At 54.3% G+C, this 138,953-nt stretch overlaps 7 protein-coding genes across 8 annotated transcripts; 3 read left to right on the top strand and 4 right to left on the bottom strand.

The window, feature by feature from the left end:
• Positions 1-5,934: 5,934 nt before the first annotated feature.
• Positions 5,935-20,475, bottom strand: FAIM2 (Fas apoptotic inhibitory molecule 2). The gene is made up of 12 exons (XM_057410349.1): positions 20,258-20,475; positions 18,676-18,856; positions 15,838-15,941; positions 15,660-15,724; positions 15,210-15,263; positions 12,180-12,230; positions 11,587-11,626; positions 11,068-11,105; positions 9,972-10,059; positions 9,273-9,368; positions 7,569-7,622; positions 5,935-6,122 (listed from the first exon to the last, which is right to left on the bottom strand). Exons 1-12 carry the CDS (start codon positions 20,270-20,272, stop codon positions 5,973-5,975), a joined length of 936 nt encoding a protein of 311 aa, XP_057266332.1. The 5' UTR covers positions 20,273-20,475; the 3' UTR covers positions 5,935-5,972.
• Positions 20,476-31,146: 10,671 nt separating this feature from the next.
• On the top strand, positions 31,147-36,588 carry AQP2 (aquaporin 2). The gene is made up of 4 exons (XM_057410363.1): positions 31,147-31,687; positions 33,520-33,684; positions 34,628-34,708; positions 35,442-36,588. Exons 1-4 carry the CDS (start codon positions 31,322-31,324, stop codon positions 35,655-35,657), a joined length of 828 nt encoding a protein of 275 aa, XP_057266346.1. The 5' UTR covers positions 31,147-31,321; the 3' UTR covers positions 35,658-36,588.
• Positions 36,589-42,516: 5,928 nt separating this feature from the next.
• On the top strand, positions 42,517-46,341 carry AQP5 (aquaporin 5). The gene is made up of 4 exons (XM_057410362.1): positions 42,517-43,203; positions 44,460-44,624; positions 44,922-45,005; positions 45,529-46,341. The coding sequence occupies exons 1-4, from the start codon at positions 42,841-42,843 to the stop codon at positions 45,712-45,714; spliced, it is 798 nt and encodes a 265-aa protein (XP_057266345.1). The 5' UTR covers positions 42,517-42,840; the 3' UTR covers positions 45,715-46,341.
• Positions 46,342-58,321: 11,980 nt separating this feature from the next.
• LOC130599672 (exendin-3-like) lies at positions 58,322-59,709 on the top strand. Its single transcript, XM_057410346.1, has 3 exons — positions 58,322-58,422; positions 59,378-59,530; positions 59,637-59,709. The coding sequence occupies exons 1-3, from the start codon at positions 58,322-58,324 to the stop codon at positions 59,707-59,709; spliced, it is 327 nt and encodes a 108-aa protein (XP_057266329.1).
• Positions 59,710-61,031: 1,322 nt separating this feature from the next.
• NPFF (neuropeptide FF-amide peptide precursor) lies at positions 61,032-62,166 on the bottom strand. Its single transcript, XM_057410345.1, has 3 exons — positions 62,077-62,166; positions 61,824-61,936; positions 61,032-61,131 (listed from the first exon to the last, which is right to left on the bottom strand). Exons 1-3 carry the CDS (start codon positions 62,164-62,166, stop codon positions 61,032-61,034), a joined length of 303 nt encoding a protein of 100 aa, XP_057266328.1.
• Positions 62,167-67,314: 5,148 nt separating this feature from the next.
• On the bottom strand, positions 67,315-120,306 carry ATF7 (activating transcription factor 7). Of its 2 annotated transcripts, none has more exons than XM_057410359.1 (12): positions 120,124-120,306; positions 111,307-111,375; positions 87,527-87,623; positions 84,345-84,463; positions 81,589-81,723; positions 80,457-80,614; positions 77,601-77,700; positions 76,000-76,113; positions 74,726-74,872; positions 72,507-72,704; positions 70,768-70,876; positions 67,315-67,574 (listed from the first exon to the last, which is right to left on the bottom strand). In XM_057410359.1, the coding sequence occupies exons 2-12, from the start codon at positions 111,352-111,354 to the stop codon at positions 67,357-67,359; spliced, it is 1,443 nt and encodes a 480-aa protein (XP_057266342.1). In that variant the 5' UTR covers positions 111,355-111,375; positions 120,124-120,306; the 3' UTR covers positions 67,315-67,356. The 2 variants fall into 2 exon arrangements, with proteins under 2 accessions (XP_057266342.1, XP_057266343.1); XM_057410360.1 differs by lacking the exon at positions 120,124-120,306 and adding an exon at positions 92,543-92,796 and having other exon boundaries at positions 111,307-111,376.
• Positions 120,307-131,688: 11,382 nt separating this feature from the next.
• On the bottom strand, positions 131,689-133,752 carry ATP5MC2 (ATP synthase membrane subunit c locus 2). Its single transcript, XM_057410347.1, has 5 exons — positions 133,719-133,752; positions 132,857-132,932; positions 132,329-132,406; positions 132,019-132,179; positions 131,689-131,928 (listed from the first exon to the last, which is right to left on the bottom strand). The coding sequence occupies exons 2-5, from the start codon at positions 132,893-132,895 to the stop codon at positions 131,814-131,816; spliced, it is 393 nt and encodes a 130-aa protein (XP_057266330.1). The 5' UTR covers positions 132,896-132,932; positions 133,719-133,752; the 3' UTR covers positions 131,689-131,813.
• Between the last annotated feature and the right edge of the window lie 5,201 nt (positions 133,753-138,953).

Genomic DNA, 138,953 nt, shown 5'->3' with positions numbered 1-138,953 from the left:
GCACCAGGCGGACCCGAGCTTTGCCGAGCGGTTCCGAAGGGTCCGGAGCTCTGCGGCGGGCGGATGGACCCGGGACCAGGCTCTCGGAACCCACAGAACCCCATGGAGGGTCCTATAGGTACCACTGACCCATAGACACCCCACAGACCCCCACTGGAGGGTCCTATAGGTACCACTGACCCATAGACACCCCACAGACCCCCACTGGAGGGTCCTATAGGTACCACTGACCCATAGACACCCCACAGACCCCCACTGGAGGGTCCTATAGGTACCACTGACCCATAGACACCCCACAGATCCCCACTGGAGGGTCCTATAGGTACCACTGACCCATAGACACCCCACAGACACCCACTGGAGGGTCCTATAGGTACCACTGACCCATAGACACCCCACAGACCCCCACTGGAGGGTCCTATAGGTACCACTGACCCATAGATACCCCACAGATCCCCACTGGAGGGTCCTATAGGTACCACTGACTCATAGACACCCCACAGACCCCCACTGGAGGGTCCTATAGGTACCACTGACCCACAGACACCACGCAGACACCCCGCAGACACCCCACAAGGGACCCTATAGGCACCTCAGCCCTGAAAGAGCCAATAGGGGCAGTCTGATGTTCCCTGCTAGTAAAGGCTTCTATAGATCTGTATGTAAAGATACGGATGTGTATAAAGAGAACATCTAAATGTTGTTTAAGCTGCATTTAAGCACGGGATTGCCCAGGCCCCCATAGGCAGGAGGTTTTACAGCAGAACAAAACGAAAAGCTCCTGGGTAAAGGAAGGAAAGGGCTGGGATGGGGAAGGCTTTCGGGACGCGGAAGCTGGATTCCTGCTGTTCTGTATCCGCAGGATGAGGAGCAGAGGGCGCCAGGAGCTCGGGAATGCAGGTGAACGGCGTCTGCCTCAATGCGGCCCTTCCGCAGCTTGGTTTTGCCGTGGGAGAAGCAAGAAGGAATCCACAGGGATCCATAGGGATCGCCTGCACAGTGGCGAGAGTCCATCCTCTGAAATGCCTCAAGCAAGGAAAGGGGAGGATGGCAGAAAGATGGGAAAAGCTGAATAAAAGCATCCCCCTTCTCCAGCACGGAATTCCTGGGGTTTGAGGTCTCTGGCTCTGGCTGTATTTATGGCTCCCAAATTCCTGTCCTAGGAATGGGAAACAGCACGATCCCTTCCTCTATTCCAGCACCCTTCCCGTATCCCACAACCCAGAAGCTGCTCCCACCTTTATTCAGCCAAATTACCCTCTTCCCCTGTCCCACAGCAGAACGTTACCCTGGAAAGCACAGGGAAAAGCATTCCCTGCTGCAGAAATCCCTCCTCCTGCAGCTGTGGGATGGGAAGCCCGGAATTCCATGCTTCAGGAAACAAACCCCACACCTGCATCCGGGCATTGGACCAAGGTGCTGCAGTTGGGGTTTCTCTCCATGGAGACAACCAGCCCTCCTCCTAAGCTGATGGAGAGAGGCTGGAGTTGTCACATCCCGGTGCTGGCTTTCCTTTAGGTCAGGTGAATTGCTGTCCAGAGGCATTTCTCTTCCCCATTGACTTCCCATTGAGAAAGCTACACCAGTAGTACATCACTCTATGTCAGTACATCAGTAGTACATCTGTAGTACATCACTACATCAGAGTACGTACTCTACATCAATAGTACATCAGTAGTACATCGGTACATCAGAGTACATCACTCTACATCAGTAGTACATGACTACATCAGTACATCAGAGTACATACTCTACATCAGTAGTACATCAGTAATACATCAGTAGTACACCTGTAGTACACCACTACATCAGTAGTACATCAGAGTACATCACTCTACATCAGTAGTGCACCAGTAGCGCACCAGCAGCGCACCAGCAGCGCATCACTCTCCATCAGTAGAGCATCACTCTCCATCAGTACATCACTAGTACCTCAGGAGTACATGGCTCTACACCAGCAGTACACCAGGTTGCTTTCCAGAGCTCCACAACGTGCCCTTTCAGCACAAGCCTTGCCCATAAAAGTGGCTCATCCCCACTTACTGATGTTCGCATCCTGTGCCGCTCAAACCCAGTCTAAGAGAGAGCAGGGTCCTCAACCAGGATGCTCTTTGGCGCTGAGGTCTCCAACGCATGGGTTGTGCCAATGGGATGAGGTTCAAGAAGGCAAAGTGCCACGTCCTGCACTTGGAACACAACAACCCCCTGCAACGCTCCAGGCTTGGGGAAGAGCGGCTGGAAACTGCTCCTGGGAAAGGACCTGCATCGATGGAGCTGAACATGAGCAGTCAAGGGGCTGGTGCAGGGCCAGGAGCACAAGGGGATGGGGAAGGGCTGAGGGACCTGGGCGGTTCGGTCTGGAGAAGAGGTTGGTCTTTGCCAACCTGGTTGAGGCCATGATTCTACTTCTCATGCACAATGTTTGTGCTGGAGCCGGGGGCATCTGATTGCTTCGGGGAGGCTTGTTCCTTGGCCATAAGGAGGGGAGGGGCAGCCTGGTCTCCTTTAATGGTTTCATGGGGTCTCCTTTAATGGTCTCCATTAGAACTTGGGGCCGTGATAGCAGGGTCTTGGTTCTATGTCCCATGTTAAGGGGATGAAGCATCACCTGAGCCCTTCCTTCCAAGGAAACCTCGCACCAGCAGTTTTGCACCAATTTATTAGCAATGTCCCAAGAAAATACAAAACCCTATTTACAAGGAGCTCACCGGACACAAGGAGCAGGGGACACGGAGCCCAGAGGGGGCAGAGCGCAGGTAAAGGACATCCACAGGAGGAAGAGAAGCAGCCCTGCACCTCCCCTGCATGGATGGGCGATGAACCCAGAGGAACGTGCCCATAAGCTACATCCCACCCCTAATCCTGTGTTACTCATCCTCATGAGGACTTCCACCTCCCTGAGCATGTTCCTCACTGCTCAGCCCAAGGGCTTTTGGAGGAAGTGGCTTGGATGGAGGCAAGAGAAGAGGGCCCAGGACGCATGCATGGAGGGGCAGGAGCCATCCCCATTGGAGTGGCTTGAGCTGGAGCAGGTTCCATGCAAGCTTTTCCCACACCAGAGCACAAAGCCAGGACGAAGCAGCAGCGAAATCCCTCCACAGCAGAAGGAAAGAGCCAGAGCTCCAGAGATCAGCTCCGTGTTCTCCTCCCCAGGGCCAGGCTGAGGGGTCCCAGCACACAGATGGGGGCTGCAGGGCTCTGGGCTGCGTTGTCCTCCAGAGGAGGAGCTTTGGGACTGTGTCAGAGGCAGAACTCATCACATGGCTCCATTCTCCCTCCTCGAGAGCTGGAAAGCAGAAATACCCAAAGGCCTTCTGCTCACATGCGTGAGCATGTGCATGTGAGCACACGGCGGCCACAATCTGCTATTTCAGAGGTGCCTGCGTGGATCTGAGCCAGGAAATTCCCACTTCCAACTCCTATTCCATCAGCTTTTTGGTGCTTCCCATGCTGCCCCCTCTCCCAGTTCTGCCTGCTCAGAAATCCAATGTGTGCCTTTCTCTGCAGAGATCAGTGCGTCATGAAATCAATGCAATGCAATGCAATGCCAAATCAGTGCAATGCAATGCCAAATCAGTGCAATCCCATTCAAATTCAGTGCAATGCAATGCCAAATCAGTGCAATGCAATGTCAAATCAGTGCAATGCCATGTCAAATCAGTGCAATGCCAAATCAATGCAATGCAATGCCAAATCAGTGCAATGCAATGCCAAATCAGTGCAATGCCATGCCAAATCAGTGCAATGCCATGCCAAATCAGTGCAATCCCATTCAAAATCAGTGCAATCCCATTCAAATTCAGTGCAATCCCATTCAAATTCAGTGCAATCCCATTCAAATTCAGTGCAATCCCATTCAAAATCAGTGCAATGCCATTCAAAATCAGTGCAATGCAATCCAAAATCAGTGCAATGCAATGCCAAATCAGTGTAATGCAAAGAAAAATCAGTGCAATGCCAAATCAATGCAATGCAATGCCAAATCAGTGCAATGCAATGCAAAAATCAGTGCAATGCAAAATCAGTGCACAGCAATGCAAAATCAATGCAATGCCATTCAAAATCAGTGCAGTGCAATGCAAAATCAGTGCAATGCTATGCAAAAATCAGTGCAATGCCATTCAAAATCAATGCAATGCAAAATCAGTGCAATGCCAAATCAATGCAGTGCCATTCAAAATCAATGAAATGCAATGCAAAATCAATGCAAAGCCATTCAAAACCAGCGCAATGCAATGCAAACTCAGTGCAATGCAATGCAAAAATCAGTGCAATGCCAGTCAAAATCAATGCCATGCCAAATCAGTGCAATGCCATGCCAAATCAGTGCAATGCCAGTCAAAATCAGTGCAATGCAAAATCAGTGCAATGCCATTCAAAATCAATGCAACACAAAATCAGTGCAATGCAACGCCAAATCAGTGCAATGCAATGCCAACTCAGTGCAATGCCACGCCAACTCAGTGCAATGCCAAATCAAAGCCATGTAATGCCAAGTCAGTGCAATGCAACGCCGAATCAGCGCACTGCAATGCAAAGGAGTCTCCTTTCTCCCTGAAACCACTTGGGATTTGGGTTCCTTGGTGCTCTGGGGAGGAAGCCACAGGGGAAGGTGTCTCCTGTGCCCCCCCCCCCGCATGAGCAGGGCCATGGGGGTGAAGCAGCTCCCTGCATGCAGTAACTTTCCGGTGCCCAGAGCACGTGTGGCCGCAGGATCCAACATGTGAAGGGGAGCAGCCGGGGCAGGGGAACGTGCGGGATGGAGCGTTGGGGCTCAGCCCGTCCCCCAGCGCGCTGGAGGCAGCTCCGTGACGCACTTGCCATTCCCGGGGCGATGGGAGATAGGGCTCCTATCAGCAGCAGGGATCGCGTCTCGAACGGGAGCGAGAGGCTGCTTATCTGCAGGGTTAGACATTAGCCAGCTGAGCCCCCAAAGAGGGGAATGCGAGCAAGGGCAAGGTGGAAAGTTACCACCAGTGTCCTCGCTGACATCCCTGCCTGGGATAGGAGACCTGGGAAAGGGCCAGGGCAGGAGGGAGAGGCATCCGTGGGGTTTGGTTTGGGGCAGCAGGAATTCACCTCGGTCTGGGGGGTTGTGACCGTTTAAGCGCATTGATCTCACGCTACCAAGGTGGGTCGGGAAGGGTCAGATCCTTATGGGGGGTGTCAGGATGCGGCCTCTCGTTCCCCGCATTGGGATCTGCGGGCTCTGAACATCAGCTTCTCCCATCGCTGCCAATAATCCTCCCATGGGATCCCACCTCTCCCAGGTTCCTCCGGGGGGACTGACATCCCTGTTCCATTGAGTGCGAGGCAAATCCACACCGTTTAACATCCCCTCATCCCACCCGGGGAAGGAAGGACAGAGCAGTCCCAGCCCCACAGCAAAGGACACACAAGAATTCCTTCTTTGGGGAATGAGGGATGTCCCCGAAGAGACCACACGTCCTGAGCAGCAGGTTCCCTTGTGCCTGGGGGACTGCTTGCTGGGGCATCCATAGGTGATCCCATGCTCTGCATTCCTCAAAGCAGGCACTATCAGGAATCTGATGCAGGAGAGAAAGGATTCCCCGAGCCCTTCCCCTTCGTTCAGCTGCTTTTCCTAGCAAAATTCCCTGCTCCTTAATGCTCCATTCCCTTTGCAGAGCTGCTCTGCAGCCCCAGAGGTGCAGGACTCAGACACAGCCCCTGTGGAGAAGAAGATCATGGTCTCATGCCTCTGGTCTGGCTCGAGCTCAGGAGGATGAAGGGAGCAGAAGACACAGAACACTTAAGCCCCGCTTTGCTTTCTGGCTCACAAAGACCTAACAGCGTATGTACAAGCGGCAGGGGCACCGCAGGGGCTTTGCTCAGCTGCACGGATGGAGCTGGGGCCACAAAGGGTGGATTTGGTTTCGTTCGGTTGCATTTAACCCCTTCTGCTTGGGATCAAACGCTCGCATCTTGGCAGCCGAGGCGCTGCTTGGCTGCGCTCACTCCTGGCTGGAGCCAAAGAACTGGAGGAAGAAGGAGAAGATGTAGATGATGTCCAGGTAGATGTTGAGGGCTCCGAAGATGTATTCCTCGGGGCTGAGCGAGTACCGGCGGTTCCCCATCAGCATCTGGGTATCGAATGCCAGGAACTGGGAGGAGAAGGGGGAAGAAAGGCAGTGTGGTTACAAGGTTTGGCACAGGGAGGTGAGAGCACAGAGGACTTCCCCCAGGGGAAAACGCAGCCACCTCTTACGGGCTGCAGGTGCAGTTTAAAGGCTCCGGACAAGGCACTGAACAAGCTGCGACTTTCCCCTTCCTTCGTTTCTTAACACTCGAAGCCAGAGCCCAATTGTCCCTCCAGACCCTCTCCTTCACGCTTCACCCATCCCAAACGTGCCCCAGGATGGGTTCCGGAATGGTCCTCCCTGTTCCTATGACTTGTTATCCTCGACTTCCTCACTTCAGAAGCTGCCACACAACGAGGTGGCCTGGCCCCAACACAGCACCACCAGGACAATCAGAGCACGGAACCCCACATCCCAAGGGGATTTAACACCAACCAAGTCCTTGGCGCACTGAAACCAGCACAGTGGGAACAGGGGCTCAAAGCCTCGCACCTCGTGGCATCGCTTCAAGCCCAGCATCTTCTCCCATCTCCCCTTCGCTCAGCAGCGAACACCTTGGCAGAGCTCTCCATGGCCTGGGGTCAAGCAGCACCTCTGCCCTCCCCAGCCATAAATCACAACTGCTCCCTCCAGACACCATCAGGCTGGGCTGAAGGTTCCTTGCCAGGTTCTGACTGAAGTTTATGGGGTAATTAGGTGATGTTGAGCCCACTTGTACTTTATGGAGCAGTCCCGGGCCGTGAATCACGGCAGGAGCAGCCGAGCTCCCTTGCCATGACTTTTATAGCTAATAAATGCAATTGCTCAACCCGCTCTTATTCACCACGTGCCCAGTGGGCACCGCCTTGGAGCCCAAGGCAGCCTCCTCCTGACCCCCCCCCTCCCCACCTCCAGGTAACACCGAGCATCTTCCCAGACACCTCCCATGGCTGCCTGCGAGCACGGCACTGCCGGGACTTGCTCTGGGAAGACACAGGAGGGAGCAACGGGGAGCGATGAGGAGCAATGGAGCCTGTTCAGCGTTCCTTGAAGGAGCTGCCTGGCTTCAGGGCTTTCCCTGCCTGCAGTGAACCTGAAACCCAAACCACGGCCTCCCGCTGCCTTCCTGCTGCTCCAGCTCATCCCCAGTCCTTGCCTTGCTCCCGCTGCACCGCCTCCAATGGACGCTGCATCCCGCATCCCGGCTCCCACTGCTTGGTCCCGGCTCTCCCCTCTCCTTTTTTACCCTGGCTCTGTGGTGTTCCCTGCTCTTCACACCTTGCGTTGCGCACGGAGCATGGGCTTGCCGACGGCACCACGCTCTGCACCGCGCGCCGTCACGTACACCAGCACCTCGGCACGGGGCTGAGGTCACTGCAATTACTCCTGAGCTCTGCAATCCCAACCCTTCCCTCTTCCCCTTGCAGGCTAACAGCACGCCATCCTGCTGCTTCCCCTGCCAGCGCATTCTGGGGAGCAGCACCCACTTACCATAGTGAAGATAATGGCACCGAGCAGAGCGTAGATCGCATGGAGCCAAGGGACCTAGAGGCAAGGAATCCATCAGTCAGTGCCTGAGGGGGGGGGAACCACTCCATGAGGATGTGTGCAGGGGAGGGCTGGGTTCTAACGGGGAGGATCCAAGGGAGGGAAAGGGCTCTGGTACCCCGAATGGACTCGCATCACTTGCACGCTCCCTACGGTGGATGCTCCCATGGCAAAGCACACGTCACCGTGCCTCAGTTTCCCCCCTCACTACGGCCTTGGTGCCCATTCGGGTTTCCCACATGTCCCTATGGGAAACTCCTGGTGCTATCCTGATGGAAACGCCTTCTGCGGCAGCTCCCCAGGGTGTCCGTTACCCCGACAAGGCTGACCCCATCGGGAGCAACACGGAACGCTTGCAAGAGCCAGAGCCAGCTTCAAGGTCCGGCAGGGAAGGCACCGGGATGAGGAGCACGGCTCCCGCTGCGGCACACAGCGGCGCTGATGGAGGAGGAGCTGATTCAACCCCAGCTCGCACCCTGCTCCTCAGAGACAAGCTCATTACAGCCCTGCCCCGAGCTATGCTTATCTTGACACCGCAAGATAAAGAGCAGTTGTCTCAGCAGCTTAATGGCTGGGAGCTGCTGCACCCGCACGTTTGTGCAGGGCGAGAGGTGCATCTCCAACAGAGACAACCAGAACCCGAGCTCCTCAGCCTGGATAAACCCAGGTCCTTTGTGCAGGGTGAGAGGTGCATCTCCAACAGAGACAACCAGAACCTGAGCTCCTCAGCCTGGATAAACCCAGGTCCTTTGTGCAGGGTGAGAGGTGCATCTCCAACAGAGACAACCAGAACCCGAGCTCCCCAGCCTGGATAAACCCAGGTCCATCAGCAGAGCGACCACAGGGGCAAGCACCAGGGAGTGCCTGCGCAGGTCTGGTCCTCAAAGCGTGACTCAGGTGCCTGGACAAAGCCAAGTGAGAGGGCAGGGATTTGGAGGTGATTGAAAGGCTGCTTGTGATGGAGGCTGGCGGTGACTGGTGGTGGCTGCACAGCCCCGCACACCTTCCTTCTTTCACCGCCGTCTCCAGGTGACAGCTCACACAACGGGATGCTCCCGGATGGAGACCAGACACCCCGTCCTGGCACGGCAAAGCCTCTGTCAGGTGTGGTCACAACCAGGTCCCAATGCAACGCAATGGGGTCACAAGCACAGCCAATGCCAGCACTGACCGGAGAGGCCACAGGAAGGGGATGGACCCATGTAAGAGCAGTGGAAGAGCATCAAGGGGGTCACTCTTCACCAGGACCCATCATCACCCTCAGAGCTGCTCATCCATGAGCTTGTGTGGGGTGAACGCAGCCAGGTGTGGACAGACAGAAGGACACCCCACGGCTCTTGTCCTGCCCTGAATGCAGAGCAAGAGCCCTCCATGGGGCAGGGCAATGCTTTAACGTGCTCATTGCACTGCTGTTACTGGAGGGGAAACTGAGGCACCGGGATGGGATGTGCCATGGGGTCACTACGCAGCTCCAGGACAAAAGCCCCAGCCCAGGGCTGTCCTACAACCTGACAACAACAGCCTGTTCCTTCTGCACTGGGACCCCCCTCTCCATCCAGGCTCTGCTTTAGGCAGCTCAGCTCCAGCCTCGCACCAGGATGGTGGCACTGGGAGGGGGGGAGATGGAGGGCAGAGCTCGTTACTCACATATTGGTAGGGCAGTATCACGGCCAGGATAATGCCACCGAAGAAGAGGACCATGAGCATCACGAAGAGCACCCCCTGGTAGGAGGTGAAGTCAAACTGCGGGGGTGAAGAGCAGCACGTTAGAGAGGGGCAGAGAGATGAAATGGGGCAGTTGAGGGGACCCCCCCCCCAGGGCCATAGGGAGGGATCTCCAGCAGCAAATCCCTCCTGTTTCACCTGCACCTACAGCCTAACACCAGCCTGGAGGAGAGAAGCTGCGTGGAGAGCTCAGTGGCTGAAGGGGGCTATAAGGATGCTGGAGAGGGACCTGCAGCAGGGGCTGGAGCGATGGGACAAGGGGTGATGGGTTGGGTGGGTTGGAACTGGATGATCTTGAGGTCCCTTCAACCCAAGCCATGCTGTGATTCTATGGCACACCGAGCCAAACGCTTTCCATACCCCTTTTACTGCCACGGGCAAGGGCTCAGCACTCATCCCTTAGCTCAGCCCCAGAAGCCCATCATACACCTTCTGTACCCCACAGCCTAACCCCCCCATTCCAGCCCCACCTATACCCTGGCACATCCCTCACCCCTCACACTCCATAACCTCCACTTTCCACCCCAGCATCCCTCAGGTTGCTCCCGTATCCGGATCCCGACAGACCCCAGCACTGTGTGAGCTGCTGCTTCCCCCAGGGGCTGAGCAGCACAGCCTCACCTTGGTCTGGAAGCTGAAGACCACAACGGACAGACACACCAGGGCTGTGATCCCCAGGCACAGGAGGACGGACTTGGTGTTGTAGTAACTGCCGGATCAACAGGGACGTGGGCAAGGAGGGGTTACAACAGCAGCGCAGCAGAGATGTGCAAGGAAAGGGAATCCCAGGGGCACAAAGAGCACTGGCAGGGTCAACGTCCCCCCTTTAGTGTATGAAGGGATGAGCAGGGAACACCACAAAGAGAGTAGCGGGGTTTTCCTCCTGCTTTAAACAAGGAGGGTGGGCAGGGGGGCACGTCTGGAGCTCCGGAGCAGCAGGGATGGGGACGGGCTGTAAGCAGCTCCCTGTGCATGGACAGATGGAGAAAGGGGAGGATTCACACGGGGAGGGAATGAAAACAGGATGGCAAATATCACTGCAGCCCCATGGGAAAGCTGCAACCACCGTTACGCTTGGAAAAGGAGGGATTTGAATGGGGAGAGGCTTTTGGAGCTGGTCTGAGCGCCCGAGCACTGGTTTGGGTGCTCAGCCCTAGGAAAAGGCAGCCTCCATCACCCTCGTGGTGTGCTTCGCAAGCAGCATCGCTGGCACTTTCCCCCCTCGCTGCTGATGCTGTTGCTCTCTTTGTTCCAGCACGGATCCATCACCACCCCCTGGCTCATCTGCTGCATCACCGGGGCCCCACGTGAGCCGGGGCTGAGCCTGGCCCTGTTGTACCAGGGACAACGCAGGCACAAGGGAGCAAGGGGGCAGGAGCCCCGAATGTGCTGGAAAAGGCCTCCGTGTGCCACTGCAGCCCCATGTGCTAGAGTGGGAAAGGGGAGACCCCAGGGAACGTGGTGGCCTAGAGCCCATCCACGCAGGGTCTGCCTTGTCCTGGCTCTGCAGGGCTCAGCACAGCCGGAGCTGCGTGTGCCTCAGCTGTGACAGGGAAGGGGATGCCACCGCAGGGCTTGGCTTTAAGATCATTCCCAATAGGGAAGCTCAGGCTTTGGAAGAGCTCCAGGCAGCAGCACCCCATCTATTTCAGGCAGAGGGAAGGCTTTTGGGCAGGGCACAGGGCTGGAAGCATCCAGAGACCTGGGTTCAACCTACCTGGAGAGCATCCCAGTGAGATAGGCCATGGAGAGGGTCTGGGAGGGGAAAAGAACCACGTTACTGCTGCATTCTGGTCCCAGGGAGAGCCACGCAACAGAGGAGACGTTGCAGGTACAGAGATAAGGGCAGGGAAACCTCACACCCGCTCCAGAGGAGCAGTTTTCACGCAGTTCCTAATCCTGGGGTGATTGATGTCCATGGGGCAGGTTAAAATGAGGGCAGGCCACCTCCTCCATCCCTCCTTCCCAGGGTAACGGTTGGACTTGATCGTCTTAAAGGGCTTTTCCAACCCAGGTGATTCTATGATTCTACCCCTCTTGTACAGGATGCCAGCACCTACCCCACTTCCCAGCACTGGACAGCCCAGCTCAATCCCAGCTCCTGAGCCCAAGCGCAGGGCAAGGAGGGGATGAAATTCCTGCTGCTTTCTGCAGGAATCCATACGGATCGGCTCTCCCGCTTGGAGCCAGACTGGGGGCGAGGGCAGGGCAGACGTGGTCCACGCGTGCTACTTACAAAGATGCTCAAGAGGATGAGATTCCATGGGAAGTACCTCCTGCAAGGGAAGGAACTGGTCAGAGGAGCAGGGGTGGCACAACAGGAGGGGCTGGGGCAGGGGTGGTGCGAGGGGACAGTCATCCTGGTGGGGATCAGAGTGGGTTTGGGGCGCTCCTAGACCAAGAGACCATCACATCCCTGTGATAAGGGATGTCCCCGTGATAAGGGATGCCCCTGTGATAAGGGATGCCCCTGTGATAAGGGATGCCCCCGTGATAAGGGATGCCCCTGTGATAAGGGATGCCCCTGTGATAAGGGATGCCCCCGTGATAAGTGCTCTGCTCCATGGAGAGCAAAGAGCATCCTCTGCAGTAGGATGCAGAGGATTCAATGAGCATTCAGAGCCCCCCAGTGATGCAGTCTAAGTTGAGCTCTTCATGCCCTGCTGCAGCATCCCACGACTGCATCAGGCTGGAAACACAGCTCCCACCTCCGCCACTACAGCGGGACCAGGTCAGCCTGACCCTGCATCTCTAACACTGCTGGGGATGCTTGAAACAAGAGGGAAACCCATCCTTCGCTGTATGAAAGCCAAAAGGAAAAGGTTTTACCTGGGCCCGGAGCAGCAAGCGAGGATCAAGTAGGTCGCAAAGAAAACAGCGCTGCAAAGAGGAGGCAAAGAGGAGCTTAGGGAGGCAAAGCCAAGCGAGGAGCGTTAATGCAGGAGAGGAGTCTCCAGTAAGCGTCAGGGCTTTGCTGCGCTGTTTGGATTGCAAACACCGTGGCTGATGTTGGGTGGGAATCAAGTCGGTTATTACCTGTCACTGCAGGTGCTTCTGCAGCGCTGCAAAAGGCAGTCCCAAGGTGGGACCAACACAAACACCTCTGAATGGGCTTAGAGCGCTTCAGGTCCAGGGCAGGTGGAGCACCCAAGGTGTTCTCCTTGACACCTCATCAGTGCAGGCACTTCCTGGCTTGGGGGCATCAAGGCTGAGCCAAGATTCCCAGGGCTGATGAGAGCCACTTGCTAAGGGCTGTGTTAGGGGAGCTGGTCCCACGTTACTGCACCAGTGCTCAAGGAGGGGCTCAAAAGGAGAAGGGTTCACTAAGGTCAGGGGGTGCTTGAGCACAGGACCCCCCCAGCAGCTCAGGGAGGGGATCCTGCCCCTCTGCTCCCCTCTGTGAGATCCCACTTGCAGCACTGAGAAGGACTTGGAGGTGGTGGAGCAAGGCCAGAGGAGGCCATGAGGATGCTCAGGGGCTGGAGCAGCTCCCATAGGAGCCAGGCTGAGAACATTGGGGCTGGAGCAGAGAAGCTGCGTGGGGAGCTCAGAGCAGCTTCCAGTGCCTGAAGGGGGGGTACAAGGATGCTGGAGAGGGACCTGCATCAGGGACCGGGGCGATGGGACAGGGGGTGATGGGTTCAGACTGGAACAGGGGGAGTTCAGGTTGGAGATGAGGGAGTTCTTCCCTGTGAGGGTGCTGGGGCGCTGGGACGGGTTGAATGGAGAAGGTTTGGATGCTCCATCCCTTACAGTGTCCAGGGCCAGGTTGGAGCACCCTGCTCCAGTGGAAGGTGCCCCTGCCCGTGGCAGCAGGGGTTGGAGCTGGAGGAGCTTTAAGCTCCCTTCATCCCAACTCCTTCCCCGACTCCGGCAGCTCGCAGACCCCAGCCTCACTCCCCCAGGGCACAGGGGGTTATTCCTCTCTCAGAGCCCGGCCCAGCCCAGCGCTGCAGCGCACGGGCGATGCTCTCCCTGCTCCCGGTGTTTTTCCACAGGTTTATGGCACGGGGGGGAGAACCTGCTTTGAGCCAGCGCCCAGAGGGGGAAGCAGGTTCCGGGTGTGCCGATGGCTGCTCGATAGCCACTGGCTCCGCTCTGACCCAGGGAGGTGAGGGCAAACCCCATGGGCCGTGGTAAAGGCAGCAGAGATAAAGCTGAGCGCTGCTCTCCCACTGGGAAACCAGGAAAGCTGGAGCGGACGCGGCTGAGGGGTGGAAGGAAAGCACCCAGGGAGCAAGGAGAGCCCCTGTGGTTGGGCATCCCCAGGGCAAGCCCTGTGGCATCTCCTCTTGCTGGATTCCGTCGGCCCAGGAGGAGAACGCAACACCCACTTTAGGGTCAGAGGTGTCCATAGGGTTGGGATCTTTGTGCATGAGGGAGATGCAGCCCTGGGATGGAGACATGGGTGGAGGGCAGGGTCGTCTCACTGTGAGGTGAAGGGACAGACTAAAGTCCCTCAGTACAGAGCCTGGCCCAAGACAAGTTTGCTCCTTACTTGCAGCACTGGGTGCGGTGCTGGGGTCCTCAGCATAAGGACATGGAGCTGGTGGAGCAAGGCCAGAGGAGGCCATGAGGATGCTCAGGGGCTGGAGCAGCTCCCATAGGAGCCAGGCTGAAAACATTGGGGCTGGAGCAGAGAAGCTGCGTGGGGAGCTCAGAGCAGCTTCCAGTGCCTGAAGGGGGGTACAAGGATGCTGGAGAGGGACCTGCATCAGGGACTGGGGTGATGGGACAGGGGGTGATGGGTTCAGAGTGGAACAGGGGGAGTTCAGGTTGGAGATGAGGAAGTTCTTCCCTGTGAGGGTGCTGGGGCGCTGGGATGGGTTGAATGGAGAAGGTTTGGATGCTCCATCCCTGACAGTGCTCAAGGCCAGGTCGGACACAGGGGCTTGGAGCACCCTGTGGAAGGGGTTCCTGCCCATGGCAGGACATTGGAACTGGATGAGCTTTAAGGTCCCTTCATCCCAACCCATTCCATGGTCACGATCCTATGATTCTCTTGAAATACAGGAAGAGGCAAGAGATGAACTCAAAGGTGGAAGCGGAGCTCAGTCTGGTCTCCCTACAGGGTAACCCTGCTTCTCCCACCTAGCAAGTGGCCAAGGAGGAGCACACTGTTTCCCTTGAGGGCAAAGAGGCGTGCTGGAGCCTGCTCCCTTCCATTGCTGCCATCCTGGGTCTCTTCTCAGTTATGTAAGTGGTGTCTCATCTCCGGCTCTGGACACGCTTCACTCTTTGGGTGTGAACGCATTCAACCAAGCTCAGGCGATCCCATCCCTGATGCTTCCTGAGCAGCAGCAGCAGCAGCAGCAGCAGCACAAGAGGCACCCAGGAAACCAGCCCAATGCCCATAGGCCAGCACCACCTCCGAGCTGAGCGCCGGGACCACGCTTGACTCGGGAATAGCATCCTAAAGGGAACGGCTCCGCGATGAGACCCAATCCCACTCAAACACAGCCTGATGCCTCCAGACGCACACGCAGCCCCCTTCGCTGCCTGCACCCTCCTTCACTTCTCATGTATACCAAGGCGTGTGATGTAAAACCAGGCAATCTCCTTGCTTTCAAAGGGATAATCCCCAGATGAAGCCTCCAGGGTCTCAGAGCTGGGTTTCTGCCCCAGTTTGCTCTGCAGGACCCCCTCCCCTTCCTTTCTGGAAGCATCTCCCATGGCTCGCCCTCATTTCAGGGGGATTTTCCTCTCCTCGCCTCCGTTATCCATGAACCTCCCCAGCTGCCCCCCCTGCACACACACATCGGAGCAATTCTTCACATGCAAGACACATCCCCATCACCGCAGCCCCCTCCAGAACCGTTTGGAGCACACGTGGCCGTAGGAGAAGGCAGAGATACTCACTAGGAAGCCCAGTACCAGGCAGAGTGGGTCTGGATGTATCCCTTGACGGGCTCGCTGCAAGACAAGAGGGAACGGGTGCTGAGCAGGAAGCATCAGGAAAGCCAAGCCCTGCACCGGGTGCTGCTGAATTCAAGCTGGGATCACACACACCGGGGGGGGGGGAATGTGTATCCTGCAGGCAACGTGAGCCAAGGGGGGGATCTGCTCCTGCAGTGGGGGGTTACCCCATCCCCAAGCCCATCTGTGAGAGCTCCCCTAAGGAAGAGCCCAGCACTCGAGGCCTTTTGGCTGGGGAGAGCACCCAGGATACGCAGGACATAGGGAAAAGACCTCTTGGGGTCCCCCAGGTTTGGTTTCCCATTGGAACACACATGGCAAAGCCTCCAGACCACCCCCCCCAGGCAATGAGGAGCAGGTCACACACAGGACAGAGCACCCCAAGAGACCTACCAGAAGGTGAAGAAAGCCACGATAACCACAGTGACCAAGAGCTGGACCATCAGGATGGCGTAGACCTGCAATGAGAGGAAGCCCACGGGTGACCCATGGGCTCTCTGCTTCCCAGGCAGCCGGGTCCCTTCTGGTGGCCTGCTTCCATAGGGAGAAAAGTGGGATTCCAGCCCCTTACCTTCCGGATGAAGACCCTGCGCACGCTCCTGTCATCCCAGCTGAAGGTGGTGAGCATCTCCGTGTCCCCTGGGTACCCACCGCTGCCATAGCTGGGGCTCGTGCCTGGAGCAGAAGCCAGAGAGGTCAGGTCCCAGCTCCCAGCTCCCTCCCCAGCTGCAATAACGTGGCCCCAGGGAGTGCTTGGGAACCCCCACGTTCTTTGCTGGGATACCCCTGCTCCCACCTCATCCCCGCATCCCATTAGCACCATCGCTAGGGAAACCACGCTGTGCACGGTGAGGATGCGAGGGTTAACTCCTGCCTCTGGTGACACCGGATCTCCAGTGGGAATTCGAGAGCTCCTCTGGGATCCTTGCTCAGCTTGCACTGAATGTGAAAGCATCTCCCAGCGGAGCTGTGACTCAGCACCTCCCATGCTGAGGATTCCCCCCCTGCTGGCGCTCAGGCTCTGCCTGCATCTTGGGCCCTCACCTCAAGGAGCAGCTCCTTCCAACCGGCTTCTCCATCAGATCCATCCCTAAGGTCCCAGTTGCATGCAGGGAGCCAGTTAACAGCGAGCCCAAACAAGGGGGAAACAACACCAGTGACTGCCTGGGCCCGGATCATCACCCCACGCAACCCTATCGTGCTCTGCAATACAAGCTCCTGTTGCTGGAGGTGCCCTGCAGGTGGGGGGCAAGGAGGAAGGCTGGACCACAGAGCATCACTTTGCCTGAAGGGAGGTGGAAGGAAACCCTGGGACAGCTCTGCTGCTGGCTGAAGGCAGCAGTGAGGATGCTGCAGGGCAGGGGCTGCAAGAGAGACCCAAAGCAGCAGCTTCTCCCTGCTCAGATCAGAGGCTCAAATGAAATGAATTGGCCTTTTCCATCTGCTGAACCTCAGGCTCAAGAAACCCTAAAGCAAACACAGAGCCCTCCTCGGCTCAGTGCATCATCCCCCTGTGCTATTTGCTTCTCCTGCAAACATCCCCTTCAGTGTCAGCAGTGTCCTCCCCGCCTGGGTTCCTATAGAACACAGGCTTAGGCGAGTGCACCAGCTCCAAGTTCATGTTTGACAGATGCCTCCCCTCCTTCCCAAAGCTCTGTGATGCTCCCACCCTCCAGGCAGGAGGAGGAAGGACCCCCTCAGCCCCAGGGTGCAGGCTGCAGGCACCAGGAAACCCAAGGTCTTTGCTCAGTGATGCTCCCATCCTCCAGGCAGGAGGAGGAAGGACCCCCTCAGCCTCGGGATGCAGGCTGCAGGCACCAGGAAACCCAAGGTCTTTGCTCTGGTTTGGCCGTCCAAGTTGGTTGCTCTCATTGCAACAGCCTCATCATGCAGCAGGAAACAAAGCCCTTGTGCTCTTCATGTGCTTAATCCACCTCTTGTGCCTCCTTCTATGCCCCAGTGGAGATGAATCTCGGGCAGTGCATCCTCCCTTCATCACTGTGAGAGCTGTCACCACCACGCAGGGCTGAGAGCACCCCAGGGCCACATCCCCACGACACCTCAGTGCCTCCTTTGTCAGAGCCATCAAGGCATCTAAACACCGTATTAGACACCTAAGTGCCTCGGAGGAATGGAGGCTGCCCTCCTCCCATCACCTCCCATCTGGGGCCACAGCCAAGGCAGCAACGCAGCGTGCCCTGAGCTCCCAAAGCACACACCGGTTCTTTCCAGTTGCTCCCAGTCCCATACAAGCTGTCAGACACAGCCCCACGGCTTGTGTCCCTGCGGGCCCTGGCACAGGGGCTTGTAGCGTGGCCGAGGAAAGGGGGGAAGGACATGGAATCAGAGGAGAACCCCAGCAGGGATCAGGGAATCCTGCCAGGCTTGTCAGGGGGGGCACAAGAGGTGACACATCACCTAAACAGGCCCCTGGGGTGAGCCCAGATCCCAGCATCCTTAACCCATTTGGGCTTTACCCATCCTAACCCATCAGGAAGGAAGACCCAGAGCATTGCTGGAGCAAGCTGGGAGGTTCCTTATCCCCCTCTTTCTGCCTCCTGACAGCAAACAGGGATGAGAAGCCTGCGAAACCACCAGTGGGCAAGCGCACGTCCCTCAGAGGGGTCTCGCTCGCTCTGTCCCCTTCCCTAAGCATCTCCATCCGCACTGGATGGAGCAGGCAGGCAAAGCACAGCTGAGGAAGAGGATGGAGCAGGGATACTGGACTCAAGCGGCGTTAAACCCAGGCCCTCCAGCTCAAGCTGTGCTGACCAAGCACTCGGCCACCCCACCACCCCTTGCCCGCTTGCCGGCCGTGGCTCCTGCATCATCCCATTGGAGCTACCCAACCCTTCCCCTGCACAGGGCACAGGGGAGCCTTTGTCCCCGTGTCGCGACCAAGCAGGAGCTGCCGAGAGCACCCAGGGAAGAAAAGCTGTTTGTTTGCTGAGGAACCGGCCTCACACTGGAGCAATTGAGCCCTCGAGTGGAGCTGCTTCAGCCTCGGAGCAGCCGGACATCACCGATGGAGCACGCTGATCCTGCCAGCTCAGCGGCTTCTCTCAAAGCCGGGATGGAGCAAGAGATGGAGGGGAGGGGGGGGGAGAGAGCTGCTGCCTGCAGAGCCAGGAGTGTGGCTCCAAGCCCTGGGAGCAGGCTGGGAGAGGGGATTATTCCCACCCCAGCACTGGGAAGGAGCGCGGAGCGCTGGAGCTCAGTCCCACCTCAGTGTGGTCTTGTGGCTGGATGAAACTACCTGTAGATAGAGCCACACATGGCTTATAGCTGCAGCTCGAGGGTGAGCTCTACCATGGACCAGCCCAGGCACCGCATCCCTGCATCCCCGCATCCCCTCTTCTCTACAACGGGGAATCTCTGCACCCCTGAGTACAGACACACAGGGACTTACTGGGGTCCACGTAAGCCCAGCTGGGGTGCAACGGGACTGAGGGAGGAGGAGGGTAGGCACCCGCCTTCATCCCTTCTCCCGCTGTCGCCTCTTCGTAGCTCGGAGGTGCTGGTGGAGCCGAGGCATTTTCCTTCTTCTCCCCCTGCCCCTCGGAGCTGGGGGGTTTGTTATTCACCGAGAGCTGCACAGGAGGAAAAAGGGGGGGTCAGAGCATCAAACCAGCACAGGAACCGCTCTGCAATGGGGACCCAATGGGGCACGGATGGAGATCTGGGGGCACTCCACTAGAAGGACCCTCAGCAACTCAATGGACCCATCCTGCACCCCTAGGATGGAGCAGCTTAAGGTGTGATTGAGGGAAGAGATGGGGAAAAGAGGGGACATGTTAAAGGGGATGGAAAATACAAGCCCCCAGCTCTGAGGCAGACACAGCCTTGCCCTGGGTCCTCTTGGTGCCTCCAGCTCGTGTGTGATGCTGGGAAACATCCAGAGAATTCTCTGCTTTTCAGCCTCCTTCTGTCCCAATCTCCCCTTTAGTTGCTGGGTAGAACCCCCTGAACTCCTTCATCTCCATTCACAGCCCCCAGCAACTGCCCTGGTTTGGTGCCATCAGCGTCTCCTTCCGGAGGTGCAGCTGAGGGACCTTGGCACCCCTCAGACCATGTAACCCAAGCAAAGAGCATCCTCAAGGCTACCTGAGAACCTGCTTCTCCTTGGCAGCGCTACCCCTTTAACCTTCGAGATCTTTGTTAGACCTGAGCCTGTTTTCCACCCTTGCTGCCAAAGGGGGTGCCAGCTCAGTGTCAGCATCCCCATGGATCACAGGGATGTGGGGCTGGAACCAGGAGAAGCCCCAAATGAAGGCGGCAGACTGACCAGCACTGCAACAGGGGGCACAGTGCCTGTAAGAAGGGATGAAACCAAAGGTGTGCCAGGCACAGGGATATGCATCAGGCGAAGCTCCGATTGCATGGGGATAACGGTGCCACTTGTCTGCCAGCCCATAGGGACCATCTTCACCCCATCCTTCATTACATACCCTTGTGTACAGGGTGGACAGCATCATACAAGACCCCCCCGGCCCGGAGGTACCCAAGCAGATGCAGGAGGGATGGTGCTGCTGCATCCAAGCAGCCTCCAGCCACCGTTGCCAAGGCAACGATGCACTGTGCTGGATGCACACCCCCCCCCCCCTCCCTTGGGTTCAGAGCATCGATGAACCCCAAAACCAGAGCTCCCTGGACCAGGGATGAGGTGCTGAGGGCAAGTGCTCAGTGCTGGCTGCGGGGTGGGGGGGCACGGGTGGGAAACACGAGCACCCCATGAGCCCCCTGACATCGGGATGGTTGAACGGCCGCAGGTCCAGCAGCGGGAGCTGAGCTGCACACGCAGCACCAGGACAAGCAGCCCCCGGCCCCATAACAACACAGCCACCCCCGGCCACGGCACCGAGCTGGGCTCTGGTCCCCAGCTCCCCTCCCCACAGTGGTTTTATCCCTTTACCCCCTCCCTTCAACCCTCTTTCCCCCTCTCAACACGCAAGCAGGACCCATCCATCACCCAGCGCTGGCCTCCCACCTACCTTCCCCTGGGTCATGGCTCCTCACTGGTGATGCTGCGGGAGCAGCAAAAGGGCCGGGGCTGAGCTGGAGCCTCCTCGTCGGGTCCCTTGCACCCTTCTCCAGGGATGTCTCGGGGCTGCTGCAGCCGCCGCAGCCTCCGCAGCCTGCGCTGATGCCTTCCCCTTCTAGCAACATCCACGGAGGGAGGGACTGTACCATTCCCAGCCGGCAGCACAGGGGAAGCCGGGAGAGAAACGGCGAAAACGGGAGCGAGCGGCCGGCAGGAGCCAGGTGGAGGATGCAGGGACGCAGCGTGGGAAGCAGCAGGACAGGGGATGCTGGACTCGGGGCTGGGAGGGCAAAAGGGAAGGAGATGGGAAGGATGCTTGGCTGCAGCATCCCTGTGCTGCTGCATGGGCTGGGCACAGGACATGGGTTGTCCTGGTGGGGGGGGGCTGGAGGCTCCTGTGGGGCAGGAGAAAGGCCTGAGCTCGACTGCGTAACATGAGAGCAGGAGGGAGAAAGTGCACAAAGCACTGGATCCCTTCCCAGGCTTTGCATGGAGGGGGATAGAGAGGATAAGGCTCATTTGTCCCGTATATCTTGGCCTCTCTGGAGTGGTGCAGCCACAACTGGGGGGCATAAGGAGGGTTTGGAGGGGTCCCAGAGCACCCAGCAGACCAGAAGCACCATGAAGGCCTCCACTGAAGCAGCCTTATCAGTTCAAGCCCATGAAGGAGGCTAAAGGGGGAGCCCAACATCCAGCCCAGAGCATCTCCAAAGGAAGAAGCACAACGTGAATGAGGCTTTGCCTCCCATGACAGGGTCTAGGGCAGGGATTGGAGCCTCGAGGGCACAGGGAGATGGAAACATCTCCTCTTGCACCACAGGCAGCAGGCAGGAGGGGGAAAAACCTCTCTTTACACAGTGACCTGCTTCATATGGGCCAAAAACCTGCCCAGGACAGAGGAAGAGACAGTACAAACACAGCACACCCTCTACCCAAACACATGGAGAGACAGGCTCGTGATGGATGAGAGCTGTCAGCAGAGCCGTGCGCTGGGTTCCCACCAAGGAAAGCACCGTTCTGGGACCACACTCAGGCTGGGAGCTGTGCCCCTGTATCCCAGCTCTCCATATCCTCCCTCTGCTCCTGTCCTAGCCCCTCCAAGTCCTGTAGGGCTTGCCATGCCATAAACATCACACCTCAAGTGAGCTTCCCAGGTCTACAATACAGGTACAAGAATTAAATCAGCTTATCTGCTCACTCGCATCAGTTCAAGCCCGTGCAGAAGGGGCTAAAGGGACCACGAGCATCATGAACCCCCAGCACTGAAGCAGTGTTATCCATTCAAGCCCATACAGTAGGGGCTAAAGGGACCACAAGCATCATGAAGCCCCTGCACTGAAGCAGTGTTATCTATTCAAGCCCATACAGAAGGGGCTGAAGGGACCATGAGCATCATGAAGCCCCAGAACTGAAGCAGTGTTATCAACTCAAGCCCATGCAGAAGGGGCTGAAGGGACCATGAGCATCATGAAGCCCCAGAACTGAAGCAGTGTTATCAACTCAAGCCCATGCAGAAGGGGCTGAAGGGACCATGAGCATCATGAAGCCCCTGCAGAGACCACAAGCATCATGAAGCCCCTGCACTGAAGCAGTGTTATCACCTCAAGCCCATACAGAAGGGGCTGAAGGGACCATGAGCATCACGAAGCCCCTGCACTGCAGCATGAAAAAGGGCCTGGCTGCACTTTAGGCTCCCTAAGAAGAGCCTGCAAGGGACGGGGGTTGAAAAGCCCGTCCCCACGCTCAGCTCCCGCAGAGCAGAGGCAATGGATGGGTTAAGAGGGAAGCATGAGCTGGAAATGAAAGAATGCAGCCAGGCAATGCAGAGCTGGCGGCGGCAGAGCCCAGCCCCAGCCATTCAAGTGCACAGGGGCTGCAAATACTTGTCAGGGTTATTCAGAACCAGTGAAGAGAACCACAAGGAGCCTCAAGGGCTGAGCAGAGGCGTCAAACTGGGCAGGTCCCCAGCCAGGGACAGAAACTGAAGGCAGGGAAGCTGGGCTGGGCTCCTGGTGCCCCTTCAAGCACCGCATGAGCAGAGGGCTCAAGGGCTTGGGAAGTGAAACTGCAGCTGACACAAGGCATTCGGGTGACACAAGGCCTTAACTCATCGCCTGCAGCCTGTTAAGAGGGGCTGAAGGGACCACGAGCATCGTCAGGTCCCAGCACTGAAGCAGTGTTTATCAGTTCAAGCCCATGAAGGAGGCTAAAGGGGGAGCCCAGCATCCAGCCCTGAGCATCTCCAAGGGAAGAAGAGCAAAGGGAAGGCAGGTTCTTTGGTGGGACAATGCAGGACCCCACGTGCTCCATCCCCAGGTGAAGATGCAGCAAAGAGCTAAAATGCTGGGTCTGGAAGAGGAAAAACCCTCAGCAGAGAGGAGCAGGTGGCATTGCCTACCACAACACAGCCCCCTCCACCACGCTGGGGTCCACAAGGCCCATTCCCACCCCAGGGGCTCTCAGTCTTCCCTCACCCCAAACAAACCCAACACCAACAGGGAATGTTCCCAGGAGAAACCATCGTGGAAGATGAGCTGGGAGAGCCTGGGGGCTGCAAGGGGCTTGGGGTGAGGCTCAGCTCTGCCATGGAGGAGACAAGGATGCTGCTGCCCAGCTGATAGCACTGAAGAGCAGAACCCTTCAGGCCATGCAGGGAGCATCCTTCTCCACCAAAGAAGCTGCTCCAAGCCTGGTTCTTTGCTTCCCTGTTTGAGCTGGAAGCTCTTAAATGTGCCAAGAATGTAATGAAACCATAGAATCACAGCGTGGTTTGGGTTGAACGGACCTTAAAGCTCACCCAGTTCCTCCCCTCTGGCAGGTTAAAGCCATTCCCTCTTGGCCTGTCCCTACATCCCTTGTCCAAAGCCCCCCCTCCAGGTTTCCTGTAGCCCCTTTAGGCACTGGAGGTGCTCTAAGGTCTCCCCTTAACGATGATGGCATCACCTGGCAGATGCAATGGGAGGATGCAAGAGGAGAGCCCGGGCTGCGATGTTGGCACACAACAACCATCCAGCATCCCCCTTCCCTCTCCCTGCCCGTCCCCGTGGTCCAGCTCAGCGCCAGGCTGCAGCAGCCCCATCCTCCTGCACGCAACCACCTTCAATCCCCTGCAAAGCCAATGGTGGAAACCTCTTTGAAGGCTGCGCCCTGCCAAATCCAGCGGGGATTTCACAGGGATTAAAGCAACTTTGCTGAACACTCAATCACATCAAAACCGAGGTAAAGGAAACCCGATGGGATAATTAAGGGATCTGCTGCATCGACAGACACGGTGGCACACCCAGGAGCCCTCTGTAAAGCTGCTTTCCTGCAGCCCCAGGGGGATGTCCTGTGTCTCCCCCCCCCGCGCTGGCACCCAATGCTCTGCCATGGGCTCCAAATCCAAACCCCATGTGAAAAGGGAGGAATTCACCCCAGGCTCTGAGGCTGCTGAGTTATCCATGGATTATTCACGGCAAATCCTGCCACCAGGCCTGGTCCCAGGGCTGGAGATTCAGATGAAAGCTGCAAACATCAGGGTGCGCATGAGGAGGTGTTGAGGATAAAACCGCCCTTATTCCATGGGCATTCCAAGCCCAACCCTCATCTCCATCCTGCCAGCAGCCCCAGGTGGGGTCGGAAAGGACCTTAACGCTCCTCCAGTTCCAAGCCCTTACCATGCAATATGGGGAGCTGGACAAGGCAGAACCATTTGGGGTGGGATGCTCTTAGTGGCCTCTAGCTCAAGCCTTGCGAGCCAACACTGTTGCCCCAGCTAAAACCACCCCAAAGCAAACCCCAAGCCTCCATCACCCCCTTTAGACCCTCAGTGCTCCATTGCCTGAAGAAGCTCCTGCAACCTGTACCCAGCTGAGCTCTCTTTAAGCCTCAGAAAGGCCTTTTAACCAGCGAGGGCTCAAACCCCAGAGATGGGCAGATGTTGGGGACCATCCAATGAGTCTCTCGAGCTCTTTGCCCATGTGTGGGGCTGAGATAGCGCCAAGATTTGGGTTCTTGGAGGAATTCGCCTTGCTTTGGCTCAGGGACTCCGGAGCTGTGATTTTGATGGATGTCAGGGAGCAGGGTCCCAGCGCTGGGGTTTAACCCTAACCAGAAGCGAAACGCGGGATGCCCACGGAACCCATGGGGGAGCAACCACCCCACACGTGTCTGCTCCAACCAGGCGAGCAGCTCAACGCGGCCAGGAGGCTCTGCCCAGGATTAGGCTGCTCAGGAGCGCGTTGCCCTCGTCGCTGCCAGAAGAACGGGTTCTCAGCCCCGGCGTGCGCACGGGGTGCTGTGAAACGAGAGGAATTGCATAAGTATGCAAACCTGCCCCACAGGGATGGGGCGGGGAAGGGGGGGGGGGCACAGAACAGGTTTCGGTGACACTTGGAGTGACACCTTCATGCCACTGTGCAGCTGCTGCTTTAAGCTCTTAGGGAGGAACTTGATGCAAGGCAAGGCAAGGATGCGCACAGGAATGTGAAGAATCCTCGTGAGCCTCCCCCTAAGAAGGGAGCCTGGTGGTGCTGCTGCTGCTGCAGCCAACACCGGCACCCAGGCGGTCAGCATAGGATGGTTAGGGATGGAAAGGACCTTGAGATCATCTCAGGTCTACACAAGATGGAGAGAAAGAGCTTCTTTGTGCGTGTGCTGGGCTGCATCCCCAGAGCAGGAGCAGCAGGTCACGGAGGGGATCCTGCCCCTCTGCTCTGATCCCATGAGACCCCTCTTGCAGCACTGTGTGCAGTGCTGGGGTCCTCAACGTAAGGGCATGGAGCTGTTGGAGCAAGTCCAGAGGAGGCCATGGGGATGAGCAGAGGCTGGAGGCCTTTGGGCACTGGCTGGGAGGGCCCAGTGACACCAAGAGCTATGGGGCAGGCAGCACCTCCCCATGGCCGTGCAACAGCTCTGCACCGATGGTGACGTTGCACTTGCCAAGTTCTGTAGGGTCGGGATGCAGTTGAGTCTTGAGTTGAAGCCGCCTCTGAGCCTCCGTGTTCAGATCCCAGCTCTGTGTTCAGATCCCAGCTCCAAGATCCACCAAAGCAGAGGCAGGAGCAGCTTCCTGACCTCAAACCGCCTGCTTGGTTGAATGGCTGGGAGGGTTCTGACATCTCTGCTGGCTTCCTGTGTGCCCGCTGCACTGCAGCCTTAACCAAGCCTTTCTTCCCCCTCTATGGACCACAGAGTTTCTTGCACTGCTCCCCTTATCTGGCTGTACAAGGACCACGGCACTGACCATGCATCCTCACCCACCTCCTCATCACATGCACCAGCAGCTCCCTATAGAATCAACGGGGTTGGAAAAGACCTTCCAGCTCATCCAGCCCAACCATTCCCCAGCACTGCCAAGGCCACCCATGGCCTCACCTACACTGCGATAACAGCCTCTTCTCAAAGGTGAGGTTACCAGGCACCCTCCTGCCTCCCTGCCAGCCAAGATCAGGAGATAGCAGCCAAAGAAGTCCTGCAGCCCAGGTGAGCAGCCAATAAACGGGTACCCACAGCGCTGATGGGGAGATAACACGGGTATTGCAACAGCTCTGCAATCCCTTATGTGATGAACATCTCAGACCCGTGGGGCTGGAGAAGACAGGGCAGGAGGGGACAGGGGATGTTTCTGGAGCCATTGGCAGGACAATCCCTGGTGGTATCTAATCTGGCTTTTAAATCCCTAAATCCAGGAGAATTACATCAAGAAAGACACTCAAATCCCTTTTTCTTCCTGGCCTTCAGCTCCATTACTTCTGATTTACATAAGAATGAGGAACCTGGTGGGAAGGCCACTGGATGCTCTCCATCAATGCCACCGCACTGATGTCAAAGGCACTTTACACCCGCTGGGAAGTTTGGCTCATTAGATGCCATTTGTTTGGCAAACATAGCACTGAGCATCCAGCAAGGGTGAAGCTGAGGTCTCCTGAGGGTGATGGTGCAATCGGGTTGGTTTTAACCAAGGTAATATTCACGCCTGGGTAAGGCCACGGGGTCTATCATGCTTCTCTGGATACCCTGGTGTCTGGCTTTGTTTGCTTAGAATCAGGGAATGGTTTGGGTTGGAAAGGACCTGAAGATCGTCCACTTCCAAGTTCTTTTTATGGATCCAAGAGAAGAAACACGAGTTGTTTTCCCATAAAGGTCGATGTAAAATATTCCATGCCCTGGCCTTGAACTTCAGCTCTCCAACAAGGGAGGAACGCTCTCCTTTCCTCACCCCTTAAGGCACGATTGAAGGGAGGTCGTCGCCTAACTCAGCCCTGCCCCTGACCTCGTAGTATGGTGGGATTGTCCATATCTTTCCAAGTCTCCCTGCAGAGGCAGAAACCGTGGCTCCTGGTTGTGGACAGCCTGGGTCTCACTGACGTGATGCTAGCCAAAGAAAAGTGATCCTTTCCTATGTATCTATATGTACTTCCATAGCAAATCACAGCGAGAAAGAATTAACCCCCTGCCTTGGTGCTGCAGAGACCATGACGGGCTGCAAGGCTGCATGGTCTTCACATGGCCCCTAGAAATGGGTCCTGTTCCCATCACCCTGTTCCCATCACCTGGCTCCACCAGGCAGCATCTACCTTGACTAAGACCCTGGGCAAACATTCAGGACTGAACTTGCAGGTCCTTCTCCTAACGCCAGACCCAGCTCCTGGCCCGCGCTCAAGCTCAATTCATTGAAGTCAGTGAAGGAAATCAAGGCTGCTTTAATCCTTTTGCTTCAACTAAAACAAGAACAATAAACACTGCAAGAGCCAGAAGTTCTGCTTGAAGAAGGATTTAGGATTTGGCCTGAAGTGCCGGAAAAGGGGCTGAGTTTTCGCACTGGGTGCACGTCCTTTTGGTGCAAGGTGATAATGGGAGAATAGAGCTTCTCCCGGTGGTCACCTTGCTTTAGGGAATGCCTTCTCCTCTGCTCTGCCTCCCTGGGGCATCAGTGATGTGCAATGGGAGCTGTGCCTTGGTTTACACCGCAGCAAGAGCTTTGCTGCTGCTGCCTCCCACCACAAACCAGCCTGGAGCTAAAGGGGAGCTTAGTCCTCTCCCTCAATGCCCCACAGCTCCCTATAGCAGGAATCTCTAACACCACCCTGCAGTGGTTTACAAACTCAGGTATAGGAGGACAAGGGACCTGCCTGGTCCCATAGCCCATCAGGGTCAGGACATTCAGGGTGGGAAGGTCCCAGAGCCATGCTAATGCTGCGGGTGCTCTGATTCCCAGCTGAGGTGTGTATGGCTCTGCTGGTCCCATCCCAAAAGCATCTGTATCCTCATCCCCATCTGCTCTGCTTCTCCAAGTGCCCTGGCAGCCTGCGACCCCCATGGCTGGGGACAAACGCACTGACACATCCATTTATCCAGGCAGCGAGCAGAACTGGAGCAACAGGATTAGTCCCGATACCAGAAGTAGGATTTGTTCCTTCTTATTCTTTGACTTCCTTTAAAGGCTTCCCCGAGGGCACTCTCAGAAGTAGCATTTTCAGCTTTACACCTCCTTTCTTGGACAAAAAAACGTGTATTTTGATGAAGAGCAGAGCCAAGAATGGCCAGGTTTGGGTCAAGGTTTATCCCAAGACTTAGTCCCGCTGTGGATTCTCCAGTGTCTAATGCAAAGGGTGCTTGCTGCCATGGGTACAGGTTGCCCATTCGGCTCTGGAGAGGACAAGGGAGTTGTCTGAGGAGTTCCCTAACACACAGCAAAGAGCAAGAAGCGGAGCTGTCGGTGAGGTCTGGGCAGCGCAAGCACCTCCTGTGGCGGATCAGCTCCAAGCAGGAAAACTCGCTGCTGTTGATGCAATCAAGCTGTTCTTCCCTGTGGCTCGGAGGTATTTTCGATGGAATGGAGATACCTGCGAGATGTTTGTGCTTTCCTGAAAGCCAGGGAAGCAGAGATATCGGAGCCATCTAAGGCACTCGAGAAGCGAGGTCTTGTGCAAGCTCAGCTCCCTTGCTTACAAAACGTTCTTCAAGAGCGGGTTGCCAGGCCGTTTTCTGCCATGGGGAGGAAGCCGGGTGCTTCAACCAACCCTCTGAACCTGCATTTGGTCCCAGGGGAGAGCCATAATGCTGTTCCACTCCAAAGGCTGTGGTTTCAAAGGTGAAATAACGCACGTCCCCAACCCACTCGGCTTCGCTGTGAAGGATGCTCATTGATGCTCCTAACGCTGCAACGCAGTTGATGTAAGGGGTAAAGCAGCACCAGCAGGTCCAGGAACCCCTCTTAGACACCAGCAGAGCTTCAGCAAGCCAGCCCCAAGCTCCGGTCTCCTGTTTCTCCAAGCACATGGAAGGATGCGTGGCCACGCACCGTGCAGCCAGGCAGGGAACCTTGGCTCTGCCAATGCCCGGCATTAACATCAGCAGCATCTGGCTCCGTGCTGTGGATCCCTGTCAAACCAGCAGGATTACAGTCACTGCAGAGCTAGAGGTGCCTGGGTGAGAGCTGGGATGTGTGATTCCTGCTGGGAAGCAGCATCTCACTGCAGTTTGCTCTGCCCCACAGTGAAGACCACGCTAAGGGAGATCCTGCTTCGCAAGACCCAATGCAGCCCCAGTCCTTTCATCGTGGTGCAGAGCAGAAACCCACATCCACACCAAAACACCTCAAAGCCCCTCTCAAAGAGCTGCAATGAACTTTTGCTGGATACAAGCGAGGCCCATGAGGCTGCCTTAGACTTTTAAGTCTGGCTTAAGATGAAGATTAGCTCAGCGCTAATCCTGCTTACTTCTCTCTCCTTTTAATGAGCCTCCATTAAGCACTGCTACATCACAATTCCCTCGCCGTGTATAGCTGTTAATCAAATAGGATATCAGCTCCACTTAATTGCCCATATTTGCTCTCTGTCATTCCCTGCACTAATAACAGCCTGCATTGTTAACCTGACATAACTACGCCTTGAGTAACAACACTGAGCTCTCCAGTCTGCACCAGGCACTCAGGAGCGTGCAGACTGGACGTGACCATGGGTTTGACCCCGATTTTGGCCTCACAACCTGTTCTGTGAGGTTGGCTTCACTGCTGGCAAGCCAGAGCGATGCTGTGGTGAGCCAAAGGCCCTGAGGAAGCCCAAGAGGATTCTTAGAGAGCAGGTTTCCTAAGGACCATATCCAACCTCCTTCAGATTCACCCATGGGGCTGACTTGTTCTATGATCTCTCCCTCTTTAAGAGCACTATTCCCATAAGCATCTTTTAAAAGGGAAGACTGGAGTGGAATGGGATAGGATAGAACAGAAGTTTAAAGGCTGGATCAGATGATCGCTGAGGTCCCTTCCAATTCCCTGTGAGTCAATGAGAATAGTTGAGTTAGAAGGGACCTGCAACCATCATTTGGTGTAACTGTCACCCATGTGCACTGGAGGGAAGAACAGGCCTTCACACACCCTTAGGGATCCCTTCCAGCTTGTGATATTCCATGATTCCAGGATAAAATTCGGGCAATATGGAAAGCTTTACATCAACCTTTCCCGGCAGCTTGGTGGCACTTGCAGGGGAAGTTGGTCGTTGGACACTGGCAGCCTTTGTCAGAGCCAGAGAAAGGACTCTCAGTTCGGGTGCTCTGCATCCCTCTGGAATGAAATGGCCTTTCCAGCTCCAGCTCCACCCTAGGGCAGTGCTCCTGCCAGCTTTAAATAGCTACAGAGGCTGCTAATGAAAGGGAAGAAGAAACAAGTGCTGCCTTTCCAGCAAAGCCACCAACCCCAACGGCACAGGGAGGAAAAGGCTTTACAGGCATAGAATCATGGAATGGGTTGGGATGAACGGACCTTAAAGCTCATCCAGTTCCAACCCCTTGCCACAGGCAGGGACACCTTCATCTAGAGCAGGGTGCTCCAAGTCCCTGTGTCCAACCTGGCCTTGAGCACTGCCAGGGATGGGGCATCCAAACCTTCTCCATTCAACCCATCCCAGCGTCCCAGCACCCTCACAGGGAAGAACTCCCTCATCTCCAACCTGAACTCCCCCTGTTCCACTCTGAACCCATCACCCCCTGTCCCATCACCCCAGTCCCTGATGCAGGTCCCTCTCCAGCATCCTTGTACCCCCCCTTCAGGCACTGGAAGCTGCTCTGAGCTCCCCACGCAGCTTCTCTGCTCCAGCCCCAATGTTCTCAGCCTGGCTCCTATGGGAGCTGCTCCAGCCCCTGAGCATCCTCATGGCCTCCTCTGGCCTTGCTCCACCAGCTCCATGTCCTTCTCATGCTGAGAATCACCCAGGAACGGGCAAAATGTGTAATGGGTAAATGTGTTGTAAGCAATGGAAGAATAGGGAAAACAGACTTGTTGGGCAATTACTGGATGGTTTGAGGTGAATAATGATGCTCCAGGGAAGAAAACATCATTCCTGTTCTGGAGATTAACAGCGAGAAGTCAAGAGCCATTTCTGAGGAGCTGAGTGGGCCATCGGTAAGCAGCCGGTTCTGCAGCTCATGTCACTGCTTCACACCAGCATTTCCTTCCTGACAGGCATTTCTTGGGGCTGGATCCCATTTCTCTGGGTAGCAAACCTGTGCCCAGGCTGTTAAAACCGGGTACTCTGAGGAATGGAGCTGTAGTAAGTCACTTGGAGTTCTGTGCATCCCTTCTGTATCCCAGGTCCTGCGTTTCAGCATCCAGCTCTAGCATTACAGAAACCCCTTTGCTTTCTCTCCTCTCTGTGCTGTAGGTGGTAGAGCCTGGGAAAGAGAGGAGCACCAAGCACCTGTAGGGATAGGTCCCCTAGTAAGAAAGCAAAGGAGAAAGGGAAGTGTTTCATGGCATTGCTCAAGGCTGATTTATGACCTCCCAAGGGTGGCCAATGCTGCATTCCCCGGCTTTAATAGAAGGGGCAGGGTCTGATGTTCCCTCAGCTGGAACACACATGAGAAAAAGCCTCAGGTTTCCTAGGACCACATTCCCATCTCCTTCCACTCGGGATCCTTCACCCCCCGCATCCATACACATACCCGGTCCCTCAGCATCCCCTACAGACACAGCCGCTCTGGCAGCGCTTGCCTGCAGATCCCCCAGGCAGGGGCAGTCCTTGCAGCCCCCAGCTCCATGATGTGGGAATTGCGATCCATCGCCTTCACCCGGGCTGTCTTTGCGGAGTTCCTGGCGACCTTGGTCTTCATCCTCTTCGGCCTGGGCTCCGCTCTGAACTGGCCCTCAGCTTCCTCCCCCAGCATCCTGCAGATCGCGCTGGCTTTCGGCTTGGCCATCGGCACGCTGGTCCAAGCCTTGGGGCACGTCAGCGGGGCCCACATCAACCCGGCAGTGACCGTGGCTTGTCTCATCGGCTCCCAGGTCTCCTTCCTCCGTGCAGTCTTCTACGTGGTGGCCCAGCTGCTGGGGGCCGTGGTGGGGGCTGCAATCCTACACGAGATCACCCCAGCAGACTCCCGGGAAGGCTTGGCCATCAACAAGGTAAGAGCTCAGCCCACAGACGGGGCTTGGAAGGGAGCAGGAAACATTGGGATGGGCTTTGGGGAAGGCTGAGGGGTGTGGAGAAGGGGTTTGTGGCCATCAAACCCCTCTTTATTCAGCGTTGGGTAGAAAGGCTCTGTCGGCTATAGCCCAGCACCGTGCAGCAAGGGTCCACCCAGGAGCAGGGGTGAAGGATGCTCCCTCTGCTTTTTAGGACTAAAACCAGAGGTAAGATCCAGCTGCCCACATAGACACCTCCCTTAAGAGACAAAGCCACCCTTAGCTCAGTTTTATCTAGGGCGGAGGAGATGGATTGGGATGAAACCATATGATTAGGGAAAGACATGATCTAAAGTATCACCTCTCCATGCCTCTTGCCCTGAGCTCATCCCACTTTCCAGTCTTCATGTGGGTGTAGGCAGCCTTTTCTCCTCTATCAGCAATGCCACTGTTTACAGGCTGCGCTGCCAGATTCCCAGCAATGGGAATGTCATGTGTTAGGTCTAAATCCCAGATTTTCATTAGCCAGCAATGCTCGTTAAACTGCTTCCAGCTGTGAAGGAATGGCCACACCAGATCCTGGTTCATCCCAATGCCTGCACACAGGTGCCCAATGCCAGCAGCATCGTGAGGATCCCAGTCTGGATCCATGCAGGGAAGAAAAGAAACCAGGGAACTTTAGGAAGCCTTAAGGGGGCTCCCCAGTGGTCCCTCAACCTCCAGCATACCCCTTCCTCACCGATGCACCTCAAAAGAGGGGCAGGGGGGAAAGGAATTCAGAAGTCACAGGGTTCATATCTCCTCTCCATGCCCCACCACTCCTCTTCAGGCAGCTCTGTCTCCTATAGGGGTGCCCATGGACCAGCATCACCCAAACCCCAGCTGAGCCATGCGGGAGGAGGCAGGCAGCTTTGGATGTGCTTCAGGAAGCAGCACCCCCACATCCCCCTTCTTGCAGTAGGGAGGCAGTGGCAGGGCCCAGCTTCGCTGCCAAAGGGATTAAGAGGGTTGAAAAAGGGATTGGGGATTAATCTGAGCAAGGTGATTTAGACTGATAATAGCTGAGGCTTAATAAACCCAATAAAGCAAGAAGGGCTTTTAAGAGAGGCTTTCAAAGTGCCCAGCTTACTTGGTTTACAGCTTGAATCACCTGGAAGAGGGATTTTCCTTCTTTCCCCTGTGGGCTGCTCATCGTGTAGCTGCCTGCACAGATTATCCTTAATACAAAGGGGGAATATTGGAGAGAAAGACCTGGATCTTGGCCAAGAAGGCAATTGCCACCTCGAGCCACCACTGAGCAAAGAAAGGGCTGGGATGTGCCATAGGCTGGGGAAGTGAAGGGAGACTGGGGGAAGCAGTGCTGCTGGTGCCAGATGTGCACATCCAGATGCCAGATCCATCCAGATGTGGCTGCAGCACCACCAAGGAGCACTAAAGTGCCAGAAAGCAGGGCTGGAGGAGAGGGGGTGCAGCCAAGGCTCAGCTTCAGCTCAAATCCTGCCCTTTCAAATAGTATGGGAAGAGGGGATGGGAATGGGTTTTTGATGCCAAACCCCTTCTTTTTGACATTTTCCAACTTCCAAACTTTCCCAAGAGGCATTTTGCATTTTAAATGTGAGGAAAAGGAATAAATAATTCCTAGAGGAGAAAAAAAAAAACCCAAAGGAATGCCAAGAAATAAACCATTTCCTGGTCAATCATTGAGCCTCTTTTCCTTTTAGCTGGGAATTTTTTCCTCCTTTTCCTATTGATGCCAAAATCCCACCTATTCCCTGGCTCCCAACCCAGTCACCCAATGCTTGTCCCTGAGACACCTTTTTCCTCCCCTCCAGCTGCACAACGAGACAACGACGGGGCAGGCAGTGACCGTTGAGCTCTTCCTCACCTTCCAGCTCGTCCTGTGCATCTTTGCTTCCACGGATGAACGCCGGGAGGACAACCTGGGCTCTCCTGCCCTCTCCATTGGCCTCTCCGTTGCTGTGGGACATCTCCTTGGGGTGGGTAGAATAGGCTAAAATGGGCTAAAACTCAATGGGTTTGGGTTATCTTTGTGTCCATGCCCAAAGCCTGCTCGGCTGCTTGCTCTGGGTTGGATGGGGAGGTGTAACTCAAGTGGTGCCCATGGCTTTGCAGTGGATAGAGGAGGAAAACTACACCAAAGCTGTAGCAGAGCCATAGCCTGAGCTCTGCTTTTACGGGGCAGGAAAACACTGCCCCTGCTGGGTTTGCTGCTCCTTGAGTCCTACAGGGAGCAACAAGGCATCAATGGGGTCTTCTGCCCCAGAGTGAATGTGTTAGAAGCTGAGGCGCTCATGATAAGACTGGGAAGTATTTGGGATGGACACCCAGGGAAATCTCTCCTGGATGAGACCAAAAGAGCTCCAAACCCTCCCAGCCTCTCAGTACATGTAGTAAAGTGAATCACGGAATCATAGACTGGTTTGGGTTAGAAAGGACTTTAAGATCACCCAGTTCCATCATCCATGGGCAAGGACACCTTCCACTAGAGCAGGTTTGCTCCAAGCCCCATCCAACCTTGCCTTGAACACTGCCAGGGATGGAGCATTCACCACTCCTTTGAGCAATGCTTAACACTGCATCTTCCATCCTTAGCCCTCTGCAGCCCATGTGCCTATGGGACTCTTCTCCTACCCTCAATGGCAAGGAGAGGCAGCTTGCTCCAGGACTAGGCACAGCAGCAGCGTGTCCCCACGCTTCTCGTCACGCTGCAGGGCACGTCACCCAGCCTCCAGCCGGGTTGCACCATGCTCGTGCTTGCACACAAGGTGCACCGGTGTTGACTCAGGTGGTGGAAGCTGCAGGAGCATCCCTTTTCCTGGAATGGGGAGGGCGAAGCAGCAGCTCAGGGAATGAATCCAAACCACACCAGGGTCACGGTAAAGGGTTAAATGCTAACAACAAACCGGTGTTCCTCTGCAGATCCGTTACACTGGCTGCTCCATGAATCCAGCCAGGTCTTTCGCCCCTGCTGTTATAGTCGGAGACTTCAGCGACCACTGGGTAAGAGCCGGCTCCGTGCCTTGTGTCGGTGGGATGAGCGCTGTTCCTCGAAACCCACAGAGCCGGGCACATTCCTGGCATTTCCACACCGGCTCCGGCTTGGGAAGAGATGTAGAGATTAGCAAAACGAGGTGGGGCTGCTGGGTGCTTAACTGGCTTATCTGCGGGCATTGCAACAGCAGAAGGGTGTGTGGGTTGTTGCCCGTGACTTAGCCAAGGAAGCAGAACAAATGGAGAGTGGAGCTCTTCTTGCCGGTCCTGGAGACCTTTCCTGGTTCCACTTGGATCTGGGCATACATTTTCCACCAGTTTCTTTAGGAACACTCCCATGTGTTTCCATTTCGGAGCTAGAGCTGTGGTGGCTCAGGTTGATGTGCTCAGAGGAGCCCAGCTCTGGCTGGTAGCCTCCTCTTTGTAGCAGTGTGTAAAGGGGTAGGAAGATGCTTAGGCAGGGGAACCCATGCTCATGATGGCCTATCGGTCATGAAGATCACACAGCTCTCAACAGAAGAGGCTGGTTGGGTATATTCAGGCACAACAGCAACGGATGGGAGTTCAGGTCAACAGCGATGGCCAAAGCAGAGCTGGCTTCTGCATCTCACTCCCAGTGCCCACAGGGCAGGAAGGAACATAACCCCCCCTGCGATGCCCTTCAGAGATGCTGGTTTCTCCCTGTCCTCCACACTCAGGCTGGGTTTTCCTCACCCAACTCTTACCTTTCCCTCTCCCTCAGGTCTTCTGGGTGGGCCCCCTGGTTGGGGCAGCCGCAGCCTCCATCATCTACAACTACATCCTGTGCCCGCAAGCCAAGACCTTCTCGGAGAGACTTGCCATCTTCAAGGGCTTCGAGCCCGAGGAGGACTGGGCAGAGCGCGAGGTCCGGCGGCGGCAGTCGGTGGAGCTGCACTCCCCACAGAGCCTCCCCAGGGGGATGTCCGAGAAGGTTTAACCCAAGCATCCCTCCAGGATGAGAGAGGAGCCGGGGACCTCTGCGTCTGTCCTAGAGCCGGTGATGGTCAGTGCCTCGCCTCTCCCCTCTCCCCCTTCACTTCTGCTTCTTCATTTGAGGAACTCAAGTTCCTGGGGAGACGCACTGGGATGGTCCAGCCCATCTTGTATTTTCCAGCTCCCCCCACGGCCAACAGTCATCTGATGCTGGGGGGAAACACCATTAAATCAAAGCCCCCAGGAACGAGGACACCGCCATCCAACCCTCCTCCAGCTCCCTCCACGTCTCCCTGGTAGGAGGTAGCGCTCGCTGGAGCTTGGTGCCCTTCACGAAGGGCTCCGAGGTGCTGTGAGGAGTTGTTATTACAGCCATTTGCTGGGTGTGGAGGTTGCCACCCGATGCCTCATTGCTGTTGAACTCAACTCACCTCTCTCCCGTGCCTTCTCCCTGCGTGGCTGTTTGCACACACACACACACACACACACTGGAGGGCTCACTCCGGGCCATAAGTATCTCAGAAGCTATAAGTTTGGCTGCTGCAAGGAACCACATTGCCATTTATCACCCCAGAGATGCCCTTTGGAGGCTTTCCCGAGAAGATGGGGCTGGAAGCATGTCCTCGAGTTCATACTGACCCCATTGGGGAGCTCTTGCTGGGTCTCTCCTGGGACCTTCTGATTTTCAGCCCAAATACATCCATGGCTCATCGGTTCATGGACCAGTGCTGTCGTTTAGCTTTGATGCTTCATCTCTCTCTGGTTTGTGCTTTCTTTCCTCTGTTCCTGTTCCATCCTGATTCTCAGATGCGTAACACAAAGTATTTCAAGTATGATCCTCTCCATCACTTGTTTCCTACAGCCCAGACCCTTTCCATGGCTGCATCACACCAAAGCCTCGTAACCATCCCAACCCCTTTCTTCTGCTATTATGGCCACCATTGAATCCAGTTCCTATGACTGGATTACATTTCTATGACTTAGCCTGAAAGCCTGGTTTCCAGCAGGACATCCAGTGAGGTCTCCCCGGCATTGCACCATCACAAAACATCACCACCACATTCAGGCTTCTGCTGCTGAGGCTGTTAATGGAAAACATGCAGTGAGATTGGCCCCAATTCCAGATCACAGGGAACATCAGTGATCATTTTCTGGTTGGACATGAACCACCACCAAACGATGTTCTTCTCTTCTCTTCCTGTCCATCCACTGTGCTCTACTTGTACCAGGCTCCTATTAGATTCCTATTTTCCTCTATTCCTCACTGTGGTTTTGCTCATCCATCCACTAAAGGCTGTAGTTGGAGGGATAAGGAGTAAAGAAAGCTCTGCTCTGACCCAGACAAGGCATCCTCATTGCCTTCATGTCACCACACCAAGTGAAGCTGAGAGCATGGGAGCTCCTGCATCCCTTCGTCTGACTGTCATCTGCTGTCCCTGATGCCACACTGCAAAGCAAAGGGGGAAATTCCATCACAAGCTTTATTTGCTGTAGCCAAGGATCCATTTTTCACCTCCAGTCATGTAGTAGTAATGTAACTACCCCCAGAAGGCTGCTATTGAGATGCATGCAGCAGGTTCAGTGCTGCTTTAACTCATTCTCTGCCACAGCAAAGATGTTGATTCTGGTCCTTCAGTTTATTCCTTCAATAGCAAAGGAACATTTGAATGGCATTTTGGAAAAGGCTTTCCAATCTATCTGTTCTCAACAATAGGAATTAAAATAAATGTCTCAAATCAGAGTGTAAAATTGTATTTAAATCACTGAATATTTGGTTTTAAATGTAGGGTTTTTTTACTATTCAAAGGGAAAACAACCCCTGTATATGTCAGGATAACCCAAAGTAACTTACCCAGGAGTTTCCCTGTCAATGACCTGCTCTGTAAGATGCCACCCAGCTGAATCTTTTGGGCTTTTTTTTGGCAATGTTCAAGCTATTTACACATCTCTTTGCCTTAAGATCTAAGCCTTTAATTTCTTAGTTACCCTGACAATGTTTCAGACTCACATAAGCAGCACAGGGCCCCCAAATGGGTTTAAATGTTTCATATTTACTGCATTCTCTAAATAAAGAGCTTTAAATTTACTTTTACTCACATGTGAATCGAATAGTGACACATTTATGGTCACAGAACATAGAGTCACACAAAGTGACCTCCCAGACCTGAAGTCCCACAGCCACCAGTGCAGCCCAGTCCAGCTTTGAGTGCTGCCTTGGGCCAACAGCCTGTTGATGGGCAAAAGTGACACGAAAAGAACATTTTACATTCTTTTAGCTTCAAAATAGGACCCACAAAACAAAGACCATCCCCACTTCAACACCGCTGGGATGCTGATTCCTGCCCTGGCTGGCTTCTGCGCTTGGCACACCACCCCATCTCACTAAACCAGCTTGTCGGATGGCTAAAGCAGCCTAAGTCTCCTTGAGTCAATGCAAAACACGACTTTACCTTCTCTGCGGAGCTGTGTCATTGACTTCAATGACACTTCCAAAACGTGCATGGTCAGGAAACCAAGCCAGTCATTCCAGATTTACACAGTGCAACTCGAAGGAGAGGGCAGGATCAGCAACGCGGAAATCAGAGCTGCCACACGCCGGCCTCAGACCTGGCTGAACTGATAACACCGTGGCTCGCACCTCAGCAGGGAGACAGGGTTTGAAGCCACCCAGCCACGCCTGGGTGGTTTCCGTGGGCTCTGCTTTGATTTTCAGCCTGGTTTTCCAGGAACACAAAGAACCCGAATCAGAATCACGCGTTTATCCGGAGGCAGCTCGGCGCAAGAACTTCCAGCTCCAGATCTGGTGCAACGAGGGATGCCATCGTCACGGGTTTCTTTAAATCCCAATTATTCCATGCCATCTAAATACGTACATAGAGAAATGTCTTTGTCCATTTGCTTTGGGGCTCAAAGGCAGAATGGGGTGAAAAATCACAGACTGGTTTGGGTTGGAAGGGACCTTAAAGATCCCTGCCACTGACACAGCTTTGAGAACCCTCAGGACACCCATAACGAGCTGCTGGCCCATAAGAGCTCAAAGTGTTTCTCTAGATGGGCAGGAATGCAGCCTCTTCATGTCCCCGATGCAGGTGGCTTCAGTGGAAGGGGCTAGACCTGAAAATCAGGAGCAAGGTTCCCAGCCAAGCTTTCTACTGCGTGATCTCGTCCAGGGCTTCTTCCTACCCGGCCCTTTGCTTTCCCTGATACACATTATTATCCCCATGTGACGATTTAATGATGATTTCAGTGCAAGTTAATTATTAAGCATGCTGGTGCTTCCATTGCACACCAGCCCCAAAGCACTGCCATCCACTGCTACACCTCAGAGACCATCCAGTCATTTCGAAGCACGGAGCAGAGCAATGCTGTTATTAAGCATTAACACTACCCAGCGCTTCAACAGAATTATCCCTATTGACAGGCACCCAGGTTACGAGGTCACTGTGACCATTGTGCTCAGCACAGGAGCCACCAAAGTCTGGGGACAGCTTCGGGACCAGCTTCAAGCCAAAGTGGGGGCACGGCAGCAAAGGACATGGGCGCATCCCTCAACCCAAACAGCCTCGTGAGGTTGGAGCTCCAAAGCTCACTCAGGTTGCTAGGGGAAGGCAAAAGCCCTGTTGTTCCAGGGCCAGAGGAGGTCACCTTCATCGTCACCCTCAGGCCATCAGAGTAATCCCTCTTATAGGGAGCGCAAGCAGATGGAGGGTTAGATAAGAGAAATCCTTGAGAGCCCAGCCTGCAGCACCCTTACAGAGACATCAACATTAATCCCACTTCTTTCCTACCACCATGGCAAGAAGCAGCCCCAGGAATTGAGGATGAGGAGGGCAAAATGTGCTGCTCCTTGCTCTACTTCAAATTCCCAGGGCATCCCATTTTTATCCCCATCAGTGCCTTGCTGCAACCCCCGCAGAGCTCAGCCAGCAAGAAACTAACCCAAACTTTCTCCTCTGGCCATCTAACCCCAAATAACCCCAGATTCCAGCAGAAATAGTTGTCTCCTGTTGGTGTTATTACTCCTGCTTGTATTATTGTGCCAGTTTTCAGGTCCTTGCTTGAGACATAGAGCCAACGAGGGCGAAGAAGCAAAACCCAAGCTGGGCTGGGTCTCAGCAGCATTTATAACCTGAATTTGCCAGGCTTTGAGGTTGAACTGAGGGATTTGGGCTGAAATGACACGGAAATGACAAATTAATAGAGCAAATGGGATCGGCGACGTGGGGACGACAGGGACCGACACACGCAGCCACTTAATAACACACACGCCTCCGTGGGTGAGGCAGAGCCCTGGGAGGGCCCCGGGCGAGGATGAGGCACCGGTTGCCTTCCTCCCACCCGGGCACGCTGCACCCCAGCCCCGCAGTGGGCTCAGTGCTCTCCCCATCCAACACATTGCCCCCAAGCCGTGGATGGTCCGTGTGGGCAACTGCGGTGTGTGCTGCTATAAGGGAGGAAGAGGAGGAGGAGGAAGGACACAGCTAAACCCGTCCTTGCAAAAAGCCTCCTCATCTTCTTTCCTCCAAAAGCCCAGGGGTGAAACGAGGCGTGCGTGACCCCACCACGTAGGTGTCCGTCTGTCAGCAGCTCCCTGCGTAATGCCTCCTCAACATCTTGCCCAATTCCATTCCGTTTGACACATCAAAGGCACTTTTCAGCTCATACCAGCTCCTTGGAGGGCACGCAGCCAGGAAAGAGGGAAAGGAGCCTTCCCAATGCCTGCTCGACACGGTTCGACGTTCCACACAGGAATGCCCCGGTGAGGAAAGGCTAGCAAAGAGCCTCAGGAAAAGAGGGGTTTGCATGGCATGTGGTTAGAGAAACACCTTGTTTCCCTTTGGGAGCCTTCCCCATCATTTCCAGCCTTGTTGGACTGCATCTCCCGGTCAGGAGGATTTTGCTGGGTCGTTATTCACCCCTTGGGAACCTGGGAGAGCCTCTTTAACGCTGCCTTTGAGCCATAAAGTCCCGTGGATGCAAAACACATCCACTTCCAAGGGGGCTCAGCGGTGGGAGAGCAAGGAAAGGGTTTGTAGGACGGGAGCAAGACGCGTTCGATGCAGCTGGAGCCACAGACAGGGCTGAAGGGAAGCGGCAAGTCATTACCCAGGCTGGAATGTAGCCAGGGTGTCTTGAAATACCAGCTTGCAAAACTTTCACCAAAACACGCCAACGGAGCGGGTGTTTCTAGGATAACAGATCCGACTTTTCCCTCTGCAGCTGCCCCGGGAGCAGCAGCGCCAGGGAAAACCATTAGCAGGAATTAAGGCTGTAACAGAGCCCCGGTCCCTCGGGATGCTCCGGGTCTCTTTGCTGAGCTCAGGACTCGGGGTAGGGCCGGAGGTGAAAGGCTCGTTTCTTTGCAGTCCCTTTGTCTTGCTGTGGGGAGGAATCCCTCCTCAGCGCTGATCCCATGGGATGTGTGCAGGTCTGGCTGCAGCCAGCAGAAGGCAGCAGTGAAGGGAGCTTTTTAGTGCTTTTGGGGATGTAAAGAGGGTTTGAAGTGGTTTTACCCATCTCCTGCATGCAGAGCTTCGCTCACCCTGTGCTGGAGTGATAGGACAAGGGGTGATGGGTTTAAACCGAAACAGGGGGAGTTCAGGCTGGATGTAAGGAAGCTCTTCCCTGTGGGGGTGGTAGGACACTGGAATGAATTCAACAGAGAAGGTTTGGATGAGCCATCCCTGGCAGTGTTCAAGGCCAGGTTGGATGGGACTTGGAGCAAGCTGCTCTAGTGGAAGGTGTCCCTGCTCGTGGCATGGGTTGGAGCCAGATAAGCTTTAAGGTCCCTTTCAAACCCAAACCATTCCATGATTCTCTGGCTGCTCCTTCAGAGCCAGCCATGGATAACCCCAGCACTGCATAAGGCACAGAGGTGGCATCACTTGAGGAAGGCAAGATGCAAAGAGAGATCTTTCCCATGGCCGAGGGTTGGAACTTGAGGTTTTTTCCAACCCAAACCCATTTGAAAACATGAAATCAAGTCCTGGCACAAGGCTGCAAGGACCACGAAGGAGCCAAGAATTCACTGTTCACCATCACTAAGCCCTTCTTCCATCCCCAAACCCTCAACCTCAGTCCCCAACAGCTCCCTGATGCACAGCACTGAGAGCTCCCCCCCATTGCAATCCCTGCCAGCCAAGGGATGGAGGGCAACCCCATGGGAACCTGGAAGGAGACGTGGCACCATGGCCTGTGTCCATGCAGAGCCTGTGGCTTTCTGCTGGCATTCCCAAGAGCAAAATCACTGCCCTCGTTGAGCAACAGCTTGAAAGGCAAAAAGAAAAGGTAAGGGCCCGAGATGACAGGGGTAGGATCCACCCTGCCTGGCTACGGGCAGCGAGCACCCCCTGAGCGCCAGCCCAGGCGCTGGCAAAGCCCTCGCTCAATGCCCTGGAAGGAGCAGCAAGGGAGCTAAAGGGATCCACAGTCAGGCTCTGCAGCGATCAGCTGCCTTTACCCAGGCTCCACCACCCCATGCAGGCACCTCCAGCTTGTCTGTGGCTCCCCACATAGGCAAAGCATCCCCCAAAGCCAGCCGAGCTCCAACACCAAAGCACTTCTTTGCTATGGTTGAGCTGCCTTGGCAGCCTGGGAGCAGCTCCAGGAGCTTCACTTTGCTTTCCGTCCCAACATCCCGTGTCAACCGAACACACTGGGAATGAGAATTCCCCATTCCAGGAATGCTCCTCCAGCCTAACACCAGGAACAAGACATCCCAGACAGAACTGCAGCCCTCTCCAGCCCGCAGGCCCATGGAGGAGGGGAACGTGAACTACACCTCTGCTAAAGAACCACCCAAAGGCTGGTGAGAGGTGGTAAGAGGGAGAGCAGAGGAGGGAGCAGGGCTTCGTTATGCAACCGCGTTATCTAACGACCACAGAGACACCCTATAGGGGCTCTTTGTTTGCAGAGGGCAGGATAAAGAAATGCCACCAATATCTGAGTCACTGGTTCACCAAGAGGCTCCGGAGCTATTTTCAGGTGGAAACTTTTCCAGTTTCACATGATAATTTGGGAGGACTGGCTAATTCCCTGGCTCCACCCACCGCCTTGTAACACAGCTCCCTGCTGCTCTTGCATATATAGATAGGTATGGCCCTACAACTGGGTGCAGACAGAAGAGCCTGGAGACAGAGGAAACCCGGACTTTCTTCTTTCCCAGCCGCCCTCTACCCTCTCCCACCATGAAGAAGGAAATACTGACCCTGGCCTTTGCTCGAGCCGTCTTCGTCGAGTTCCTCTCCACGCTCATCTTCGTCTTCATCGGCCTCGGCTCAGCCCTCAAGTGGCCCTCAGCCCTGCCCAGCATCCTCCAGATCTCGCTGGCCTTCGGCCTGGCCATCGGCACGTTGGTGCAGGCGTTTGGCCACATCAGCGGCGCCCACATCAACCCGGCCGTGACCATCGCCTTCTTCGTCGGGAACCAGATCTCCTTCCTCCGGACGCTCTTCTACGTGATTGCCCAACTGGTCGGGGCCATCGCTGGGGCTGGCATCCTCTATGGGGTGACGCCGGCCAATACCCGTGGTAACCTGGCCATCAACGCTGTAAGTATCCCCACCTGGAGATGGTTTGCCTTGCCGGGCGCGTTCCCCTTCCCTTCTGAGTGGGTCGCTCGTGCCAGCGCCAGCTCGGAGAGCCGAATCCATCTCAGTGCATTGCATAGAGGGATGGGAATGGGCTAGGAGCAAACCCCGGCATAGCCAGCACAGGATTGACATGACAGATTCATTGTGCGGGGTAATAAATGGCATGTTTTTTTTCCCCTTCTTTAATAAGTGCTTCCTTTATCCTAAGGGCCTGAGTGAGTCACCAGCACCATTGAGATGTTCTTGACTGCAGCCTCTCCACCTGGAGATTAGTGCTGGGATAGGAGCTGTGCCAGGACAGAGGCTGGAGGGCAGGGAGCAGAGCCAGCACGGGCAGGGGGAGCGGAGCCCGCTGGCACTGCTGCACTGGGGGAGCTGGGGATGAGAGGAGGATGGAGAAGAGCTGAAGGATCAATCACGGGGAGGCAGCGAGGGGCTGCTCTTGGAGGAGAAGGGGGGCATTGGCCCCCTGGGAGATAAGTGGGGATGAGGAGCTTGTCTCAAACCCTTGGGAAGAGCTGGGAAACCACCTGAAATGGGAGCAGTGGAGCTCCTGCTCCAACCACATCGGGTCTGGCCCCCTGGGATCAGCACAGGCTTGGGGCAGAGGGATCAGTCACTAGGGTGAGATGCTGCGTGCATCTCGTTCCCACACGCTCCCGGTCCCAAACCGGTCAGCTTTAGCTAAAAAACATGGGTCTTGGGGCACTTTATCCTTCCCAAGCCCAGTGGGGTCCAGTCCATCTGACAGATCCCAACGGCGAGCACAAAGGTGCTGGGACAACAGCCCAGCCTTCACCCCAACCCCCTCCCTTCATCCCGTGCCCACAAAGCGGAGGGGGAGATGAACCAGGATGCAACAGCTTGCAAGGATCAAGGGGAAAAGAAACAGAGGGGGAAAAAGGGGCAAATCCATGTGGGGTTTGGTGGGAAAACACCGAGTGTAGCGGAGACAAGCAAGTGGAAAGAGACTGGAGAGCGCTGGGAAGGGAGAGATCAGGAGGGAGGCAGATTTGGGGCCAAGAAAGGTAATTTCTTCCTTTTCAGGGAAAGAAGCCCTGGAAGCAGAGCACCTTGTGCCCAAAGGCTGGGCAGGGGAGCTGGGGGGCTTCTCTTGCATGGCTTTGCAAGCCCAAACCCACCAGCAAAGCCCTCAAGTGGTGTTGCTGAGCCCTAGGGCTGGGTGATGACTGTTGGCTTTTGCTGGTTGGCAGCTCAACAACAACACGACCCCCGGGCAGGCCCTCGTGGTGGAGATCATCCTCACCTTCCAGCTGGCCGCCTGCATCTTCGCATCCACGGACAACCGGAGGAGCGGCAACGTGGGCGCCCCAGCGCTGTCCATCGGGCTCTCTGTTGCCGTGGGGCACTTGGTGGGGGTGAGTGGCCAGGCAGAGGGTCCTGCTGGGACAGAGCTCCCCCAAAATAACCCCCCTGCGGTCGGTCCCAGAGGGAGCTGCATTGGGAGAGCCAACGGGACATAGCAGGGCTCCTTGTCCATGGTGATGTGGGGAAGGATGGCATCCATCCCAGGCTCCCTGCAAGAGAGACAGCACCAGGGACCGCTTCCATCCCTGCTCCTGGGAAGTTGTCCCTGCCTGCTAAGCCAGAGGTTAAGGTGCAGAGGCCGGGTTCAGATGCTGCACCTTAACCTGGTCTCCTTTCCACACCGACAGATCTACTTCACCGGCTGCTCCATGAACCCAGCGCGCTCCTTCGGGCCCGCCGTCGTCGTGAGGAGGTTCAGCTCGGCGCATTGGGTGAGCATCAGGGCTCGGGACCAGGCTGCATGAGATGCAGGGCAAGGGAGAGGGCAGTGATTGCACCAGGGCGGGATGTTTTCAAGCCTGAAAGGATAAAAGGGGCTGGAGAACATGTGATGAATGGATTGGAAACAGGTTATCCCCATAGCACAGAGCCAGTATAGCCCCCATGCAACGGTGCAGAATGAGCTAGGGCATCATCTGATGTCCATAAAGCCCATGGAGAAGCCCAGCTTTGGCTTTCCACTCACCCACTGAACCTGCAAGCTCAGACCCAACCTTTCAGAGCAGGCTTGGCGCTTCCTTTCCAGCACACCCCATCTCTGCACTCATAAAGAACTTGATGTCTTCAGCAAGCAAAGCTTAAGAGATTTCAGCCCAAGAAGTCTACTGGGATGGGTATTTGCATCTCTGCATGGGACAGGAAATGCGGAGCAGTGAGGAATGCTGGTGTAATGGCTGGACGTGGTGCACCATCCTCCAGGACCTGCTTTCACCCTCTTCCTTGTTTGCTTTCTAGGTGTTCTGGGTTGGACCCATCCTTGGGGCTTGCTTGGCCTCACTGCTCTACTTCTACATCCTGGTCCCCTACTGCATGAACCTGTCAGATAGGGTTGCCATCATCAAGGGCACCTACGAGTCAGAGGAGGAGTGGGAAGAGCAGAGAGAGGAGAGGAAGAAATCCATGGAGTTGACCCCACCATAGGAAGAGTTAGGAAAGAGCAAGCAGAAGGAGGGGAGGAAGCCCCACACATGGGCTCATGTGTGCACCAATGACCACATCCAGCTACAGCAGACTCTTAAGCAAAAGCCTTGCAACCCAAAGACCACCTGTGGCTAAGAAAGGAGCATTGCAGTGTCTGTATATAACCCCTCTACACGAGTGTGAGCGCTAGAACCTCTCCTAAGCTTAACTGCAGCCAGCGAAGGCATCTCAGCCTAGGGCAGCCTCAGCTGCAGCTTTGCACCCATGGGGCTGCATCCCTGCCCTCCTGGGTGCCAGTTGTGCACCGCTGGCAGGGGCCTGAGCCCGCATGTGCTGGTGCACAACAGGATTTCACCCCTGCATCTGACGGCCCAGGGGATGGAAACACCATGTAGAGCCCAGCAGAGAAGAAGGACCGCTTTGGGCAAGGTGGGTGCAGCCCAATCCCCCGCTTCCTCCCCGCCACAGGGCCAACGCTACCCATAGATGCTCTTTGTCACGCATTAGCTGGTGCTGGTGAGTCCTATTTATTCATGGCTGCGGAAAGAACCATGATTCGTGCATTTTGTGTCGAGATCTTTGTAATATAGGATATTATTTATTGTGAATAAAGGGAATTTTAAACAAGCCACGGGCATCAGATTGTAGGAGGAAAGAATGGGTGAAGCTGGCTTCAGAGACATCCCAAAGGGCAGGAAACATCCCAAAGGGTAGGAACCACCCCAAAGGGCAGGAACCATCCCAAAGGGCAGGAACCACCCCAAAGGGCAGGAACCATCCCAAAGGGCAGCTCCTAGACCCCAAGCCCTGTGGGAACAGGCACTATGGGGTGGTTTGGGAGGCGATAGTGGCTAGGATGAACCAGTGCAGGAGATGCCTCACAAGCAGGACCCAGGTCCAGGGCAGTGTGAAGCCCATCGGCAGGGCTGGCAGGAGCAGGGAGGAGCAGGCAGCAATCCTTCACGCTCCAGTTTGAGTCAGGCTTTCTGCCATACCAGTTCTCCCACTGGTGCCCTCAAAAGCTGACCCACAACGCTCCCAGCCCCTCGCCCGGTGCCAAACCCACACCTTCGCCCTGACCTCCTGCTGGAGCCCTGCTCTTCCAGTTCTGCCACCACCTTCTGCCAAAGCGCCTCGTGCCAGCCTGGCCATGGGGACACCGGCTCCATCCCTCCCCTCTGGCTTCCCAAATCCAGCCCCAGGCAAAGCTCCATCGCAGCCCCGCTTTGTGCTGCGGAGATGAGGCTTCTGCTGAGCACAGACCCCAAAGGAGGTGGGAGATGCTCGTCCAGGAGCTACCTGATGCAGCTTGATGCCCATCAGATGGGTCATGCCCCCTTTGCATGGGAGATGGGCAGCATCACCCCTATTTGAAGCAGCTTTGCAACCCAGGCTGAGCCTGGGTAGCAGCAGACCCTTATCCCTCCTTTTCCTTTACCCTCTCTGCTCTGGCCCTCAACACAAGAGGTGGGGGACAAGCAAGAGGAGAAAAGGAGGGGAAAAAGCCCTTAGTTTGGGTCACACAGAGCTAAGGAGCTAAACCCACATCCTGTACCCTGCCTTAACCCTCCCATGCCACCCCTCCTCAGGGACGGGCTGAGGCAACAACCCCTCTGTGCCTCAGTTTCCCCCTTTCTTAAGGGCAGAGAATAATCAGCAGCACAATCGCACATGGAATGCTGCTGCTCTCCAGACACAAGCCCCAGGGGAACACTCAAGCACCTCCAGAACCCAGAGACACCCCTCTCAAAGCACCCCAACAGCAAAGCAACAGCCCAAAACCTGCATCCAACAATCTCCTTCCACGGCAGCCCTGGCCCCTGAGGATGCACCCAGAGGTACACTGAGAGCAGGGCACCCTGAGCATCCCCCTTCGCTTTGCTGATCTAAACCCCATCCACCCCAGCATCCAGGAGTCCTGGCATACCCCACACCCCATAAAGGGACTCAGGGAGCAGCACAGCACCCCACAGAGGGGCCCAGCTCCCAGCGTGCCCAACAAGCAGCAGAAAGGCGGGCTGGGTGTGAGCCCTCCATGGGATGAATCAGAGCATCTGCCACAGCAGCTCTGCGTCAGCACAAAAGGCAGCCAGCGCCTGGCTCGAAAACACAGGATGGACCCAGGCAGGGCTGGGGGGGAGGCAGCGGGGAGGGGGCACAAGCAATGAACCCCCCCCTTCCCCATTGCACGGGCAGGGGTAGAGCCTGAAGCAGAGCGAGCGCCGGCAGCATCCTGCCCGGTGCAGAGCTCCTGGTGCTCGTGTCACCCCTTCCCCACCCAGCTTCGTGCTGGTCCCTGGTAGATGCAATCCATGGCAGAGAGCTTGCGTTTAATCCGGCCCAAAGCCTGGCATCCTGCAAGGGATGTGAGCTCACCTGTGCCAGGGCAGAGCCCAGGTCGTGGCTGGGGAGCCCCAAGGTCCTTCTGCCTGTTCCTGCCTGCCCAGGGATGGGAACAGCGGTGCTTAAACCCAGAGAAACTTGGGTCTTTTGAAGGCTTCGAGCCCCGTTTTGAATGGGGCTGTTACTGCTTTCCCCTGCTTCTCCCTGCAACGGGAGCTGCCCATGCACCCCATCACCCCCCTTCCCTATGGCCACAGGGATCCAGCACCAGTGGGGTTAGAAGGGTGTGAATTCAATCAGTGCCTTGTACCACCGGTTCCTTGCACATCCCCTGGTTTAGAGGTGCATCAGGTGAGACTATGGCACTGCAGCACATCCTTCTTGTACGTACGTGCCATAATGAGGTGCAGTTACCCCCTAAATGCCCCTACCAGCAGTTGCTTTGCACCAAGAGCATTTCACAGACTGTTTCTCATTCTGGAGCATCTTTTCCATTAAAAGAGCTTTTAAAAAGGTCCTTTTTTGTTGTTCTGGCAAGGAGGAAACCCCCAACTTTTCCCCATGTTGTAGCAACCTTGAAACCTTATATCTCCTCACGCATCAAAGAGCTTTCAATCTGTTTAAGGAAGGGCTCTTTGTGCAGCATCTAAAGTCCCTGAAACACAAGCTTGCTGGGCCATTGTAGACACAGGGGAGGGAACCAAGTGCTTGAGGAGAAACAAGATCCTGTGGCAATATCCCCATTAAACAAGGGTATTTCCAATGGGTTGTAGGTGCCTCTTTGCGTCAGCCCTTGGCAAAGGATCAGCCCAGCTCCCTCCATCCCTCGGATAAGGCTGCCCAACCTGGGAGCGCATCCCTGCCACCGGGGCTGGGCTTTGCAACCCTAAATGCTTTGCTTCAAGCTGGAGTTTGACTTCCCATGGAAAGCACCTGGAGAACAAAGCAAAGCCAAGTCCTGCTGGTGGAGAACAGGGCCATGAGAGATGGAGGCAGCCAGGCAAGCGCAGGGCAGGCGGGGAAGCATCGCAGAGGGGGACTGCAGCCCACCGAGTGGCCCAGGAAAGCAACGACCCCTCCAGGAGCAGCTTTGCTGGAGAGCCCCAAGCAGCCAAGGACCAACTCAGGAGCCATAAGGAAGCCAAGCTGCAGATGTTCTCCCTTGGCTGCAGCTCCGCAGCGCACCGGGAGATGCGGGAGGCTCTCGAGATGCTTCCTGTGCATCACCCAGGGCAGCAGAGGCACGGCAGAGCCCGGCAGGATGTTGGTGTTAGTCACGCTCCAGCCTGTGCCAGCACCCACCTCCTCTGGAGCGCACGCACCGAGCTTCCCCCTCCTACTCAGCCTCTGCCCAGCCTCGAGCTGCTGCGGTCCCGGTTCTGTGACCCTTCCTGTTGGCACCGGGAGCAGCCTCCACCTCAGCATCCACCGCCTTCATCCGTGTTTGCTCGTGGGCTTCTAGCATAGAACGGATTGGGTTGGAAGGGACCTTAAAGCCCATCCAGTTCCAACCCCCTGCCACGGGCAGGGACCCCTTCCACTAGAGCAGCTTGCTCCAAGCCCCTGTGGCCAGCGTGGCCTTGATGGCATGGAGCATCCAAACCTTGCCCATTCAACCCATCCCAGTGCCCCAGCACCCTCACAGGGAAGAACTTCCTCATCTCCAACCTGAACTCCCCCTGTTCCACTCTGAACCCATCACCCCCTGTCCCATCGCTCCAGTCCCTGATGCAGGTCCCTCTCCAGCATCCTTGTACCCCCCTTCAGGCACTGGAAGCTGCTCTGAGCTCTCCACGCAGCTTCTCTGCTCCAGCCCCTGAGCATCCTCATGGCCTCCTCTGGCTTTTCTCCCCCACCTCCATGTCCTTCTTATGCTGAGGACCCCAGCACTGCACACAGGTACGACTCGGGTTGAATGCAGCAGCACGTCGGGTCAGGCTTCAGCACCCACCAGCAATGGGCACCACTGCTCAGGTGAGTGTGAAGCCACCAGTGCTCTGCTTTGGTCCTTGCTTCAGCATCGGTGCAGTGCACCAAGGCCCTGCTGAGTGCATGGGGAGATGCAGCACCATAATACACGGGAATACAGGAGGAGAATTGCCCCAAATAAACCTGCAGTTCAAGAGAAGAAGGGCAGAAGATGTCCAGAGCCCTGGGAGGGCAAAAGGATCTGTTCCCACCTCAACACCCCCCTAGAGCCCTAAAAATGCCTCTTTAAAGCACCTAAAGACTTGGAGTTATTTGAGTTATAGTCGATATAATAATAGGGAGTTATTAACAGATGCCTCAAGGCTGGGGACCAGAAGGGGACAGTGACTGGGCTGGTCCTGCAGTAAGCCTGGAGCAGCTCCCATGGGTGCCTGGGACATCTCTTGCTGCCCTCTGCTGGGATGCTCCATGGAGAACAAGCAAGAGGCCGGGAAAAGCCTCACCAGAGGGAGGTTTCTTAAGAGTAAAAGGGGGATAAAAACCCCATTCCTGCTTCCAGCCACTCTTCTCCAAAGAGCAGCCTCAGCATCCCATATGAAAACAAGGCTCTCTCCCTGCCTGGACCACAGGCTCTGCGCTGCTGGCTCAGGGCTGCGTTTCTGCTGCCAACTTCCCTCTTGCTCCAAGGTTTTGCCTCCCCTTCTCCAGGATACAGCCCCGTTTGTTCTTCACCTCCCTCCTGCAAACAGGCAAAGTCCAAGAGCGGCCCCAAGAAGGGCTCCTTGTGCTGCGGGGTGGCGACGGCAATCAAAGAGAGTCATAAAGTAAAGAAGGGAAAACAAAGAAGCAACCCTAAGGTCTGCCTGACAAAGGGGCTTTGTTGGGAAAGGGCAGCTCCGGAGCCAGGAGGGTTTTCCAGGCACAAGGAGAGCACAAGGACTTCGCAAGCAAGGAAGGGATTAAGCAGCTTTAAGCCCCAGCCCAGTAAGAGGCCTCTGAACTGGCTGAGCTCCCACCCCGGGACTGATGCACACTCAGCATTTGGGCTGCTCTCCCCCCAAAACAAGAGATCCCCAAGCTCGTGGCATCCAACCAGCATCGGGATGCACAGGAGGACGAGTCCCCATGCCCAGCCTTGCTGCGTGGGAAGGGTCCTGGAGAGCCAGGATCCAATGGGGCTCAGAAACCACCCCTAAAAACATAACCACCACCAAACAAAACACAGCCCAGCATCTGGCAAGCATCCTCCAGGATACGGCCCTTGGCTGCCGGCTTGACATTAATCCTGCTTGGCAAGACAGCAAGAGCTCTCCTGCCCCCAAGCCAGGTACAGCTGCAGGTTGATATAATGCCCTCTTGTGCAGCTGGGGAGGGGAAGAACAGGAGCAAAACAAGCTCAAGATGCCCTGTACAGTTTGCCTTTTCTTGCCAAAGGACCTCAAAGAGAGAGAAATCAATTCCCCTTCCCCAAGGATTCTCCCAGCTGCTGGGATTTCCCCCCTCTCATTCCCAAGGAGGGCATTTCTCCTGTGATGGAGCAGCTCTTTCCCTGCCCGAGCAGTTCCAGCAGCAGAAAACGAACCCTTTCTTCTCTCCTGAAGGAAATTCCTTAGTTTTCAAGCTACTCACCCAACCAACCGCTTTCCAACAAGGAGCCATCCCCCCTCCTCCTTTAAAAGACCAGAGTCCATAGGAATTATGATAGCTGCTATCAGCATCCATCCGCATCAAAGGGGAAAGGGATATAAACCACTATCAGCTTATTTTGTTCCAACCAGATAAGAAAACCTCTATGGCTCTTTCACAAAGAAACCCTGCAAGAGCAGTTAATGGGGAGATAAAGCTTGGATGGAAGTCGGGTGTGTAAACAGTGACATCAAGAGGCTCCTTATCTCTGTGCCTTTGTCCCGGTGTTTGCTTTAGATGTGGGGCTCAGCACTGAAGCTGAGCATCAGGAACCAGCTCCCCTCTGCACAGGCAGCATCCCTGCAAGAGCAAGAGCCTGGCCTTGGGTTTACTCATCCCTGCCTTGGGTTTACTCATCCCTGCCTTGGGTTTACTCATCCTTTATAATTCAACCCCCAGATACGCATTTTTCCATGGAAACAGCATGTGAAGAAAACACCTTTCTCTAGCAGCAGCAGCCCCAGCTTTTCCGTGCCTCACTGTCTCGGTGCATTAACAAGGCTCTTCCCCACCACAAAGGGCTTCCATCCGCATCAAGACACGTTCCGAATCAAGCTGTAAGTGAGCCGTTCTGCAGCACCAGGGGGATCAGGAGGGAGCATCCTGCAGCACATCAGTGCGTGCTGTTTAGCACCAGCCCCAGTCTCAGAGCTAGAGCAGAGCGGTCAAATCTGGTACCCACAATTGGTAGGAGGGCCCAGGAGCTGCAGGTCTGAAGGCGACCCCTGCTCCAATCTGATGGGGCTTAATTCATGGAATGGTTTGGGTTGGAAGGGACCTTAATGCTCATCCAGCTCCAACCCCACCATAGGCAGGGGCACCTTCCACTGGAGCAGGGTGCTCCAACCTGGCCTTGAGCACTGCCAGGGATGGAGCATCCAAACCTTCTCCATTCAATCCATCCCAGCGCCCCAGCACCCTCACACTAAGGAGCTTCTTCATCTCCAACCTGAACTCCCCCTGTTCCACTCTGAACCCATCACCCCCTGTCCCATCACCCCAGTCCCTGATGCAGGTCCCTCTCCAGCATCCTTGTACCCCCCTCCAGGCACTGGAAGCTGCTCTGAGCTCCCCACGCAGCTTCTCTCCTCCAGCCCCAGTGTTCTCAGCCTGGCTCCTATGGGAGCTGCTCCAGCCCCTGAGCATCCTCGTGGCCTTGCTCCAGCAGCTCCATGTCCATGCTGAGGACCCCAGCACTGCACACAGCTCCTCTACAAGGCTTGGGCATTGCAAGCGTGAACCCTGCACTAACATCTTGCAATAAGGCAGCAAATGAGCTTCCAATCTGCAGGGAAAGGAGCTGAGGCCATAGGGTCCCCATTCTGCCGCTGCAGCAGGGTGCAGCTCCCCTGTTTATCATTGCACATCCCCTGGGGTAGATGGAAAGCCATGGGCAAGCCGTCCCCGGCTGAGCAAACACAGCTTCTCTATCTCAACAGGCAAGTGAATCTGGAGGCATAATTTGTCATCTAATTGCAGCAACACACCCAGGATTAATTGGTGCATTTGGATGCAAAGCAGGTTTTATTTATGGCTCGCTCAGGTTTCAGCAGCCCCTTGCCAGCAAGCCCTGCCAAGGTAAAAGCCATGGCAAACAGGCAAAGAAGGGCTCAAAGAGGGAGCTTTGGCAGTGCTTGGTGAATCACACACGAAGCTGCTGAGGGCCCATTGACATCAAGAGGCTGAAGTGCAAACCTCCCTCGGCCACCTTAGCACCAGGCTCTATTTGGGGCTGTTTCAGCCCATGGACAATGATAACTCGTCTCATGAGGGCCCCCAAGACCTTGAGAGCATCACAGGCAGGAAGAGGAGGCAGGTGAGAAAACAAACCTGACAGGGCTCTCCAGATGTCAAAGCCAAGGGGGCACGGAGCAGAAAGGAACCATGTTAAAGAGGGGACATGGAGCAGGAGCAAACCCTTCCCCACCATCTCCCCTTGTCCCAGACAAACCCAAACCAACCCTACCCCTACGTGAGGGGTAGGGCAGGCTTCAAGCACGCCAGCACCAAGCCCACGTTGACAAACCCAACCCCATGGGCATCACCACAGATGCTCCTCACACGCTCACAGCTTCGCTTGCCCAGAGCTGCCCCAGTGCAGCTCCCGCTGGGCCCCAGCATGACCCAGCAATGGCTTGGTGCTGGGCCAGGGTGCCCCAAGGGGCTGAGCCGGCTCCAAACCACCTCAGAGCACCCAGCACAGCCCTTAGCACCCGCTCTCCTCTGGAAGGGGAAGGGAAGCACCCACCTTTCAGTGCAGAGCATCATGCCGAGAGCACAGGGAGCAAGGGGCAGCCAAAGAGGACCAGGAGGGATGTCCAGGGAGCAGGAGGGATGGCAAACTCCCAGGGTTGAAGACCATGGATGGACTCAGCACCAGGCTTTGTAGGCAGCAAGAGCTCAACCAGGTGAGGTGGATTGCTGAGGCTGATTGCTGAGGTTTCGGGAGTAAAATGCACTGATTGACCCAGGTGAAAGGACAGAGCCTCTGATCTGACCCCAATCACCATCAGCTCCCACTGCTGAGGAGCTGTGGAGCAATGAGAGGATGCTGTGAGGGAAGGGAAGGATGGACAGAGAAAGGATGGACAGGTCTGAGCTCCTCACTACAAGAGAGACATTGAGGTGCTGGAGTGGGGCCAGAGAAGGGCAGCGGAGCTGGTGCAGGGCCTGGAGCACAGGGGTGATGGGGAACGGCTGAGGGACCGGGGGGGGTTCAGATGGAGAAGAGAAGGCTCAGGGGGGACCTGATCGCTCACTGACAGCAGGATGGAGCCAGGCTCTGCTCCCAAGGGATGGGGCAAGAGGAAACGGCCTCAAGCTGCACCAGGGCAGGTTTAGATGGAGCTGAGGAACAATTCCTGCCCCAAAGCGTGCTCAGGCATTGGAACAGGCTGCCCAGGGCAGGGCTGCAGGCACCGTCCCTGCAAGCGCTCACACACCCTCAGTGCAATGGGTTAGGGGTGGCCTTGGGACTGTTGCACTGGACGAGCTTAAAGCTCTTTTCCAGCCTGGTTGATGCTCGTGGCTCCTCTCTGACAGAGGAAGGCCGCCACCTGCTGTCCATGCACACAGAAAACGGGACAAAATGGGACGAACTGAGCCAAAATCCGGCTTCTCCCGCACATCAGGTTGTCCAGAGAGGGTGGTGGATGCCCCATCCCTGGACACAATCCAGGCCGGGTTGGATGCGGTTCTGAGCAACCTCATCGAATTGAAGATGCCCCTGCTCCTTGCAAGGAGATTGGACCGGCAGGTTTTGAAGGTCCGATCCAACCCAAGCTGTTCCATGATCCTATGATCTTATAAGAGAGATTCATGCCCCCATGGTGCGGTCCTTTAGGGTGGCAGAGCCACCAGCAAGCCAACCGGGTGGAAAGGGAAGGACCACAGAGGGCGCTTGGAACCAGGAGCCCAGCATCAGTGGGGAGAGCTCCTGCAGGACCCTTCTCCAACCCACCCCGCTCGGTGCTGGCTGAGCTGAGCACTGCGGGGTCCTCCGTGGGGCCGGGGAGAGGCGGGGTGGGGGGGGACGGGACCCCATCACAACCAGAGTCAGCGTGAGCTCCTTGGGTGCCATTCAGAAACCTCTCTGGGAGTGATGGGTGCAAGAACCTCTCTGGGAGTGATGGGTGCAAGAACCTCTATGGGAGTGATGGGTGCAAGAACTTCTATGGGAGTGATGGGTGCAAGAACCTCTCTGGGAGTGATGGGTGCAAGAACCTCTATGGGAGTGATGGGTGCAAGAACCTCTCTGGGAGTGATGGGTGCAAGAACCTCTATGGGAGTGATGGGTGCAAGAACCTCTCTGGGAGTGATGGGTGCAAGAACCTCTATGGGAGTGATGGGTGCAAGAACCTCTCTGGGAGTGATGGATGCAAGAACCTCTATGGGAGTGATGGGTGCAAGAACCTCTCTGGGAGTGATGGGTGCAAGAACCTCTCTGGGAGTGATGGGTGCAAGAACCTCTCTGGGAGTGATGGGTGCAAGAACCTCTCTGGGAGTGATGGGTGCAAGAACCTCTATGGGAGTGATGGGTGCAAGAACCTCTCTGGGAGTGATGGGTGCAAGAACCTCTCTGGGAGTGATGGGTGCAAGAACCTCCATGGGAGTGATGGGTGCAAGAACCTCTCTGGGAGTGATGGGTGCGAGCGCTCCCGGAAGGCTGAGCTCATTAATCCCCGCTGATGACAGGCTCCGTGCTGAGGCCACCGCTGGCCCTCATTAGGAGGCTCCTCCAGATGAGCCCCTGCTGAGCACCAGCCCCGTGCTGACGGTGATGGGAGCTGCAGGGAGCTCTTCCGTAGCGCAGTAATTACCCAGCCCCGGGCAGAAAGGTCCCGGGGGCAGAGCACAGAGAGGAGCCGGAGCCTTCATCTCCTCCAGGGCTCGTGTTGGATGCAGGGGAAGCGGGGTCCCGCTTGCCTCTGTCCATTGACAGGGTGACACAGGGCACCTTTAGTCCCCTGAGCGCTGGACCGCGGGCGGTCCACAGCCAAGAGCTCCAAACTGCCCCCGTCAGAGAGAGGCAGGAGCAGCCCTCAGAGGTTCAGGGAGCTCCTGCAGCTTCAGGGAGCTGAGGGCTCCGCTCCACTGCCAGCGATGGAGCAGCCAAACCTTCCCCGTTCAACCCATCCCAGCGCCCCAGCACCCTCACACTAAGGAGCTTCCTCATCTCCAACCTGAACTCCCCCTGTTGCACTCTGAACCCATCACCCCCTGTCCCATCGCCCCAGTCCCTGACGCAGGTCCCTCTCCAGCATCCTTGTACCCCCCCTTCAGGCACTGGAAGCTGCTCTGAGCTCCCCACGCAGCTTCTCTGCTCCAGCCCCAATGTTCTCAGCCTGGCTCCTATGGGAGCTGCTTCAGCCCCTGAGCATCCTCATGGCCTCCTCTGGCCTTGCTCCACCACCTCCAAGTCCTTCTTATGCTGAGGACCCCAGCACCGCACCCAGTGCTGCAAGCGGGGTCTCACCGAGCAGAGCAGAGGGGCAGGATCACATCCATGACCGGCTGCTCACGCTCCTTTTCCTGGTGCGCAGCCAGCACCAGATGATGCTGAGCAGCCCCAGTTTCACCTCTGGCCTTGGGGGACAAACCCAGGCTTGGATCCAAGGGTGTCCATGCATCTGAGCTGGGTTTTACCCTGCAGGAAGCAGCAGCATCCTGGTACCCAAACGCTTCTTTGACACCTTTACTCCTGCTTTATTCCTCTGTGTGTTTTAACTCAACCCAGAGCGGGGTGAAAGGGCAGAGAAATCAGCTCTCCCTGCAGGACCTATGGTGGCCAAGTCACCTGGAAGGAGGAAACCCACAGGTCCTTTGGGCCAACAAGGACCCAGCAACAGCGAAAGCCCCATCCCCTGCTGCACGCATCAGCTGCAGACGTGGCAACGGCCTTGCCTGCAGCAGCCCCACTTCGAGACTGCTCTAATGATGCCGAGTGACCCATGCAGCACCGACCAGGAGCAGCAGTGACCTCCCCGTCAGCTCGCAGCATCCTCCTAACAAGCTTAAAAGCGCTGGGAAGGGGAAGAGCAGCGCCAGAACCTGCTGCAAGGAGGGACGGGCGATCCGGCTTGGAGGGCAGCGGGGCTGGGCAAAGGTAGGAGCCTTTTCCCCCCTTCTTTCCCACCAGTTTGGGGATTAAACCCTTTTCCTCCCTTCTTTCCCACCAGTTTGGGGATTAAACCCTTTTCCTCCCTTCTTTCCCACCAGTTTGGGGATTAAACCCTTTTCCTCCTTTATTTCCCACCAATTTTGGGATTAAACCCTTTTCCTCCCTTCTTTCCCACCAATTTTGGGATTAAACCCTTTTCCTCCCTTCTTTCCCACCAGTTTGGGGATTAAACCCTTTTCCTCCCTTCTTTCCCACCAATTTGGGGATTAAACCCTTTTCCTCCCTTCTTTCCCACCAGTTTGGGGATTAAACCCTTTTCCTCCTTTCTTTCCCATCAGTTTGGGGATTAAACCCTTTTCCTCCTTTCTTTCCCACCAATTTTGGGATTAAACCCTTTTCCTCCTTTCTTTCACACCAGTTTGGGGATTAAACCCTTTTCCTCTCTTCTTTCCCACCTCTAGTGGAAGAAATCAACCCCGAGTCATGCAAGCGGTTGGTGACGGGCATCCCAAAGTCTGGTTATCAGGAATTAAGGGCTGGAATTTTACTCCTCCTGACTGGCTAGGGCTCCTAGATAGAAATAGTGCTCCTGGATAGAAATAGGGCTCCTGGATGGATGCAGTGCTCCTGGATAGAAATAGGGCTCCTGGATGGATGCAGTGCTCCTGGATAGAAATAGGGCTCCTGGATGGATGCAGTGCTCCTGGATAGAAATAGGGCTCCTGGATGGATGCAGTACTCCTACACAGAGACTGTGATGAGGTTTCTTGCAATGAATTCTACCTTTAGATTGGCCAAACCCCTCCTTGGGGCTCTGCGCCTGCTCCTAAGCAATGGCAGAGGTGCAATGGGGAACTGTGAGGCTGCACTTCCCATTGCACCCATCCACACCCTGCCAGGACCCCCAGGCTGGATCTGTCCCGTGCCACGCTGCAGGGCTGGGGGGGGCTTGGGGGGGCAGTGGTGATGGTTTTCTCTGTCGTGACATGGATGCCTCTCTCGTGACTTTTGCCTTCTCCAGCAGGACCAATGCAGGTCGTGCGGTGGCTGAACCTCTGCGGGCTGGTGTTGGCCATGCTGATCCCCACAGGGTGGCCGATGGGCACCAAGGACCTGGAGGACACATCCAGGTAGGGAACGTTGGTGGAGCTGCTCCAGGAGATGCTGCCATGGGCAGGGGCTGTTGGAGCAGCTCAGCCGTTGCTGTCGCTGCCTCACTGCTGCAGCGTTCCTGTTCTCATTGCTCCAGGCAGGATCCTTCCTGGCTCTCTCCCAGCCCATGCAGGGACATTGCCATGTCCAATCCCCTGGAATTCTTGGATGTGTCAGACCAGTGATGGGATGCAGTGGGACATAAAGCTTTGGGCAGGATGCATTGGGAAGGATGCATTGGGAAGGATGCTTGGGCAGGATGCTTGGGCAGGATGCATTGGGAAGGATGCATTGGGAAGGATGCTTGGGCAGGATGCTTGGGCAGGATGCATTGGGAAGGATGCATTGGGAAGGATGCTTGGGCAGGATGCATTGGGAAGGATGCATTGGGAAGGATGCTTGGGCAGGATGCTTTGGGCAGGATGCTTGGGCAGGATGCATTGGGAAGGATGCATTGGGAAGGATGCTTGGGCAGGATGCTTGGGCAGGATGCATTGGGAAGGATGCATTGGGAAGGATGCTTTGGGCAGGATGCTGAGCCTCACTCCACGGGGAGGAAAATCCATTAGGAACCCTCTGCCGGAGTGAATTTGGGATAGGAGGGACCCCAACATCATCTCTCCATCCTGGAGGGGTTGATAGGAGCCTCGGGCATCACCACACTCCTTCCCAGGAGCAGCAGATTGGAGGCACAAACCCACCACAGCCAAGCAAGACACAGGGCAAATAATATGGGATGAGATTTCCCACCTAATGTCAGGAATAAACCTGGCCAGGCTGGGCTGACCCCCTTGGGAAATGGGTTTTATGGATTCTTAGGGCTTTCCTGGGGGATGCTCCACACGGTCAATGCCCGAGAGGATTCTGTGCCCGGAAGGGTGCAGGATGGCACCGTGTGCATTAAAGCCACGTTGTCTGCCCCATCCCGAGCAGATGGAGCTCATCCGAGCCACAGAGTGCCCAGACCTTGGCGTCCAACAGGAAGCGGCACTCGGAAGGAACCTTCACCAGCGACTTCACCCGTTACCTGGACCAGATGAAGGCCAAGGACTTCGTGCACTGGCTCATCAACACCAAGCGGTTCAGGTGGGAAGGGAGCACCAACGACCCAGCACGGCTCCATGAGCCCCATCCCAAGGGAAAACCCCGCTTTGGGATGGTTTATCCCCACCTTTCCTCTCCTGTTTGGCAGCTCCACAAAGAGGTACCTAAAGGAGGAGCCGCGCGGCATCCCCTTCCCCGCTGCGTCCCCACTGCTGGTGTAAGTCATCCCCAACAGCCAAGGCTCAAAATGAGTCATTGGAAAACTCATGGGGATTCCCTGCCATTCATTTGTAATAGGATGAAGGAAATGAAGCTGGATGGGGTGGGGGGATTCAGTCACTTCCAATGGGAAGAGGTTGGTTTGTTCTCCCCATGCTTTCCTTCTGGTGTTCTGCACCTCACTTCAGCACCTCAGCCTAGTGGAAGGTGTCCCTGCCCAGGGGAGGGGGTTGGAACTGGATCTTGAGGTCCTTTCCAAGCCAAACCATCCCATGATTCTATGATGACCGTGGTGGGATCAGCGTTTATGGGGTGTATTATCATGGCTCGGTCTTGCTGAAGCAAAGTGGTCGCTCCTTTGCCAACGCGTTAAATCCCTGTTGCTGTTCCAAAGCTCCAACTCTGATTTCAGGGGGAGTTGAAGCCGTTCCGTGTCGGTTTGGGTTTGATTTTTAAGGTACAATTAAATGGCAAACCCAGGCGTCAGCTTTCCAGCACCATCAGCATGGGGATGTTGGACCCTCCATGGCCGGCAGCCGTTGGATGCTCCAAGGGAAGGATCCATCCATCACACGCAGCCGCCTTCACCCATCCGGGCTTTCCCAGCCTCCTCCTCCTGAACCTGCTCCCTTCCCTTCAGACCCACAGCTCTCCACTTCCTTTTCCCTAAAGTGTAATAAAACCTTCCCTAAATCCTGCTGCTCATTCCTGATGTCTCCAACCTTCCTGAGCATCCCATGGGGATCCCACGGCCACTGGTCCTGGGGGATATCAAAGCATCAGCCTCCGCCCTCAGCTTGGTTCCAGTGCCTTGTTTTTCCCTCAATTCCTGGAGTTTTAAGGAAAAGGACAATTGGGATGCACGTGCTGAGCCCAGACCTGTGCCAATGGGATTTAGGACTAAACCCCCCCCCCAATATGAAGGGTAACTGGGATCCCTTTGCATTTAATTAGTATTGAATTCTAATGGATGATCCAATGGATGATGCTCTGATGGGGGATTTCTACCCTGTGCCAGAACCTTCATCCCACCTGGTCCCATTCCGGATCCCCTTGCACACATCCCTACTCTGTCTGAGGTGCCTTGTGTGACATTGCCACCCCCTGCCCCCTTCAGCAAGGAGCCCACTGCGATTCCTGGCAGAAAACAAGGTTAAAAAATATAAAAATACATGAAATAAACGTTTAAAAATTAAAATTAAAATAAGAAATGAAGAACCCCCCCCACATTTTAAAGCCCAAACCAACGAACAATCACTGTTGAGGGGGTGGCATCGGTTTATTGGGGGACGGATGACGATGGACGGACTCAGCGGACGGGGGCTCAGCGGCGGCGGCCGAAGCGCTGCGGCGTCGCCATGGTCCAGAAGGGGGCGGCCGGAGGGTCCCAACTGCGAGGGCTGAGCTGGGGCTGGACCCCCACCCTGTGATGGGGCAGACGCATGGACTGGGTAGGATGGAGGTAGGGAGAAGGGGATACAGGGACAGAGGGACCGAAGGGGACAGAGGGATGCAAGAGGGTGGACAAGAGCAGACTGGTACAGAGGGACAGAGACAGAGGGACAGAAGGGGACAGGGGGATGCAAGAGGATGGACAAAAGCAGACTGGTACATGGGGACAGGGACAGAGGGACCGAAGGGGACAGAGGGATGCAAGAGGGTGGACAGATGGACAAGAACAGGCTGGTACATGGGGACAGGGACAGAGGGACCGAAGGGGACAGAGGGATGCAAGAGGATGGACAGATGGACAAGAACAGGCTGGTACATGGGGACAGAGACAGAGGGACCGAAGGGGACAGAGGGATGCAAGAGGATGGACAGATGGACAAGAACGGGCTGGTACATGGGGACAGAGACAGAGGGCCGAAGGGGACAGAGGGATGCAAGAGGATGGACAGATGGACAAGGACAGGTACAGTGGGGACAGGCGGACAGAAGGGGGTGGAACAGATGGAAGCAGACTGAGGGACACGGCCATGGGACATCCACAGACAGACGGACCCTAACGGGGACCCGGCACCATCCAGGCCACTTCCTTGTCCCGCTCTGGGTGCCCCCCCAAACTCCCGGCTCCCCCCTAAACCCTCCCGGCCCCCCCTCGGGTCCCGCTCACCTCTGCGGCTGGACGGGGGGTCCGGGGCTGCGGCCGGGCCGCTGCAGAGACCGGAGCATCGCGCCCAGGAGGGCTGCGGGAAGCGGCGGCCCCGGTGAGACGGCGGCGGCGGCCTGCGGGGAGGGGTCGGACGGGGAGGTCGGGAGGGGAGGGGGGAGGTTACGGCAGCGCCGGACCCAAAGGGTTCCACCGCTCCCCCCCGCAACAGAAGATCCCGTCCTCAGCCCCCTCCCCACCCCCTGACGGCGCTCACCGGGGCCAGGTCGGGGTCCATGGGGCAGGAGCGGGGCGCGCACAGGGCCCCCCCCAGCAGCAGCAGCAGCAGCAGCATCCGCCCGTCCATCGCCCCCACCGCCCGCTGCCGTCGCCGCCTCTTATTATAACCGGGCCGGAGCAGGGGGTCCCGGGGGAAAAGGCCGGGGGTTAAATCAATCCCGGCGCCCCCGCCCCTAATGGAACCCATTTACGAGCCGCGACGGCCCCCGGGGATGGACGGATACGGACGGGTGATGGGCGGATGATGACAAATGGACCGGGGCCCCTCCGCATCCCCCGCCTGGGACCTTCAACCGGCACTACCGGGGCTGCTCGGACCGAGAGACCCCCCCCAAATCCCGGGATCCCCTCCCCAAAGTCAGGACCCCCCCTCGCTGATCCCAATCCCCGACCAGGGACCCCGAGACAGGGACCCTGCCCCTGCACCCCCCCAACCATCCCGGTCCCCTCTCGGTCCCCCCTTCTTCTCCACCGCGGCTCATCTCCGCCACCGTGTGGCCGCGCTGCGCTATTGCAGCCCCGACGGGACACACAGATCGCGTGTTTCTCCCGCTCCCTTTGCCCCAAAACAAGCGGAAATCGCCCCAAATCTGCCCGTGGGTGCCCCGGACCACCGTGAGTCCCGTCCGTCCCCCCCCCCCCCCCCAGGCAGGTTCACCGGCTGCCACCCCGCGGTACCCCAAGTTATGGCTGGATGGTATCACAACCCCACGGTGCCCCCAAGGAGGACTGAGAGCATCACCCAAGCAGGTGACAGCCCTGTATCCCCCAGACGGGTGCCCCCCCGCACCCAGGTCACCTCCCCTGAAGCAAAGGGCAGCAGGCGCCGGCTCCTGGGTAATATTTAATGTTATATTTGCAGCATAAATAAAAGGCACGTTACATGTTTGGTACGAGACATGTCCCCCCCGTGTGTCCCCGTGTCCCCAGGGGGCTGTGAGGACCCGCTCACAGGGTGGGGGGGCATCGCGGCAAGGGGGTTACAGCTGGAACAACCATAAGGAGCTGCGCATCCGCTTGGGAAGTTGCTTATACGTCTATATAGGGCTGTATATACTCAATAGATACGTGGGGTTTCATAGATACTACACCCTCGGGGGGGGGGGGGGGTCCTTTTTATTGGCTTAACCCATGGAAGCTCGGCAAAGGAAGCAGCGTGGGGGGGGCAAAGGGACACCCCAGACCTTCCTCCCCCCTCCCCAGGGACCCTCGTGTCCCTTTGTCACCTCCTGGGCTTGTTTCAGGGCATGGAAGTTGTGGTGGGGGAACCAGAGCGAAACGGGTCCATGAAGTCCAACACTGACTGCATCTGCTGAGTCATCACAATCCAGAACCAAGGAGGAAAAGGGGCACCGATCCCAAAACCTCCCTAATCCCGATGGAAGGAGCATTCCCAGGGTTCAGCTGGGGAATGACCACACTGGGATGTGGGGCTCAGCCATTACTATTCACCAGGACAATGAATCCCAGTGGCTGGTGCCACCCTTGGGGGGTCTCCCTACCTCCCCATCACCACCAGAACATGGGCTTCAAACTCCTGGCGGAGCCCCAGGGTCACATCAAATGGGCCGCAGAGGAGGGATGGATGGTGCTGGGTGAACCTAAGCTAAGGCAAAGAGCAGGGCCTGGGGTGCTCCATCCCTTGGGAGCATGTGAAGAGCAGGAGGAATAACCCTGAAGCACAAAGCAAGAGGCCAGTGGGGCTTCCTGCCCTGAACGCCTTCAAGCAAGAGCTGAACCAGGAGGAGAGGAAAACGCCTTCACCCTCTCCCATCACCATGGGTCCAGGGGGAGCCTGCACCACCAAACTGGTTGGAAAGGCCACCTTACACCCAAAACCACCCCCAAAGCCAAAACCTGCCCTCTCCACCTACAGCCTGGAGAAGGAACCTCACAGAGACGTGATGAGGAAGGAGAGGATGATGCAGGGCAAGAACCCAGCAGCCCTTTGGCTCTTTGGAGCTGCTGGAAGTGCTCGGAGCCCATCGGCTCCCTGGGATCAGCACAGGCATGATCCAGGAGAGGAGAACACAGTAGAGAGCCTGGAAAGAGGCACCCAAGCATGCCCATCCCACTGGGAAAGCAACAGCCACCAGTGACATTCAGCTCCTGAGGTTTGGGTCTGGCTCAGCATCAGCTTCTGCGACCACAACAAGGATGAACCTCACCCCATGTGCTCCAAAGTGGCATTTATGGCTTGGGAAGCCCATCCATCACACTGGGATGGGATCAGACGGTTCCAACCAGTTGCTGGCTGGGGGGAGATGCGTTAGCAAAGGGTCACGCTGGGCTTTTGGTTGCCTTCCCCACTGCGGGGATGCTGTTGGCAAGACCCCAACCCTGCTCCGGGACCTGCTCCCACAGCAGTGATTCAGGTATCGGATGCTTTGGGGTTAAAACACCCCCAAAAAGGACACAGAAAGCTGGAACCCTGTCGATGAAAGGAAGGAAACCATCAAGGTTTGGTCGACACTTGTTCCCTGCCCAGGTGTGGAGCTTTACAATGGTGTTTCCATGGATGTGGGGGTTTTCCAAGGCACTAAGCAGGGGAGCACAGAGGGACAGGGGAGCACCGACGGCATCGGGAGCACAGGGGGACAGGGGGAAGAGCCACTCTCTGAGTCCCCATTCATCACCAGCAGTGTCTGAGATCTCTGCTCTCCCACCACAGGAAACGGGGTCACTTTTAGTCCCTAAAGGCAACATTAAGGGCCGGGGAAGCTGCTGCACTCAACGCCAGCGCTGCCCTGTGCGGCCCTGTCCCCATCTGCTGCCCCTTCCCTAACCACCCCCTCACCTCTGCCTCATCCAACCGGCCCCAACACCACGAAGCAAACAAGGCACCAGCGGCAGGATGAGCCCCAAGCCCAATTCCTGCTTCTTCCCTGCCTTCCATCACCCTTATCCCTGGCCAGACGGGGTTTTCCTGCCGAGCCTAGGAGGAGCTGGTGAGCTGCGGTGGGACCCAGAGCACTGCACACCAAAGAACAGGGATTCAAGGAAGCAAATATGTTTAGAACACATTTTTGTCATTCCTGCTATTGCCAGGGAAATAAAGGCGCTTGTTCCACCCCCCTTGAAGCAAACTGAGCACATCCCAAGACCAAAGCAGGTTATAGATGGGGTTTTCTGCTGCTCCCTGTCACAGCTCCACAACCCGCATCCACCAGCAGCCCCAAGAGAGGAGCCAGAGCCAGGCTGGATCTTCTGTGTCCTGCAAAACCTTTCGATCCTGCCCATCCCAAACAGCTCCTGAGCCCTGGCCTGGCAGAAACCTCTTTCTGCCCAGGTCTCAGGGTGCTAAGACATCCGGAACCCCCACTGCAGCAACGCAACAACGCTGGGATAGGAAGAGCTGAAATATCGGGGCGCAGACTCTGCAGAAGCAGCTTTCCAGAAACAAAAAGAGGGTCCAGGGGAGGCCTGTGAAGGATCTGAACCGGGAATGAGAACTGCCAAGGCCGGAAGTGACCCCGATTCGACACGAGACAACTCTGGAAGCAAGAGGAGCCAAAGGAGCGCGAGAGCAGCATCAAGCAACCAAACCCAGACCCGCCGTGGCCAACACTGCCAAGGTGAGGAGAACCTGAAGAAGAGGGAAGAAGGGGCAGGGAGACAGATCCCATCGATGAGAAACACCAATGGCCGAGCTGCCCCCATCCCCAACGGGATCTGGTTTCTTGCTCAGACCATGCTTTGGGTTTTGCTGTCCCTGGGAACCTTCCAAGTGTGGAGAAGCCAAACGCAATCACTTTGACCACCAACTTGGCTCAAAAGTGGCGAGTGCAACCTGAGGTGGGCGAGAGCTCAGGTGAGGAGGGACCTCCCGAGGAGGAGGAGAGGAAGACCAAGGCCTGCTGCGGCTCCATGGACTTTGGTGAGGTTCCTTCCACGAGCCCGAGCGCACGGAGCACCCCTTCCCGCTTCCAAACGCCCGATTCCAGTCGCTTGCTGCCTCGGGAAGCGCAACACAGACACACACACACACACACACACACACACACTCCCCCACCCCAAAACCAACCCGATTCCAAGCATCTTTCAACATCCAGGCTGGGGTTTTAACCCAGCCCATGAAACTGGAAGCTCTGCTCTTCCTTTGCTCCGGCTGGGAAGCGACAGATGCTCCATCACCAAGAGCGGAAGAGAATCGTGAAGAAGAGGTAAAAGCCCAGGCAAACAGAAACACTGCATCGTGCTCCCTCCCTTGGAACAGGCAACTGATTCATGAGTTAAGGCCACCATCGTTAAGGTCATGGAGTTTACATGTAGAGGAGATGATCCTTGGAAATGGAGGGATTTCTCTGTAGTGGAGTTGGGAGCAGATGATGAATTCTGGGACTTGGCTTATCCCTGCCTGCTGGGACGGCTCATCCTTGCGTGCACCTCCCAGAGCACCTTTGCACCGGTCCCAGCGGGCACAGAGCAGCACCAATTCCTGTAGGGAAGACTGAGAGCAGCCCCTCTGCTGCTAAACCAGCCGGTACCTTTACTCCAGCAACCACAGCATCCCAGTACGAGAGCATCCATGAACGTCTGCAGCTCCCGGGGCGGCAAAAGCGACCGGGAACACGCGTGTGTGTCCCCAGCCCCGTGTCCCCCCTCTCCCAATCACTGGGCACAAACTGATTTATGGCAATTCCATTCCCAACGTGTCCAAAAACCTGTTGCTGGCATCTTGGGAGTGAGCGTGCGAGGAACCAAACCTCGATCCCTTTAACCTCAGAGCTCAGGGAGGCTTCTTGTGAGAAGGTGCAATGTTTCAGGTAGCGAGAGCAGAGGGGGAAGCAGATGCCTGGAAGCAGCATGCTGTTAAAAATAAAATACATTGACAGCACGACTAAATGTCACAGCCTCCCAAGAGCTGTTTTCCTTTGCTGGGAGTGAGGAGGAGGAGGGAGAAAGGGGAGACTTGGAAGAGTGAAAAGCGCCAAGGGGATGCACTGAGCATGGAGGTTTAGTGTTAATGTGAGACCTGAAAGCGAACCTTTCAAGGTGCTTTTCCAAGTGAGCTCTGCGTGTTGACAGGTTGCCAACCCCGAGAGGTGAGGCCGTCCCCGTGGGGACAGGCGGTGGCCGGGCAGGGTCTGTACAGGCTGTGCAGCGTGAGAAGCGCCACGGCTGCCCTCCGCTCGCTTGCAAAGACTCAAAAGAAGGCAAGAAATACAAATCCTCCTCATCTCCCCCGAGGCGGCAGGGCCACGGGTGCGCTCGGTGTTGGCGGGGAGCTCCGTGTCACACGCCCCAGGCTGGGACATCATCTGCCAGCAGACTGGGACTGTGGGGCCATGATGACGTGTGACGGGACCGGCAGGCTCAGTTCTGTCCTTTGACTCGCCATCTGCGTCAGCACCGAGGTGGCAACGGCTTCTGCTGCCGAGCGCACGCTGAGCCCGTTGGGAGAGCCCGTCACGGAGCTGTGCTGGATCACGGGAGCAGGGGAGCCCGTGGGCTCCGAGCTCTCCTTTGGGCTTTCTGCTTGGCCAGACAAGGAGAAAGGGATGGAAGGAAAAGAGGAGAAAATCAGGTTACAGAGACGGTGAGCGTGTTGCCGCCGGGTGGTAGCGGCAAGGCGGTGGGATGGGAGATCGCTCCTGCTTCAAAGCGTGTGCAGAAATCAGTCAGGGATTTACTCAACGCTCACCTTTCACTGAATCAGAGGACCACGGAATGCTTTGGGTTGGAAGGGACCTTAAAGCTCCTCCAGCTCCAACCCCTGCCACGGGCAGAGACACCTTCCGCTAGAGCAGGGTGCTCCAAGCCCCATCTAAACCTGGCCTTGAAATTCCCAGCCTGGAGCAGAGAGGCCGATCCCTGCAGGAATCCCAGCTCCTCCCACCAAGCCGGGCCCCTCCTCAAGCAGCTGTTTGGCAAAAGCAAGGGAGGGCTGGAAATAAAACTGATTAGAGTTGGGACATAACGACCCGGCGGGTCCTGCTGGCCCCATCCCTTGGTGAACCACCAGCAAATCTTCCTGAACTGAGGCCAGGAAGGCATAAAGCTGCACACCAAGGACAAGCAGACCCTGCATAACCTTTAGGGTAATAAATCTGTTTCCTCATTAGAAGAAATGAACTTTCCTACATGTTGTTTCCTGGCATGGTACTTGGTTCAAGGCCATTTAGCCCAGAGACTCAATAGCTCCTTCAGAGGCTTTGCCATCTGTTGGTGAGCACACGGGTAAACGTGCACTGAAACCTTTCTGTAAAGCAGGGCTTTTTTGGGCCGTTTTTAATAGAAATTACCTGGTTTGCTCTTTATTGTCCTCTAGAACATTAAAATCAATTAGAGCCCATCACAAACTGTTTCCTTGCTCCATTTCTTTGCCTAACCTGAAGCAGTTGAAGGGACGGGAGGCAGAGAGCTTCTCCTGCGCTCCATTCCGAGCGATGTGGATCGGTGTGCCACCACTCTGGATTCCCTCCCACAAACAGCCCCTTGTGCCCCTGTGCAGAGCTTCAAACACAAAGGGTAATTTGTGACCTATCAAATGCCAAGGCGAGAGCGATCAGACCTCTCTCTTTAGGGGTATACACTCATTACCCACACATGTCAGGAGGAAATTCCCTCCTGTGCACTTGGCTAGATGAATTACAGGTAAGATGCGGTCACCTTCCTTTAAAAGAGCAAAATAATGGCATGAGGTGGGATACTTCTTCCACGTCAAGATGGTAAATCCCATGACACAGGGGGGAAAGAAAGTCAAAGAAGAGGTTTACAACCTTATTGTGAACTGGGAAACGCTCTTTAGGGCTCGGATTTCTACTGGGTGCTTGAATCAGTCATGGAATGGGTTGGGTTAGAAGGGACCTTAAGGCTCATCCAGCTCCAGCCCCTGCCACAGGCAGGGACGCCTTCCACTAGAGCAGCTTGCTCCAAGCCCCTGTGTCCAACCTGGCCTTGAGCACTGCCAGAATACTGGACCCCTTTCCCAAGTGGGTTTTACCTGCTGGAACCTTGGCTCGGCCTTCACCAGCCAAGCAGACACCTGAAAACTGACTCAGTGATGAGGGAAGGTCGAGCAGAGCAAGAGAAGAGTTTGGCATCCCCCAAAAGCAGATTTACAAGGTATTACAAATAAAACAACCCAACTGTACATGAGGCAGCTGTAATTCCATCGAGGGAATCTGGCATTTTTGTTTAAGGACCTGTTTAGTCACAAATCTCACTAATAAAAAAGGCAGCCAGGGATGGGGGGGGTGAATTTCCTTTTTATTATTCAGATGTGTGATGGATTCCTATTATTGGAGTAGACAGACTGTGAGGAATAATAATAGGAACTGTAAACTTGGGGAGTTAACAGGAAAAATCATGTTGCCTCTCTGCATTATACACCTGCCTGCAAGGGCTGGGGGACAGCGAGGAGCTTCACGACCACATTACTCAAGCTCTGAGTCACTGTAATGAGGGAAAATAAACTGGCTGTGCCCCTGTACAACACGTATGTGTGCCTCACTGCACAGGAGAGTGCTTCAGAGAGCCAGGAGGTGGGAATGGGGAGGCAGTCGGGAAGGACAGTGCTGGCTTTCCTGGCTTTTGTTGTCTCCTCCTTCCTTTTCCTCTCTCCATCCATCCCTGCATTAATCCAGGCAACGCTAGGGGACCCCAGCATCCTCCCAAAGCCTTTCTGCAAAGCCCCCAGTGTGGGATTGTTATTGCAGAGATGACATAAGAATCCAGACATAATGTTTAGCTCCCGGGTTGATTATAATGAAATAGGCAGCAATATAAAAAATGAAAGAAAGAAAAGAAGATAAAAAGAGGCTTCTTACCCCCAAACCTCAGCTAATTTGATGGGAATTGCAGAGAAGGAGATCTAGAGCCCCATGATGTCATCTACAGAGTCTGGCCTTTTCTGACTCTGGCTTTGCTTTCAGAGCAGCAATAGTTTTTCACTTCAAAGAGGATATCAAGTGCTTGGCAAGCTGCCTGGGAGTGGGTGGAGAGACGCTGGCCTACACTCCAGGGAGAAGCAGTCTTCCAGTGCCTAAAAGGGCTACAAGAAACCTGGAGAGGGGCTTTGGACAAAGGCCTGTAGGGACAGGACAAGGGAATGGCTTTAACCTGCCCCAGGGGAGACTGAGATGAGCTCTTAGGCAGAAGCTCTTCCCTGTGAGGGTGCTGAGGTGCTGGCACAGGGTGCCCAGAGAAGCTGTGGCTGCCCCATCCCTGGCAGTGTTCAAGGCCAGGTTGGACACAGGGGCTTGGAGCAAGCTGCTCTAGTGGAAGGGGTCCCTGCCCATGGCAGGGGGTTGGAACTGGATGTGCTTTAAGGTCCCTTCCAACCCAAACCATGTTGTGATTCTATCTAGGATCTTTGTCAAGTATCCCGCAGTAGAGAGATGGGAAGGAGATGAGCTACCTCCTTCCCACAGTGCTTTCACACCACTGTGGCCCTTTCTGCCTGGTTGCAAGATGCTATAAACCAGGTTAACCTGGTGGAAATTCGAAGCTCCAGCATGGGGTGGCTCCTCCTTAATAGTGAGGCTTTAAAGGCCATAAGAGCAGAAAACACAGGACCAAGGTCTATCCTGTCCTGCCACCCACCGCAGCTGGAAGGTGATGGAGCAGAGACTAAGATGAAAACTCCCTTCCTTTGTGTGCTACACATTTCATCTGTTTAGACCTACTTAAAAGGCAGTAAGGACCAGCAAAAGCCACCACTCACCAAGATAGCCCTGTGTCTTCTTCTGTAGTGCAGTGACGGGGCAGTCCTTGTGAGCCAGCAGGAGCTGCTTGAGTTGAGCAACTTCGTTCCTCAGTAGCGTAACTTCATTCTGGGATGGGAAAACAAACACACACGTGTGCATCACTCATGCTCTTGGCAACAGCCTCTAGCAGGACATGCATGAATGTGCCCCACCAATTTACAATGTGTTGTCTAACCTGAGATGTCTCCAGCCCAGGAACACCAAACAGTGGTTTTGGGGTTGGGGAATCTAGTGTGTAAGACATGAACACACATTTCCCTCCAGCAGCCCCTCGCTATGTTAATCACCTAATCCTGGACATCCATTTGCCTGATTCCTCTTGCAAATGCTGCTGGCTCTGATGGAAAACTAAACAGAGTGAGAAGCTGAGTGTAAAACCAACTCAGGCCATGCCAAGCCCTGGGGAACATCAGAGCTCCTCCAAGCTCTCGGTACCTCTGTGGGCTTCGTCTGTAAAGCAGACCTGCTGCCCTGAAGACTTTGTGCAAGTGTGTTATTCCTCTGCTGAGATGTTTGGAGAACCAGCTGGAATGAAGTCAATTGTATTTCAAAACTGCCTGAGGAAACAATGTCTATAATTATCTTGGGAAGAGAATGAAAATACCACGATCAGTGCTATTGAAAATCCCAGCACATGAGTCATAAGCCACCAGAACGGACCCCAGCTCAGTCTTTGAAGACCCTTCAATCCTTAGCATCAACAAGGGGGCTGACAGCAATGGAAGTGAAGTCTGTATTTTACATGGGCTACACTTCTGTTAGGAACACCAGGGTGCTACTGGAGAACCAGGAAAACCCCATTGTCCAGGAAAAAGCAGCAGTGTGGCTGCAGAGCCTCGCTGCTCACCCTGGTGCCAGGTCCTCTGTGCAGGGAAGGGAACCAAGGCTGCTTTTGCTGACCCCATGCCAGTAAAGAGCTCTCCCTTATGCAGGGAAGCTGCTTCCTGGGGCCCCCATGCCCTGCTCCTGAGGCTGGTGTTGCTGCCTTGATGGGCAGAGCCCATTTGAGGGGACAGGGAGAGAAACCAGAGCACTGAAGAGCTCTTCCCCCATGGCGTGCTCGAGGCAGAGCATCAGGATGGAAAGCAAGGAGTGAGATTTGTTGAAGGTGGTGGGCGAGGAGAAGCTCCCCATGACCTGGCCTCAGTGTGTGCTTGAGCCCAGCTTCCCTCTGTGTGCTGGGCTGCACCCCCAGAGTATGAGCAGCAGCTCAGGGATGGGATCCTGCACCTCTGCCATGCTCTGGGGAGACCCCTCTGCAGTCCTGCACTCAGGATGCTGAAGAGAGACCTTCATCAGGGACTGTAGCAACAGGACAAGGGGTGATGGGTTCAAACAGGCAAAGTTCAGGTTAGATGTAAGGCACAAGCTGTTCCCCATGAGGGTGGTGAGGCACTGGAATGGGTTGAATGGAGAAGGTTTGGATGCCCCTTCCTTGGCAGTGTTCAAGGCCAGGCTGGACACAGGGGCTTGGAGCAACCTGCTTTAATGGAAGGTGTCCCTGCCCGTGGCAGGGGGTTGGAGCTGCATGAGCTTAAAGTCCCTTCCAACCCAAATCCTTCCATGAAATCTAGAGGCAGCACTCCTGTTCCAGACAGCAGCACGCTGTCCCCGCAGCACGGGGGAAGCCGCTCCCTGCAGAGTGACGGTCCTAACGCTGGCAAGGGGCTGTGCTCAGCCTCGGTTACATACTCACGCTCAGCTGGATGTTCTGGGTCGTGAGCTCCTCAGCTTTCTTCTCCAGGGAGGACACCCAGAGCTTGCGTTTCTGACGGCAGCGGGAGGCTGCTGCCCGGTTCCGCTCCAGGAACCGCTGCCGGCGCTCATCCGGGTCTTCATCCACAGTGCGCCTCCGCCGCCCGCCGGTGCTGGGGGTGGGCTGGGCTGGGGAAACCTGGTGGTGAAAGAGACGTTGAAGGGCAGGCAGGCACACAGCAGCACAACCAGGCTCGGCAGAGGAGACCGGCGTTAAAAGAGATCTGGTTCTGCAGAGCAGCCAGAGCTGCCCAGCGCAGTGATGGAGCGAGGGCAGACAGGGGAGCTGGGGATAAAGTTCAGTTCTGAGCCCTCACTACAGGAGAAACATTGAGGTGCTGGAGCGGGGCCAGAAAAGGGCAAGAGACAGCCAAAGAGGAGGGATGGCAAACTCACAGGGCTAAAGACCATGGATGGACTCAGCACCAGGCTTTGTAGGCAGCAAGAGCTCAACCAGGTGAGGTGGATTGCTGAGGCTGATTGCTGAGGTTTCAGGAGTAAAATGCACTGATTGACCCAGGTGAAAGGACAGAGCCTCTGATCTGACCCCAATCACCATCAGCTCCCATTGGTGAGGAGCTGTGGAGCAATGAGAGGATGCTGTGAGGGAAGGGAAGGATGGACAGAGAAAGGATGGACAGCTCTGAGCTCCTCACTACAAGAGAGACATTGAGGTGCTGGAGCGGGGCCAGAGAAGGGCAGCGGAGCTGGTGCAGGGCCTGGAGCACAGGGGTGATGGGGAACGGCTGAGGGACCGGGGGGGGTTCAGATGGAGAAGAGAAGGCTCAGGGGGGACCTGATTGCTCACTGACAGCAGGATGGAGCCAGGAGGGGGCTGGGCTCTGTTCCCAAGGGATGGGGCAAGAGGAAACGGCCTCAAGCTGCACCAGGGCAGGTTTAGATGGAGATAAGGAACAATTCCAAACCCAGCCCAGGGGTGCTCAGGCATTGGAACAGGCTGCCCAGGGCAGGACTGCAGTCACCGTCCCTGCAAGAGTTCACACACCGTGCAGATGAGGCCCTCAGTGCCACGGATTAGTGGTGGCCTTGGCAGTGCTGGGGAACAGTTGGATTTAATGAGCTTAAAGCTGTTTTCCAATCTGGTTGGTTCTATGATTCTAAAGAGCCTTTCCCAGGTGTTTCTGGCAGCCCTTCCTCAGTGGAGTCTGCCAACTTCCTAAACGAACTCTCTGGGATCCTGAAGCCAGTGAATGGGTGAATGTCAGGGAATTAGTTAAATCCCAAACTCCTACAGTCACCTAACGGCACGTAACCAAGAGCAGGAGTTTCCTCCCCTCCATGCCAAGGAGCTAAGGTGGTAAATGACCACACAGAGAAACCACCTTCCTTTTGACTTCACTTAGAGTTTTAAAAGCACTTTGGGGACTCCCACATGGGCAGGGCTCAAGGATCAGCTGCCAGAGGGTGACATCCAGCTGCAGAGCTGGGAGCACTCAATCCCACTCTGACGCACGCAACCACGCACGGGTCCAAGCTCCGTCTCCACTTGGGTTCAGTAACTCATCCACAGAGCACAAACAAATTCCAGCTTGGGAGCGGATCATCTGCTTTCAGAATGAAGCTGGGTTCAATTTGCCCTGGATACCTCCAGCTAAAGAAGCTCTCAGAGGCAACTGGCATAAGTAAAGCGACACATTTCCTGCTTTGATATGGGGAGAACAAAGGGAAAAGTCAGGGAGGGCAAAGGCACAACCTTGCTGGTGCTTCTGCGAGGGCTCTGTAATTACACCACCACAATCAGGGAGTGCAGCTCCACTCGGGTACTCGCTGTCAGGCAGCATATGGATATTAAACTTTTGGAAGCCTATCTAACTGATGGAGCAGGTGGCGATCCTGCTGGAAAGCTGGCATTTGGTGAGCTGGCAGGAGCTACTGGAGCTGATTGCCTAAGAGGGGAGCATTTAACCCCAGTAATTGAGCAGAGAGAAGAGAGCGAAAATATTCTTTCCAAACTCCAGACCTTGTCAAGCAAATGGACGTGTTGCTGAAGTTTGCTGCCTGGTGGTGTTGGAGAGCATTAGCAGCACTGAAAAACAAGGCTTTTTAACCCATTCTGCAAAACAGGAAGCCACAAGGTTTTCCCCTGCCTTCCCCAAGGCCCAGGAACACCCCAGCAGCTCCAGCCATGCAGCAGCAGACCTGTGGTTGAGCTGGGGAAGGGGCATCAGGGTGCTGGACAAGGATCTGACTCTGCTCCGGACGTGCGGTCACCATCGTGCTGGCTGAGCCCACCACCAGGTTGCTGCCGTTCAGTGAGGAAGACGCCGCCAAGCTGGCCTTCAGCCTCTGTTAAAGGAGGAAAAAGGACATCAGGGGACCTGTTCTCCATGCTGTGAAGGCTTTAACCGGCTCCTCTATCACCCCAGGAGTGATGGGGATTGGGCTCTTCAGAGAATGTGGCTGATTCAAATCCAACCGAAAGCCATCACCATCTGGCCTTCCCAAAGGCAGCTTTCAGCTTAGACCCAAGCAGACAGGTGTCCACATCCCAAAATTACTACTGCAGCTGGCACCAGTCAACTCCCAGCTGGCAGGATCTGCAGACAGACCATGGACTGAACAGGCTGCAGAGCCCAACTGTCCTTCATCACCCACAGAAGGGTCCTTCTGGGATGGAGAAGGACCTACACATGATTGAGACCATGTCTTGCAAGCAGCCAGAGCAGCCAGATACAGGCCAGTGGGGCAGGATGGCTCCTCTATGCCTCAGCGCTGTAGCTCTGATCTGCCCCTGGATCCTGCAGACACCAAAACAGGGTGCAGTGGGAGCAGTGACAACAGTGAGCAGCTCTAAGAGGTGGGTTTGCAAACAGCTCCACCCCATCCAGGCCAAAAAATCGGGGGGGGGGGGTGTCACAGAATCAGAGAATCATTGAATGGGTTGGGTTGGAAGGGAGCTGAAAGCTCATCCAGTTCCAAGCCCCTGCCATGGGCAGGGACACCTTCCACTAGAATAGGCTGCTCCAAGCCTCATCCAACCTGGCCTGGGTTTGCTCCCCCCTCTTCTTCCACCTTGCTTGAGTCATGAGGAACCAAGAGAGGAAAACTCTTTTATAAGCTTTGAAAGGGATTTACATGAAAGCCATTCCCAGGATCCTTGGATTACAGCGCAACATCTCTTCTCTTGGCTCTGCCTTCCTCAAGCCCACCTCCAACCCATCTGTTATTTTGGAACTAGAACTAAAGAGGCGCATTTAGGATGGGGCTGACGTTTGCCCTGACAACAACGTGCCTCCTCTGCCTGCCAGAGCCGCAGTGCTGATGAGCCTGATATTCCTGGTGGCATTTCCAACACCTGCTCCTGGAATGGGAAGATGCTCTGATGGCTCGGCAGGATTTCCAAGAAGCCACTGAAGACTCGGGGACAACACCAGGGACGTGATGCCCTCCCCAGCATGGATTCAAACACTTACCATTTTGGCTTCTGAGTGCACTGGAAGTCCTGACGGGGAAATGGACCCGCTGCTGTTGATGGGCGGCCCAGGAATCCCGGGAATGTTTGGCACCATGGACATCGGCCGAGCCAGCTATCGGGGAGGAAGCAACACGAGGGGTTTGGAAGCTCAGGGGCTTTCAGGCCGCGCTCCGTGAAGCAGCTCTGTCATAATTCCCCAACTGAGCCCATTTATAAAGCCTGACAAAGGCACAGCCTTTAACTGCTGCCATCAATTCCTGCTGCTGTCACTGAAGGCCAGCAGCCACTCCTTTGGTGGCCATGGTGCCTGTTTCAGAATCACCCAGCCATCTCAACCACTGAGGACAGGAGGAGGGCAGCTCTAAAGCCTCCTTTCCTTCCCTTCCTTTCCCTTCCCTCCCAGAGGGCTTTTCCCCACCAGCACAGGAGAGCGGATACAGTGGGAGGGTATTAGATCCCCTCTAGATCTCAGCACAGCTCTACTGCAAAGCAGCCACAACACCAAGCGTAAGGCAGAGCATCCCTGCACAAAGCTTTCTCCCTCCACAAAGAGGGGAAAAACCAGAGTATGCACTTGCTTTTATGAGCCACTCAGGTGTGCTGTTGTAAAGCACTATATGTAGGGACAGAACAAGGGGAATGGCTTTAACCTGCCAGAGGGGAGACTGAGATGAGCTCTTAGGCAGAAGCTCTTCCCAGTGAGGGTGCTGAGGCGCTGGCACAGGGTGCCCAGAGAAGCTGTGGCTGCCCCATCCCTGGCAGTGTTCAAGGCCAGGTTGGACACAGGGGCTTGGAGCAAGCTGCTCCAGTGGAAGGGGTCCCTGCCCATTGCAGGGGGTGGAACTGGATGATCTTAAGATCCTTTCCAACCCAACCATTCCACGACTGTGATCCTACAAAACACAAGGTGTGTTTCAAACAAACAGGAAGGTTTGAAGATGTTTCCATGCCCACAAGCTGAGCTGAGCTGCCTGCGCATCTGCCTGCTTTGACATCAACGTTCCTGTTACCTGAGGCAGGAGGTTTTGCCCGTTACATGCCCAGCAGGACAGGCAGGATCCACATGGGCTGCCTGGTCAGGAGCTGAAGCACTCAGAAGAGGGACAAGGCACCCACCCACCAGGCAAATCTGCTCCTGAGCTCTGCAGCATGGAAAATTCTCCGTATGGAAAAGCACACCCCTCACGGCTGATATTGCAAAAGCTCTTTAGCCCATTGGCAAAGCTAGGGTGGCTTTCCTAGCCTGCAAAACCAACATGTTCTCTGCAAGCTCCAACGCTTTCAATTGAGGTACGCTGTTCCAAATGGAAGCAGCTAATCAGGGATCCTGCAGTTCCCAGCTCCGGATCAATGGCATGAGCCATCTGTCCGGGCAAAGCTTTGTTTTATTCCAGACTTATTGCCCTCTAGTGTGATGGACGTGCTATTGCTGCCTTGCCAGAGCTGCCCCCCTCCTCCTCCTCTTCCAAGCCTTATCTTGCACAGAGGGGGAGATATATTTTAACGCTGACAAAATGAGAAGCGTCTGCATCTATTTGGCAGGAGCAAAACGCTGTCCCCTCCTCTGCCATGCAGGGCTGTGCTGGAAGCTTCTCTCACCGATATAACAGAAGGCATCTGCACGGGAGGGCCTGGGAGCACGGGCATGGTCTGTCCATTTGCAAGCTGCACGACAAGGGGCAGGGATCCTGTGGGAGACCTGCAGAAACAACAGTTGGAGTTCACATGGATGGCTTCAAGTTTATGCTGTCCCGGCAGCCCCCCGAGCTCAAGGGCACAAGCACAAGTTCATTCTGGTTAGCAGATTTGGGCTCCTTTTCCCATTTCCCTTCCCTGGGGTGATCCCAGCTGCTGCTCCTCACTCGGGGCTGGCAGTGATGTGGGTGGCCCTGGGATATGATGTGCCCCTGGGTGTACACAGGCTGGGTAAAATATGCTGGCTGAGGCACAGTGTCCACCTGAACAGACAGAAAAGCAGAGCCAAGAGCTGCTGCAGCTCCTCCTTGGAGAGATGAGAAGTGTCCTCATGGGCTGAGCCTTGCACCAAGCAGACGGGATCTGGGCTGCTCCTGCCTACCAGGAACTTCTGGTCCTGTGAGCCACGTTTGCTGAGCACCCAGGAGAGGGCTTGCAAGGGATTCATCTCCTGTGGCTGAGAGAGCTGGGCTGGTTCAGCCTGAAGAAGAGAAGGCTCCTGAAGGGGAGACCTTAGAGCAGCTCCAGTGCCTAAAGGGGCTGCAGGAAATGCAGAGAGAGGCTTTGGACAAGGGCCTGTAGGGACAGGCCAAGGGGAATGGCTTCAACCTGCCAGAGGGGAGACTGAGATGAGCTCTTAGGCAGAAGCTCTTCCCTGTGAGGGTGCTGAGGCGCTGGCAACAGGGTGCCCAGAGAAGCTGTGGCTGCCCCATCCCTGGCAGTGTTCAAGGCCAGGTTGGAGCAAGCTGCTCTAGTGGAAGGTGTCTCTGCAAGTGGCAGGGGTTGGGAAAGCTTTAAGGTCCCTTCCAACCCAACCCAATCCATGATTCTTTGATTTAGTTCCCATTAAAAACCGCTTCTGAATCTGATTCCAGTGAAAACCTCCCAAACCCAGAGTGGGATGGAGAGAGCTGATCTGTGTCTGCTCTGGGAGACAGGAACAGCCCCACTCCCTGAGGGAGGAGAAGATCCCACTGGAGCCTAACTGTGACAGATTACAATTCCTTAGAATTCTTCCCTTGCAGATTGTTCTGCAGTGAAATGCAATGTTCCTGCCTGTGGCAACAGCACGCACTCCCCGCCTGCACTTCAGAGCATCTAAAACCTCCCTGTGCTCCTGCTCTGAGCCTCCCGACTCAGCCTTTCTAGGAGAACAGAGGAAAAGCTGGAGCTGATGTGCTCCAGACGACAGGGAGAGGAAGGAAACCACCCCTCTGCCAGCAAGGGCTGATGTCCTGCTCCTCCTCCGTTCCTAGCAGCGCAGCAGGGAACCGAATGGAGGCAGAGATGAGCCAGGAAGAGCAGAGCAGAGCTGCTGGGAGCAGCAGGACTTTGGGGGAAGGATGAAAAGGGGATGGAGGAGGTTGGGCTGACTCCTCCGAGGAAGCTGTGCTGGCATGGAGTAAGGGCAGGGTGGGGAGCAGCAGGAGCTGTGGGTCAGAGGAGGGGGGAGTTCATGGTGCCAATAACTCAGGCTGGAATTTTTAAGGCTGCCTTGGGAACGCGAACGCTCGCCTCTCATTCATTTCTATTGGGCATCCCAAATCCTCCAGGCTGCTTTTGAAAATCCCAGCCTAACAAGGCGAGTTACAGGGAGGTCACAGCCTCCCCTCCATCTCTGTCACGCTGACAGCCCTGCCACGTCTGCACCAGCCCCAATGCAGGGACACTCAAAGCTGCAACCCCATCCCTGAGGAGGGATCGACCCCCCGTGGGCTACAAAGGGAATATAAAATCATATTCAAGTCCAGCTTACTCCAGTTCTGCTTTCTGCATGCCTCGAAGCACAAGGGGACTCCAAACAGCCTCAGGAGTCGGTGCCTGGGCTGGGTTACAGAATGCCCTTTGGAAAACCTCCGGACAATCACTTAACCCCTTAATGCCTCAGGACAGGATTTAAAACTTTCCATCAGGAAATCGGGATTGATGGTGCCAGGGGGTCAGAGCAAAAAAACCATACATACAAATATGAACTGACAGCCAGAACAAATGGGCTGGTTAATGTAAGGAGCCAGCCTCAAACAAGGGTAATTAGAGAGAGGCCAGGACCACAGCAAAAAAGATGCATCCTGACACCAAATAGAAGTGGAGCTAAATATATGTCTCCTGAGGGCTCCCTGTAATGTGTTTCCTGCATCCTTTAGGCTCCTTCCTTTTATGTGCAGGGCTGGAGCTACCCACCAGTGGGACAGGGCTCGTAACTGCTGCAGCGACTGCTCTGGAGCCTTGGCTCCAGATTGTTAAAGGAGCAACAAGGAGCAGGTCATTAGATGTGCCGAAACAAACAGCTCCCGAGGCAGGAGCTGACCACAGAGGAGGCCAGCAGGTTGCAGGAGAGGTTACACTTCAGAGGCAACAGCTGCCTGAGAAAGTCCCAAAGCCATTACAAGAGGCAGACAATTTCCTCTTGCTGCTCCCGCTGCCGTGGCAGTCTCCAAAAGCAACCTGGGAGTCCCCAGCCAAGCCCTGCTCTCACCATAGACAACAAGTGGCATGTCAGCATGGTGGGGGACTGGCTCTAATTCCTCCCCGGGGTGGGTTTTGCCTCGTTTCGTTACACGGAGACAATTAGTTCCTGCTTCCTGCACTCCCACCCCATTCTGCTTCTGCAGACAAGTGCTGCAGCGAGGCCCTTATGCCCAAGCAGCCGCAGCGGGCACCACAGCCCCTCGGTTGTTCTGATCATCAAGGAACTGATTGAGGCACCTAATTACTGCCCAGGCAGCCTGACGGGACAGGAGGAAGCTCCCCTGCACTTACCCGAGCTGTCTGTTGGAAGGGGGAGCCTGGGTGATGACAGAGGTTGGGGAAGGCAGCGTAGGGTGGAGCGGGTCATAAGCCAAGTGGAGGGGCAGCGAGCCGGGCCGCACGATGGTTGGAGTAGGTGTAGAAATGATGACAGGCTTGGAGGTGATCTCCTGAAGAGGAACAACAGGCAGTGGACATGCTGTGAGTTATCAGTTTAGTAGTGACCTGGTTTTCTCTTCCTTCTGATGGCTTAAGAGCAGTTCAGTGCTACAGAAACTGAGGCATGAGGGGAGCAACTTACCCAAAGCCACAGGGATTTGATGGCAGAGCAGGGAGTGGGACATGGCAGTTCAGATCCTGCTGTCTGCAGCAGCCTCTGGGAAATAATCCCCCTCCTTGAATTACTGCTCCAGCCCCAGCTAGCATCTCTAGGGTGGGAAGTTATTCAGAGGGAGGATGTCACGTGGATAATGTGACACCTTAGAGCAGCTCCAGTGCCTAAAGGGGCTGCAGGAAACGTGGAGAGGGGCTTTGGACAAGGGCCTGTAGGGACAGGACAAGGGGAATGGCTTCAACCTGCCCGAGGGGAGACTGAGATGAGCTCTTAGGCAGAAGCTCTTCCCTGTGAGGGAACTGAGGTGCTGGCACAGGGTGCCCAGAGAAGCTGTGGCTGCCCCATCCTGGGCAGTGTTCAAGGCCAGGTTGGACACAGGGGCTTGGAGCAAGCTACTCTAGTGGAAGGGGTCTGTGCCCATGCAGGGGTCTGGAACTGGATGAGCTTTAAGGTCCCTTCCAACCCAATCCATTCCATGATTCCATGACTAATCTGCTCTGAATCACCAGCCCTCCAGGACACAGGGAGCTGGTCTTGGCCTCACAGAAGATGCATTAGTTGTATGTCACTTTTGCCCTGCCAGCAAAGCACTCCCAGGGTGAAAGCAAGACCTTCTGCAGTAGCCAAATCCACACGGAGACTTCAGGGCAGCAAATGTGTATTTCAGCAAACAAACTTTACTCTTTCTTTCTAAGACAAGTGGCACCTCACAAGCCCAAATCCAGCCCTGACACCCACGTGGAGAAAAGGCTTCTTCTCATCCAGAGGAGAGGCCAACATCTCCATGGGGCACTGGTGGAGGAGACCTACCTTCTCCTTGTTCTGTGGTGACTGTGGGTTAGAGGCAGGGCTGTCTGGTGGGGATGAGTCCACCTCTACCGGCTCCTCCTCCTTTATCTTGATGTCCGGGGTGGAGGGCAGAGACATGTCCAGGGCTCCAGCACTCTACAAGGAAAGCAGCCACAGACTGAAAGGCCAATTAGCTCACATTGTTTGGGAAGCACTGGGCTGCTCCCAGAGGAATTGCTACGGCTCTGCCAAAGGATTATTATTTATCTGGACTGAAGAGCATCTGGGAGCCCGAGGCGGCCGCGCCGGCCCCATCCAAACAGAGACAGAGGCCTGGAGAAGACAGTCTCTGCCCTGGATGGCACCATTCCGTGCTTCCTCAGTAACTCACACACAATTCTTTCCATAGTTTCGATTTTGGGTGCTCTTTTCCCCTCCTCAAAGGGCTCTGCTCAGGAGAACAGGTAACAAAGCCAAATGCCTGCGAGTTCCAGAAGGCACTTTCATTCACAGCAGAGCTGTAAAGCATTGTATAAATCAGCCTGAATTATTTTATGACCCGATTATCAAAAGCAAACAAAGAGCCATGCAAGTTATTAAATATCTATGAGCGCCCCATTAAAATAAAACCCAACCATATGCCTGAACCTGGCAACTTGCCACCCCACCCCACCCCAAGTTCCAGCAATGCCACGTGCCCCATTTTAACCAGTTCATGACTTGCTGGGGACAGGAAAAGGGCAATAAGTGACAATAAGGTGGGGGGATAACTAAAGGGAATGGCCACCTCTCCCATCCTCAGAGCTGGAGGAAGAGGAGACCAGGGAGAAGATGGAGCACCGGAGGAGCACGCACCGGAGCAAGACTCTGCAGGATGCTGCATTTAATTGGGTTCCAACAGACCTCACAAATCACCAGGTCGGTCCCTCCTTCCATCCGGGCCACGAGAAACTCTTCCTAAATCATTCCTGACAGCTGTTTGTCCAACCTGGTCTCCCTCCCTCCACAATCAATCCCAGCGCTTTCCTTCACTCGCCCCGACCGCTGACAGCTCGTCCGAGCATCCAACCTAAACCTCCTCCTTTGCTGCATTTTAAGTCCTCTCCAGGGAGGGAAAACTGCAGCAAAGAGGGTAAATCCAGGCATCTGTGGATGTGCCTGATGCTCGGAGTGGGGTGCACTGATTTATGCAGGGGCTTTGCTTGCGGTAGGTGCAGTAACCATTTACCTGCCCTCTTTAAGCACTGGGAATCACAAAGGAGAAGGGATTAACATGCAGGAAAGTTTCAAACCACTTAAAGTGCCTCCAGGGAAGCTCCTGCTGTGTCTATGTTTTTAATTAACATGCTGGTGTCGAGACCACCCTTGGAACGGGAGGACAAAACACAAACAGCAGCAGCAACAAGGGCTCCATGCTGCCAAACGGTTGAAAGCATCTCAGAAATGCAGCAGGCAGCTCTGGCCAGGTTTGCTGAGTGACAAGCCATCTGGGCTGGGGGACCTCGCCTCTGCAGAGGTTTTCTAGGAGGGAAAATGCCTCCCCTAATGCCTGAAACCACCCCAAGCTTCACAACACCCCCCTTTGCCTGGCTGCAAGGCAGAAATATTTCGACTGCAGGCATCCTGAAGCGAAAGCCAGGGAACAGCGAACAGCTCAAGGGTCTCAGCTGCAGCTCTTGGGTAGCACAGCTTAGGAGATGGGTGGTCTGACTTCGAAACCAGCTGGCTAGACTGTGGGCTGCTCAACCGTTTCGATGGGAAACCACAAGCAAAAAGCCACCTTCTCCCCTGCACGGAGCCGAGAACAAAAGGCAGGGAAGTCAGAGCCGCGCCGCGCCGCGGAGGCCCGTGCAGCATACCAATGAGAGAGATCAATTTCTGCTTTAAAGAGCCCTGTTATTAGGAGCGAGGCTGAAAGACAGTTTTCAGGTTTAATTCTGAATTCCTCCGTTGCCCATCGGAGGGAAGATTTACGCGGCTTCTGCTCCTGCAGTTTATTTCCGAGCAGCGCCGCTGACTGCGAGCGTATGGACGCCCATAGATCAATTTAGTAAATGTATGTGCCAGCCTAAGAGCCCACCACGCATCTGCTGCTCCTCAGCTCCTGCGAAAGGGAGGGGGAAATGGCCTTAATGAGCTGCTATCCGATGAGATCCCCTTGTCCTTCACCCCCCTCCCCGCGCTCCCCAGGTTGGCAGGGGCAGCCTGAATCGATACCACCTTGCGTAGGAAGGAGCTCTTTGTTAGGAGCAGCCTCTCTCCTCCATGGAGCCCCTGCTCTGTTTGCATGCTCTCGTTTGCATCCCTTCACATGCTAAAGGCGCACAGCTGAGCTGATCCCTGCTGATTGCACCTTAAAGGCATCAGCCTTCAGCATCTCCATCCCAAAGGAAGCTCAGTGAATTTTTGCTGCTTAGCAGAGTCCTGGCTCTTTTCCTGCACCTCCTTCTCAAGGTGCAAGGTATGCTGGGCACTGTCTTGGCTTTCTGGGGGGGGGGGGTTGTTGACGTGAAAGACCGAAGGGGTAATAAACCATCGAAATCCCCTCACACCAGGCCTCGGATTGCAGGATAACCAGCCAAAGTCACCTGAGTTCAAATAATGAAGTTCCATATTAAATCCTAGACGACCCTAAGTTACCCTCCAACAGCCGCTGTTACACCTCCAACACTCCAACACCCTCTGATGCCTTTCACCAGAGCAGCACTGTCCCCCCTCCAGCCCTCACAACATGCACCAAGCTCTGTTTTATCACAACAGTGGCCTTTGCCTCTTGCCTTTTTCTCATCATCCTCTGCAGCTTTCTTGAACTCGTGCTCAAAGGAGCTGGCCAGTTCATTGAAGAGTCCCACTTCTTCACAGTTCTTCAAGAACCGAGTCGGGGTCGGAGTCTGATCTGTTTGGGGTTGTAACACCAAGCATCAGTCAGAGAGAGGGGAGAAAACACATCCTGAACCACCCTAATCCCCTCTGGGGACCCCCAGAATATGGGGTGTTGTGGAAGCCTGGGTGCTTTTCTGCTAAGGTGTGTGTCTTACGTGACGATTCAGAAAGGGGGAACTCATTCCTTATTGATTGTGTCTCTCTGGTACTAAATAACCATCGCAGGCAGTGATTGCTGCAGAATTCCCAGCCTGTGGCTCGTGTGCTGTCCCTCCCATCCCGGGCTTTCGCCTGTCCTCAGCTGAATTGCTGCTGCGAGGAAGGAAATCAGTGAGGTTTCATCTCCCTGAAACAGCAGATCTTACAAATAGAGAGTGATGAGAAGGGAACCAGCTGACTAGAGCAGCTCCAGTGTATGGAATAGAGCCGGGAAGAGCCGCTTCCCTCCCCGTGCTGTCTCCATGCATTAATCCCATCCTCGGACAGGCGGCTCCGTGGGAGTGCTGATCGTTACCACCCTGTCCAAAGCCATCCCTCTGGGGCCCGTTTTCCACCAGATTAACACGTTGAGTCATGATCTCTCTGGCCATCACCCAGGCTATAAAGCAGGAAGCAATGGCCCCGCTCCCGGTGAGCCTCGTGCTGCACGCATGACGTTAGGTCAGGAGTCCAGGTACCAGTGGGAACCCGGCACGAGCACACGGCACCGACAGAATCCATCTGGCAGCAGAAGCACATGGATTCGGAAGCACAAAGGGGATCCCTGGCATCGTTTAGCCTGACCTCCTGCATAAAACATCAGCTGCTTGGCACGGATGCTCCCCGGGCGAGCCGCGGGAGTGATGCGTGAGCTGAAGGGGCTATGGGAAACATCCCCTTCCATTTCCAGCCAGGGGTGGGGAGTCTTCGGGAAGCCACTCCGGTGATTCCTTCCCCTCGCTGTCACAGGACTACACGTTATTCCCAGCCTGTTCAAACCCTACCTCTTGCCTTTGTCGATAAAGCAAAGGTCTCCTCTGAGCACACTTTGCTTCCCCCCCACCCACACATCTCTCGTCATTAAACCAAGAAACTTAGTCAGCTCAAGATCTCGGCAGGAGGTGGTTTTTCCAGGGCTTTAACAGCTCTCCGGGCTCTTTCTGGACCATTCCCTGTTCAGCAATGTCCTTCCAAGCCATGCACACCAGCCCAGAGCCCAAATCTCTACCAGCTCTAACCAGCAGAGAGAGGACAATTCCTCAGGACTTGCTTTAGGCTCAGCACGGCGAGAGCCGCACGTTGAATCCTCCTGCACATCCACGCACAGGCGGCTGCCCTGGGCTCGGCACAAAGCAACAGGGAGGGAGAGAACAAGAAAAGCCAGAGACAAAATGGTGGCTTAATAAAAGCCAACCAGAAAGGACATTAGGAATGTAGGGCAATAACAGCCTGGATCTCGCTGCTCAAAACCAGCATGCTTTATAGCCCCCGCAACCCCCAGGCTGCTCAGGCTGCGTCAAGATCTCAGCCAGGGAAAGGCAGCGTTAAATAGGCTGGTCCTGCACTGCCCACAGCTAAAGAAGTTGGGGGGGTTTATTATGTTCTTTGTGGTTCAGCCCTGAGCAACCCACTGAGCATCGGCTCAAGAGGGGCTGGGAGAGGGGCTGGACCGTGTTCCTTGTGCTAAAACTGAATCCCTGCATCCCACCCATGGTTTTACCTGCTGGAGCTTGGGCACAGGAGGAATCTACAGCTCTGGGAGAATCATAGAATCACTCCGTGGTTTAATCTACAGCTCTGAGGGCTGCAAAGAGGAGGGTTTTGAGCAAGCTGCTCTAGTGGAAGGTGTCCCTGTACCTGGCAGGCGGTTGGAACCGGATAAGCTTTAAGGTCCCTTCCAACCCAACCCATTCTATCATTTTAATGCTGTCTCCCTGTTGGAGCAGGTGGAATTTTGGCTGGAGATGGGACCATCCCCTGTTCCTGCTCCCCCATCACCACCCGCCCAAGCTACACCCTGCATTGAGCAAGCAAAAGCTGTGAACCCTGTTTAGAAAGGGGGGGAACTGAAGCTAAAAGCATCTGTAGGAATGTGAGGGTTCTTTCAGCCCCTGCCCCAAATTCTTCACCATCCATTCCCAAGAGCCTCATCCCACTTGTAACCAAATCTCCCTCCGGGAGCCTGCTCTGCCTCTCCAAGGGGAAGCTTTGTGCCCTTCTAGCAAAGCCTGCAGCAGCTCTCCTACGATCCTACCTGCAGCTACAATTAAGTTGAAGGCTTTACGGAACCAACTGAATTGCTGTTTCCTGCTCCAACACCAAAGTGGGGCTGGAGATAGGGAAAGGATGCCAGGCTCTTCAGCTCCATTTCCCCTTCTGAACTCTGAAGGCTTCACAAAGCATTTCCTCCTCTCTTCTTGTTCTCAGCAACAGCCTTTGCAGCCAGGGGTAACACAAACCTTCTAAGCAGCCTGACTGAACAGGGCCTGACAAGGCAGGCGGGTATCTGTAACCAGCAATGATCTGCTGCCAGACAGCGATATATGGGGGGGGGTGTGCTTTTGTTCTCCCAATCTTATAAAGGCTGCATTGACCCCGTGCTGCAGGAGCTCCTCATTTGGGCTCTGCAAAGGCACAAACTGGTGCACTCAATGGTGCTTTAATTTATTAACTGCTAGCCTAAAAGCTCACCAAAATTGACACCTGGGCTGAGGAGAGGAAGCTGAGTTTGTCAGCTTGTGCTCCTCGTCCTCAAAGCACACGCAGGAACGTGAAAGCCCTTTTGGCCATAAATCTTCCAGTCTTAATAAAAAAGGGTGAGAGCTAGAAAAAAAAAAAAAAGAGGAGGAGGAGGAGGAGGGGAAAAAAAAAAGAGCCCAAACCCCACAAAACCTGATACTGCCATAAAAAAGGGAAAAAAATAGCAACTTGGAAGCCTCTGGCTTTCCTTTCCTCCTGATTAAATGCAGATCACAAGAGGGTTTTATGGGAGGTAGAGCCGTTTTGCAGTGCATCTGGTCCCTGGTATTAATCTTGCAGTCATGCTGTATTAATGTGCCCCATTTCCCGCGCTGGCCTGGCTCGGAGCGCCGCATACCTGCGATGATGACTGAGTCAGTCCGAGCGGGGCCGAATTTCAATGTCATCTCATGCTTGTGTTTATGAACAGCCAGGTGGTCTTCGTTTGTAAACCTCTGCAATGAAACCATTGAGAGAGGGGTGAAGAAATGCAGGGGGGCTTTAACGGGTACATCCTGCAGGAGGATGGGGAAGGGGGAGGAAGGGAAAGTCGCCCGGAGAGAAACGGTAACGCAGTCACTGCCAAGTGTTAAAGCCAAACCAGAGCGGGACATGTTGGGTGGGAAGTGGGGTGTGGAAGGAAAATGCCATTCCATGGGGCTTCTGGGTGATGAGGGACAAATACTGTTGTTAATACTAATAGTAATGATGATGATAATACATTTTGCTAAGCATTGCAACCGATGTCGGAGATGTAAACCCGCCCTGCTCACTCGGTGAGAGGCTCCCCTTTATTGCTGCCCAATGGAGGGATGAATTAGGGGCTGTTAGGGAATGATTTTGGGATGGTATGTGGCAAAGCTGGCACCTGCCCACTCATCCAGGCTGTGGCTTTATGGAGCAGGATGGAGCGAGATGCCCGCCGTGCAGCTTGCCGATGGCGCAGCCGAAGCACGGCCACTGTGGAACACGGAGAGGGGGGATGCAGCATAAAGACTCCATCTGAAATTCCACCTGAATTGCAGGATAAAATCCCACCCGTGATAGCTTTAGGGATGCGCCGGGTAGGGGAGCCGAGTGCGCGGGGCTGATACCCAGACAAAAGGGCAGCATCATCCGTTACGGGCTGCTTTGAACGGCTGCACCAGCCCCAAGCATCGGGATCAAGGAAAGGGCAGGGGAAGGGGTGAGGCAGGGATGGGGTTAAAGCAAATCATCATAAAGACCCGAGGATGGATTGCGCCTCTCCTAATAGACTGCGACAAAGCGGGAGCTGAGGGCACAGCTCGGGCCGTACCGCAGGATTTTTATGCATCCCGGAGCCGCGCGGCATCGGGCTCGTTTCTAGAAAGAGCTGCTGCTGCTGCAGTGAAACATTCCTGCCCTTTTCCCCCTTCCTTTTGTCTTTCAGATGATCTTTAAGTTCCCTTCCAAGCCTCCTGATTGCGTGAGTCTCTTTAAAGCATCCAACAAACAACCCCAACCCAAAGCCACCTGTGTCGGTGAATCAGCTCGAGCATCACGCCCCGGGTGCGCTCGCTCTCGCCGATGCTTATTTACAACTCAGATTTATTTGCCTTTATTAAGCAAATCCCTGTTTTCCAGGCTTGGAAGCTGCCACGGTGCCTTCCTGGGAGCTGTGTGACATAGCAGGGATGTTAGTGGAGGGAAGGAACAGCAATGCCGAGACAACAGGCGCATCCGCACACATCCCATCCATCTTCCCCTTCGGTGCAATAAGGGTGTTATCAAAGCGTCCTTCAAACATGCTATAGGAGAAGGTGCTTTTGGTGATGACTCGTCGCCGGGGCTCAAGTTAACACAAATTCAGAGCTCGTGGGTCCTAATGGTATTGCAGGAAGAAGAGGTTTTGGCTGTGTAATTCCAGGTGGGCACGCTGCAGCTTTCCCGCTGCTGCTCCCAGACCCGGTCCGCATCTAAACCTTAACTACAATTTATTAATGGCTTTGTTAAAGACACACATGCCCTGGGTTCCTTTATTCCCTGCAACTCCCCAAACCCCTCAGCTCTGCTCCAAACACAGCCTCCATTCCAACCAGCGCTACAAATCCCGGCCATTCCAAAGCATCCCCAAACAAAGGAGAAGCGAGCGAAGCGCCGCCGTCCTTTTCCCAATGGGAAAAGACCGAATCTGCAGCATTGTTTTGCATCGCTCTTGGGGAAAAGGAGAAGGGGGAGACACAGGGAGGGAAAAGGGGGGGCACTGACACTTGGTCATGTTTCTAGCCCCAAAAGCACCTCAGGTTTTTAAGGGGCTCGGCTGCCATCCCCGCTCGCCCTTGCGATGACAAGAGAATAGGTGGGTTACGGTAAGCAGAGAAAGATAAATCAGGGTTTTGGTGAGGAGCAAGGAGCAGCCGGTTCCAGATGAATACAGAGCAGGCAGGAGGCTGCTGCTCCCGGAATACGGAGCACCCTGAGCCAGGGGAACAAGGAAAAGGAAGAAAATCCCCACTTCTGGTTTAGACCCAAGATTCTTAGGTCAATGCAGGAAGTGGCACAAGGAAGAGGCAGAGAACGGGGTCTCATTTCCCTCCCCGGCTCCACCATGGGCACGGTTCAGCCCAGCTTTGCTATACCTGAATTTATTTTAATGTTTCATTTTGCTCCACTGCTGCCTTTTTTTTCTTTATCCTTCCCCCCCCCCCCTTTTTATTTTTTCTAGGGCACTTTCCCTGCTTTCGGTGCGTGTTACAGCTCTATTTAACATCTTTATGTGGTCTCACAGGCTGGGGAGCTCTCTTTTTCCCTGCACAGAAATGCTCACAGACACAATATATCTTTCCACATACATTTCCAAACGCCGAAACCTAGAGGCTGAGTCTGGCACTTCAGTTCTAAATCATGTCATTTTACACAGAGAACGAAAGCGGGGGGAGAAAGGGGGGAAGAGGAGGGAGAAGGGGGGGGGAAATGGAATGAGTTAAAGCCACAGCATTGGCTTTAATATTTAATCTCCTTCCATCAGCAGCTGCCATCCAGCAGTGTTATTTCAGCCCGCTATTCTGTGGGTGTCGGAATTAAAAGGAAGAGGTAGACTATGAACTCTTTGGGATAACGAAAAATCAAAGGGCTTCACACCCAGGGCTGAGTAAAACCTGAGTTTCAACACCACCCACCGCCCCGAGTCCTGCTTTTCTCTCCCTTCAGATGGCATGTGGGGGTTTTGGGAAGCACAGGGTTGGGTTTATTTACCCCAGAGACTGTAACAGCTTTTGGGAGAAAAGAGACTCGAGGCAGCCTAAAGCTGGCCACTCCACATTCCTCACTCAAACAGGCTGTGACAGCCCCATCAATAAACGTGCTCCCTTCAAAAGCTTTATTTAATAGGACACAACCCTTCCAGCTGGACCAACGCACCACCGCCGTTAGAGCAAGAGCCAGAGAAGAAACGCAGGAGGCCGACGCGCTTCGGCAGGCTGAGATTTTTTCCATGCCTTTAATAAGCACAACGGGAGGAACCAGGGCTTGCGAGGGGTTTTGCCTTGCTTTTTGCACAGCTTCCAACCAGCTCTGCTGCAGGAGGAGGGTCGAAGCCACCGCATCCAAGCCCACGGCCACGCCGAGCCCCGGCGCTCGCTGCCTCTTTCGGCAGCTCCAGCACAGCTATTTTTTAACCTTGACAGTCATTTGCAGAGCACATAAACACCCTGGGCCAGCCATGCAGCCAAGAGGTGGTTTTAATAGAGACCGGGTGTAGGCTACAACAGCACACGCTGTTCCACGGCTGCCTGGTTGTAAAGAGAAGACTTTACCGCACCGAAAGCACAAGCTGGGGTACGGAGCAGAACTGAAAGGGGCGAGGAGCCAAATCCGTCTCCATCAGGCTCATTGCACAGCTGAATTAATCAGCTGTCGTTAACACAGACGCTGCTCCAACCTTAAACCCAGCACGGTGGGTGTTAACTCTGGGCACGGACACCACGGAGCTGCCTGACATGGTTGAAACACCTGGAAAACGGGGGGAAACGAAAGGAAAGAGCACGTGCCTGCAACTGCGGTGCGGGAGGGGAGTGAGCGCACCAAGAGCTCCAGTGTGGATGAACCGAGCTCAAAGTCACCCATTTTAAAAGGAGCCACAACAGGTTTGACTTCCAAAGTCCATCCGGTTGTGGTGATGGCCTAAAGCAATGATTGTGACGTGATCAGCCGGGGATGAGGGGATGGGGGGGATCAGAGAGTCATGGAATGGTTTGGGAGGAAGGGATCTTAAAGCTCACCCAGTTCCAGCCCCTGCCACAGCCAGGGACCCCTTCCACTGGAGCAGGGTGCTCCAAGGCCCTGTCCAACCTGGCCTTGAACACTGCCAGGGATGGGGCAGCCAAAGCTTCTCTGGGCACCCTGTGTGTTGTGCACCCTCACAGGGAAGAGCTTGTGCCTAAGAGCTCATCTCAGTCTCCCCTCTGGCAGGTTAAAGCCATTCTCCTTGGCCTCTCCCTACAGGCCCCTGTCCAAAGCCCCTCTCCATGTTTCCTGTAGCCCCTTTAGGCCCTGGAGCTGCTCTAAGGTCTCCCCTTCAGGAGCCTTCTCTTCTCCAGGCTGAACCAGCCTGGTTCCAGAGCAGAGCTGCTCCAGCCCTCACAGCATCTTTGTGGCCTCACTCCAACAGCTCCACATCCCTCTTGTGTTGATGCCCCAGAGTTGGATGCAGGACTGCAGGGCTTTGCCTTGCTCTCCTGTCACCTCCATGGGCGAGGGGTACCCACCTCCTTCACTTTGGGGAACCTCCTGGTGGGAAAGACACGGGAGAGCAAGGCCAAGGCCATGGGGAGATGCTGGACCTCCTGCACTCATCCCAGCCCACCCAGCATCCGAGCAGCACGTCCCCGCGGCTCTTCCCGGCTGCGGCAGACCTGCTGCCTACGCCCCAGCCATCCATCTCACCGCTGACAGGGCTCAGATGGATTTCCAGCCGCTTGGCAGGCTGGAGAGATATTCCCCGTTCGCTCAGCACAACGGCCGAGGTAACTAATGCGGGGTCACGGGTGCCCCGAAGGGCTGGGTGCCCAAAGGTTATAGCTGTTACTGCTGGTGAGTGATGTGACCCCCCAGTTCTCGCGCAGATCGGGGCTCCATCTCACCCATTTCCCATCTGAGCAATGACAACGATAATTCCCTCCCTTGCAGAGAGGCTGTAAGGATTAATTCACTAATGTGCATAAAGTGCCCAGATACTGGAGTGATTCATAGATTTTAAAGGCCGGGGGGACCATTACAATTATCTACCACGTGAATCCCCAAATGGGCCCGTTTCCACAGGAAAGGAGACGACGAGGAGGGAACGCCGCAAAGACTTGTTGGTTTGAAAGAATGCACCCAGGGCACAGCTCAAGTGTCGTATTTTTACACTTACAAGAGATGACACACACAGATTTTGGACCTGTTTCCTCTTGGAGCGTTCCCCCTATGGCAGGGCTCGCCAGGCCAGGTTTCAGAAGAGCTCAGAGCCCAATTGCTCCCACCGAGTCTCTGGAAGCAGCCGAGGCACCGAGTCGGTGCAGCTCGAAGGTGGCCGCGGCAGCTCCGGTTACTGAGCGCTTCTGGAAAGCTGGTTTCAGTGGCAGCATCCTTCTGCTAGAGGAGGGACGAGCCGACACCTCCGTGAGCCTGAACAGGATAAATGAGAGGAAGAGTGAAGGTTTACGAGCGATCAGCTCCAGAATAAAAAACCCCACATCATTTATGGCACGTAGAGCATTCAAAAGGGAGCTCTGCCGCTCCTCGAGCACAAAAGCCCTTTGCAGGAGGGGGAGAGGCTGCTGGTGGGCTGCGAGCTCAGCGCAGGCTTTACATTGAGAACGCCCCGGAGTCAAGGTCGTTTCACTCCAGCCTGTGCTTGGGGCGGGGGGGGGGGGGAAGAAATCAGAAAGAGGGATGAGAGGGAATTGTGCAGGAGCCTCGGCCACCGGCTCAGCGCCCGCAGCAGCGCTTGGCTCCGGCGCTGCCGCAGCGGGGCCGCTTCTTGCACTGCGGCAGGATGCTGCTCTGCAAAGTGTTTGGGCTTCCAGCACCCGGTGCCCTTCCCACAGGCAGCAGGAAAAGCTGATTTCTACTCACTCAGGTCCTGTGACTATCAGAGGGGCTGTAGGCAGCTCTAGGTGCAAGCAGCACATTTGTGCAATTCCCCCACACACACACAAACTGCATCAAGATTAAACCTTGAGATGTCATTTTTGGCTCAGGCAACACCAGGGACCAATGTGGCTGTGCCTTTTTCTTTACAAACCTGCTTACATCCTATGACAAATTCCCCTTCCTTTCCTTGATTTAAAAGGGCATAAAGGCAGCAGAAACTTCAGCCTGTTTACAGGCAGAACGAGGTGCTGGCATTGCAAAGCCACGTTCAAAGAGCCAAAAAGCGCTTTAACAAACGCTACTTTCGGGATGCACATTGTGCAAACCACAAGAATTTGGCTTTTTTTTTTTCTCCTTAGAGAGAACCATCTGCCTTTGGATGCTGTTTTTCTGAGGGGCTGGGTGTTTGGTTATCACAGATTGGTGCTGCACAGCAGCATCTTCTCTGTGTCACATCATCTGCCCTCTTAATGCAGGCGGCTCCATGTCGGGCTTCTCCCATCCTCTCCAGTGAGCCGAGGGGAGAGCAGCAGCAGGGTTAAGACGCCAAAGCATGACACAGGACACTCCAGTTTCCCTGAGCTCAGTGCCTGGGAGGTGACAGACAAGCTGTATTTTTTATAAGGCAGCAACAAGCAGAGGGAGAGGATATTTTATGGGCTGAGCATTCGGCTCCTACCAAATCATTGGCAATGAGTTCTGAGATGCAGAGGGTGCCCCCCAAAACTTCCCTGCAATTTAAACAGAGTTAAGCAGGTTCTGGAGCCCATCCCATCCCCATTCCTCCTTGGCCAGAAGGGCAGAGCATTTAACTCCGAGTAGGTAAATAATTTAATTTACATTTCTATAGCTCCCCATATCCCAGAGGGCTTCTCATACACATGCCCCTCCACTGAAATGCAGGTGTTTCAGCAGGGGGGAAGGCAGCAACCATCTGGCCTACAGCACACCATATAGCAGTGAGGAGGGAAGCCAAGGACACACGGGGCAAAGTCTTTAATAAACTCTAAGCTCAACTTTACTTCTTCTCTTTACGGTGATTTTAATAAAGTCCTATCTGGTAGACACCATTTCTCCTTCAGCCCGAGCTGAGCATCGGCACATCTGAGTGCAGGCAAAACCAAACACCATCCTTCTGGGGCAGCCAGCAGCCAACCTGCTTGGCCAGGAAGACATTTATCCCAGTGGGATTTAACCTGGGTTGGACACCGAGCGCTTTTCCCATCAAAGCCATCTCCAGCTACTGAGGAATTCCTCTGCAGTGCACCAAAGGACCATGAACCAACCTTCTCTCCTCTTTCAAGGGGCATATGTAGGCAAACAGCAGATGGCTGAGGTGGTTCATGGAGCACCCAGGGAGAAAGCAGCCCCTGATTTTGCCCTAAGTACACCTGGTCCCACAGACAAAGAGCCCTCAGTGCCTCAGAGGCACCGCTCCCTCAGGAATCACAGCCCAAACCCTAGGATTCAAACCTGAGCGGGGAAGATCAAGTTCCTAAATCTCAATGGGAGAGCAAGCAGGGTTTGCCAAGGCACCACTATCCTCCTGCAGTGCTCGAGCGATGCTCGAGGGGGATGGACACCTCGAGGAGCCAAGTGTGCTCCTCCTGAGCTCTCGGTGGGCAGCTCCATCGTGGCAGCAGCAGCAAGTCTCTGCAGCCAGACACAGAGCATGGATGCAAGGAGCTGCCCGAGGTCACACCACGCCGGCAGCGCTCGCTTAGAGCCGTCACAATTACTTCCTTCCACACGGTGGAGCGGTTTTTAGGCTTGTTTGGAGGCAAGTGAAGGTTATTAAAACCCATGTATTAATTACTGCTGCCACATAAGTTAAGAGGAGAGGCACAGCGGTAATTAAGGGAGGTGAGTGAGGAGGTGGAGCTGCACAACGTCAGCGACTCCACAGCTTGTGCCGATGGATTCGCGCCGGCCCCATGGGAACCCCCAGATCGCTCCAATGTGGATGTGAATCATTATTACATCCCCAACTCGAATCCCAGCAGCAGCAGCGCAGGTTTGCAGTGTGACCTTGGGCAAGCCATCAATTCTTCCCCTACCTACCAGACAGAGCAAATAAAAGGGGGGGGGAGGAAGGCACAATCCTTCAGGAGGGCGTTAGGGAAGAGGGAGCTGACTGCACACGCAAGTACCAGGAGCCATGTGAGAAGCACTGCAGGAAAATAAAGAATATATATTAACAAAGGCAATTACAGCTGCGTTGCCCTGAGAGTATTTCAAGTGTGGGAGCTCAGTGATTCATTAGGAGCCCAGCGTCTCTTCCCATCACAGGAGCTGAGGGATAGAGCCTAAGGAAAGCGGGCAGAGGCATGGGAGCTGGGGCTAAGGGAAATTCCTGCCCTGCCCTACTGCTCAGCTGGGGCTGAGCTGGGCTAGGAAGTTGTGTGGCATTGAGGGAGGAAAAGGGTGAATTATGCAGCTGGGTTATTCACAAGGGTGATGCAGAGCAAGGATCCTGAGCCCCTGGGGTGGTGGTAGAGAAGGAAGGGGGAAAAAGAGGGGAAACCAAACAAAGAATTCCCCCCAAAGGCTTCAGATCTACCACAGAAACCCAATCTGGGCTCCTGCCTCCCCCTGTGTGGCTCTGCTGTTTACCAAATGAGTCACTCTTCCTGCCTCCAACACTCCACAGCTCCTGAATGAAGAATGTGGGAGCGAAAACCCTCCTTCTCTGCAAACAGCCTCGGCCCCGCACGCGGCTGCGTGTGAGGGGATTCAGAGTGCAAAGAGCAGCAGAACAGGAGCCTCCTTCCCCGCATACCCTGAGAAACAAGAACGTACCGTGTAAAACTCATTCAACCCCAACCTGGAGTGGATGGATTTGCCTGCAGGGCTGTGGGTTTGTGCTGGGGGAGGCTGCACCGGGATCTTAAACTGCCTCTGGATGGTGGCCAAGCCTGTCAGTGCCGCACGGGCGAGGAGAGGCTTTGGCAGCTCCATGGTACGGGCTATTCCCGCTCCCCTGCTCCCTGCCAAGTCATGGAAGCAGCCTGGGGATGCTGCCCCAGTGCTATCAGTGAGCTTGGAAATGGAGGTACAGGGCAGCGGAGGGGCTGGAGCCAGCAGGACTGAGCCTAAAGCAGGATCTGGATCTCGCTTGGATCTTAGGTACCCAACGCAGCTCTGCGGGAGCAAGGGTGTGTGGTTGGGCCCTCAAGCAGCACGGCAGAGCTGCAGGGAGCTGCTGTGCCCATGCATGGGATGGTGACGTCTCCCTTTCCATCCTTACCCCAGGAAGAGAAAGCAGCGCTGGGAAAGCAGGATTCCAGCAGTGGATTCTGCTCCAAACAGCCTCAACTCCAATCCAAGCCCCTTACGGTCGTTCCCAAAGCTAATTCTCAAGGGTTAAGGAGAAGGGAGGTTAAATTTGGTCTCATCTGAGAGGTTTGGGGGTTCTCCGCTCAGAAGATGCCTGCATCAGGCTAACAGGATCCTCTTGCTGCTGCACTATTGTTTCAGGGCTAGGAGAAAGCTGATCCTAGAGGAAAAGTTAGCTCCAATGGGAAATAGCTCTCATTGTGCCACTGCTTGGAAACTCTCATTGTGCTGAAGCTTGGAAGAGCCTCCGTGACTCAGCCTTGACCTCTGAACACCACTACAATTAGGAGAAGGATGCCACGGTCCCCATTCAGGTTTTTAAGGCACTGGAAGGTTGATTTCCTTCAATTCATTCGTGATATTGGGTATGTGCCCACCCATTCATGGTGTGTGAGGCTCCAGCACCTGAAAACAGGGGTGGGTTTTGCGGGCCTGAGCTTGCACCTCTCCAACAGCATGTCTGGTGAGAGCAGCATGTCAAATGAAGATAGAATTCAAGTGCTTTGGGGGTTTTCCCCCCTTTAAGGGTGGCATTTCTTAGTGGGAAAGAACATGCTCTAAGGAAGTGTAGACCCACATAACTGACTTAGCCATAGAATCATGGAATGGTTTGGGATGAAGGGACCTTAAAGCTCATCCAGTTCCAACCCCTGCCACGGGCAGGGACACCTTCCCCTAGAGCAGGTTGCTCTGTCTGCAGTGAGAGGTACAAGCGCTCAGTGGGGATGGCTTTGGCCAGCTCCTGTCTCCACATCTATCCCAGCACAAGATGTGAAATGAGAAACTGAGGAATCCACCAAACCCCTGCAGTGACTCCCAGCAGGCCAAAGCCATTCCTGCCCTCTCATCCCTTCCCATCCACCCTTATTCACTGAGCTCCACAGCTTACCCTAAGGCACAATTCCCATTCTCTGCCTCCCTTCACCTTCTTGATTCCAAGCAGCCCTTAAAGCACAACCAGCTTCCCACAACGATCTCCCCAGGGCCGTGCATCCTTCCTTTGTGCCTCCCCACATGGTGCTTTTGGCCAATGCACAGAGCTCCTTCCCTCTTTTTTTCTGCCCCTGCTTCCCAGATACAGACACAAACCCCAGCCCTGTCTTTTATAAGGCCCATGATAAGTTGTCAGGTGTCAGCTCAGCACCATAATTAAGCTTTTAAAAGCAGATAGGCAGCAAAAAAAAAAAAAAAACCTTCAATTCCTGACGCTTGACACTTTTTGCCTCTTGGAAGAGCCACCTGGTTTATCGTAACAGGTAGATTTATGGGCATATTAACGCGGCGCTGCTGCTCCCACCCTGATGAGGTTCTCAGTGACCCTCTTCTCGCTCAGGATTTATGGCTTTCTGTTGCAGAGGGCTCTAACTCCAAGCTCTTTGCCTGCCTCCAGCCTCCAGCAGGAGCATCTCCCGCACTCAGGCTCTGGAGCCTGTTTTTCCCACCCCACATCAGCTGCAATCATTAGGCAACAGCCCCGACTTTCAAACGGTGCCAGGTTTGCCCCAGCAAGTCACGTCAGGCTCATGGGGAATCACAGAATCACAGGCCTGTTTGCCTGGGAAGAGACCTTAAAGCTTATCTAGTTCATCATTATATGAACACAGAGGCGAGATTTAGATTAGATATTTAGAATCACGGAATGGTTTGGAAGGGACCTTAAAGCTCCTCCAGTTCCAGCCCTCTGCCACGGGCAGGGACACCACACGCTAGAGCAGCTTGCTCCAAGCCCTGTCCAACCTGGCCTTCAACACCACCAGGGATGGATGGGGCAGGCACAGCTTCCCTATTGAATCCATCCCAGCGTCCCACCATCCTCATAGTGAAGTCCTGCTCTTCTCCCATTCACTTCCACACATCTCACAACCCCTGTGATGACAGAGCTCACAAACAGGGCCATCTACACCACAGGATTACATCCAGGAGCCCATGAACCCACTCCCAGCTCTCCAGACCCAGTCAAATCCCCAGCAAAAGCCTTTCTGTGCCTGGAGTGAGCTCCCAGCTGCGATTCACACCAGCTCAAGGCTCTCACTCACTTCTAACTGCCTCCTGTATATACCCTTTTAACACCCCTTTCCACCTGCAGCCCTTAATAAAGTGGATAAACCCTTAAAGTGCAAGCAAAATGAAGAGGAGATAGAAGCAATGTAACGCAAGCAGCTTTGCCATCAGCTTTTCCCCACCGTGTTTGATCTACAGCCTCGCAGGCAGAGATCCCCCTCCCCGCTGCGGTGCCAACGGGCTGATGATTCAGCGATGTGGAAATACACAGCTGAGGTCACCAAAAACCACTGGATTCGCATCTTTTGGGCCCTTCCCGTTTTGCTGCCCCCCCTTCCAGGCTCAAAGGCATAAAATTTCACATGCAGGCAAAGCAAAAGGCATTGAAATTCTCTTCTAAAGCTCACAGACGGCTGGAGGTTTATAGCAAGCAGCACGTAAGCCTCTTAAAAAGGAGCCCAGCTACCCCAGCAAGCACAAAGTGGGTTTAATACCAAAAACGTGTGCAGGAAACACCTCCCCTGGCCTCAGGAACAAAAGCCTGCATTAAGACCCCCGTGAGGAGGTGAATTAGCAGCTTCTTCTAAGGGCAGAAGCCAGAACGAAGACGTCAAAGTGATGCTGCGCCATGAGGAGCTCACGCTGTATCCTCAGCGTTGGCCCTGCAGATGTCTGGGGTAGCAGAAGCAGTGGGGAAGGTGGAAGCATTAAGCAACTATAGCAACGAGCCAGCAAGACACACACAAGCAAGGCAGCAGAGGCATGCTCTGCTCTTTAAAGCTTAGATGGCTTTAAATCCAGTCCTTGCAATATCTATTCTTATAACTGAGTTTTAGTGCAGCTGAAGCTCTCGTCTCCCTGTCTGAAGCCACACTAAGGGGCTTTAAGCAGATAAACAGAAGTGATGCTTTGAATTGCTGTCAGCTATTCAACTGACCCCCAAATGAAGCCCCCCTTTCTGCCTAACTGCTACGCAAGATGCATTTCCCATCTACCAACAACCCAGACTAGTTCAGCATCCCCCAAATCTCTGCCCTGCCGTGCTCAGCCTTCTGCAAGAACTTCCCTTGATGGACCGGTTTCATTTGCAGCCTTTAGTGCTGAGATGAATTGACAGCTTGTTTTGCAACGCTGCAGAACTCTCCCACCCCATCCCCTCTACACACACACAGCTCTTTATTGTCTACATGTTTACTCTCAGGGGGAATGTGAGGACTTTAATGGTTTTATTGTTTTAATCCAGCATATATAAAAGAAATTATTTGAGGAAAACAGCTGCTCCAAGTGCTTGGAAGTGGTGGAGCTGTTTCTCTGCTCCCAGCATTAAGCAGGTGTTAACTAAACACGATGCTCCTCCTCAGATGTATTACGGCAGGAGATTTGTAGGGCTGGTACCAAGAGCTCAGCCCTTTCCTCTCCCACCCAGGCCCTGCTTTAGCCTCAATTCCTCCAGCCCAGCTCCACTCACACAAGGGTGGCAACGAACAAGTCCCTGCTTGCTGCTTCCTGTACACAAAAGGACTGCTGCAGACCACCCCTGTGCCGCCTGCTTTACACACAGAGAAGGAAAAGCCCCCAAAGTGGGGTTTTATTCTCTTTTTGACATGCAAACACCAGCCCTTTGTGTGGCTACAGCATCACAACCCCCGCGGCGGCAGGATAACGCGGTGGCTGCCTGGCGAATCAACCCTTCTCAATATATATATAAAATCCATAAATAAATGTATTTATTGTGAGCTTTTACACCTCAGCCCAAGAGCTGACTCTTTAAGGAAGGTTCTCCTGCAAAGCAGCAACCACGGAGGGAAATGTCAGTCCAAACCCCCCCTCCAAAATGCTTCAAAAAGGCACTATTAGACCCCCCTCTATGAGCAGCCCCGCTTTGGAGCTCAGCTCTCACGTGAAATCTCTACAAAGGACTTGACATTTCAGGTTAAAGGGGGTTTTTCCACCCTGCTCTTCAGCAATGAGATGCTCAGGGGGGTGTTTTCTCCCTACCCCGTGTATAAGGACACAGCATCTCCCGTTTGCCCGCGCTTTGGCAGCATCGCGGCGGCCGGGAAGAGCCGCATGGACCGCCCGCCCGCTGCCGCAGAGGGGCGGAGCGGCCTCTTTCCAGCCAACAAAGCCCGTTCCCATCCCAGCGAGAGCATCCTTGGGACAAAAAGAGAGGATTTGAGCTGCCTTTCCAACGGGCAAGAGCCGGCTCTGCCCGCCCCCCGGTGCCCCTGCAAAGCTCGGTTGTGTCCTTCTGGGATGCGAGGGTGGAACACGGGAAGTGGCCTCAGGAAACGAGAAACCCACTGCTTATTTAGATAGTGAAATAAACCCAGGTCATGGTGCTGGTTACTAACATCTATCTCCATGCAGGGGCTCAGCAGCAGGAGGAAAACACTCCTGTCCCTTCTCCTTGCAACCTAAAGCATCCCCCTTCAGCATCGCTTTTGCTGGGAAGGAGATGGAAGCCTCAGGAAGGGTCCCCATACTTGCTTTTTTAATCCTTACACAGCCACTTGATTGGATTTTGTGCAAGAACCTAATAGAAAATGCTGACAACTCCTGCACCTCTTTGAAAACCAAGTGTACCCATGATAGTGAGAGGCATCCCTGTCCGTGGCAGGGGTTGGAAACGGATGATCTTAAGGTCTTTTCCAACCCAAAGCATTCTGTGATTCTCTGGCACGGCGTTAAAGCTCCTTGCTGCAGCCATGCTTGGGGAGTAACTCATGCAGTACCACACAAAGCTGACAGGTAGCAAATGAGGCTTTGAATGACAAATAAAACCCCCACAAAACCAAACAGCCTTGTGTTTAAAAGACTGCTTTTAAATAAGGAAATATTTTACTGGCCAAGAAAGCAAATCAGAGCTCAAAAGAGGAAGAAAAGCCCATTCCTGAGCGTAAGGCAGGTTTCGATTGTATCTTAAGATCTTCTCCCCCAACCAGCCCTCCTCCCTCTACCACCTCCAAACCCAGTGCCCTGCTCTCATCTGCTTGATGAGGGATGGTTCCTGCCCTCCGGTATGGATGCATCAGGATCAGCTCACACGAGGTTTAACTCCCAAGCTACAGCCAGCGTGGTGGTGCCAGCTATGGGAGAATGCAGTCACCGACAGCCTTCTGCTCCTGTTAAGCTCAGGACCACAAGCAAGCTTTGAGATCAGTCTAACTGCAAGTTAATAAAAGCCTGGCTTAATTTATGGCTCTGTGCTAGCAGCACACGCAGTCTGCATTACTGATACTGATATAGAGCAAGAGCTGTAGATAAGGGCTGAGATGAGTTCGGTCCCTGCAGAAACTGTGATGGGGGAACTCCCTTAAAGCAAAAAGAGAAGGAACCATTCCCTGTGAGTGCACGGGTTCATTTGGGGGTATTTTTGCAGCCCTGGTCATGTTCCCAGGAAAGGGGAAACCCTCATTGTGAATAACTTATTCCTAATAGCGGAGAGGGACTTTTAATAAGGGCACACAGTGATAGGACAAGAGGGAACGGCTTTAAACTGAAAAGGGGGAGATTGAGATTAGATACATGGAAGAAATTCTTTACTATGATGGTAGTGGGACATTGGAATGGGTTGCCCAGAGAAGCTGTGGATGTCCCATCCCGGGCAGTGTTCAAGGCCAGGTTGGAGCAACCTGCTCTAGTGGAAGGTGTCCCTGCCCATGGCAGGGGCTTGGAACTGGAGGAGCTTTAAGGTCCCTTCAACCCAAAGCATTTCATGATTTTAACATCTAATCTCCTTTATATGCTCATATTCATATAATATGTTCATATTCATATAAATATATATGTAGATACACATATGAGACTATATAAGAACATATCCTAGTGTGCACTCTCTCCCTAAATACACATTTATAGCTGCTGAGTCTGCAAGCCACCCATCAAAGAGCAGATGGTTTAACAGCCCAGCTTTCCCTGGAAATCAGGCTCGATGCTCCTCAGCGCCCTTCCTCCAAAACAAGGAAGGTTAAAGGCAGTTTTTAAGCAGCTCTGAAGAGAACAGGGTCTGCTGCTCTGCGGGCAGGATGGGTCCCTTCACCCAGGACCCCCCCAACACCCTTTCCCCAGCACTGCAGCTCGGCAGGAGATGCGTTTCTGCTGTGATTTGTGAGCGCTTGAAGAATCCTTTGGGACTACAGAGGGGCTCCAAAAGGGCAATTAGATCCATTACTGGCTCTTCTATTGCCCCATGAAATAGGTTTACTAGTTGTGTGCCGCCTCATATACTCCAGTTTTATGCCAAAATGAACAAGGATGCTAATGAACGACTGCAGAGCACGCGGATGCGGCGGCCGGCGCGCACGGAGCATCCTCCGATCGCATCTTCTCTGACAGGCCCTGCATTAATGCTGCTTCCTGCAGATTTGAAGGTGTTATTCAGGCATTCTGCAGCCTTGGCACAGCATGCCTTAGATGATAAAGGAGGGGAACAATGCAGCCGTTTCGTCAAATCCAAAGGTGCTATTTCTTCATTTCCATTGCTGCAGCAGCCAATCTGGCTCACAAATCCTAAGGGGGGCTTGGTCTAGAGCAGCCCTGGGGCAGGAATATAAAGGCCATCACCAAACCTCATTGTACCTCCAGAGCAGGAAGCCAAAGTCACAGCCCAGATGCTCCAAAGAAAATCCAAACTAAAAGGGAACTAACACGAGTTGAAGTTATTGATCTCTACACTTTACACCAGTTTGAGCTCGAAGCAGTTACTTCACACACACAAACCCCACAGATCCATTTCGACCACCAAACCTGGAAGGTTCTCATCAAACACACAGCAGAGCCTTCTCAAGCATGTCCAGAGACCTTTTGCCAGTCAAATCCTAGTGCTGCACATGCAGTGCACACGGGAGGATGACACTGGAACAGCCTGAAATGCATGGAATAACCATACCTGGGTAAATCTTGCTCTTTAAACCAGAATGGCCTTAGGGGCGGATGTCCCAGCTTGTGGCTGGGACCCTGCCAGAAGGGAAAAGCTGCTTTCATACCCCCAGCCCTTCACATGTGGCTGCAGAAGGGTGAGGAAGAAGAGGAGCACTCAATCATTAAGGTGAAGATGTCAGGGGTTTCTGCATCCTGCTCTCAGCATCCCATACCAAAGGCTGCCCAAGGAAGGCATCAGGCAGCAGGGTTAAAGCTTATTCACCCGTCAGGAAGAAGAGAGCAAGAAATCCAGCAGGAACGGAGAGGACACTGTTCCCAGTTCCACTTCCATGTGCCACAGCAGGAACAGGGTGTTGCAACAACCCTGTCTCTACGCTGCAGCAACCAAGGGGTATTTTTAAACATGGGGAGGGAGTGGAAGGCAAGGCAGTGAAACAGAGGAATCAGCAGCGCAAGCAAGGGGCAGGGATGAAAACCAAGCCCCACGCTGGGGCGGGGGGGGGGGGGTGACAACTGCTCAGCATCATCCTGCCCCATGGCACGAGGCCATCGCCTGGCATCGGGAATTGCGACAGCGAGAAGCCTGTGGGAAGCCCTTGCGAAAGAGAAGCCTCTTCCTTTACTCCTGCGAGGAAGCAGCTCCCAGGTTCCTTATGGCTGCTGGTTTCCAGCTTTCCAAAGTGCCCTCAGTGTGCATGGAGGACACCAAAGCAGCCATCAGGCTAAACACACAGCTCCTACTGAGCACCTCAGCAGCCAGAGGGGATGAAAACGGGTTTTCCTATGAGGAATGAACCCACTGAGGGTTTCACGTTAGCAGGAGCTGAGCTTTGGCAGAGCCTCACGTGGCTGCTCCCTCCCGGAGCCATGGGATTGGAGCAGGGGTCCAGCGAGTCCTTTTGGCATCCAGGCTCTTATTTAGGAAAGGGGAATCTGGAATGTTGTCCAGAGCCATTTCCATCTGACAGACAAGTGTCTGTGTGGGTTCAGCGCTCACACACGTGCTCCAAATGCAAAGCAGAGCTGGCACGCTCTGAAGTGGCAATGAATCCCAGGCAGTGGAATGATAAAGATTTTTAACTTACAGGAAATGCTGCTATTAAATAATATTTAAGTCTTAATTATATTTTAAAACAGCCATTTTGGAAAAAAAAAGAACTTCTATGACAGTGCTTTTGTAGTTAAAGGTCTGTCAACATTTCCATTTTAAACCTTCATTTCGAGGGGCTTTATAATTTGGCCATAAAAATTCATTCCAGGCTGGAACTTGGCATAGAGGGGCTCAGCCCAGGAGCAATATTTTTTATTATCCAATTTGGTTTAAATTGGTTTGGCCGTTTTTAAGTTATAGGAGTGTAAAAAATAAACGTTTCCTGCTTTCAGATGCCTTCCCAAGCTTCTCCGTATTCCAAATTAGCTTTCCCCCTCCCCGCCTCCAAAACCTACCTTCAAACAAGAGGTGGGAGAGCTCATTTCACTCTGCTGACAATACATGAGTTACAATTCCGATTAATCCACTTCTTTTCATGCTAACAACCTCAAGAGTTACTATAGCCAAACACCACTTGTATGTGGACCCATTACAGCCTGTAACTGCGCTGAGATTTGTGGAGCATCTGCCATTGTGGGCTTCATGTGCAGGTACTGCAGCTGGGGAGGCCTTCATTTGAAATCCAGAAGGAACTCTGGAAACCTGCCTCCCTGTAAAACCATAGACAGACCTTTCCCCAACATGGTTCTCTGCAGGATTTCATTTCAGCTTCCTATAAAAAGGCTGCAGATGTGAAGCAAGCAGGAGCACGCAGCTCAGAATTCCTCACCACGGAGCTGCAGCCTTTTCCTTTCCATTTCAAACCCTGAAAAGAAACTGGAGTTTATGGCTCAGCTCTTCAAATCATCCGGGTGCAGTAGGGAGATGGCACATACGTGATGCTATTGCTAACACAGACAAGTGCTCGCTGTGCCCGAGCTGACACAAAGCTCAGGGCAGGGTTTTATTCCTGCTCCATCCTTAATATCCCCCATTTCTCATTTTAATATTGAGAGAAGAAGCATCCACCACAGCTTGAACCCACCAGGGAGCGACGTTTTGGGGCATGTTGGGAAGTCTTGGCACTGCCTGGAGCCACCTGCATGCGCTTGGAGATCACAGAATCATAGACCCTGCTCAGCTTCCAAGAGCAGATGAGATGGGAAGCACCTCTGGTGTGAGCCAGCCCTGAGCTCGGGTCTCTGGTGACATGCAGCATCCAGCCCCACTGTGTCGTGGTGTCACCTGGAGCTGAGACCCAACATCAATCCATGTGAGCCTGGAAGGGGCAGTTGGGAGTCCTGCTCTTGGCCTGGCACCCTCATGTGCAGCTTTGGGGCCTGACATTCCCCATCTTGCTCCACAGAAGAAGGCTCAGCTTTCCAGGGAATAATGCTTCCTACCTCATTGAATCATTGGGTGTTAGAAGCCTGAATTTTTTAGGACAAAGGCCTGTGTCCAAGTCCAGTCCCATTCATTTCCCGTGCCAGGACAGTAACAATTCCTACTGGAGGCCAGGGTATCATAACTGTGCTTAATAACCACTTCCATTCCTGCTTGCTCTAACAGCAGGCAGCCAGTTAGGCTGGCGTTCCTCAAGGATTCAAGCTGAACGTGGAATTTCTTAGGCAGTTTTTCTGGCTTCCCTTCCTCAGCTCCAGGAACAACATCTCCAGAGGCTGTTAAATCAATGCACAACCATTACCACACACAGTTGAGTCCTGCATGGTTCTGGCCAGGGCTGGCATCAAGTTCCAGCAGGGCTGAGACTTCCCAATAGTAAAGGGGGCTCCTAGCAGCTTCCATCAGGGAATATTTCTTCCCCTTTTGCTTTACAAAGGGACGAGAGAAGGATGGGAACAAAGCAAACCTCTGAAATCACACTAAAGATGCTTTGTTGAAAGCCAAGGGCCATGAGCACTCCTTCCTCTGTGCCTGCCTACCTGCTTCAGTTACTCTGCAACTGATGCACCTGCAGGGACAGGGACAAGTCTCATTCCTCCCACCGGTGGAGCTGGTCCTTTCCTGAATGTGGGATGAAGATACACGGGTGTAAATCACAGTTCAGACTTCCAACAGCCATGACTCCATGGCTGGAAATCCCATGGAGTGACCACAGCATCAAGCACATCCTGGACCATCCCAAAGCTTAAGCTGTGATGAGAAGAGCTCACAGCCTCTCAGCAAGAGAAGAGCCATTTCCCCCCCCTCCTCTATACCAGGACTCATATAAAAGCAATAATCTATATTCGTTTGGATTATACAAGCTACAAAACCCACCTCAGCTTCAGTTCCACATTTAACCAATCTCAGAAGCCATTTGTTGCCTCGTATATTACAAGGCAATAGAGATTTAAGGGATAATGGTCATGGCGGCAGAGTATACAAAGCAATAAACTGCTTTTGAGGTTGGTTAAATGCCAAGTGATGCTGAGGCCTCAATGCCATAAACATTATTTCTATTATATGACAAGATAAGAGGATACAATAAACCACAAAGAAGAAAAATCATCTTCTGGCCTCATGGAAGTTGTGGGCTCTGCGTTTCTCGGACGCTGCCCGAGCATCACCTCAGTGCCACAGGTTTAAAGGGAATAAACTGGTAAATTAAGGGGAGGTTTCAAAAGCAAATGGTTGTTTGAGGAAATGGCCTCAACGTGTAACTGGAGCATTGGAATTAGGACCCCAGTGATGATTCCTGTTACTTATGAAGAGGGAAATGGTGTGGAGAGGGGAGGCAGGGCTAGGGAAAGTCCTGCTCCTAGTAGAAGATACTCAATATTATGGCCCCTCCATTAGGCTGGGCAACAGGAGCGGCCCATACAGTCTTATTAATAAAGATGCTTCTCCTTGATGACACTTCATAAAGCCTCAAGTATCCAAAGCCTTCAGGAGAGGAGCAGAAGAGCAGCCTGAGGAGAAGGACCTGAGGCTGTTAGTCAATGAGAAGCTCCCCATGACCCAGCTGCAGAGTGTGCATGCATCAGCCCAGCTTAGTTTGACTCAAGAGAGTCAAGGAAAGCCTCACTTGAGGCACTGCTCTGTGGCTTCTGCTCTGTGTATTCTACCTCCCTCCTCATCCTCAGGCAGCAGCACGAAGGGGTATGTCCCTGCTGTAGGATACTTCTCCCTCCATACATAAAGGACATGGGAAAGGGGGTAAGGGAAGAGGACAGAGTCATTTGTCCTCTTTGAGGAGAACCCACATACATGACCTTGAGAAGAATTTGGTTTAAAAGCAGGATCTGCAGCACATTGAGGTGTCAGCTGTGGCACAGCAGCCTCGCTGTTAGGAAGCGATCTCGAGTCCAGGCTCCAAAAATAGCCACCATTCAAGACCTAGCAACCAAAACATGTTTACAGCCCCACTGAAAGCCCACTAGCTGTGATGATACGGGGGGTACAGCGAGATCTGCTCGTCTATTTTTGGTGGCTATTCCCTCTTCCCCATCCTCACCTCCTTGAAAAGCCTGGCAGCCTTTCTCTGCATAGAAACAGGGAAGGAAAGGGAGGAAAAAGGACATACACCATAAGAGACAGGGCTGGTATCAGCTCCAGAGGGAAAGCAGCAGCTCATGGTTCAAAGACATTACATTGGGAAGGAAAATAGGGGTTTTTCTTCCTTTAAAGGGGGAAAGTTACCTCTGGCTTCCCAGTGTCTCCAGTCTCCCGTGCAAATCAGTTCCCCCTTCTCCTTCTCCTGTGCTGCAGCACAGCACGTTGCAGTGATTGCAAGAGGCAGATCCCTAATTGTAGTGAGTGGAAAAGGACTGGGGGGGTTTGTCCCCATGCCCCTACCCCAGCTCACACTGAAATCCAGAAGATCATCTCCATTTACCCAGGGCCAAAGCAGCCTGTTCCCACCAAAACCAGAGTGCACTCCTCAAGCAGAGGAATAGCCAAAAGAAGAGGAATCTGCAGGGATAAAAACATGCCAATGGACTGGGCATGGGATCAAAGGTTTGGAAAAGGAAGAAACAAAGATGCTGGAGCCATGTAGTGAAGGGGCCTGGTGAGCCAAGTGCTACCCTGTGATAACCCAAGAGGCTCGACAGCCATCCCATTCCAGTGGTGTTTTTCCTGAGGGAAAAGCACCCAAAGGTCTTAAAGAATCAGGAAAAAAGGCTGAATCCTGCAGGAAGTTTCACCATCTCCAGTGCCAGACACAGCCTGGCAGCCTGGCTGGGTGTTGAGCTGGGAAAAAGCAGGAACATGGGATGCTTGGGTGTGCATTTGTGCGCCTGGGTGAAACAAAACCAGATTCCCTTCAGAAAGCTCAAAACTCTGGATTATCCAGAGTCTGAGAGGAGCCACAGGCACCAGCACGTGCGGGAAGTCAGGATCTTCCTGTGGCAGATCACACAGAGCGATGTTTAAAGCCAAAGGTCTGGATCTTTGGGAATGAGCAGAGAGAAGCGCAGCCCCCTCTGCCCCCTGTTAAGGCTTCACTTTAACAAGAATCCCCACAGAGAACCTGTTTCTGATGGCTCCCATCAAGGGGTCAGAGTTTAGTGCCAAAAGGCAGCACAAGCTGCTGGGGAAACAATGCAGCACGTGCTTCAGAGGCTGAGCTCTGCAGGCAGCTGCTGGGCACCATCAGCCCCCCAGCTTCAAATTCACATTCATTTTAAGATCCAAAGCTACCCATTGCATTCCCCTTGTGCTCAGCTCAGCACAGCCACCCAATCTTAGTCCACTTGCCCCAGAAAGCCCAGCTCATCCAGTGTTAATTTTAGTTGATGACAGGTTTGGGTACCACCGAGCTCCTCCAGAGGTACTGCTGCATGTTAGCAGTGAGCAGGATTTGGGAAGGCTCTTAAAAACCTCCAATGTGAAGCTGTGCACAGAAGAGAGGATGAAACAATGCATGGAAGACACTAGGACTTACAGGGAGAGGCTTGGAGCTGGGTGTATTTAGTCCAAAGGAATGTTAAGGATGATTTGATCAGTCAGTGCATACCTACAGGCATCACAAATCTCTTAACAAACCAACGCTGAACCAGACCCACAACCTGGAAGCTGCAGCTAAATAGGTTTAGCCTGGGACTAAGGCAGCATTTTTCCTTACCAGGAAGAGGAATTAACTATGAGAACAACTTCACCAAAGGCTCTGGTGAATTTCCCGTCACTGGAAACCTTTTCCATCAAGTTTGGATCATCACTATTTAATGCTCTGCTTTGAGCAGGTAGTGAAGGACGTTCTAGGAAGCCGTGCACGAGGTCAGGTTGGATCCCCATGAATCATCGTGCTCTGAATTACCCCGATTCTAACATTTCAATATTAACATGAAGAATTGGCAGAATTACCCATAAGCAGCAGTCTGGAACAGCACAAGGAGGAAGCAACCACCTTTATCTGTCATTTGTGGGAGATTGGGGGAGATTAAATTTAAATACATTGTTGTTTGCCTTAATTGCGTGTTTGAATCCGAGCTGAAGGTTGTATGATTGAAGTGCTCACACCATTAAGTGCTCAAATACAGCTCATACATTTTAGAAATGACTTGCACAATTTCACAGCCAAAGAGGTACAAGATAAAAAGCAGCCTCCCAAAAAAAAAAAAAAAAAAAAAAAAAGAAAGAAAGAAGAAGATCACCTGCAAGTGAATGGAAACGACTCCAGATGAGACCAGACTTAGAATGGCCAAAAAGCTGAGTTACAACAATGTATTCTTACAAAGCCCCAATCTCCAAGAGTTACCAGATGAGATTTTGGCCCCATTTCTGTGCTCTAAGAATAAACATGGCACAGAATCCATATGCAGGCTCAAAAGGATGTGCCCTGGGGATGCAGAATTCTCTTTCATCTCAATTGAGAGCCCCACAAGAGGTATTAAGATATTAAATACACCAAAGAACTAAGCAGGGACGACGATGGGCGAGTACCCTGGGATGGGTAAGAGCTCTCAAACGCATCCCAGCATAATCACTTGGCAAGCTGACATCCCATGGCTGCAGCCAAGAAAACAAAGTGTGTGCACATCACTTAATACCTAATTAAAAGCTACAATCCCCCCCCTACCAAAGGCATCTTGGCACTTGGATGCTCACTGCTTCAGAAGAGGCAAACCCAGTTCTTGCTGTGCTCCACGCAGGGCTGTCCTGCCACAGAAGCTCCATGTCCTAACAGCTCCCAATTGCACAAGCCCCTGTTCCTCCCATTAACACAGTGTGAGAGCTGCCACCAAGCACCAGGGAGACCCTAAACTCAACTTTGGGAATGCATAACCAAACACAACGGAGAGGTGCCTTCCTGGTTGCACGATGGAACCAAGCTTTGCCCTAGGAAAGCAAGGCCATACCCAACTCTAGCACTTTGGCCAGGGAGGACAAATTCACAATGGGCCTCTTCTTTTTTTCCTGCAAGCCCAAAATAGACTCTAGCAGTTTGGGGTTCACATAACACAAACCATCAAGTGTCACATTCTCAGCTGCTTTAAGGAGTATGCGACAGCAGCAAACGCATCCCGACAGAGCTGAGTCTGTCCTTTGCTTCGACAGCCTTGAGAGAAGCTGAGGAACACTCCCAGCAAACATTTAACAGGAGATGAGGGTTCTCTCTGGGCTGTGTGGGAAACACCAGTGGAATACCAATACCCCGCAAAGCAAGGCAGGTTTCATTACTTGGGAGTGCACTTGCTCATAACCTGGATTTACACACTGCAAATCCTCTGATCTGATTACCTCCAGTGCTCACGTAAAACACCGGCTTTAAACTCTTTGCCTGAGTGATAAAACAGCCACTTTGATTCACACCACCACGTTCCCAATAAAGCACCCTGGAAGCATACCTGTCCGCAGCCGGGGGCATTGCACACAAACGGCCTGTCGTCACCCATATTTCATGCAGCTGAGTCAAGCTGTGGAGAGAAAAAAGAAGAGGAAATTGTTAAATAAGCTCCCAAAATTCAAATACCAAGAGCAGAAGCTGCTCTTTGCAGGGAGGGCGTTGATGAATGATGCAGGGAAGGAGGTTTCTTTGTGCACGATTGAGGAAGAGGGATTAATCCAAGTCAAGTTTAAATTAGACTTTGGAGAGCCCAGCTGGAGAAAAGAGCTGGAGTTTTCCATGCCTGGACTCCCACTAAGGCCCAGCATTGATTCTGAGAGGGCCAAAGGACTTTTGTGCGTCTCAGTGGCACCATCTGCAACTTGGGGATGATGCTCATAGAATGCTTTGGGTTGTAAAGGACCTTAAGATCATCCAGTTTCAACCCCCTGCCACAGGGAGGGACACCTGCCACTAGAGCAGCTAGCTCCAAGCCCCATCCAACCTGGCCTTGAACACTGCCAGGGATGGTTCCTCCAAACCTTCTCCATTCAAACCATTCCAGCACCTCACCACCCTCACAGAAAAACTTCCTCATCTCCAACCTGAACTTTCCCTGTTCCAGTTTGAACCCATCACCCCTTGTCCTATTGCTCCACTCCCTGATGAAGGTCCCTCTCCAGCATCCTTGTAGCCCCCTTCAGACACTGGAAGCTACTCTACACCAGCACAGGACCACCCTGCATAGGAAAGACCTCTGGAACACCCCCCAGATGGAGGCATTGAGGAAAGCACAGACACAGAAGCAAAGACAATCTACAGAGGGGGAAAAAAAAAGCGTGAGCTTGAAGCGATGAAATAAATCCAAGTCCTCTCTATGTACAAGTTATATTTTCAATGGGAGAGAACTAAAATTTGTCATTTAATTAATTAAGGGATTATAGGAGTGGTGCTCTGGTTTACAAGGCAATAATCTGGCTCCCTAGTGGGTAAACTACAAGGCTGATGGCAGGGGTAGTTTATCACAGCTTATAGCCAAGGATAACAAAACACTCACTCCTATTATGCTACAAGTGAAGCTGTCCTTATTAATAAGAAATCAAGAGTAAATAAAGTCACCCCCCCCCACCTCCAGAAATGCTGCTGCCCCCCCCCCCCACTGCTCTCTTTATAGCAGGATTTTAAAAAGCCATAACAAAGCAAATGCTTTCTCTTCAGGGGGTTGCCTCTGCGAGCACGTTCCGGCTCTTCACATCCCTTCCAGCATCTCTTCCTCGGCACTTGGCTCCAGTGACACATGTCAGCTCGCTGCAGGCAAGAGCAGAACTGAAACCCAAACGTGGCCACAAAGCCCTTTTGAGGGCCCTTTTTTGCCTTTCTAACCAGTCACACACGCACCGAGCAGCTCGAGAGGCTGGGGAGGGGTTGTTATTTTTAGGAGCCATATGAGAAAGTGCTCCAAGAATGCGACGTAACAGCGGAGGGGGAATGCTGAGGGACAGCAAATACTCCCCTTCTGCTTGGATTGAAGAGGCACAGACATCACTTAGGGCTTGAAAACAAGATTATTCTTGTATTACCATGTGCTAAAGCAGCTAAAATGGGTGACTACAAGGGGGAAGGGGGGATTCCCCTCTCTGAGCACTGGCTTGGCCGCAGCACACAAAGCAACAACCAAAAGCTGTAAGTAGCTGCCAGGTCTTCTCCTGCAAGAAGAGGAAAGATCTCCACAACCCTGGCCTATGGGTGGATTTAGCAAGGAAAACTCCAGGGCCTATACAAACACAAGCTCCCAAAGGAGGAAGAGCCCTCTCACAAATGGAACAGGCGAGCAGCCAAAACGCTCCCTTGTACAGGACAAGTGTAAGGATAAAGGCAATAAAGGTGGCCAGGAACATAGAATCATAGAATGGGTTGGGGTGGAAAGGACCTTAAAGCTCATCCAGTTTCAACTCCCTGCCACAGGCAGGGATACCTTCCACTAGAGCAGCTTGCTCCAACCTGGCCATGAACACTGCCAGGGATGGGGCAGCCACAGCTTCTCTGGGCACCCCGTGCCAGCGCCTCAGCACCCTCATAGGGAAGAACAAGGCCAGGCTGAATGGAGCTTGAAGCAACCCGCTCCAGTGGAAGGTGTCCCTGCCCGTGGCAAGGGGTTGGAACTGGAGGAGCTTTAAGGTCCCTTCCAGCCCAAACCAGTCTGCGACTCGATGAAGCAGCTCCAGGTTAAGAGCTGTGGTGCTGAGAGCAGCAAAGTCACCAGACGTTAAAGGACAGTTACAATGCCTCTTGCTGTCAAAGTGAGGCCAGTTCTGGAAGTGTTTGAAGAGTGCTTAAATCACCCTCCTACATTTAAGCTCAGGTGCGTGGGATGAGGTTGAGGATGCGCTTATTCCAGCCACAAACAAATCTGATTGTTAAACAAGCAGAGGAATTATAATGGAGGGAGGGTGCTGGATCTCACAGAGCAGCCAACCCTGGGCTGGCTTAATTACACAGGTCAGGGATCTGCCCTTACCCGAGCAGCCCAAGCCTTCCCCAACATGAAGAACCTCAGGGTCTCTCTACATCCTATTCAGAGGGACCTTACCGCTCTCTACTGCCTGACAGGACGATGGAGCCATGAAGGGGCTGCTCCCAAGGGATGAGACAAGAAGAAATGGCCTCAAGCTGCACCAGGGCAGGTTTAGATGGAGCTGAGGAACAATTCCTTCCCCAGAGGGTGCTCAGGCATTGGAACAGGCTGCCCAGGGCAGGGCTGCAGTCACCGTCCCTGCAAGTGCTCACACACCTTGGAGACAAGGCTCTCAGTGCCATGCGTTAGTGGTGGCCTTGGCAGTGCTGAGAATGGTTGGGATTGATCTTAAAGGTCTTTTCCAACCTGGTTGATCCTATTCTATTCTGTGCTTCCAACGCATATAAAAGCTAGTAGAGAAATTAAAGAACCAGAGGAGCTGTCAGTCCCCATGCTCTGATAACACTACCTAAAACAGAGAGCAGGAAAACAAACCAGGGCTGCCTGCAGGTGACTTCTGAGGTCCTAACAAGCAGCTCCATTAAAACCCAAGAGCAGCCCATTGCAAAGCCCTCCGTTTACTTGATCTTGCAAAGCATCAGGAGGATTCACTCATTCCTTAGAGCAAGATTTAGCTGCTCATTCACTACTGCCTATGCCTGGTATGTACATACATGTGCTCAGATTTATGTCACATTTAGGCAGGATAAATTGCTTCAATAAATTCTATTCTGAAGAACAGGCAGAATAAGCAGCTGATTGGATACTGGGAGCACATTCCCATTCCTCTTCCTGCAGCGGCAGGACAGTATTTCACTGCTTTGATGAGTTTCAGCATGTTGGAAACAGCAAGGTGAAGGGAAGAAATGCAGACAGATTACTGAAGCGTGCTTCCAAGTTCTGTCAGCACGGCCCTGACAAGCTGCTGCTGTCTCAGGGAGAGCTGAAAAGCCATTTTCAACCCAAATACACTGTGCTCCAAGAGCCTGTGTGTGTTTTCTGTCTCTTTTGCCTTATTAACTCATGCAAACGACCTCTAGGCTGGCTGTAAAAGAAGGGAAGCTGAAGCCACACTTCACAGCGGTCTCCAGTGTGTGTTGTGCTGATAATCAGACACCCCTTGGAGCTTGCACAGGGTATTTAAGAGCACAGATTTCCTGAAGCCTACTTGTATACAGCAGTGCTCTCAACGAGAGCAACTCCTCTGGAGCAGGCACAGCATGGGGGAAAACAGAATAAACATGAGCTTTGCATCCAAGAGAGCATCTGCTCTGCTGTGGATCTCAGTCCCACCTTCAACCGCAGCTTTAACTCCTCATCAAAGCAACTGCAGCATCACAAGGGGATGGTTGTGAAGAGGGACAAGCAGAGCCCAGCCAAAGGGCACACTTGACCAGTCAGTCGTGCAGCACTGCTAATCCAGAGTGTCAGCGCTAACAGAGCTATGACAGCTTCTTCCTGAAGTTAATCTCCTCCTTGATTTGTTGGGACATCGCCTCTTCCTATTGCTAGCACAGAGATAAATGAGAAATGTTCTGTGGAGCAGCTCAGTGCATGCCAGGATGCTGGGCTCACACTGAGCTGACACAGGAGGCACGTGTTGTGATAGCTTCCAGGAGATGAGGGGCTCTTCCCATGACCTGGCTTCAGTGTGGGCTTGAGCCTAGAACTACCCCCGTGTGCTGGGCTGCACCCCCAGAGCACGAGCAGCAGCACAGGGAAGGGATCCTGCCCCTTTACTGCACTCTGTGAGACACCCCCCTGCAGTCCTGATCCAGCTCTGGGCCAGCAGCACAAGAGGGACATGGAGCTGTTGGGGCAAGGCCAGAGAAGGCCACAGAGATGCTGCGAGGGCTGGAGCAGCTCTGCTCTGGAGCCAGGCTGAAAGAGCTGGGCTGGTTCAGCCTGGAGAAGAGAAGGCTCCTGAAGGGGAGACCTGAGAGCAGCTCCAGTGCCTGAAGGGGCTCCAAGAAACCTGGAGAGGGGCTCTGGACAAGGGATGCAGGGACAGGACAAGGGGAATGGCTTTAACCTGCCAGAGGAGAGACTGAGATGAGCTCTGAGGCAGAAGCTCTTCTCACCCAAACTGAGCTGCTCATCAGATCCTCTGTTTGCAATGAAGAACTTGCCTGGGCCCCCAGCTGAGGAGAAGGGATTTTACTTACCTCAGAACCCAAAATTTCCCCTTCTTTCCAAGTTCCATTCTTCCTGCAGCTACTCAAGCCAGCCCATATGCTACTGTCCCCCTGGTACATCACTCCATAAACTGAAGTGGTCCCAAAGCATGTTAACTAAGCCATTAAGAAAAAAACTAAGCCCATTATCCTAGTCTAGACAGACACCTAGGGGTAATATTTTAAGTCCCTTAAAAGGAATTAGACGTATTACATGCATCAACAGCAGCAATGAAAGAGCAGCCTTCCTGAACAGGATTTCCCCCAGGAAGTGTGTTGGCACCTCATGGAACCCATTTGACAAACTTCAATTTGGAAACAGTTTATGAAGAGACAAGAGAAGCAGGAAATGTGGTTTTGAAAGCACATTCAGGGATCTTTTCAATCCAAGATGCTCCTTATCCTTCCAAATGCACTAGTTTGGCTTCTGAGATATCCCCATAGCCACAAGACAAGTCATGGGTATGGCTGGCAGCTTGATGCCACAGGGAAGGCCACAGTCAGGCTCTTCATTGTCTTTAGGAAGTCACCTACAGCAACACTTCCATGTTACCACAAGTATCCTACACCCCAGTGTAGGCTGACTAACACCAGGATCCAGGTACAAGAAGTGTGGGGTTGGTGCTGCTGAAGCTCTTATAGAGTGTTCCAGCTGAATTCCTGACAAGGAGCTGAGGTCTGGAGCAGCCTCAAGCCACGATCTGTAACTCTTGAGTCAGGCCTCTCCTGCTCTGCCAAAGACACAAGCAACTGGCACCTCATCCCCTCTGAGGATGCTGCTGGGGCTCTTACCCTCCTATGTCCAGACGATGGTGGCCTAAAGGGGCTAAAAAAGGCCCTGGAGAGGGGCTTTGGACAAGGGTCATGGCTTGAACCTGCCCGAGGGGAGACTGAGATGAGCTCTTAGGCAGAAGCTCTTCCCAGTGAGGGTGCTGAGGCGCTGGCACAGGGTGCCCAGAGAAGCTGTGGCTGCCCCATCCCTGGCAGTGCTCAAGGCCAGGTTGGACACAGGGGCTTGGAGCAAGCTGCTCTAGTGGAAAGGGTCCCTGCCCATGGCAGCGGGTTGGAAATGGATGAGCTTTAAGGCACCTTCATCCCAAACCCAGCTGTGGTTCTGTGACACTCCCAAGCCATTAGCTCTGCTGAACGTTGGGGGATAGAGCTGGTATGAAAAATGCTCTAAAAATAAGGCTCTATTGTACTTGCATGTGACCGTTGTTCCTGCAGGAATGCTGCTGCCTGACACTCCTGTCCCTGTGCCTTGCAGGAGAAGCTGAAATACTTCACATCCCATTGAACGCTTGGGCAGAAGCTAAAATAGTTGTGCTTCACGTTGCCAGAGCAGGTCCAGCCTCCAGCACGAGCACACTTACTGATACACCAGCACAAGCACATGTTAGCCTTAGGATTTATAGGAATAAACCATAACTTTACATTAATGCAACCACAAAATTAAAGCTCAAGGTTGCACCAACCATGAGGCAAACCCAAGAGAGCTGCAGAGCAACCTCCTAAAAATGGGCTTAAAGAACAGAAAACCAAAGCAAACTGCACGTTCTGCTGACTGACATCTCTCTCTTGCTAACATTTACTCACCTGGGAGGACCTGAGTGAAGGATGAGCTGCAGAATGGGTTGGAAGAAAGAAAAGTGCTATAGATGGGGACATAAAGAGAAAGGACTTGCCCTGCAAGTTAAGAGTGTCAGTGAAAGGGGCAGAAACAAAAGGGCTCCTCATTTCCCCCTCCTGATTTTCAGCCTCCAAAAGAACAACCAGTTGTGAAAAGGGGCATTTTAGGGAATTTCAGCCTCAGTTTTCCATGGCTGAGTTACAGCAGGAGGGAAGCAGATGGGCAACACCTGCAGGCATAAAGAGGACACCGGGATGGTTCAGTGCATCCGCCCTGCCCCGTCTCACTGCAGGACACGTACTGCCATAGATTACAACTGGTTTACAAAGTACCTTGACAATCAGGTGTAAAACCCATCACAGACACGAGCCTCAGGCCTGCAGGAGCAAGTCCAAGCCAAGGTGCAGCTAAATCTGAGATGTCTTTCAAGCAACAGGCAATAGAGAACCTGTTTGCAATTGTCCCGGGATACTGAGTAGGGTAAAGAGCAGAGGATGCAGGGAGGGCTGTAACTTCCATAGGGAAACTCCAGTGCTCAGCAGTCAGCAGGAGGAGAAGCAGAACTGGATCACAAATGGTGCTGTTAAAACGATCCTCCAAAAGAGAGAGGTCTTTGCTACCTGGGTACTGCTACACCAATGGCAGGCAGAGCTCCTTCTCCTTGATCCATTCACTGTGCTCCTCAGTACTTCTACTTCAGCACTTTCATGCAAAAAAAAGAAGGTAAAACAGAGCTAGGAGTTAACTTTTGATGAGCCTGAGCTCCATGGGATTCATTCCGGGAGACTAATGAGTGGCAAGGCCATCCCAGCTCCATTTGGATAACTTGGGTGAGACCTGGGAGCCATGCCAGGAGCATTAACAACCCAAGCCGCAATACAAACAAGCCTATTCACACACAAATAGTGCTCAAGACACCAGCCCAAGCCCCAAGGACACTGCTACTGGGAAGAGGAGATAAACCCACAATAAATTAGATCATTATAGATGGCTGCACAGGATCTGTGCTGTGAAACACATCTGACTACGGGAGAAGATGCAGGAGCGCAGGCAGACTCCAGGCAGAACGTGGAATTGCCACTGGGAGCTGGAATGGGAAGAGAGGTTGGATTCAATCAAACCCCAGACGGCTTTTTTGGGAAGGCCAAGGGAAAAAGCAGTCAGGCTGAGAGCCATTTCCACTCTGCTAGCCAAAAAAAGAGAAGGAAGCACAAGGCACTGCCCCAAGCTCGCAAAAATAGTCCGAGATTTGCCACTAAAATGCAAGGAAGGAAACATGTTGCTTTGAGAGTGTTCCAGGAAAGGCTCTTTATTATTTGTCTAAGTGCAGCCATTAACAGCTCTTGCCTCCAGCTTCCTGCCCAGCCACATGAATATTCAGCACACGGTGCTCTGAATAAGCTGGGAGCAGCACCCAGAAAAGGCAGGAAGGGAACCCAGCATCAGGCTGGGGTTTAGCGTTGGAGCTGCCTGCGCTACCCTGGATTAACGTGGGACACTGCAGTGATGATTCAGAGCATCAGAATCCATCAGAAAGTGGGATAAAAACAAACATGGCAAGTTCTTCCTTTAAAAAAAACACGAGTCACTTGAACATTCAGGCTTCCTTAGGGCAGGGTTTGTTCTCCAAGACACAGGGCTCGGTGCCCAACCTGCTTCTAGATGCTTTGTGAAGTCAATTGGCACCTAATTTCCCCTGGTGACTCTCCCAGCTAAATTAGGTGCCTGCAGGGAGTTAGGAACAGAGCCTGTTCTGCACCTTTGGGTGCCCAGAGCTCCATCTGACTACCAGCAGCTATTATACACCCAAAGCCATGGCAAAAGGTGTTAAGTTTTACAGGGAGAGGCCACCACGGAGCTTAGTGCAGGCTGCTGTTAGTCCTAGGCTTTGCCTTTCAAGTTATTTTGGGGTGTGAAAGAAGGAGGGAGAATGTTTGCTTTGTAACCAGAAAGCTACAAGAGAGCTAAAAATTGCCAAAAGCCAGCCCTATAAAATCTGCTTTAGAGGCATAACACCCTTCTGCTTTATAAGCTTGATAAAGCAAACCCAACTGTATAAACTGGAATATTGGCAAGGAACCGGCTGGAAGTAAATCTCCAACAGACAGACAGTATTTAACAAGTCATTACAAGTTAACCTACAGCACAGGGTGAAAGCAAAGTCCAGCCCTTTACCATCTGACTGTACCTTTCTGGGTGTTCAGCACTGCTGCAAAGCTTGGGGAGGATCCCCTTTCCACAAGAGCATCCCTAAAGAGATGGAATACATCAGAGATGTGCTACACCCTCCCTTCGCCCTTGCAAGGGCCTTAAAACCTGGCCCCAAAGCAGCACATCAGCTATGAGTGACTTCAGTGAGGCCAGGAAAGCTTTTCCCCTGCAGTGAGAGCAGCAACCCCCCTTGCCTGAGAGCTCCAGCCAGCAGAAGGCTTCTCCCAGCCCAGCTCCCACCAGTCCTCCCAAGCACACGACTTCCACTGTTTATAAGCCTCTTATAAACAGTAAGGAGCTGACTGTTACCATAACAAAAAGAGCCATGAGGAGGATAAAACCCATCATAGAAGCTCCATTGTCCGAGAGCCTCCTCGCGCTGGCCAGCCTCCAGATCAGATCTGGCCTCCTGCTTGGACTTCAGAGCAAGGTGCTGAAGAGTCTCATGTCATCTTAGCACAGCTGGGCCCCAGCTGAGCCACGGCACTGCCTCCACATCACAGGCAGCACAGAAAGAAGGAAAATGGAAGCACAGAATGGTTTGGGTTGGAAAGGACCTTAAGATTATCCAGCTCTAACCCCTTCCCATGGACAGGGATGACCATAGACCGTGTCACCCAAAGCTCTATCCAACCTGGCCTTGAACACAGCCAGGGATGGAGCATTCACCACTTCTCTGGGCACCCTGTGCCAGTGTCTCACCACCCTCACAGTAAAGAACTTCTTCCTTATATCTAACCTGAGATATCTGTGCAGAACAGAGGAAAGAGCAAGCAAGACCAAGCACAAGAAGCTTCAACGATGCAGAACCATCTTCAGAAGGTCCTTCTGCTCAGGGACATTGACCTGAGGGACACTATTGAGGTGCCTTGTGAGCACCTCATGGGGTTTTAGGGTGGGAGAAGGCCAGATCTCATTGCCCTACCAGCACACATCCTCCTGCTCCTCCTTTTATGGCCAGATTCCTAAGAGAGAAGTAGCTGCTGCTCTCCAAACACCTCCTTCAAGTTACCCATGCCAAACACCACCGAAGCAGCCGTAGCTTGGCAAAACATGCTTTAACACAGGCAAGGTTTCTCCTTAGGTGCCAAGTATCAGATTTCTGCTAGGAAAAGGCATCCATCCAAAAGGTTTTGAAGCCTTTGATGCACATGAGACACAATCCAACATAAACCAGCAAGTCAACAACTTCCCCAGGCAAGAAGATGGAGAAAGACCATCTCTATATCATCATCCAATCCCTCATATGCCAAAGTTCTTCCTCTCTTAGCTTCTGGAAAAGAAAGATGGGCTCTACAGATGTCCCTAAGGTATTTACTCTAAGGGACAAGGTGAGACCAACCTGCAAGACCCTGACAGAGAGATGGAGCAGCACTTAGATGGAGCATCCCCAAGGAAAAAGCCTTTCTCTCCTCTTTTAACCCACAACCAACCAAACCCTTGCAGCCCACAGGGGCTCCAAGCAGAGATCACTGGGTAGGAAATGCTTCTAGAGCTGCTTCCAGCAGGTTTGAGTCTGCAGCACACCACAGGGCAAAGAGACACTCCAAGACACACGCAGGCAGCCTCTGGATCTTGGCACTAAAGCTCTTGGGTCGCTCCTTCACGAGTGGTGATACATCTTCAGCTCTGTGCTTCTTCACAGCAGGGCCAACATATTGCAAGAGAGCTGCTACAGGAGAGAGGAATAATTCAAGTTTAAGGAAGGAAGGAAAAACCTAAGAGATTCACTGCTTCTTCCTGAGGAGAGATAATGAGAGCCATGACAAGCCATAGAGAATGCACGATATTAGGTTGGAAATGCCCTAGAAACCAGAGCCCCATTGCCTGGAATCATTCAGCCTCTTCAGAGCCTTTGTTTCAATGGAAGTGAGGGTTAAAAACTTGCTGAAAACAGGACATAAGAACCCAAATCAAGCTTAGGCATGTTGTCCCCACAATGGGGTGTGAGGGGAAGAGCAAGGTCAATGCCGAGTGGAGTTCAGCCCAGAAGAGACTCTTCCGTAAGCGACTACCTATGGATAAAGCTCTTACCAATGAATTAAAGTAACCAAAATAGCACCAGTGGGAGAGAAGCCAGTGAGACCTGAAGCTCCTGTACGTGTGCATGCCCATAAAGTAGAAATATTTTGTCCCACCTTGTTATTATTTACATCCTATTTGGCCATTTCTATTTATTTAGCATTCCGAGGCACACACGTTTTACGGTGTCATTACTTGATATGTGAGCCCTAAAATCAGAAGGGAGCAAGAAATATTCCAAATCTAAGCAATGTCTAGAAATGTGGGACATTATTGTGAGTTGTTTAACTCAAGCTGCATTCCGCCTTGGAATGATTGTGGTTTAGCACTGAACACAGCAATGATTTCCTGGCTAACTGACATAATTCAACCTGAAATCTTGCACAGATGAAGGATACAGCAGCCTAAAGGTGGATCATACACACAGGCACTCTGTGTGCATTGAAAAGACAGAGCTTGCCCAAAAGCAAAGAAAGCAATGTGGGGTAGAAACGTGAAGAACATCCACATGAATGGGGCTTGGAGCAACTTGGACTAGTGGAAGGTATCCCTGCCCATGGCAGGGGGTTGGAACTGGATGAGCTTTAAGGTCCCTTCCAACACAAACCAGGCTGGGATTCCATGAAAACATACTTACTCACTAAAGCACTGCCAACACACTCAGGCTCATGTTCCAAAAGCCCCAAACAATCACGTTTTGTCATGTTCACTGTGCACGTGGCTGGGTCAGAGCGTGGATCTGGATGATGAGCAACGCTCGCTCTCATATAAACCCTCCAGGTCTGTAGCAGTGTCTCTGCCATGTAAAAGCTTCTAATCCCATTGAGGCTACAGATAAACCTCCTCAGCCCTGTTTCTATACAGTAAATCTCCCCTGTGCTAGGGGATGCTTCACTCTGCTTTCAGTTTTCAGGACCCAACAGTTAATTCCAGGAGCCCTGGCACCCAGGTGCTGTCAGCCCTGGTGACAATCTGCCTTTGGTTCTCATCTCCTCATCCAGCTCGGCTTTATCAACACTCCAAACACAGAAGTAAAGGCACTGTTCCTACCACTGGAAGAGCGGAAGGAGCAGGGGCTGCCAGAGCCTTCCTTCAGATCCCACTGCAATGAGAACAGCAAAAGGTAAACTCCACATTTCACTGCAGGATTCAATTGGCAAAGCTTTCCCTCCCTGCACACAACCTCCTTCAAGTTCTGCAGCTGCAATTCAACCTCCCTTTCGGAGCTCTGAAGGATTTTCCAGCATCTTCAGCCCTGGACACGACCAGAAACGGGTCTATTTTAAACACTGCCTGCTTTAAATGATGGCAAACGTTAACTGCTTCGTGAGCTGAACATTTGTTCCCTTCCTCACAGCACACTCAGCACCAACAAGAGCTTTTTGGCACAAAACCCCAAAAGCTGGGTTCTGCTCCAAGCCTGCTTTGCTCACTTTGGAAACAGTTAAAGGGCATAAGACAGCTCGGTACAGTCACTTTAACAGGTAGAAATACACTCCTTTGGGCATTGCTTATTCCCTGCCAAGTGCATTTGGCCAAGTCTTTAATACACTGAAGTCTGAAAAACTGCTTTTTACGATTATTCTTATTATTTTACATAGTAACAATGGCATCCAGAGCAAGATCTCCACCAGCCAGGGCTGAAAACATTCTTAAAGCACACAAAAAGCTGTGCAAGAGGCTCTGCTAACAGCAACACATCCCCAAAGGGCAGGGAAAAGGGAACTCTGCAGCTTTATTCTCTCTGGAACTCCAGGCACGGAATCCCAGAGTGGTCTGGGCTGGAAGGGACCTGAAAGCAGAGGCACCTTCCACTAGAGCATGCTGCTCCAAGCCCCATCCAACCTGGCCTTGAACACTGCCGGGATGAGGCAGCCACAGCTTTTCTGGGTGTCCCACAACCAACTTGCATGTCATCCTTAAGGAGCTGAAACATCCTTTTCCTATGGGAGAGTGGGAAGGAAACGTCTTTGCAGAGCTCCTCTTGCAGGGCTTTTCAGTGGCTGGGGCTCACAAAGAGAGCTCAGAGCTCTGCAGAGCTGCAGTGGGTAGCACGGCCCGTTGCTGGCAGAGGAGCTTTGTTTATTCATGAACCAGCTTGCAACGGCTGGCACCGCATCTCTACCGCTGCTTTCTCCCCTCACACCAGGGTGGGACATGGCAGCAGCATTCCAGACCGCTGCAGGCTCCCCATGGGATTGCTCCTGCAAGAAGAGCATCAACCGATTCCAATCCCCATGCTGCTCCCCAGGAGCCAAGTCATGGAATGCTTTGGGTTCCGAAGGATCTTAAGCTTATCCAGCTCTAACCCCCTGCCACAGGCAGGGACACCTTCCACTAGAGCAGCTTGCTCCAAGCCCCTGTGTCCAACCTGGCCTTGAACACTGCCAGGGATGGGGCAGCCACAGCTTCTCTGGGCACCCTGTGCCAGCACCTCAGCACCCGCCCAGGGAAGAGCTTCTGCCTTATCTCCAACCTGAACTTCCCTTGTTTCAGTGTGAACCCATCACCCCTTTTCCTATTGCTCCAGTCCCTGATGCAGGTCCCTCTCCAGCATCCTTGTAGCCCCCTTCAGACACTGGAAGCTGCTCTGAGGTGTAAAATGCATTGCTTTCAGCAAGGAACTTCAATACGTGGCTGCTGTTGCCTGCGAGCTCAGATTTGTGCTTGTCCCAGTATGGCCCAGCAACTCCTGCTCACCCACAGCAGCAAAAGGGTGATGTGGAGGTAGGGAAATCCATCCCAGCCAACTTGGCCTCTCACTGGCAAAGAACTTCAGAGGGAAGAGGTGCAAGCCAGAAAAATCCCACTCTGCTAAAGCCTTAACCTGCACTAAAATCCGGTTCCTCCTGGGTGAAACCACACTGCTGGAGCCGGTTTAGGCGCTGAATTCATCACGTTTCAAAAGCAAATGTCAAACCAAGCCCTACAAAGGCTACTGGAGGCCTGGCTTGTGCAGCAGCACGTGCCCCACCAGGTGTGTGTGGGGAAGAAAAAGGCAAGAAGCCTCTTGGAAGATTGTGAAATTGAACTGCAGAGAAGGAATTAAGCCAAACCCCCACGCGCCAAGACTAATTGCAGCAAAACACGCTGTAAATACCAGCTCTGAGGAGGGAGAACAAACCCCAGTGCATGAACATCAACCACTGGCTTGGAGAGGAACCTCTGTGGACACCAGCATCTCCGAGGGCTGTAAATAAGGAAATCCTGGCGTCCTTCAGCATTGCTGTGCTCCATAGCCTGCTCCTGCAGCTTGTCCACCTGTGTGTGCGTGGCTTGGAGGAGGGCTGAGGACATGGAGACAGCCTCAGGCTCCTGTCCCAGTGCTTCTGCTGGCAGAATTAAGGCCACACACTGGTTAAAACCTGACTTTTTTGGATTCAAAGAAGCAGAGAAGGAGCAGAATGAAAAGATTTGCTAAAGACTATGAAGACAGGCGGAGAGCTGGGGCTGTTCAGCCTGAAGAAGGCTCCTTAAGGGGAGACCTTAGAGCAGCTCCAGTGCCTAAAGGGGCTACAAGAAACCTGGAGAGGGGCTTTGGACACGGGTCTAAAGGGACAGGACAAGGGGAATGGCTTGAACCTGCCAGAGGGGAGATTGAGCTGAGCTCTTAGGCAGAAGCTCTTCCTTATGAGGGTGGTGGAACACTGGAATGGGCTGAATGGAGAAGCTTTGGCTGCCCCATCCCTGACCGTATTCAAGGCCAGGTTGGACACAGAGGCTTGGATTAACCTGCTCTAATGTGTTCATGCCCATGGCAGGGGGTTGAAACTGGGTGAACTTTAAGCTCCCTTCAACACAAACCAGTCTGGGATTCTCTGACTTCAAGCGGAACTCACTGGGAATTCCTATGTAGGAATTCATCAGCCAGACAGAAAGATGTGACAGTTATTGTGATGCAAAGGCTGATTAAACCCTCAGGTTTATATACCAAAGGAAGCCAGGCTATAAATGTGCTTTTGTTTCAGTCATTATAGGCAGCTTCCTACACACCTCTGCACAAAACAAAGCCCTTTTCCAGCTCCCCAGGGAAACTCAGCCCCTGGCTTACATCCTTGCTCAGCCTACACAGCATTCACCCTCTGTACTACAAGCTCCTTGAAACCAAAACCAAGAAACTAGATTAAAAGGTGGGGGGAAATACTTAATGAAGTTCTAGGAAGCAACAGGTCCCCAGGTCTATCTGCTCCCAACATTTCCTCTCCAAACGCCTCGTAGTTGGCTGCTAAATGAGGGAAGAGCAGTTTTGGGGATCTGGCCTCAATTCTTGGTGCTGGGAATGTTGAAGAAAGAAGGGAAAGTCAAAAAAGGCCCTAAGAAGGGGATAAGATAAGGATAAATAAACCCAAACAGGCTGTGAGAAAGCTCCACACATGATGCAGCAGAACATGAGACCGAAACCAAATCCATCCCAGAGATCCTCAGCTACAGACCCCAGCACCACGAGGCTGCCACAACTGGAGCCTTTTACTAAACCAGTTTAAAATGGTTCCATCATCAAGAGGCAGCAGCTGGTTCCGGGTGAGGCTGTGCCAGTTCCTCCTGGCTGCCTCACCACATGAAACCAGCCCAAGGAGGATGGAAGGAGGATTTGATTTCTTCCTCCCAACCATCACCCATGCACTTTCTCTCTCAAACTTCCCTATCTTTCCAAGGGGGAGAGGGGAATCTTCTGCCTGCCCCATGCCACGTTCACAAACTCCATTTGAGAACAGTGCTTCCAAGCTAGGCCAGACTAGGAACCAGCAACCAGCTTAAAATGAGTAACACCACTCACAACGTACCAAGGTGGGCTCAGCAAGGCTCAAGAGCAAGTTTGTTTTCACCTGACACCTCCATAAATCACAAAGAGAGGGAAAGAAATCAGAGCACAAAGTGGGAGCTCCATGAGTGGGAACTGATGGAGAAAACTGGGAACTAAGGAACCCTGGGCAACAGAAATGGAAGCAATAAATAGAGATTAATGTTAGAAGTCCCCCTCAACAGGGAAGAGTTAAGCTACAGCAAAAGACAAATGGCAAGTGGGAGATTGAATGTGTTCACCAAGTTTGCGTGAAGCTTTTCCTCCTCCTAATCCGAACAGATGGAGAGCAGGGAGGGGAAGTCCTGCTGCAAAGCATGGCCAGCTCCAAGCTCTTGGGTATCAGAAGGATATTGGCAAATTGGAAGGCATTCAGGAAAATCCAGTGAAGCAGCTGGAGGGATTGATTTACAAGGAAAGATTAAAATAACTGGAGGCCTGGCTTGGCTAAGCAGTGACTGAGGTGGCCATGATGATGTTTTACACTTGGTTGACAGGCAAGTGCCAAAAAGCAGAGGAAGTGTTGAACGTCCCACACTTAGGTAGAACCAAAGCACTGGCAGGTATTTAGGGCAACTTGTGGCTGCATTCAAGCTCTCAAAGCAGTGAGAGGTCTATCGGGTACTAAAATAGCCTCCCACTTCTCACTTCCCAAGCAGCTCCTAGGAACAGAAAGAACACACTGAGAGAAGCCCAGGAATCCCTACAAGCCTCCCAGGCTGATTCCCAACACACTGCTTCCACCCTGAACCCACATCTCTACTGTTAAGTTTTTAACACCAAGGGCAAACAAGCCCAGCCCACAGAGGGACTGCAGCTGGCAACAGTCACAACCCCACTCCTGCCACCAAAGGTGAACATGATCTCTTGCTTTAAGGAAATGAGGAGCAAGGATGTTAACCCTCCTCGCTTTCCAAATGGGAATCTGGCTGCTCAATCCACCTCCCACAAGCTTCTCCTCCACATTCAAACAGTGAAGTTATTCTTAGGCCCTGCTGAAAAGAAAACCCAATCCAAAAGCATCCAACAAAGCCCGTGGTTGAAAACTACTGCATTCCTCTCCAGAACCAACTCCAGTTTAGGCACCACTCGAAAAGCAGTTTGCAAAGAACCAGCCAAGTCCTTCAGGCCACTCCAGGTGGAAGAAAGTTCCTGCCCCATAAGCACAATAAAGGCAGAGGCAAAATAAACTGGGAAGCCCAATGAAGCATTAGTGACACTTTCCTGTTGTACTCAATGTTAACCTGAAATGTTGGCTTTAGAGGGACCTGAGCTGGGGAAAAAGTGATAACTTCATAAGGAAAGGCAATGATGGGGCTCAGTAAAGAGGCAGCAAATGGGCAAAGGAGAGCAGAACAAGGAGGTTTTGTTGTCACACACACTTCAGCACACACCTGAACTAGCTGATCTCAGCTGAGGGACTCCAAACCAGCACTTCTGGCAGCAGGAACAACCCAGCTTTGAGATGAGATCCAGCTGCACTCACAGAGCTGGAGGGAGCTACCAAGAGGGAGATTTCACTGGGCCAGCAGCAGGTGAGCAAATGCATGGTGAAACCTCATCACTGCAACAAGCTCTGAGAAGTCTGAGCTCTCCCAGTGCCCCAGTAACCACTGATGTGGACTTGGAAAGCAACTACTTCATACTCTGAGTCCTGCTGTTTGCATCTTACTGACAGTACCACAGGAGCCAGTGACCTGCTGAGAGTCCCCCACCTCCCAACACCCTGCAGACCCACAGCCAGTCCCCAGCCTACACCTTACAACCACTGTACACCCCGTCTACACCCCCACCTCACCATACAACCTCTCTACACCCCGTCTACACCCTCACCTCACCATACAACCTCTCTACACCCCGTCTACACCCCCACCTCACCATACAACCTCTCTACACCCCGTCTACGCCCCCACCTCACCATACAACCTCTCTACAGCCCGTCTACACCCTCACCTCACCATACAACCTCTCTACACCCCGTCTACACCCCCACCTCACCATACAACCTCTCTACACCCTGTCTACACCCCCACCTCACCCTACAACCTCTCTACACCCCGTCTACACCCCCACCTCACCATACAACCTCTCTACACCCCGTCTACACCCCCACCTCATCATACAACCTCTCTACACCCTGTCTACACCCTCACCTCATCATACAACCTCTCTACACCCTGTCTACACCCTCACCTCACCCTACAACCTCTCTATACCCTGTCTACACCCCCACCTCACCCTACAACCTCTCTACATCCTGTCTACACCCTCACCTCACCCTACAACCTCTCTACACCCCATCTACACCCTCACCTCACCCTACAACCTCTCTACACCCTGTCTACACCCCCACCTCACCCTACAACCTCTCTACACCCTGTCTACACCCTCACCTCATCATACAACCTCTCTACACCCTGTCTACACCCCCACCTCACCCTACAACCTCTCTATACCCTGTCTACACCCCCACCTCACCCTACAACCTCTCTACATCCTGTCTACACCCTCACCTCACCCTACAACCTCTCTACACCCCATCTACACCCTCACCTCACCCTACAACCTCTTTACACCCTGTCTACACCCCCACCTCACCCTACAACCTCTCTACACCCTGTCTACACCCCCACCTCACCCTACAACCTCTCTACACCCTGTCTACACCCTCACCTCACCCTACAACCTCTCTATACCCTGTCTACACCCCCACCTCACCCTACAACCTCTCTAAACCCTGTCTACACCCCCACCTCACCCTACAACCTCTCTACATCCTGTCTACACCCTCACCTCACCCTACAACCTCTCTACACCCCATCTACACCCTCACCTCACCCTACAACCTCTCTACACCCCATCTACACCCTCACCTCACCCTACAACCTCTTTACACCCTGTCTACACCCCCACCTCACCCTACAACCTCTCTACACCCTGTCTACACCCCCACCTCACCCTACAACCTCTCTACACCCTGTCTACACCCTCACCTCACCCTACAACCTCTCTATACCCTGTCTACACCCCCACCTCACCCTACAACCTCTCTATACCCTGTCTACACCCTCACCTCACCCTACAACCTCTCTACACCCCATCTACACCCTCACCTCACCCTACAACCTCTCTACACCCTGTCTACACCCCCACCTCATCATACAACCTCTCTACACCCTGTCTACACCCCCACCTCACCATACAACCTCTCTACACCCCGTCTACACCCCCACCTCACCATACAACCTCTCTACACCCTGTCTACACCCCCACCTCACCCTACAACCTCTCTACATCCTGTCTACACCCTCACCTCACCCTACAACCTCTCTACACCCTGTCTACACCCCCACCTCACCCTACAACCTCTCTATACCCTGTCTACACCCCCACCTCACCCTACAACCTCTCTACACCCTGCCTACACCCCCACCTCACCATACCTCTCTACACCCTGCCTACACCCCCACCTCATCATACAACCTCTCTACACCCTGTCTACACCCTCACCTCACCCTACAACCTCTCTACACCCTGTCTACACCCTCACCTCACCCTACAACCTCTCTATACCCTGTCTACACCCCCACCTCACCCTACAACCTCTCTACACCCTGTCTACACCCTCACCTCACCCTACAACCTCTCTATACCCTGTCTACACCCCCACCTCACTATACAACCTCTCTATACCCTGTCCACACCCCCACCTCACCCTACAACCTCTCTACACCCTGCCTACACCCTCACCTCACCCTACAACCTCTCTATACCCTGTCTACACCCCCACCTCACTATACAACCTCTCTATACCCTGTCCACACCCCTACCTCACCCTACAACCTCTCTACAGCCTGCCTACAGCTGCTTGCCACTGGGAGCCCCCACACATAGGCCTGGATCCTCCCCCACCTGCCCCAAAAGAGTCACTGAGCCCAAACCCCTCCTCATCCAGGAGGGCAGAGCCCAGTTAAAGGGGTTCCTCCTGCACCTCAGGGGATCCCCAACAGGATCCATCCCAAGGCTTCTCTAACCCTTAGACCTCCATATCTATCACTCCTTCAGGACACCCCAGGTCTCTTCCGGGTCCCCCAGGACCTGCACACCGAGGGGTGTCCCATATCTGCAACCACCAGAGCCCCCCCCTCAGTTCTCTCTCATCTTCCAGAGCTCTCTCACCCCTCAAGTCCCCCCCCTGCATCCACAGACCCCCAATACCTCTGCAGGGTTCACCCCCACAATTCCATACAAGACCCCCCCTTATTTGCACCCCTCCAGCCCTCTCATATCCCCCCCCAAGCCGCCCACCACAGAGACCCTCACCAGACCCCTTCTCTCCTGTCCCCCCACACCCCAAGCACCCCATATCCCGCTGATCCCCCCAGACCTCCACCCCCAGCCCCGGAAGCCCCCCATTTTCCGCGTTCTCCCCCCCCCCCGCCCCGGGGCCTCCGGTTCCCCCCCTCCGGCACCGCCCGGGCCCCTCGCTGCCTCCAGCAGCCCCGCCCACTCGGGGCGGGGCTTGTTCCATCGCGGCGCCCCCCTCAGCAGCTATTGGCTGCAGCACCCCTCACTCCAGGCCAGGCAGCGAGCCGATTGGCTGGAGGGCGCTGTCAATCAACGAAGGGGAAGAACAAGGCAGAGCGGCCGCCTCACCAAAACTCGGGGAAGTGCCGGACCAATGAGGGGGCTCCGGGGGCGGGGCCTCGCTGCAAAGGGGCGGGGTTTCATCGCCAAGGGGCGGGGCTAAACACGCCTCCGAGAGAGGGGACCCGCCTTGCAGCGGGGACAGCGAGACGGGGACACCCCGGTACCGGGACACCCCGAACCCCTGGGCGGGTGGTGCCCCTGGGCAGGGACACGGGGAGGTGGCAGCCCAGGCCCCAGCCCCAGCAGCTCCCCACTGTCCCTGGGGGTCAGTGATGTCCCTGTCCCCTTGGGGTTCAGGGTGGCTGCAGACACTTTGTGTGCCCTCCGAGGACACGTCCACCTCGCCACGCCAACCATGGCCAAGTGACACAGGAGGCACCAAAGAGACACAAGGAGCTGGGTCCCGTTATCAAACCGTCTTTATTCCCCTCCCACCTGCGGCAAGGCCAGGGTCGGGGGTCTCCCCTGCCAGGGCACCGGGCACAGCGGGGCTCTGTCACCGTCACCGTCGCCGTCACCATCTCCATCACATGGCAAAGAGGATAAGGAAAGCCACCATGAGGCAGAAGAGCCCCATGGCCTCGGAGAGGGCGAAGCCCAAGATGGCATAGGAGAAGAGCTGCTGTTTGAGCGAGGGGTTCCTGTGGGGAGAGGAGAGGCCGCTCAGCAGAGCACACCCAGCCCCGAGCCCCCCATCATTCCCACCCCGATGCCCCCCCCCCCCCACCGACCTGGCATAGCCAATGATGAGGCTGCCGAAGACGGTGCCGATGCCAGCACCGGAACCGGCCACCCCCACCGTGGCAGCGCCGGCACCGATGAACTTGGCGGCCGTGTCGATGTCCCGGTGGGCTGCGCTTGTCTGGATGGCCCGGTGGGTGCCCGCTGGTGCCTGGGGATGTGACAGGAGGGTGGGCAAGCGGCTGGGGGGGGGGATTAACCTCACCCCAGCCTCAGTTTCCTCCCCACACCCCTCCCAAGGCGGGTGCTCAGCACCCCTGTGGCTCCCCACTGTGCCCCAGTCCAAGCTGACCACGTTACCTGCTCCGTCCAGGCCTCAGGGATGCTTAGCACAGAGGCAGAGAGGGGCTGGCACAGCACCCGCGGGCTCCTCCTCACCTGCAAGGGACATTCAGCCTCAGATTGGGGTGGGACGTCCCACCCCATCCTCTCCAGCACCCAAGAGTCCCCTGAGGCTACCGCTGTCACCTCTGGTGTGTCGTCCCCCCCCCAAATATGCTCAGCCCCATGAGCCAGCAGCACCCAGTCGGGAGAGCCTGAACTGGCACCCACCACCACAGTGGGTGGATGGGTCCTGTGTGCCACTGGGGCCAGCACCCAAAGGGGCTTAAACTCCCAGCACCGCATCCACCTCCACGGGGGTAATTAACCCTGGAGCGATGACAAATGATCTTTAACCTGAGTGCAGCTCCGTTCACCTTCCAGGGTGGCCCTAAAGCAGCAAGAAGTGTCCCCAAACCTCAGCCCCTGTCCGTAAGGGGGTCATATATCACCCACCCCCCTATCCCCCAAAGAAGGGAGAGGGAAGGAGGGTTTGTCACTACTCACTAGTGCAGGAGTGCAGAGGAACTTTACACAGGCGGACATGGCGAGGGACGGAGGGACACGGGAGCGGAGGGGACGGCTGGAAGAGACACAGGCATGGGGTACACGGGACCTGGCCTCATGGGTGCTGGGGACGGGCAGGGGACATGGGGGACACGCGGGACAGGAACCATGCAGGGCAGGACATGCCTTGGTCACCCAAGTGACAGCTCCCGGCTCAGCGCCACCACTTTGGGGTACAGGGATTTGGGGTAGAGTGAGGGAATGGCCCCGCAAAACAGGGGGGAGGTTAAAACAGGGGGTGGTCATCCCAAAGGAGGGGGTACCCCAAGCAGGGGGTGTTCACCCCAAAACAGGGGGGGACACTCCAGAACAGAGGGAGGCACTCCAGAAAAGAAGATCACCCCAAAACGGGGGTTTCAACCCAAAACGTGGGAAGACTAAAACAGGGGGTTCTCACCCCAAAACGGGGGGGACACACTCCAGAAAAGAAGAACACCCCAAAACAGGGGGTTATTACCCCAAAACAGGGGGGACACACTCCAGAAAAGAAAAACACCCCAAAACAAGGGGTTATTACCCCAAAACAGCGGCTAGTCCCCCAAAATGGGGGGGTGTACCCCAAAATAGGCTCAGGTCACCTCAGAACACGGGGTTATCACCCAAAGCCGGGGGGCTCACCCCAAACCAGGCCCGGCCCTGCTCACCCCAAAGCAGTGTCTGAGGGGATGCCCCATCCCCAACCGGCTCCCCATGGGGGGGGTGGCTCGGCCCTGTGCCCCCCACAAGGCCCCCGTCCCCTCTCCCCCTGTCCCCACAGAGGGGCTCCCCCCGCTGCCGCCCCGGGCCCGGCCGCGGCCCTCACCTGGCGCACCGGCGGCGGGCAGGTCGCGCAGGCAGCGAGTGCGCAGGCGCGACCGGAAACGCTGCCCGGAAGTATCAGTGAGAAGCCGCTCAGAGCGCCGCTCGCCGCGCGCGCGGGCGCCGCCTGTCGGACGGGAGGTGGCGGAGACGCGGGTTGTGCGCTCTCTGCTGGGGGGGGGGGCACTCACCGCGACCTCTGGCGGCCAAGCGGGGCGCTGCGGGCTCTTTTGGAGGGGTACGTGTGTACATGTATGTATATGTGTGTGCATGTATGTACATGTGTGTCCACGTGTGTGCGCCCATGTGCGAGCAATGTGTCTGCATGTGTGTGTGCACACGTGTTTATGTTATATGTACATGTGTGTACACCTGTGTGGGCTCATGTGTGTGTCTACATGTGTGTGTGCACATGTGTTTATGTTATATGTACATGTGTGTACACGTGTGTGTGCTCATGTGTGAGTGTCTACATGTGTGTGTGCACACGTGTTTATGTTATATGTACATGTGTGTACACGTGTGTGCGCTCATGTGTGAGCAACTGTCTACGTGTGTGCACACGTGTTTATGTTGTATGTATATGTGTGTACACGTGTGTGTGCTCATGTGTGAGCGTGTCTACATGTGTGTGTGCACATGTGTTTATGTTATATGTACATGTGTTTCCACGTGTGCGCTCATGTGTGAGCAAGTGTGTCTACATGTATGTGCACGTGTGTGTCCATGTGTGTACATGTGTGTGCTCATGTGTGCGAAAGGGTGTCTACACATGTGTGCGCACATATGTTTATGTTGTGTACACGTGTGTACGCATGTGCGTATATGCCTGTCAGTGTGTGTGCACATGTGTGTCCACGTGTGTCCCTGTGACGCGTGTGCATTCCCACGTGTGTGCACGCGTTGCACAGATGTGTGCACGGTGGCATGTGCGTGGCTGCGGTCCCTATGCCTGCGCATGAGAGTGCCTGCACATACGTGTGCAAGAAGCATGCGTGTGAAGCTGAGGGGGGCACCGTGTCTCACCCCAGGGTGCTGGGGGGACCCCCGATGGGTGCTGGAGCCCCGGGAACCTCCCCTTGCCCACGGGGTGGGGGGGGGGGGGGGGGGGGGGCGCTGTGACCGGGTGGGTGCGGGGCCGCGCTGTCAGGCACTGGATTTACGAGCAGCCCTAATGCGGGAGCCCCCATTAATTAAATCATCGCGATAATTAACTTTCATTACAGGAAAATCAATAACGAGGAGACGGGGCTGAAGGGGGGGGGGGAAGGGACCGAGGGGCGCATGTGCACATGGATGTGAGGGTATGTGAATGGCTGTGTGTGCACCCACATGGATGCGAGCACACCTGTGTGCATGTGTGTGTACATGCATGTGCACAGGGGGGCACATGGCTGTGAGCACGCCTGTGTGCATGTGCGTGCATGCACATGGGGGTGCATGTGTGCATGTGTGTGCGCATGCGTATGTACATGTGTGTGCACGGGGGTGCACATGGCTGTGGGCACGCCTGTGTGCATGTGTGCACATGTGTGTGTACATGTGTGTGCACAGGGGTGCACATGGCTGTGAGCATGCCTGTGTGCATGTGTGTATGTGCACATCGGGATGCGTGTGTGTGCATGTGTGTGTACGTGTGTGCACGTGTGTGTGTACATGTGTGTGCACTGGGGTGCACATTTCTGTGAGCATGCCTGTGTGCGTGTGTGTACATGTGTGTGCACGTGTGTGTGTACATGTGTGTGCATGCACGTGCTCATGTGTGTGCACTGGGGTGCACATGGCTGTGAGCACGCCTGTGTTCATGTGCGTGTGTGCACATCGGGATGCGTGTGTGCACATGTGTGTGTACATGTGTGTGCACAGGGGTGCACACATGGCTGTGAGCATGCCTGTGTTCATGTGCGTGTGTGCACATCGGGATGCGTGTGTGTGCATGCGTCTGCATGTGTGTGCATGCGTGTGCACGTGCATGTGCACGGCCTTGCACACGACTGTGAGCACGCCTGTGTTCCTCTGTGTGTGCGCTTAGGCTGTACGCACAGGCTTTACACTCCACACACGCGTGTGCACATGTGCAAGGCACGTACCCGCACCCCTCAACCTGCCCCCATCCCCCCGAACCCCCTTTTACCCCCTTAAACTCCCCCCTAAACCTCGACACCCCCCCGCTTTCCTCCCCTTTCTCCTTTATTTTTCCTCCTTTCCCCACTTTTTATTCCCTTTCCTTCCCTGATGGAAGCGGCGGCTCCGTTCGTTGCCACTGACCTTAACGGCTTAAATTAAAAAGCAATGTTCTGTGTGCACGGAGATGGGGGGGGGGACGGGGACATTGGGGGGGGCACCCGCTCCCCACCCCCCCACCCCCCCCTTCTCCTCCTCACCCCCCGCATGGGCTCTGATGGTTTTAATCTCACCGTAATGGCTTTGACCTTGCGATTAATAGCGGGGGGTGCGAAGCCGCCGCGGCGTGACGGCGGCCGCGGTTCCGGGGCGGGGGGGGGGGGGGATCGGGGGGTTTGGGGGGGTCTCACTTTAGGGGGGGGGGTTGGATGCGGCGGGGGTGTGGGGGAGGAATGGGGAATGGGGGGGATTGGGGGATGCTGAGGATTGAAAGGGGGGGGATGAATGAGGAGGTGATGGAGGGGGGGTGATGGGGAATTTCAAGGGGGACACAAGAGGGTGAATGGCGGGGGGGGGTGGTCTGGGGTCCGGGTGGCTGCCGTGGGGTGCGCCGGTGGGCAAAGGGGGTGTAGGGAGGATGGGGGGGGAGCAGTGGAGCATATGGGGGGCTCACGAGGGGGTTCAGGGGGATGGGGCGGGCGGGGATGGGGAGGACGAGGGGGAACGGGTGCCCCTGAGTGGGGGTCACCGGTCCCTGTTCCCGTCCCCATCCCTGTCCCCGCTCCCGGTCCCCGTCTCCGCTCCCGATCCCGGCGCTGGCGCAGTCGCCGCCCGCTCTGCATCCTAATGAGGAGGGAGCGGGACCAGCGGGAAGAGACCCCGAAACACAGGGATGGGACCGGAATAGGGACCTGGATGGGAGCGGGATGGGACCGGGATGGGACCTGGATGGGACCTGGATGGGACCGGGATGGGACCTGGATGGGACCGGGATGGGGACCAGGATGAGACCGGGATGGGATCGGGATGAGGACCAGGATGAGACTGGGATGGGACCGGGATGGGCACCGTTGATGGGGACCGGGATGGGACCGGGATGGGACTGGGATGGGACCGGGATAGACACCAGGATGGGACCGGGATGGGACCGGGATAGGGACTGGGATGGGGCCCAACTGCCCCAACAGAATCCGCCGGGGCCAGTGGTAGAAGGGTGGGGAGGACCCGGGGGGCACAACCGTGCACCCCACTGAGTGTAAGCACCGGACCCGTTCCCCCCGCACAGCTGGATCGGGGGTGCACAGCTGGATCCCAGTTATCCTGGGGGTCTGTAACCCTTTTACACCTGCAGCTGGATCCCGGGGGGCTCTATCACAGCCACAGCTGGATCATGGGGGGCTCCATCACATCCACAGCTGGATCATGGGGGTCACCATTGCACCCACAACTGGACAGTGGCAGCCAGGACTCCCATGGGGGCAACCAGGACCTCTACAGTGGCAACCAGGACCTCTACAGTGGCAATCAGGACCTCTATGGTGGCAGCCAGGATGCCAAGGTGGCAACCGGGACCCCAGGCTTGGCAACCAGAACCCCAAGGTGGCAGGCGGGACCCCCAGGATGGCAACCAGGACCCCCGGGTTGGGAGCCAGGACCCGTAGGGTGGCTCCCACGACCCTTGGGTGTCAGTGGGACCCTTGGGTGCCACAGCCCCACACAGAGGGTGCTGCGGTGGCCACGGGGAAGCGCTGGCGGCCACGCGGTGCCATCGCACCCCTCCGTGTGAAATACAGCTCCATAAATCCCGGCCCTGGTGGCTCTTATTGCTTAATTAGTCCATGAAACGAGATGATTCAGAAGAGCCCAAATGGGGATGGCGTCATGGGAGGCATTAAATGGAAGGGGATCGGTGGCGGGTGAGAAAAAACAGGGGTGGAGGGGGGAGTTTTGGGGGGGATCCAGGGATTTTTTTTGCCTCCCCGGTGATGCTGCACCTCAATTTACCCACTGGGATTTTGGGTGCTGAGCAATAGCACCCTTAACCCTACCACTGTGCCCCCAGCGCCTCTCATCTGGAGCATGGGGTGTAATTTAGGGGTGTAAGGGGTTTGGGGATCCCATCCTCCCATCCCACACTGATGGGAACGGGGTATCCGAGCATCCCTCGGCACCTGCGGATGCTTCGCGCTCCACGCCGGTTCCTCCACTTCCATGGGGCCTTTTCCTATTTTCTATTTTTCCTTTTTATATGCTCTTTTATGACAAACTTTCCTTTACATTTGACATTTAAAAGCTGATCAGATCTCCCCGGCAGGACAGCAGGAAATGGAGATATTTATTGGGGTCTCGCTGATGCCAGGAGAGCTGCGAGATTTACTCCGACAGCGCGGCAGGATTAGCGATACCGTCTCTGTCCGGGCGGGATGCTGGAGCCATGGGATGCGCCACAGGCAAAGGACAACGATTTATGGGGGGCTTGGGGTTTGCTTTAGGGTTGGTAGAGCCCAACTGAGCCCATGGGGATTCTCTAGTGGCACGTAGAATGTTGTGCTGAGGTGACCGTGCTGCTTTCTGGAGGGGGTTTTGGTGTTTGAAAGGAAGAGGCTTGGCTTTTCCACGTCATCCAAAACCCCTTCCTGTTGCTTTCCCCCTTTCCTGCTCTCCAGCATCTCCTCCCTAGGGATGTGCCTTGGGTTGGGGACAGTACCTTGGACCTGGGGCCATGTCTTTACCTGCTGCATGTGGGGATGTGTGATGGGTTGGTGGGTCCATGGTGCTGCAGAGCCAGGAGGAGATCAGCCCTTCTCCCCTTCTGCCAATGCCACCCAGCTAGCAAATGCCCCTCACCGAGGTGTCTGGTCCAGAGCTGCAGCCACTGGGATAGAAGAGGTGATGTCACCGCTTGCACCTGTGACATCACTGCTTGAATCCGTGATGTCATCGGTTCTCTTAAGCCAATGATGTCACAGCCCCCCCTGGACCAACCCTAAGAAGGTTCTTTGGCTTCTGGGTCAACCCAGCCCCAGCTCCTTGCTCTGATCCTGCAGGATCCTGTGCACCCAAGGCCAGGAGAGCCCCGGGGAGGTGGGAATTAGGGGACAGCCCCCCCCCCCCC

The sequence above is a fragment of the Pezoporus wallicus genome, unplaced genomic scaffold (assembly GCF_028554395.1).
Source record: "Pezoporus wallicus isolate ANWC-B61680 ecotype Strahan unplaced genomic scaffold, APGP_CSIRO_Pwel_v1 contig_10711, whole genome shotgun sequence".
In the NCBI taxonomy this organism is placed as follows: domain Eukaryota; kingdom Metazoa; phylum Chordata; class Aves; order Psittaciformes; family Psittacidae; genus Pezoporus; species Pezoporus wallicus.
Note: the sequence above shows the minus strand (reverse complement) of the source record. Positions and strands in the feature narration are given on the sequence as shown.

Bases quoted from the DNA above. Each gene is read 5' to 3' on its own strand.
- FAIM2 (XM_057410349.1), bottom strand. The intron at 15,942-18,675 runs GTAAGTCCCTGT...CTTCTGCTCCAG, and splicing joins CTGGGCTTACGTGGACCCCA to GCACGAGCCCCAGCTATGGC. The intron at 11,627-12,179 runs GTAAAACCTTTT...CTTCCCTTGCAG, and splicing joins GCTTGCTGCTCCGGGCCCAG to GAGGTACTTCCCATGGAATC.
- AQP2 (XM_057410363.1), top strand. From the start codon at position 31,322: ATGATGTGGGAATTGCGATCCATCGCCTTCACCCGGGCTGTCTTTGCG. The intron at 33,685-34,627 runs GTGGGTAGAATA...GTTCCTCTGCAG, and splicing joins CTGTGGGACATCTCCTTGGG to ATCCGTTACACTGGCTGCTC. The intron at 34,709-35,441 runs GTAAGAGCCGGC...CCTCTCCCTCAG, and splicing joins GAGACTTCAGCGACCACTGG to GTCTTCTGGGTGGGCCCCCT.
- AQP5 (XM_057410362.1), top strand. From the start codon at position 42,841: ATGAAGAAGGAAATACTGACCCTGGCCTTTGCTCGAGCCGTCTTCGTC. The intron at 43,204-44,459 runs GTAAGTATCCCC...GCTGGTTGGCAG, and splicing joins GTAACCTGGCCATCAACGCT to CTCAACAACAACACGACCCC. The intron at 45,006-45,528 runs GTGAGCATCAGG...TTTGCTTTCTAG, and splicing joins GGTTCAGCTCGGCGCATTGG to GTGTTCTGGGTTGGACCCAT.
- LOC130599672 (XM_057410346.1), top strand. From the start codon at position 58,322: ATGCAGGTCGTGCGGTGGCTGAACCTCTGCGGGCTGGTGTTGGCCATG. The intron at 58,423-59,377 runs GTAGGGAACGTT...CATCCCGAGCAG, and splicing joins GACCTGGAGGACACATCCAG to ATGGAGCTCATCCGAGCCAC. The intron at 59,531-59,636 runs GTGGGAAGGGAG...CCTGTTTGGCAG, and splicing joins ATCAACACCAAGCGGTTCAG to CTCCACAAAGAGGTACCTAA.
- NPFF (XM_057410345.1), bottom strand. From the start codon at position 62,166: ATGGACGGGCGGATGCTGCTGCTGCTGCTGCTGCTGGGGGGGGCCCTG. The intron at 61,937-62,076 runs GTGAGCGCCGTC...CCCTCCCCGCAG, and splicing joins TGGACCCCGACCTGGCCCCG to GCCGCCGCCGCCGTCTCACC. The intron at 61,132-61,823 runs GTGAGCGGGACC...GCCCCATCACAG, and splicing joins CCCCCCGTCCAGCCGCAGAG to GGTGGGGGTCCAGCCCCAGC.
- ATF7 (XM_057410359.1), bottom strand. From the start codon at position 111,354: ATGGGTGACGACAGGCCGTTTGTGTGCAATGCCCCCGGCTGCGGACAG. The intron at 80,615-81,588 runs GTAGGTCTCCTC...GTTCCTCTTCAG, and splicing joins CACCACAGAACAAGGAGAAG to GAGATCACCTCCAAGCCTGT. The intron at 77,701-80,456 runs GTAAGTGCAGGG...TTGTTTCTGCAG, and splicing joins CCTTCCAACAGACAGCTCGG to GTCTCCCACAGGATCCCTGC.
- ATP5MC2 (XM_057410347.1), bottom strand. From the start codon at position 132,895: ATGTCCGCCTGTGTAAAGTTCCTCTGCACTCCTGCACTA. The intron at 132,407-132,856 runs GTGAGTAGTGAC...TGTCCCTTGCAG, and splicing joins TCCTCTGCACTCCTGCACTA to GTGAGGAGGAGCCCGCGGGT. The intron at 131,929-132,018 runs GTCGGTGGGGGG...CTCTCCCCACAG, and splicing joins CTCATCATTGGCTATGCCAG to GAACCCCTCGCTCAAACAGC.